The sequence below is a fragment of the Spea bombifrons genome, chromosome 4 (genome assembly GCF_027358695.1).
Source record: "Spea bombifrons isolate aSpeBom1 chromosome 4, aSpeBom1.2.pri, whole genome shotgun sequence".
Taxonomy (NCBI): domain Eukaryota; kingdom Metazoa; phylum Chordata; class Amphibia; order Anura; family Pelobatidae; genus Spea; species Spea bombifrons.
Window position 1 is genome coordinate 38,384,214 of NC_071090.1, and position 118,639 is coordinate 38,502,852.

Sequence of the window (118,639 nt, forward strand, 5' to 3'; positions counted from 1 at the left end):
TTTGTGCGTTTGGTGGGGGGATTGTACAAAGAAAATGCCATTTTTGTCTTTGGATCAGAGGATGTTTCTCAAAATCTTTAGCTGGAACTGTAGAAAAGTGTAATTCTTTCCAGTTCCAAATTTATCTTAAAGTACCTATGTATTAAACACGGAAACTTGGGTCAGGTAGATCACAACTTTTGCATACCATGTTGTGGTTTTGCCTAACACTAGGTAGGGCTGTTGACTTTGATCAGAAAGGTATACCCCACCACGTTTTATTGTTATTGATAATGCACTGTGGTTTTGGGAACTGTGCATCACCCTTACCTCTGACATGTACCAGCACCAAACTTTCATTGTGTATGGAGGAGAGAACATGCTCTACATGTCTTCACAGAGCACTTTTGTTTTGGGTACACCAATTGGTGGATGGAAGCTTTTTAGGCTGGGGTGTCATATATATAAAAAAAAAAAAAAATTAACTCCAGGCTGGTATCGGAATTATCTACCTGGGTACCAAAGGTACATACATTTCTTGTTTCCTATTTTTCCTTCTTGCTACATAACCCTGCACCCACTGATCTTTATACTTTTTTAACCTGGTCCATGCACATAAGCTTTCTAGACCTCGTCACCATTTCTTCTGTAGGAGAGACCTCTGATGTCCAAACATACACCTTTCAATAGAAATCATACAACGTATGCAGATAAGTGTCCATTTTGCTTGTGGAGCTCAGTAAGAACAATACCAAGACTTTGCTACACTTTTAATTTTATTTCAAATATTTTAAATACACAATGGATACTTAACATAGACACAACTGTACAATGGAACTGACAACATGTTGATATTGTTTTAAAGATACAACACCTGGCTTCTTCAAAATATACATAAATAAAAATTCATTAATTCAATCTGAATCCCGTTATGAGCGATGTATTCCTGGTTTTCATCACATTGGTTACAGATCTTCAATTTTATCTGGCAAGTGGGTCCAATACAAACGCCCGACTAATGGAGATATTATTATATTGTGGAGCCTTGAACAAGTTTTCTAGTGTGAACTCTTAATTCAACTCTTTCTTATTCATTTATTGAATATCAATCCACTTATTTCACTTTTTCCATTGTTTTTTCTCTCTCTAATTAATGATATAATTCATTATGTTTAAACAGTTTGGTGGTTTCATGGGAACGTGAAAGTGGCCATACCAAGTCAGGACTCTTGGAATGATTCTTAGAATCATGTTGATGCATTGTCATCTTTAAAGAGTTTCTTCTGAATCAATGTCATCGGGAAGGTTCATACAGGTTATCAGAGAAATATAGAGAAGAGCATCTCTGGATAGCTTCACCTTACTGATGGGAATTTCCGAGCGTGGTTTCTCCTTCTCTGTAACATAAGTTACATGCAGCGGGCCTTTGAAGTCAGTTGTGGAGATGTTGCCATGTGTGTTCCGATTCATGTTGACACTTGAGACTCCTGTTTCTTCTGCGTACTCTTTGTAAGAGGAGTCACAGCCACCCCAACGCCTGTGCGAAGGACAAAGAACCATTTAGACAAGTGATATTCACAGAAAATGTTCCATCTGAAGGAGAGACCCGTGACTTTCTGAAAACCTTTGTAACTTTACATCGTTTTGTATCTTGGTCCAATAAAGTATCAACTTTGACGTAATATCCTACTATCACCCTTTCAACTGTTGAGCTGAGTAAAAACACATTAAGAACAATCTCGATGCTCGCTTGACAGCCTTATCACACCAACATCAGCACTCACTAAATAAGACTGCAAAGTAAAATCTAGATCTAGGCTTTCCTGTGTATTTGACATCACAGCAGGCACAGACCTCCCTAATACCCCTTTGGCCAACCTGTGTGACCTCTGGAGACGTTATTATGTGAAGTCATGTCCTGGTACTCCAAGATTACGCTCAGTACAAGGATGAGGAGGTAGGTTATGTGTCCCTCCCAACAGGGCTGGCCTAAGGGGTGTGCGGCCGCACAGGGCGCCATGGCAACAGGGGTGCCCAGGAACATCAGGGTTTTTTTTGTTTTGTTTTGTTTTAACTTTATTTAACATCCTCCATGTTAAATAAAGTTTTTTTTTTTTTACTTTATTTTACATGGAGGATGTTAAATAAAGTTAAAACAACAACAAAAAACCAATGGTTTAATTTAAGTCCCAGGCAGGGGCGCAGAGCAGTCGCTCGTGAAGTTTTCAGCAACCGCTCGGCGCCCCTCACTCTCCGTGGCGGTGCCGGTGTTTCATGCTGAGCACCGAAATATGATGTCATATTCCGGCGCTCAGCTGTGAAGCGTGCACCGCGGCAGAGCGGGAAGACGGACGCCTCCCGCTCTCACCGCAGGACTCAACAAGGCAAGTAAGGTTAATGAGAAGTAGGGAGAGGGGCGGGGGCGAAGGCAGTAAGATGGAGCAGAGTGGGGGAAGGCAGTGAGAAGGGGCAGAGGTGGTAGATAGTGAGAAGGGGCAGATGTGATAGATAGTGATAAAGGGGGAGAGGGGATAGATAGTGAGAAAGGGGAGTTTTGTGACAAGATTTTTTATCCTTTCTTTTTTTGGGATGGGGGGGCGCCAGAGGAGTAGTCCGCACAGGGCGCCAGAACACCTAAGGCTTGCTTTGCCTCCCAAATATGTATAAGACCAGGGCAAAACTAAAGACATAGCTACATTTAAGCATAAATACCGCTTGAGGGCATACATATAATTACAAGTAAATTACAAGTATATAATCCCCCATCCTTAAAATCACCCTTATCTGTCTGGGTCTTCTGCAGAATCTTTATCAATGCCACATGACGTACCTTTTTTATGATTGCCAGCAATAAGATAACGGCAAATACCAGCATTATACTTCCTGCAATAGACACCATGATGATCTCATAGGTCCTGTTTGTATAATCTGCTATAGAAAGGGCATAAAAATGTAGTCATTTTCCTCTTCCCGTACTGCCACTCAAGAGTAATAACATGACCTTTTAAAAAGAAAGAGAATATCGAAGTCCCTGCACGCCTGAGTTAAAAATCACACAGCAGGCCAAGCATAGTCAGAAACCATTAAAGTCCATTATTTTACACATTTATAGAAAGTGTTATTGTATGTGAATTAGCGCTCCTTTTAACTTTTCTCAGAACAGCTGAGCTCACGAACATTATTGAAACATACCCCTGCTTGAGTACGGGTGACTTAATTCAGAAGTGTTGTATTTGAGTGCCAAGCTAGTTCCCAAGTATATGTATAACTTAATATTAAAATTAATCAATCCTTGGTTAAGCCTCTACTACTTCATCTGGAAGGCTGTGCCATGCATCAACCACCCTCTCAGTAAAACTTTTGTTGTGTCATGTTTTGTAACAGCTTTCTAGAATGTTACCCAAATTGTGGTTCTCTCTCTCTCTTAAGCATTTCATATTTCAGCCCACAAAGAAAAAACTCCTTTTTCAGAGTTTGTGTCTGCAACCATCTCTCTTCCAGAGTTATCCAGAGCCATTCTGTAAAACAGCAACTAAAACATAATATAAAACATAGTAGAAAAGGTATATATATATATATATATATATGCCATAGTACATCACTGTGGAATATGATGGTGCCATATAAGATAATTATAATAATAAATATTATTATTATTAAAAATGAAATTCAATAATTGTATATTATCGATATATAATTACTTTCTTAAGATATTTATAAGACAAAATATTGTGCAAGGATAGTTTAGGGAGGATAGTTTAGCAAGGATGTAAGAAGGATAGTTTAGTCACCTTTACAATATTTTTTTTGCCGTAACCAAACAAAATAAGTGACATTATTTTATTAAACAATATTTCCTTAAAATATATAAAAAATAGCATTTTTATTTGTATTGCTAATTGAATTAGAGGCAAATGTGTGTTTGTTAAAAAAAATAAAAATAAGATAAGACGAGCGTTCTAGAATATCAACCTCAAAGCAATACCCATACCATGGGAATGGGTGGTGGATTAGAGAATATCCTAAAATAAAAACGTTACTCTAATAAGAAAGCTATGACCCCTATACTTTTTTTCCCCATGTATACGACTAAAATGGCAGGTCCTGAACAACATATGTGATTAGTAAATCTTGTATGTAATGAACGTAAATCACAGTTTATTAATGTGTTTGGGAGTGCACATTTTGCAGCATACATAAATGTTTAGGTTTAAAGATAAATGTCCCTTCTACTATGAATATTCAGTGTATCAGCATTAGCAAATGAGGGGGGTCATATGAGTTGCCTAAAAGCTCTCCCTGTTTCTCTTACCTGTAAACAGTTGGATGGGGGGTTATACAATCAACCAAATTATGAACCCCAAATATACCACCCAGTGCTGGAATGGGGAGTTAAAGTTTATAAAGATAGCCTCTGGGAGACATGGATCCCATTGCATTCCTTCCCTACACTCTAAAAAAATCACCTAAGCACTTAAAGGAAAAAAGTAGTCTGACTCAAAATTTTAAAACTATATACACCAGTCAGCCATACCATTATGACCACCTGCCTAATATTGTGTAGGTCCCTCTTTTGTTACCAAAACAACCTTGACCCGTCAAGGCATGGGTTCCACTAGACCTCTGAAGGTGTGCTGTGGTATCTGGCATCAAGATGTTAGCAGCACATCCTTTAAGTCCTGTCTCCTAGTAAGCAACGCACATGCACTGTGTGTTCTGTGTTCTGACACCTATCAGAACCAGCATTAACTTTTTCATCCATTTGAGCTACAGTAGCTCATCTGTTGGATTTCACCACATGGGCCAGCCTTCACGCCCACATGCATCAATGAGCCTTGGCTGCTCATGACCCTGCTGCCAGTTGACCACTTTCCTTCCATGGACCACTTTTGATAGGTACTGACAACTGCAGACCGGGAACACCCTGCAAGAAATGCAGTTTTGGGGATGCTCTGACTAGCCATCACAATTTTGCCCTTGTCAAAGTCGCTCAGATCCCTACGCTTGCCCATTTTTCCTGCTTCTATCACATCAACTTTGAGAACGAAATGTTCACTTCCTACCTACTATATCCCACCCACTGAGTTCACTTCCTACCTACTATATCCCACCCACTGACAGGTGCCATGATAACAAGATTATCAGTGTGATTCACTTCACCTGTCAGTGGTCATAATGTTATGGCTGATCGGTGTATACGCCCTTGTACCAGATGCCCTAAGAGATTGGAGAATGCATTGCATACACAAAGTGAAAGATTTCTTTCTGAAAAGATCGGAAGCATGCTTCTAGAAATGTTTTTTTTTCTGATTTGTTTGGGTTTTGGGTTATTATAAATTATAATATAATTATATTCCTATAGTGACACTTGAATCTCTTAATATCTTTATTAGTGATATTGCAGATGGTCTTGATGAAAAGGTATGTCTATTTGCTGACGACACAAACATTTGCAACAGGGTTGATGTTCCTGGAGGAAGAAGCCAAATGGCAAATGATTTAGGTAAACTGGAAAAATGGTCAGAGCTGTGGCAACTCGCATTCAATATGGATACTTGTGCGAGGACTCAATTCAACAAAATAACAGATTCTCTGCAGGAGACCTCGATTCTCTGTCAGCCGGTGGGGGTCTGCACGATGTGCACAGACAGCCTCTGTTACTGCCATTCACTTACGCTGAGGCTTCTGTGAAGCTGCAGTGAAAGTGCCTGTCAGCAACGGAGGTTCACAAAACACCAGAGAGTCGGTAGAGAGGCAGAGCGGTGTATGGGAGGGGAGAGGAGTCAGAGGGGTGTATGGAAGTGGAGGGGAGAGGCGGAAGTTGTCTGTGCGTATCGCACGGACACCCACCGTCCGACAGTGAGGGGAATCCAGGTCCCCTGCAGCGTTGCGGGGATCTGGATTCCGGTGTTATAATCCGATCTCTATTTGAGGTTGGATTATATAAGGAGAGGAGTTTTTCAGAGCATTTGCTCTGACTAAAACCTCTTTTTATAATCGATAAAAATCGACGATTTTCATTATCGATTATTATCGATTTTATCGATTAGTTGTTTCAGCCCTACTGTTAACATAGCACAACACAAAGAGTGCAAATGGAAAACGCAGAACAGGAAAAAATGGAGCAGTGGTTCATATAGTAAGAAGCACAAAGCACTTCTGAAAATGAACATGCATGTCGCTGTCTTTGAAAGACCATTGGTTACATATCTGTCATCTCTTCTTCAAAACGAGAGTAGCAGATGGTCCACATGTGCAGAGGATGCATGCCCAGGAACATTTTCTCCCTCTGATTGCATGGTTTTATGCTGCCTCTGTTGCCAATGGTATCATGCAGCATGCCTTTTACAAAGCACCTTAAAACTGCCAACATAATACAAGTGTCACCAGTGTTCAAAATGACAAAGATCTATATGATATGTCAGATGGTTTTATTGCAGAAAAAACTGTTTGATTTTTCTCCCATTATATCCTATGGGCATTCAGTCAATTCTGTCATTCACCTGCCATTCCCTAGAAAACCGCTATAATCTCACATAACCTGAGTTTTAGAACCTATAACTGTACTAGGGGAGTATACATGACAAAAATCTATCTATTTCTCTGAAAAACAGGTTTGTTTTTTCTCCCATTATATCCTATGGGCATTCCCTCAACACTGTCATTCAACTGTCATAATTCACAGCCATCATTCCACCTAATCTGACACTTGGATCATGTGTCTGTAACAGGGGAGTATGTGTTCCAAAGATCTACATCATATGTCTGATGGTTTTCTCTGCAAAACAAGTTACGTTTTTCTCCCATTCTATCCTACGGGCATTCACTGAATACTGTCATTCACCTGTCATTCCATAGAACACAGCTATAATCCCTCAAAATCTGAGTTTGGGATCCTGTGTGTGTACTAGAGGAGCATGTGTGCCAAAGATCTATACGATACGTCAGATGGTTTGCTCTAAAAAAACAAGTTTAATTTGTCTCCCATTATATCCTATGGGCATTCACTCAAAACTGTCATTCACCTGTCATTCCATAGACAACAGCTATAATCCCACATAGTATGAGTTCTAGATCCCATGTGTGTACTAGGGGAGTATATGTGCCAACGTTCTATATGATATTTCAGAGGGTTTTCTCAAAAAAACAAGTTTAATTTTTCTCCCATTATATCCTATGGGCATTCACTCAAAACTGTCATTCACCTGTCATTCCATAGAAAGTAGCTATAATCCCACATAATCTGAGTTTTAGATCCTGTGTCTGTGCTAGAGGAGAATGTGTGCCAAAGATCTAGATATGTCTTAAACTTTTATTTAAAAATCAATTATTCTTTTCCCCTCTATTATAGTCTATGGGCATTCCTCCCCATTATAGTCTATGGGCATTCCTCCCCATTATAGTCTATGGGCATTCCTCCCCATTATAGTCTATGGGCATTCCTCCCCATTATAGTCTATGGGCATTCCATTTTGTCATTCGTTTTAGTATGTCCCGTCCAAAACTCAGTTTATAGATGGGTCAGTTTGTTAATAGTTTTAAAAACTCTTTTTTACAGTTTAGCACAGTTATGATTTGCCTGATTTTGTTTCCCTTTCAATCCACAAGAAGGAAATTACATTTCATAAAAGTATAGTATATATGATTTACATTTTATTATTTATATATATAAAGTATAAAGATAAAATATAAATATACTCCCTTGCTACTACAGAACAGGGACCAGCAATGTCATAAAGTGATCATAACTGCTGCAACATTCTGTTTATCCCTAGATGCGCCTGAGTCTCCGGCAAAGCTTCACCTACACCTTGAGATTTGATACTCATCTACATGGTATGAAAACCCTTGGATACCGTGTAGTATTTGAGGAGTGCGTTGACTGGTGATTCCGTAAAAGGTGCAAAGATCCTTTCCAGTCTTGCTTAACTTGAGATTAGAAGGGGCTGACTAAGGAGATTCTAATGAATTGGAGCAGCAACACGTGTACTATTTGGTGGACACCTGTGCCTCTGCAAAGGGTAACAAGATCATTTCCATAGCTAATAATGTACAGATTTGGGGTTCTAGCGGAGGGAGTTCTAACTGTTTAGAGCAGCAAGTGATGTACTGTTTGCTGCTGACCTTTAGATTTAGGGTTCTCACTAAGGAATATAGAATTGATTAGATGAGCGACTTACATATCATTTGATGGAGACTGGTGCCTCCACAAAAGTTACAAAGATCCTTCCTTTTACTGCTGAAAATAAGATTTGGGAGTTCTAGCTAGGCAGGTCCTAACTGATTAGAACTGCAACTCATAACCATTTGTTGGAGACTAGTGCCTCTGTATAGGATATCAAGATCTTTCCATTGCTGCCGACCATTAGAATTGGGGTTTTAGCTAAGGGGTTCTAACTAATTGGAGTAGCAACTTGTGTACCATTTGCTGGAAACTGTTGTCTCCGCAAAAGGTATCAAAATCCTTTCCGTTTTGTTGACCTTTAAACTTGGGCTCTAGCCAAAATGGCTCAAACTAATTTGAGCAGCAATTTGTATAGCATTTCTTGTAGACGAGTGCCTCTGCAAAGTGATTTAAGTCCCTTTTCATTGCTGCTGACCTTATGATTTGGGGTTCTAGCTTAGGAGGTTCTGATTAGAGCAGCGGCTCATGTACGATTTCAAGGATACTGGTGCCAGCTCAGTTGGTGTCAAGTTCTACTTCATCACTGCTGAAATTCAGATTAAGGTGGTTCTTGCTAAGCAGACTCTAATTGATTAGAGCAGCAACTTGTTAATCATTTGTTCGATACTAAAGCATACGGAAAGGGTTTAAAGAACCTATCCATCACTGTAGAGCTTGAGATTTGTGGTTGTAGCTAAGATTGTTCAAAATTAGAATAGTAACTTGTGTACCATAGGGTTGTAAACTAAGGAACCAGCGTGTAACTCTGCTATTTTTCTCCTTGTTTTGACTCATCCCAGTTAGTGGTACGTGATCGGTCACTAGCTTAAACCTTCTGCCCAACAAATAGTATTTCAGAGTTTCAACAGCCCATTTAATAGCTAAAAATTCCTTCTCCACTATTGAATAATTATTTTCTCTAAGTTAAAGTTTCCTACTTAGGTACAAGATTGGGTGCTCTTCATCTTGAGTTACCTGGGAAAGCACTGCTCCCAATCCTACATCAGATGCTGTACAACAGTCAGGTGTGACCAGTACAGGTTGAATGCAAATAGCTTCCTTGAGACTTTGAAATGCTTGTTCAGCTTCAGGGGACCACTTCACCATGACAGGGGCTGTAACGGCCAGGGATGGTCAGGATCAGTAGCTGAGGATCCACAGAGCAGAACCCGTGCACGAACTAGAGGCAGGCGAAATGGTACCGGAGAAGTCCAGATAAACGTGAGACAAAGCCGAAGTCAAGGGTTGGAGAAGTCAGGATAGCCGAGAGACGAAGCCGAAGTCAAGGGTTGAAGAAGTCAGGATAACCGTGAAACGAAGCCGAGGTCAGAACTTGGAGGAAACACAAAACCGCAACTGAGCCCAGAGAAACAAAGCATGAAACTCTTTGACAGGCAGTGAGTGGACAGCTAAGGAGCCCTCAAATAGCCCCCAGGCAGATAACCCCGCCTCAAACTATAGCATAAATACACAGAGAAAATTTCCGGCTATCTTAGGAGTGGCGTGCGCATGCGTGAGTGTCTGCGGGAGGCTGCTATGGCTGTAGCAGCTGCAGGTAAGTTGTTAGCTGTTACTTCATCCCCCGCCACAAGGGTGCGCTCCGAGCACCCAGGACCAGGCTTGGAAGGCCAGCGTAAATGAAAGTCACGAATCCTGGCCGGGGCATGGATATTGGAGACGGGTTCCCAGGATCTCTCCTCTGGACCATAACCTTTCCAATCAATAAGATATTGTAACTGACCCCTCCGAATGCGAGAATCAAGGATCCAACGAACCGCATACTCCTCCTGGATCTGAATCGCCACGGCCTTGGGAATACAAAACGGATCCGAGAATCTATTAGTAACTGCCGGCTTAAGCTGGGAGACATGAAAAGAATCAGATCTCTTCATGGACACAGGTAGGTCCAGCTTGTACGATACTGCATTGATCCTAGAGCGAACCGTATAGGGACCTATGTATTTGGGACCTAGAGTTCTGGAATATGCCATCTGGTGTCTGAGCAGAGGGCCACATGGAAGGGTTAAATCCATATGTGACAAAGAACGGAGAATTCTGTAGGGATTCATGAAATGAATTGTTACATGAGAATTCGGCCAAATGAAGCAACTGGGACCAATTGGAGTGATCTTCGGAGACATAGGAACGAAGGTAGTGTTTGAGCACCTGGTTGGTTCTTTCGGTTTGACCATTGGATTGAGGATGATACGTAGAGTAGAGGTGCGTAGCTATGCTGAGATGAGTGCATAAGCTCCTCCAGAAACGAGATATAAATTGAGGACCACGGTCAGAGATAATTCTTTGCGGCACGCCGTGGAGTTGAACAATATCCCGCAGAAAAACGTTGGAGAGTTCCCTGGCGGAGGGTAACTTGGGCAACGCGGTAAAGTGAGCCATTTTGAAAAGAAATCGACTACCACTAAAATTGCGGTATTGCCCTGGGATTTAGGTAAGTCTGTAAAAAAGTCCATAGCTATGTGGCTCCACGGTCTGTCAGGAATAGGCAGGGGGCACAACAACCCAGACTTCTTGGAACGTGGCGAGCACATACGGAGCAAGCCCGGATGAAGTCTTTGATGTCTTGGCGCATGTTGGGCCACCAATAAGTCAGTCGAAGAAGGGACAGGGTGTTGCGAAGTCCACGATGACCTGCCACGGGAGAAGCATGGAACTGGGCGAGCAATGGTTTAATAAATCAAGGCTGGATGAACAGACGTTGGCTAGGAACTTGGAGAGAAATGGGTCGTGGATATTGAGAGCCGGCAATCAGTTGGGTAAGATCGGTGCTGATGGTGGCAATAATGAGGTTCCTCAAATTGTCGAGAAAGGGCATCGGCCTTTATATTTTTTGACCCAGGACGGTACGTGATTCGGAAGTTAAATCGAGTGAAGAATAATGCCCACCGAGTTTGTCTAGGATTAAGACGTTTGGCGTTCTCGAGATAAGTTAGGTTCTTATGATCGGTGTAGACCAGGATCGGAGTTTCGGAGCCTTCCAAGAGGTGACGCCATTCTTCGAATGCCAATTTGATGGCTAACAGATCCCTGTTGCCGATGTCGTAATTGCGTTCTGCAGGAGTGAAACATCTGGAGAAAAAGGCGCAGGGGTGGATCTTATTGGAAGATGGGTGTCTCTGAGAAAGCACAGCCCCAACACCTAGTTCAGAAGCGTCCACTTCTATGATAAACGGTTTAGTAGGATCCGGATGTTTCAGGATAGGAGCACACGCAAATGCGGCTTTGAGGCGGTGGAAAGCTGCAAGGGCTTCTGGAGGCCATTTCCGGGGATTAGAGCCTTTCTTAGTAAGGGCGGTGATGGGTGATGATAAATTGCCGGTAGTAGTTGGCGAACCCAATGAATCTCTGTATCCCTTTAAGATCAGCAGGAAGAGGCCATTGAGTAACTGCGGCCAGCTTATTGGGGTCCATCTCCAGATGACCTTCAGAAATGACATAACCCAAAAAGATGGTGTGAGATTTTTCAAATTCACACTTCTCTGCTTTGGCAAATAAGTTGTTCTTCCTGAGCCGTTGGAGCACTGACCGGACACGATGTTCCTGTAAAGTCTGAGAGTAAATCAATATGTCGTCAACATAGACTATAACATGAGACAACAGCATATCACGAAATATATCGTTAATAAAGCTCTGGAATACAGCGGGAGTGTTACATAGCCCAAACGGCATCACAAGGTATTCATAGTGGCCGTAACGGGTATTAAACGCAGTCATCCATTTGTCTCCCTGGCGAATGCGGATTAAATTGTAGGCCCCACGGAGAACATGGTGGAGTCTTTGAGTTGATCATATAATTCAGAAATCAGAGGTATAGGGTATTTATTCTTTATTGTGATGTTATTCAGGCCTCTGTAGTCAATGCATTGGCAGAGGGAACCGTCCTTCTTTTTAACAAAAAAAAATCCTGCACCAGCTGGGGAACTAGATGCCCGAATAAATCCCTTGTGGAGGTTCTCCTCGATATACTGAGAGAGGGCGCAATTTTCAGGTTCCGAGATAAGTTCTTCCAGAAGGCGGTGCCGTTCCCGGGAGTAGTTGAATGGTGCAGTCATAAGGACGGTGGGGAGGAAGTTTCTCTGCCCTCTGTTTAAAGAATACATCTAGAAACTAATGATACTGTTGAGGGACAAGAGCACGAGGGTCCTCTACAGGTTCGAGTACTGCGTGAATTGTAGGATTATTCTGCAGACAGGAGACTTGGCAAGAGGCACTCCAAGCTGAAATCTGTCTTGCTTCCCAATCAATAGTGGGATTTTGAAGAGATAGCCAAGGTAATCCTAAAATCAATGGTATGTGGGGACTGTGAAGGACATCGAGGGAAATGGACTCCACATGAACAACTCCTATGGTCATCTGGATGTGTATAGTGGAGTGAGACACAACCCCAGTTCCGAGAGGAGAGCCACCCAGTGCGGAAATAGCTTTAGAGTGGGTACAGGGAATAAGCCAATAAAGTTCCCGGCAGCACCCGAATCTATGAAAGCTTGTGTGGCCACTTTGTGGCGTGTTCACTGGAGAGTAGCTGGAACTAAAAGTCTGTTTTGGACAGGAGGTGTGATAGAAGAAATGCTCAGTGGACCACCTCCGAATTCCACTAAGCCCTGGCGTTTCCCTGCTTCCGGGGGCAGGATACTACTTTGTGACCCTTTTGACCACAGTATAGACAATGTCCTAGAACTCTGCGGCATCTTTTCTCGTCTTCAGACAGATGCAGAATGGGGCCTCCATGGGTTCCTCTGCAGAAGTGACAGCATAATCAGGACAAGACAAAGAATATGTAGAAGGCTGAAAAGGACGAGGTCTTCTATCTCTGTCTCTCTCTTTGCCGCGTTCCTGCTCCGGGCATCCAATTTGAGGCAAAGAGCAATGAGATCCTCTAAATTCTCAGGAAGGTCACGATAAGTCAGGGCATCCTTCAGGTGGTCATTAAGCCCTCTCTGAAACGCCGCCCTCAGCGCCTCATTGTTCCACTTAGGCTAAGGTACAAAATTCAACTGCATACTGAGCTACAGTTCTTTTGCCTTGCTGTAAGTCCATAATTGTTACCTCAGCATTATTGCGACGACCCGGAGCGTCAAAAACAGCCCGAAAGGCAGAAATAAATGAGTCGGCATTGTCCATTAAGGGAGAATTCTGTTCCAACAACGGTGAGGCCCAAGCCAGAGCCTCCCCTCGTAATAGATTAATGATGAAGGCCATCTTGGTGGCATGAGAGGAGAAGGTCTGTGGCTGGGTTCTGAAGTGCAGCTGGCACCGATTGAGGAATCCTCTGCATTCCAGGGGATTACCAGAAAATGTATCTGGCATTGGCATCTTTGGAGGGTTCACGAGAGGACTGGATGCTGCAGGCGCCTCTGCAGAGGTGCCAAGAACCGGAGCGGGAGCTGACGGAGAAGTTAATGCCCGCAGAAGATCAGTCATAGTATCCAACTTCTGTTCTAGGGTTAACAGTTGTGAGGCGTGGGAGGCCAAGATCTGGTCGTGTCGTTCCCGTCGGGATTATAAACGACTGATGTCTGCGGGATCCATGTGGGCCTGTCAAACTGTAACGGCCAGGGATGGTCAGGATCAGTAGCCGAGGATCCACAGTGCAGAACCCGTGCATGAACCAGAGGCAGACGAAATGGTACTGGAGAAGTCAGGATAAACGTGAGACGCAGCCGAAGTCAAGGGTTGGAGAAGTCAGGATAACTGTGATACAAAGCCGAAGTCAGAACTTGGAGCAAACACAAAACTGCAACTGAGCCCAGAGAAACAAAGCATGAAACTCTTTGACAGGCAGTGAGTGGACAGCTAAGGAACCCTCAAATAGCCCCCAGGCCTCAAACTATAGCATAAATACACAGAGAAAATGTTCGGCTATCTTAGGAGTGGCGTGCGCATGCGTGAGGGTCTCGTCCGGCAGTGTCTGCGGGAGGCTGCTACGGCTGTAGCAGCTGCAGGTAAGTTGTTAGCTGTTACAGGGGCTTTAGCTTTTGTGAGATCAGTTAAGGGACCAGCTATAGTTGCAAAGTTCAAAATAAATCTCCTGTAATAGCCAATAAGACCAAGGAATGTTCTGACCTGTTTCTTAGTAAATGGCCGTGGCCAATTCCGTATGGCTTCAATTTTAGCAAGTTGTGGCTAGACTAACCATCTCCCAATGGAATTCCCTAGATACTTAGCCTCCTCTAGGCCAATAGTACACTTACTAGAGTTTGCTGTCAGGCCAGCATTTCGTATGGAATAAAGGACGGCCTGCACTCTTGGTAAGTGAGACTTCCAATCTTCACTGTGTATAACCACATCATCCAAGTAAACCGCTGCGTTAATGGTATGTGGTTTTAGGATTCGGTCCATCATTCTTTGAAATGTTGCTGGAGCCCCATGTATACCAAAAGGTAACACTTTATATTGAAAAAGTCCATCTGGAGTAGAAAAAGCAGTTATTTCCTTTGCCCAGTCTGTGAGAGGCACTTGCCAATAGCCTTTGGTTAGATCCAGTGTGGTGAGATACCGGGCTTTCCCAAGTCTTTCCACAAGTTCGTCAACCCTCGGCATTGGATATGCATCAAACGTGGATATTTTGTTAAGTTTCCGGTAAACATTGCAAAATCTGATTGTACCATCAGGCTTTGGTACAAGCACAATTGGGCTACACGAGTCACTTTGGGATTCTTCGATCACCCCAAGGGCCCGAACCGCTATGGTGACTCCCAGGCGGGCCAAAATTTCTGCTTTCAGTTTACCGTAGTCACAGGCTTCTGCAGGCTCCAAATCCTAATATGCCTTTTGAGGCTCTCCACTCAGGAACGGTGCTAAAAGGCTTGCCCATTCAGATTCAGGCCAACGTTCTCTTTCAGCTGTCCTTTCAAAAGCCATCAGGTAAGCCTCTACATCATCTGTAGCCACCATCTTTTGCAAATAGTTACTCACTCTCAGAGTCTTAGAACTATGTGGCACTTCTGCAGTATACCTGGCCAGCCTCTCAGATAGGCCCTGGATCTCCTGCTGCATAGCACGAGTGACATTTTGTTGCTCCTCTTTCTGTGCAAGCACCAGTTGCTGCAGGACTGTAATATTTTCTTGCTGGACAGTTGTAGCTTGTTGCTGAGCAGTTGTAGCTTGTTGCTGTGTGGCTGCTGCCTGTAGTAAAGTCTTAATAACATCCTCCATGTTTATTTTTTGTGGTATTGTTTCCTTTTCCACACTATCCACCATACGTGAGCTGGGATCATGTAACCACACAGTCTTAAGGTTTAAAATACCACACAAGGTTGAATTCCTTTTAGAAATTGTAGTCATTTTATTAAAAGGTCTGTAAACAAACAAATATAAAACAAACGAAAAGAAAAGCCTTGATCTCTGAGCACTTACTGACAAATACAAACTAACTATCATTGGACGGCTTACCCGCTACCAACAAAAACCATTTCGCACAGACCTTTTACTCTAGGAACCGTTCAGTAGATTATTTTGGAGAGAAATGCACTGTTACTCGCTGCTTGTGTCTTTCTCACCTGAATAACTCACAGGGCTCCTTTTTGTAGCAGCCCCCTGCTGCTCATTGGTAACAGGTGAGTAACTATCTGGGATAACCAGAACTCCTGGACTGGTTTCATCACCTGCTGCAAGTAAACTGTGGAGTGGAGCACTGGCCCTCCCTTCTCTCCAAATGCTCCACCCCAGGGACCCAAACGTAACCACAGTATTACCACTATTTTGTTGGTAACAAAATATTCTCCCTGGGGTTATGAAATACATTGCACTGCAGTATTTTGTGAGAAATATATATGTTATCCACCACCATGCCCTGTTCCCCGTCACAGTATCAAGATGCCTTACATAGCTAATGGCCTTCAGATTTGGGAGTTCCCCTAGGAAATCTCTGATTACAGCAGCAACTTGTGAACTATTTGTTGAAGACTGGTGCCTCCCTAGAGGGTATCAATGCCCTTGCTATTGCTGCTGTCTTTTAGATTTAGGGTACATACTAAGGAAGATCTAATTGATTGGAGTAGCAACCTAGATACCATTTGATGGAGACAGGGGCCTTTCCAAATGGTATCAAGATCATTTCCATTGCCGTTGACCTTTAGATTTGGGGTTCTAGCAAAGGGACATATAACTAATTGGAGCAGCAACTTGGGTATCATTTGTTGGAGACTGGTGTCTCTGCATAGGGTATCAAGATCCTTTCCAAAGCTAATGTCCTTGAGATTTGGGGTTCTAGCGGAGGGAGTTTTAACTGTTTAGAGTAGCAACTGGTGTACTGTTTGTGGGAGACTGGTGCCTTGCTAAAAGGTATCAACGTCTCTTCCATTTCTGCTGACCTTTAGATTTAGGGTTCTTACTAAGGTATATAGAATTGATTAGATGAGCGACTTACATGTCATTTGATGGAGACTGGTGCCTCTGCAAAAGTTACAAAAACCCTTCCCTTTACTGCTGACAATAGGATTTGAGAGTTCTAGCTAGACAGGTCCTAACTGATTAGAACTACAACTCCTAACCATTTGTTGGAGACTAGTGCCTCTGCATAGGGTATCAAGATCATTTCCATTGCTGCTGACCTTTAGAATTTGGGTTTTATCTAAGGGGTTCTAACTAATTGTAGTTCCAACTTGTGTACCATTTGCTAGAAACTGGTGCCTCTGCAAAGGGCATTAAGATCGTTTCCGTTTTGTTGACCTTCAGATTTGGGCTGTAGCTAAGGGGGCTTGGACTAATGAGAGTAGCAACTTGTGTACCATTTGTTGTAGACTAGTGCCTATTCAAAGGGTATCAAGATCATTTACATAGCTAATGGCCTTCAGATTCAAGAGTTCCCACTAGGAAATATCTAACTGATTACAGCAGCAACTTGTGAACTTTTTGTTGAAGACTGTGCCTCCCTAGAGGGTATCAAGGTCCTTGCTATTGCTGCTGACCTTTAGATTTAGTGTACTTACTAAGGAAGATCTAATTGATTGGAGTAGCAACCTAGATACCATTTGATGGAGACAGGTGCCTTTCCAAATGATATCAAGATTATTTCCATTGCTGTTGACCTTTAGATTTGGGGTTCTAGCTAAGGGATATCTAACTAATTGGAGCAGCAACCAGTGTACCATTTGCTGAAAACTTGTGCCTCTAAAAAAGGGCATCATGGGCTTTTCTATGTTGTTGACCTTTAGATTTTGGGCTTAAGCTAAGAAGGCTTAACTGATTAGAGCGAAGACTTGTGTAGGGAAAGGGTATTAAGATTGTGTCCCATTCGTTGGAGACTTGTGTCTGCATAGGGTATCAAGATCCTTTCCAAAGCTAATGTCCTTGCGATTTTTGCGTTCTACCTAGGCAGGTTCTAACTGATTAGAACTGCAACTCATGTTCCATTTAGCTAAGGCACATCTAAGTAACTGGAGCAGCAACTTGTGTACCATTTGCTAGAAACTGGTGCCTCTGCAAAGGGCATTAAGATCGTTTCCATTTTGTTGACCTTTAGATTTCAGGCTGTAGCTAAGAATGCTCTAACTGATTAGAGCACCGACTTGTGTACCATTTATGTGTAGACTAGTGCCTCTGCAAAAGCTATCAAGGTCCCTTTCATTGCTGCTGACCTTAAGATTTGGGGTTGCAACTTAGGAGTTTCTGATTAGAACAGCAACTCATGTAGAATTTGTTGGAGACTTGTGCCACAGCAGTTGGTGTCAAGGTCCATTTCATTGCTGTTGACCTTCAAATTTCGGGGGTTCTTGCTAAACTGACTCTTAGATTAGATTAACAACTTGCATACTATTTGACGGAGACTGGTGTTTCCTCAAGAGGAACCAAGATTCTTTTGATGCTAACATTGAGATTTGTTGGAGACGAGTGCTGCTGCATTGGGTATCAAGATACTTTCCATTGCTGCTGACCTTTGGAATTGGGGTCCTAGCTAAGATACATCTAACTAATTGGAGCATCAACATGTTTACTATTTGCTCGAAACCGATACCTCAACAAAAGGCATCAAGATCCTTTCCATTTTGTTGACCTTTAAATTTGGGGCTCTAAGAAGGTTCAAACTAATTAGCCGCAACTTCTGTTCAATTTGTGTGTAGACTTGTGTCTCTGCGAAGGGTATCAAGGTCCCTTTCATTGCTGCTGATCTTAAGATTTGGGGGTCGAGCTGAGGAGGTTCTGATTAGACCATTTGTTGGAAACTGATGCCACCAAAGTTGGTGTCAAGGTCCATTTCATTGCTGCTGACCTTCAGATTTAGGAGATTCTTTCTGAGCAGACTCTAAATGATAAGAGCAGCAATTTGTTTACCATTTGTTAGAGACGAGTGCTTACAGAAAGGGTATTAAGATCCTACCCATCACTGCTGACCTAGAGATTTGTGGTTCTAGCTAAGGATGTTAGAATTAGAGCATGAATTGTGTACCATTAGAGCAGCAATTCTAGTTTAATTAAAGATATTTTACATTTGCCTCTTAAAGTCCATTGGGAAGGACATTCCTTCTAGCCATGGTTCCCCAGAGGTTTCCTCATCATTGAGGTTTTTCCTCTCCTGAGTGCTGAAGGATGACTCTACGTGAGTCCAGAGGTGTTATTTATTTTTTCCATCTTTACCATCAAGTCTTAAAAGATTAAATTAAAATTATAGCATGGGCAGATTAAGAGCCAGCACACGTATACAGACAATCACACTAACACACGCACACAGCCATTACACGCTAACACACACATCTAGAAACAAACACAAGTAGACATTCAACACTAATACAGTAACACACACTCTACAAACACTAAAACGAAATAACACGATAATAATGTGCACAAGCACTCACGGGAACACACATATTCATATGCTAACACAACTAGACACTCCTGCTAACACAACTAGACACACTAACAGATACACATGTAGATACTCACATTCACATAACTAGACACTCTAACACAGTCACTCAGACTAACACACATTCACATTAACAGACACACTAACATCCTCAGCAACAAAAACACACTTACCCAAACACACTAGCATACCAAGTAACATACTCAGATACACACATGAAAAGACTAACATTACCACAAACACACTAACATACACACACACATAACCAGACACAAATATGCAAACACACAAACATACACAGGCACACATGCTAACGTACGAGAAACACACACGTACCCACACACACACAAATCCAAGCAGTCACACAGACACATTCCCAGACAAGCATGCTAACATACTTAGACACACACATAGCCAAACACACATACACATACACCAAGACAGACACTCATACATATACCCAGACATGTATGCTAACATACCCAGACACACATACACAAATCCAGGACTGACACACATGCTAACATTATGAGACACACACACATGTACCCCCACACAAACAAGTTCAGACACACACCCAAACACACACATACCCAGACAGACACAGGTACACAGACCCAGGCATGCATGTTAACATACCAATACACACATGCTTACATAACCAGACACACACACACACACAAATCCAGGCAGGCACACAAACCCAGACAGACACGTAAACCCACACAGACATGTGTACATACACTCACACTAACACACATGCACACAGACACTCAAAGCACAACACAACCAGACACACTTACCCAGATACATGCACAAACATACCCAGACACAGATGCTATCATATACACACGTGTACTTTCCCACAAAACTCCAGGCACATACACCCAGTCACACATACCTAATAAACATAACAAACATATTAATTTAACCAGACACACACATACCCAAGCACACACACAAAACCATACAGACAAACATACAGACACATACACATACTTAGACAAGCATGCTAACATACACAAATCCAGGCAGACACATGATCCCGTACAGACTCACAACACCTGACAGACATACTCACATAAGCAGACAAACACACACATATCCACCTAGACACACAAATCTAGTTAAACATACACATACTCACACAAACATGCTAACCCAGACACACACATACCCAGACATATATGCAGAGGCGTATCTACTGAAAATAGCACCTATGGCAAGCATTGAAATTGCGCCCCTGTCCAAATACCTAAAACCCATTTATTAGCCCCTGCTGGCCATATATATATATGAATAGTAGACCCTGCTGCCGATAGCAGGTATAAATCAACACATTAACACACAAACCCAGCTTTGTATGTATAGATTAATTGAAATTCACTTGTGATCTCAGCACTATATATATCTCAAATAAACAGAAGCAGACATACAAATCCTGTATCTGCGGGTATACAATAATAATATATGAAACATAGCGTTGCAGGTATAGATCAAATAAATACATGGAAACAGCATTGCCGGTATTAATCAACTGAATATGACATAAAAACCGTGCACTTGCAGGTATACATAAATAATGTATGGAAACACAGCATAGCAGATATGGATCTACACTGCCACACTGCCCACATAGAACCTGACCAGCACCCAGATTACACACATAAGATTTGCCATCTTTGTCCCCAAATAACCCAGCACAAGTCAACTTTGTCCCCAAACTGTCCGGCCTGTGCCTTCTTTGTCCCATATACACCCTGCCTGTGCCATCTTGGTCCCCAAGGCTCAAACATCCTGCTAGAGCCATCTTTGCCCTTCCGCAATTATACATCTATGATACACAATCACTTTTACAGTCACTCACTAATTCACACTTTCATTCAGACAATTCATCCACACATTAACTCATGCTCTCCCTCATTCAGACAATTCATCCACACATTAACTCATGCTCTCCCTCATTAAGACAATACATCCACATATTAACTCATGCTCTCCCTCATTCAAACAACTCATCCAGATTTTAATTCATGATCTCCCTCATTCAGACAATTCATCCACATATTAACTCATGCTCTCCCTCAAACAACTCATTCACATTTTAAATCATGCTCTCCCTCATTCAGACAATACATCCACATATTAACTAATGCTCTCCCCATTCACTCAATGCATCCACATATTAATTCACACTCTTTACTTATTTCAATATTCTTACTACCCTCTTCCTCATCTATCCCCTCCCTCCCTTGTCACTTTCTAACCCCTCTCCCTCCCCTTTCCCTACTACCCTCTTGCTCACTATCTGCCCCCTCTCCTTCCCTTATCACTTTCTACCCCCTCTCCCTCCCTTATCACTTTCTACCCCCTCTCCCTCCCTTATCACTTTCCACCCCCTCTCCTTCCCTTATCACTTTCTACCCCCTCTCCCTCCCTTATGACTTTCTACCCCCTCTACCTCCCTTATCACTTTCTACCCCCTCTCCTCCTTTGTAGTTCTCTCACCTTTAGGTGCAGCAACTGGATAACAAGGCTTCTGTCTTCCTGCTCTGCTGCGGTGCCCGCGACGGAGGTAGAGGCCTCATGGAGGAGAATGAGGGGCGCCGAGCGGTTGCTAGGCGCTCTCCTCCGTATCAAAAAAAAAAAAGAGCGTTTAAAAGCCGCTCACTGGCGCCCCCCTTTCAAATGGCGCCTATGGCACGAGCCATAGTTGCCATACCTTAGATACGCCTCTGCATAAATGCTAACATACCCCCCCACACACAAATCCAAGCACACATATCTAGACAGACACACAAATCAGGCAGACACACATACCTAGACAGACATAACTTACCTACCCTGTCTACAGCTTGCATCCCACTGCTGCACTACTCCCATGCAACACAGTGTTATGTGACCTCGCTCAACCCCATTCTTGAAACTACTACTTGTGAAGAATGCCCGGTTGCCCTGCCTTTTGGATCTGCCCATGCTCGAGACTGCAAAGATATTCTTATTCCATGTAATTGTCTTAATAAATGTAACCTTACTAAATCTATATTTAGTATGTGTCTCTCATTGACTACATTTATTTATATAAATATAATATATAAATGAAGTGAGTTGGGAGAATCAGGTGGTTTGGATTATGATGGGATTTATTTTATAGTAAGTAACACAAGTAATAAAAGATGGTTCATTTTGAGGAGAAGAGAAAGAGGAGAAAAGCATACAAAAGTATCTGGCACATTTTCATGTTGTCATGCTTAACTGTCATAGTACAGAAACAAGCAATGAGCCTAGGGTTAGCTACCTCTGGGAGAGCAAGAGAACGTTTGTTTATGTATGATATTAGAGTGAATGTGTGTTAGTGTATGGTGTCATAGCACATTTTCATGTTGGTTGTGTGTTATTTATGAGGGGTGCCAAAGAAACACGACACTGCATGACTAACCCTAGGCTCACCCCTGAAAACAAGTGTTCTCTCTGAAGCAGTCAGCCAAGAAAATCATTTATTTTCCGCCATTCAAAGAGACTTCTGTTGTGAGTCAGAATAAAATCTAACTTTGTGGTAGTAGAGTCTCAGTTATTAATGCACTTGTTGCTTCGACAGTGAGAATTTAAATGCAACTATCATAACCAATTTAACTAGTGGATTATAACTAACAGTAAAAACGTACAGGTCTTCATATAATTTATGAGCAAAATTTAGCTTGTTAGCACATAATTATTTATATAGCACCATTATAGTCTGCAATGCTGTACAATGGGTAAACTAGGATACAACAAGAAATACAGTTGTGCACTATACACACACTCTAACCTGCTGCATATAGCAGGTTAGCATGTTAACACAACCACCCACGCACCATACCCACACATTCACACATTCTTTAACACCGTATAGTAACACACACCCTAATACCGTAGACCAATACTCACTCTCCTCTTCGTATCACAGCTGGGCGTCTCTCCCTTCTCCTCTCCCAGCCCTCTCTCCGGCTCTCACAGCTTTGCCTCTCCCATAACTCTACCTCTCTTCTTCACTTTCTCTCTGCACTGTGCAGCCTGCACGTATACTCTATTTGCATAGATGTTGCTGGGTTTAACACTAAAACTAGCCACTAGGACAGTAACGTATTCTGGCCTAGGCCAACTAGACCCATTGTGCAAAATTGAAGGGCAGAATGCCCTCTTGGGAAATCGTGCTCCCCAGTGTACCACTGCTGAATGGAGCAGTTACAAGGAAGACCCATGGTCTCCCCAACCAGCCCATTTACACCAAGTCAGCACATCCTCCTTTAAAAGGCACTGCACACTCTTTTGCCTTTAGAACTGCCTTCATTCTTCATGACATACCTTTTACAAGGTGCTGGAAACATTCCTCAGAGATTGTGGTCCAAATGGACATGATGGCATTGCGCAGTTGCTGCAGATTTGTCTGCTGCACACCCATGATGTGAATCTCCCGTTCCACCACATCCCAAAGGTGCTCTATTGGATTGAGATCTGGTGAGTGATGAGGCCATTGGAGTACAATGAACTCATTGTCATGTTCAAGAAACCAGTTTGAGATTATGTGAGCTTTGTGACATGGTACATTATCCTGCTGGAAGTAGCCATCAGAAGATGGGTACACTGCGGTCATAAAGGGATGGACAGCAACAATACTCAGGTAGGCTGTTGCATTTAAGCGATGCTCAATTGTTACTAAGGGGCCCAAAGTGTGCCAAGGAAACGACCCCCACACCATTGCAGCAGCCTGAACCGTTGACAAAGGCAGCATGGATCCATCCTTTAGTGTTGTTTAGGCCAAACACTGACCCTGTCACCCCAGATATGCCTTATACCCCCTTAAATGCCAACTCTGCCTCCAGAAAACCATTATACCCCCCATGGCACTCTTACTTACCCCCCACATGGCCCGACTTACCGATGCATCCCTAGACTTGTCCCCCGTGCTTCAGATTCCCTGGTGGAGCCGGTGGAGGTCTGTGTGATGCGCACAGACAACTTCCACTGCTGCTGGCTGGTACTTCCACCAGTGGCTTCTATGACTGAGCACCGGAAGGTCCTGTCACACTGGTGCTGTCATGGAAGCCCCAGCAGAAGCGAAGATTGTCTGTGCACAACCTGCAAACATTTACCTGCTTGCGGGATGCGCACAGACAACATCCGCTGCTGCCGGCCCTTCCGCCGGGGCTTCCATGGTGGAGCACTGGAAGGTCATGTGATGCTGGCACTCCGTCATAGGCAGCAGCGGATGCCAGAGATGAGGATCCAGGTCCCCTGTGGCGCTTTTTTTCCCCCAGAGCATTTGCTGTGAAAAAAAACCTTGTCTTCTAATCGAGTAAATACTAGACTTGGGCACCAGGGGGCTCTTCGTGTTCGTCTTCGTGCTTGTCTTCGGCAAAAAAATATACCGTGAATGTTCGCCCCTTCCTGTCTTCTCTTCGGGCGAATATTCGTTGACATTCTTTTTTTAAGGGGTTAATGCGGGATTAACGCGTAACGCAGCAGCTCTGGCGCCAGGAGTTTGAATGATATGCGTGAAAAAAGTGAGAAAAACCAGTATAGGGAATAAGATAGTAAATGGTAGGAATAATCAACTTAATGGCTTCCTGGTGTATCTGGAACCACAGCTGCAACCCTTAAGCAACACTCTCCAGGTGTTGAAGTAATACAGAAAAAAGTCCACTAGGGGGCGCTCGTGTGTTCCATTCAATGCAATGTAAAACAAAAAGAAAATATATATAGTGTAGGAGTAAAACAATATGTTTTTCCCTGCGTGTCGCAGATTTCTCACTCACAATGTATTGATGGAGTTCAGTGCGTCATAGAAAGGGCCTTGAGGTCCATATGCCAGGATATAAACCGAGAAGACAAACCAGAAAAGGATCCAATAGTGTGTTATGTATATGGCACTAGATACGCAACAAGTGGAAATATACTTACACTTAAATAAGTGTCAAGATGCTCGTAGTTTCTGGTGATAATCCGGTCGCGTCTATATATCCTTCTGCTTTGGAGAGTCCAATGATGAGATACCAATGTGTGTGTGGTGTCTAAAAACCAACCACTATTCACATATAAGGTATATTAAAAGAAATATTTATTCTAAATTAGCAGCCAGCTGGATCCATATCAACTGCAGCTTTAAAAAGTATTTAAAATGACATAAAAAGTGATAATACAAATAAAAGTACTGATAAAATAAAATTATATCATAAAAAGTCCTTGAAAAGTCACTCAACGCGTTTCGCCGTATAAGGCTTCACCAGGAGTTTGAATGTCCGACTCTATTGGTCGCTCGTACAGACTTTTAAAATCCTGGTGCCGTAACTTGTTGCACCTTAAGGGGTTAAGGGGCGCAAGTGACCAATAGGCTGACTCGCACTGCCCTGTAACCCGGCGGTGAACCTACGGATTTCCGCTTCCGTCAACTCCCGCGATGCCGTAAGGTAAGCTAGATGGGGAAGGGACCGGGGAGATTAGTAGATGAAGACGATCACAAAGATCTTCGTGGTGTGTGTCTTCGTCTTACTGTAGCTGTCTTCTCTTCTTCATGTCTTCTGAACGAACACGAAAACGCACTCTTCGTGTTCGTTTTCATGTTCGCCCGAAGACGAATGCACAAGTCTAGTAAATACGGTATGTGCAATGTCATAACTGAGATCAAACTCAAATACGGTAAACAGAATTAGATGAAGACTGAACATTAACATCTAAGATTTTAGAATCTACATATAATCACAGTATACTGGAGAATAGTTAGCTTACATAGAAGCAGAATAATGTAAATTATTTTACATTACATTTTAAAAATATAACCAGAAAATAAATTCAATACAGCATACACTGTTTGTTACACTCAATATACATACGTTTTATTTGCATTAATACAACGTTTGAACATAAAAACAAAAATAAGTATTTCCCACTGTCTTTATTAAAATAAAGTAAAGTTGTTATACATATTAACCCTTTGAATGGTGGTGTGGGCAACAATAACTAACCTGGCACCTGGAGTTTAAAAGCTATTCTCAATAGTGAAATTATTATATATATGATATGTATGATGATATCCTTAATAGTATATAAAAATCGTGACTTTTCATATGTTACATACCTTTAAAAATACATGCTTAAATACACAAGCTAGAGATGTTATTATTTTATAACAACATTTGTCCAAAAGCAGGCCAAGCATGATCACAAGACAATTAGCAAACCAAAACGCTTGAGAATTGTAGACTTGTAGGAATTCTGGATATCCCTGCCTGTAAGCAGGTATGTTAAATGTTTTTCAATAAATTTGTTGCTTGTGTTTAAGCAGGGATATCCAAAAACTGGAACCCTCGAGCCCTGTAAAATACTATACTACAAAATCCATTTTATATTATCTGACCACCAGCACGTGTTTAAAAATATATCCTATGTGACACAACTAAAAAAGCTTGCCAAGAAATGAATGAAGTTTACAGGGATGAGCCACAAAATATTTCAAACATGCGCTAAAAGCTTGATAATATACAGTCAAAAATGATGTCTTTAATGTTGATCAGAACAAAAAAAGGTTATATGCAAGATTAAGATATCTGAGATATACGGATTATGAGATAAAATACAGTAAGGGTTATACACTGTGCAGTATCTACGGGCAGGATAATCACTACCACCTGTGTTTATGGTAGATGGAGCTGTGGAGCAACAGTTGTGTAAAAGATACCTTGGTACAAGTTTTTAAGGCTCCACGGATGATCGGATGTTGGTAAAAGAATGGAATTTGGAAACTTCTGCACGGATATTCAGGAACATTTACGTCCATAAAGAAAGCATCTTAAAAATTGCCCGTTCTGTAAAATGTAAAGATTCTCTTTGAAGCATTACATTGTATATCAGAGCTGGGTAGCTCAAATGAAGTTGGACAACTAAGGGTTGATGGAAGATTTAGAATAACATCAGCTGGAGATCATCAACCTCCCAGCCCGAGCAGGACTGGCAGTATAAATCTCTACATTTAATTTAAAGCAAGCTTAGCAATTCAAACCAGTTACCACCTAACTCAACATGCTAAGTCAAGCGAAAGAGGCACTACTTTGGAGATCGTGTGGCAAAGTCCACTTTGTGAAGCACTTAATGATACGCAGCTAGGTTTAAATTTGCCTGAAGGCTGTAGATGATGAGTACTGCTATATAAAAAGAACTATGTATATATATTTATATATTTAAGGTAGACACTCATTCTATGTTAAAAAGGTAATGGCTGTGATAATTTCAAGTAAGGGATTTCTATATAAAATTGTATAAATGAAAGTAAAACTAAACTATATCCCTACAGCTTTGTACGATATTCTTTTGTATTCTGCTAGACACAGAACAAACACCAGAAAGAAGGGTTTCAACTAGAAAATACAATTTGATTTAAGGTTACCCAACAAAAACAGAAACAACAAGTGGCCTAGACAAAAAAAAACCAACAGAGCTTAGGAATCTGCCTATATGTTGTTACAATTTTAACACACTACATGGCGGTATAAGATATTTGTGGTATTACATGTCCTGTTGCGAAGAAGTTGTCTCCCAGCACAGCTTCCCTTCCAGGTTGGCTGCTTACCTAACAGCTTTTATCTAACCGTAAGGTTTGATTGGTGCACAAAACAGGAAATAGGAGACAGGAAATTAGATGAATGCCCAAAATGCCTATGGCATAATGAGGTAGCCTGGAATCTTTTAGCACAAATATCTCAGTAACTGCCATGCTACTAGCAAATCTACCTCAAAATAGGGACAGTTTTATTGAATTCTCTGTTGATTAATGTCAGGTTTACTTTTTTGATGAAAAGTCCACTTTAGCAATACCCTGTTTAGTGATTGAGTCGCTGGACCCAGATGTGAATAATATTTACATTATATAGGGGCCTTTGTCAAGTATTAGCATCATAAACACCAATACTGACCTCATTGGAACCGGCATCATAGTGAGGTTAACTAGGCAGGACATGCATTTCTTCATCACAACTGAAATGGTCACCTCACAAGCAAAATGCTTAAAAGGTTTTTTGACCTCCTAACCATAAAAGTGACTCTACAACTTTGTCAAGAAGAATAGTAATAAATACAAACAATACTACTGCTAGAAAATATATCACCTACTCAAAGGTTTTTGCTTTTGTTTAAGAAAATACTGGCATTTCTTTCTTTTAAAAAGATACCTTTTTCATTGAATTTTTCCTCTACGAAGTAAGCACCACAATATCTCACAAAGGAAGAGCTGGCTCGCATTGCTGTTAGCAGTTATCAACAATGAAACTTACACAACACAGACAAGAGGCTGAGGGTCATGGGAGTTCTGTGAAAACAAAGAACCAGAAATGACATTACCCTGAAACGTCACTTTTTAGCTGATATAATAGTCAAATGACATCGTAAAGAAATACGCTTCCTTTCAGCTTAATAGAGTCCTTTAAAAAATATGAATTTTCCTTCTGATTTTCAAATACTCAGCACTCTGTTCCAAAACAAATGTGCTGGGTTTACTAAATATTTTTCCTTTAAAGAATCTTCATTGTGCCACGGTTTCCGCCTTTTGTTCGGTAGCCTCACTGAAAAGTAGTTTCCGGAAGATGTTTGCATAGAACGGTCCGTACACTTGCTTGTTGAAATGTACAATATTGGCGTAATGACAGGCGATAAGCTCCAGTTCCACGCGGACGGACGTGAGGCCTCCGGGTGTCATTGGAACCCGTTTGTATGGGTAAGGAACACACAGGAATGTGCTTAAATACTCGTATGTCCGCTTTTCTAAAAAGTAAAACAGTCATATAATAGGTTTCGGAAATTATAGAGCTACACAATCTCAACAATCCAAACTTTAACATCCTCCTGTAAATATGCTGCAATATATGCGTGTGTTACATTATATATATATATATATATATATATATATATATAATGTACATTTTTCTTAGAGGGAAGTATGTCTGCTCTCAATCCCTCTGTGTATTTTAAAAGTACCCAGCAGGCATATTAACTGAGCCCATGACCTAGCAACCTTAACCTAGAGAGAAAAAGAAAAACATCAAGAAGTACTTACCAATCAAGCTGTATATGGGGTGATCTTTCTCAATGATGCTGTCGATCTGCCCGAGTAAGACAGACTGTGCTTCTGTACTCAGCGGGGTTAAGCCTCTTTCGGTCAATGAGTTGTTCATTTCAGTGCAGATCTTAACACTCAAGGCACTGAGAGCCTCTTTGAGGTTAAATGTCCTGAAATCGGAATTAATAAGCAACACCTTAGTATAACTATCAACCCCTCAAATATAGTTCATAGATTTCACTACCACTTGGAGTAGTGATGAAGTAATCTTAAATGAATGGGTGATTTAGAACATTGGAGGGGGTGCTGTTTTAGTGGAAGTTGATCTGTTTGATATTGTCAGAGCAGACAGAGTAATACAATTTTCTATACAGGTTGTAAAGGTACTTTAATCTATACCTTCGCATACAGGCATCTAGGGCAATGTATAGACTAGGCTAAGTCATACTCTGTAAGGTTTGGAAGGCAGTTCACATAAACAGGCTAAATAGTTTCACTCACGTGCTGTTTATGCCCTGGATGAGAATCGATGTGATTTCTTTTACTTTTTCAGTGAATTCGTTTGTGCAGTAAGAGCCCATTGCATTCTGCGTGATGAGGCACACACAGGCTATGATTTTCACCTGTAGTAACTTGAACTTTATCTCCTGAACTCGCACATCGTCTGTAATAAGTGTCTGCGGGAAGAAACATTCATTTAGCCAACTATTATTTTATTTTATTATAAATACATGTGTTACAAAAAAACAGGCTACTAACAGCACTTATCATAAAAATCCATTGCAGTAGACTAAGGTGTCTTATGACATAGGCATTACCGGAGGCTGAACCTATTCTTATGACAAGACGCGTCCAAGGTAAAGGATGCTTATTTGTCTTTTAAACATGGAGACAGACATGGCATAACAAATGTAAGTGCTACAATACACTTCCAAACTGTTCTTTTTTATTAAAAAGAAGATCACTGTTTTATCTCAGTCTTCTATAAATCTGTGTTTCTAGCAGCAGTATGCTATAGGGCTTATTGTGAGTGCAGCTGATCCAAACTCCCACTAATGTATGCCGTGGGAAGAAGTATGGATATGTGTGTCCTGATGTAGGTTCACAAAGTACTGTGACAAAGGACTATGACCCATAGAAACACATCAGGCACAAAGATGTTCTAACAGGATATGGAGTGTAGAATACTGTGTCACAATAAGAACCCTAAATGGCTAGAACGTGTGATCTTGGCTACATATTTACTCTTCTGCTTTGTTGTTTAAGAAATGAAATAAAATGTCACACAAAATAAAATGAAATACATTTATGTTTCATACAATCATATAAAAACAAATGAGAGTGTAAAGGTGTTATATGTTCCTTAAAACACCGGACCCACAAAATATACTGAAGAATTTGTAAGTAGAAGGACCCCCACTTATCATCAGTCTTTCATTACCTCTGGTATAGCACTGTGATAATCCATCTGCAGGAGTTTCAGATAACCACTATTTAGCACCAGTGTCGGGCTAAGATTGTCCGTCGATACGCCATTAGCACCACCGGCATTTCCATGGGACTTTGCTTCAATGGCATCTTTAATAGATTCCTTTATCCACTCGGTTGTCTGAATGAGGGCATCTTAACAAGACACATATTAAGAGATATCAACTTAGTGCCATCATAACCATCACCATTGGAGTAATGTGTAAATCCATTGAACATTTATCTATGAACTATCTACCAACTATTATACTTCTAGAACAAAGAACACCACATGGCCAGGCCAGATCTTTAGTAAACCTTGATAAAACTGGGACAACTCAATTCAATGTTTGTTATATCACAAATTAGCTGGCCTACAACAACCTGACAATATTATGTACCGGTCACAAATATATTAACTAAAATGCTTGAAAACAAAAGTAACAACCAGCATTATCCAACGTGTGTGTTCACCTACTTCTCCATGCCTCATGTACGGTCAATTATTATTAACACTTTGCACCCCATTGCCTCTGATGTATGTTTTTAGTTCCAATAACATAACAATATCATCATTATATATATATATATATATATATATATATATATATATATATATATATATATTAGATTATATATATTATTTTCTCTGATTTGAATAAAACCACACAGCTAAATCTTCATGAGGACAGAGAAGAAGTATATCTAAACACATTATAAATTAAATTATGAGACATTTTACCTGGAGTTTTTTCAATGATTTCCTGGAACTTTATCCTTTCATAGTCAGCTAACTGTCTCTGAAGTTGTGGTCTAATGTTCTGTATAGTATAATTAACCATATCCATTTTCATAAGGTCCAAAACACGGAATACATCCCTATGTAAGAGAGCAAGAGAAGGTATAATTTACTGTAATGTAAACAAAGGGAGGCACACAGAAACAGTTATATGAAGCCTACGACTGTTCTAGATATTGCTGTGTATTACAGCTAAGACATAAATCTGTTGTGGACAGTGGGTTTTTTAGCCTGACCCAAGAGTTATGAACACAACTTCCATTGCCATTAATGCTATATTGATGTAAAGCATGAAATACGATTGATTTTGATAATATGGGTTTATTAATAATACTTTGCATTGTAGGTATAAAACTAATTCTTGTTTTCCCTACAGCCTTTATATTTAAGTAGTATGTATATTTTGTATAAGCAAAAGCAACTATGCATGGCTTCTAGATATCCTTTTATAACTGATGACCAAAAGTCTATTAATAACTCTGTGCTTGGTCTTCTGGCTTTTGAGAAAATCACCTTCAGAGTTCAGACCATACAACAGACAGCAGAGATCTACTAGAAGAAGAAGCAACATCCCTTGAGTACAGTGATACAACCACTGCCTGGTTGTTTGGGGAGCTAAAAAGCCACAATTGGGAAATGCGCTTCCCCCCCCCCCATTTTGGTCAGTCTGTACCCACCACTACAATTTACCCCAAACTATTCTTTTTTGTAGGTATTTAAAAATGCTAGTATTTTCATTTCCATGTCAAGATTTTTAGGGAAGATACAGCGCTAATTTTAGCATTTGCTCATAAAAATAAAGTTTATTTTATTCATATTTTTGGACTTTATTTTTCCATTTTGTTGGAACTGGATGGTTCCCCTGATGGTGACTACACTGAATAATTATTTTTAAATGTTACCATTTTTTTATTTATTTTTTAGCCATTTCTATTATTTTTTTTTAATATTTGACTAATCACATTGTGATGGAAAGCTGGGCTCCAATGACTTATATGGTTGAATGCAGTACCTGTATTCAACCTGCAGGGTTCTCTGGAGAGACCCTCTAGGAAATGTGTTTATTTTTTTAAAGGACGCCGCCATCTTGCGAGAGGCAAAATCTCTCGTAGTGGCATCTGTGACTGCAATCCGGAGTGGTCACAGTGCGTCCCGTGCGGTTTTCTGGGTCGCTGAATGCCTTGCTATTGAGGCGTTTCAGCAACACCACTGAAGCTTTTTTTTAGTGTTGTAGTGGACATTGATGCCCCATCGAGGCATTACAGCAACATTATTTAAGAGAAGAAAGCTTGTTTAAGGCCATGACGTGCCATTGGTCGTTAACTGACTGTTTTTGTATGACCTGCCTGGTCGTTAAGGGATTGATAGGACACTTTACATACACGTCAGTAGTTGTTTACAATAATTTTACCCTCTACCAGTTGGTGGTGCAAATACTTTTTTTGTGTTTTGCACTTCATACTAAGAAAAGATGAAGAAAGACCAACCTCAACATTTGCACAATGTCTCCACTTGCTTTTAGCTTTTTGACATCTTCATCCCTGATTGGTGCACATAACTTGGACATTATATTAATGATATAACCTCCCATCTTTGGAATATCAACTGCATTGTGCTCGGCTTGTTGCCTTATGAGGTCTACATCCAAAACTTCACAGATCTGGGTCCGCAGCCTATTCGTACCAGGGGTCAAAAAAGAAAGCAAAATCTAGAAGAGAAGGTTACACAAAGAGATAAACCTCATCTTAATATTCTACGAACAAACACCTGACAGCAATCAGCATATATAATATATGGAATATATATATAATATATAATATGCAATGGGGAGACTGATCAATAATAGGTGACCTAATGAGTCATTGATCATTTAATCAGATAGCAGTGTATCAAGTGTTTTTTTTTAGGCAACTGACATTGATCAGTGAATCTGAAAATGATAAAATATTTATATGTATTTTTTCTTTTTGACATTTTGACTTAGATGACCCCTCACTCACAGGTGTCACTGATAGGAAGGGGGGGTCGTCGTCTAGTGGCTGTCAAAATGATCAGATCACTCCTCATCAATAAGAGTGATTTGAGGAGCCCTGTGAACTGCTGCAGAATGTAACGGACAGCAACGGAGCCGGAAGCACCTTTGACTTCCATAGGACATAGACACAACCCCTTTAATGCCGCAATTGTGTCATAGACACGATTACAGCATTGACTTGTTAATGCTGCACCATCACTCTAAATTCAGGAGAAAGAGTAGGTTAGCTGTTAACAACACAACAGTAAAAAAGAAATCTACCAAAACAGTATTTCCAGGAGAATTCATTTTTTCTGCTGTTGACCAGTAGCTTACCTCCTTGATTTCATCAAAAAGTTTGATGGCGTGTTCATACTGGGGGGGATCTTCCTTCAGTTCTGCCTCCAAACAATCCCAAAATGCCTTGTGTACAATTTGCTTTACCTTTCCTTCTAAACTGTTAGCGATAAAGTAAACCCACGTTATACATAATACCGGTATCAACAATGAACAATATTTATATTGTTTGTTCTTTCTTTTTATTGGACAGCATGTAGTATGTTGTACTATTAAGGTGAAAGGGTCTGCTTTAACTTATACTTTAGCATATTTCATGTAGGTATTAAACACAGGTAGCAGAGCCGCTGGAAGGTAAAGGGATGGATGCTGTGCAGATTCTCACCTGTTTTTAGGCAGGTCAACATGCTCCAAATGAAAATTTTGATTGGTGACAATTTCATGGGCCAGCACCATATTTGACATGTTTCTTGCGGTTGACATAATTTCATCAAAGGTAACTGCTTTTGGAGGACTTGCTGGAGGCAAAAAAAGGCAAATTAAAAAAGTAAACTAAACAATAATATTAGAATATTTTGTGAGACTGTTTTACTGTGTCAACTTTAGGACTCCTAGCACCTAAGGCAAGAGTTCTATGCAACTTTGAATAGTTAAGGCTAGGACAGGCAAAGTGCTTTATATTGAACCATATTTAATTTGAAAATAGGATAAAAGTATTAATTATTTGCAACAAGATGCCCACAATAAGGGTCTTGGAATTCAGAGTTCGTCTTCATCAGTGCTCCCATACCCCAGCGGTACAGAGACAAGTCATAGAGCAAACTGTTGATTATTCACTAAAGCAGGAAGTTGCAGCAGGTAAGTTGTAGTTTCAACTCAATTACTAAAGGACCAATTGGCCCTAATTAATGCACAGTTAAATCAGTGAGACTTCTTGAAAGTTACTGATTGAACTGTTTTATACAATGGCAACTCAACCGTTCTTACGGAAGAAACTCACCATGGTTATCCTTAGTTAAGTCTAGGTTCTGAAATTAGTGTGTCTTAATGCAGAAAGTGACATACATTGTCTTTGCTAAATAAGAATTTAATGCGAGTTACAGAGATCAGTGATGAAAGTGGGGTCTTCCTGACCCCACAGGTTGTACAGATGAGCCTCATACAGAACTATTAGCAGTGAGACCATTCTCTTTAATCATTCTTTTATACAAATATATAAAGACAGAACTCAAGTAGGACCTATCTTAATGAAAATACCAATTGCATTAATCATGTAAGGTAGATGATTATTCGGTTCAAAAGTTACTTGCATTGTTTACTCTTGAACATTTAACTTATTAATGCATATATAATATCTATGTCATAGTCACCGCATACTTATTAAAAGACAGCTTCCGGCAGCAGAGGTGAAAGTCATCCGTGACTAGGTTTGGCACATGTCCATGCACGTGCAACCACGGTACTAGAATGACAATTAATATGCACGTTCCACTATTCATTATAATTTTCAGAACTGCACAGTCAGCGATCTTTCTGACTGCGCCTATGATTAGACAGATCGCAATTAGAAATATGTATGAATAAATGTTGAGCAGACTAACAGACTGGAGAAGCATGCTTGCTTGAAGAGTCACTGGTAAAGCTATCCCTTGGAGACTCGCTGTCACTCATTGAGCAGGCCATGCTCTCCGACAGGCGTGATGAATCCGAATCACTCAGCTGCCCATCGCTCCCAGAAGATTTTTCGTTACTGTACGGCATTTCTCAAACTGTGTGTAAAAACAAAAAAATTATTCCATTGAAATGAGGTTCAAAGAACAACTCTAGTAGTTATTTTTCTTCTCCATTCCTTCATGGGATCAGCACTATTTTCCAAGAGAGACATAGAAAGAAACCTAAATGCTCTTATTTGATAATTATTATAAGAGGCCCAACAATTTTCCCCCAATGTGTGAATACAGTTTTTATAGAGATGACCATATTTTCTTATAGCAAGTCCTTCAGGAACTGGTGAGGAGATGAGACCTGTTACAACCTAAAAAAGTACGCCTGAAGCAGAGATCTAAGTAGCCTTGAATTCATGCACAGGTTTATAAAGACAACCTATAAAGTTATCTATCATCTTTGACAAATTCACTCCCCCCCCCACAAAATATAGAACCAAAAGTAGTATCTGGAAAAGTAGGTTGGCCTTCAACAGGGATAAATGAAAATATTTTGCCAATTGGGAAATTATATATATAAAGCTGCGATTGCACCACATACTTTTACAACCAAGTAGCTCCAACACTGACCTTTTTACTGTACAGTTTCAAACTAATCACCATTACAACAGCTACCGAATTTACCAATTGTTCCTTTAGAAATACCCCATGGGGTACATATAACAAAGGATGAGAATTTCCGTCCTCTGAAATTGCCACCAATTATTCTACAAGCAGTGCTTAGGTCTTTCTTTAAAGGTCTTCTAGCATTATCAAACAGAACAACTATTTTGTGGTTCCAATAAAACCATGCTTCTCGAATATCGTGACACTCCAACACAACAATCATAAGATTTTCAGGTTCTGCCTAATTATTGCGCAACTGCGTAGAGCATCTGGAGAGTTCACTGGTTGTAGGACATTCATGAAGCCCCAGTTCCAGTGACCTCTTTGATGTTAATCTTAGAGATCTATTTAACACAAAATCAATAAAAAGAAATATTCGCCTTTTTAAAACGAAACATTGCTTTTATTTTGCAGTCTACTTGGGAGAAAATGACCTTAAAAGTAAACCCCCATCCACCAAGATGGAGCATTATAACCTAAGCAGGCATAATATGGGCAAGCAGTTACCTAAAAAAAAAAAAGCATGTACTATTTACTTTTACAGGGCACACAAAAATTCACTACAGGAAGGGAGGAACACAAACCACAGCAACCTTAAGTGACTTAGACAAAGATTTATGTAAAAGGCACAGAATCTAGAGTTTTGTGTAACTAATAAAGAGCAGTCACCATGGCAGCCACTTTCATCATTTTACACCAAAACTGCTGTGTATACAAAATCCATTGTTTAATTCCTAAACCAGTAATTGTAATGCTTGGTCCCTGTAATCCAATGCTACTCTAACTGTATATATATATATATATACATATACATACACATACATATATACATCGAGCATTACATACACATGCAGGAACTACACTTTAGCTAAACTCCTGTACAGGCAAAAGCTCTACTCAGTGATCTGGGGCTATTTATCGTGTGTAAGGTGATCTTGTGTAAAGTACACCAGCTGGAGGATACAGGGTACTTGCATTTGCAAGGCTTGACAGTTAATCCACGCCATACAAGGCGAAGCGTGACAAGCTGCGACATGTCTTCTACAGAGCTCAAATCCCATTAAAAATAGAGGAAATATAAGGTAAGACTAAAAGAACACGTAACGCATCTTTAATGAAGATTATGGAGCAGTAAGTTCAATGTGTGTATGATATTGTTTACATAAAACAAGTGTACTACATTAGTTACAGTCGGCAGATTCCTACAGAACAGTTGATCCCCACTAATCGAAATAAACTAAGGTCTGTCTAAGTCCACCCAGCAGGGATCGCATTATGTTCCTCTTACAGGGCATTACTCAGACAGAGAGATAAGGGTTATTTCCTACCTTTCCTTGTGATTGGTCAGATCAGGCGATACACAAGCCAAGCAGATGAAGAGCTCTCCAAAAGATGTTTACAGCACAGGGTAACAGAGGTTTCGCTTGAAGTCCAAGCTGTGGGCGTGCAATCAAATAATGTGACAGGGTCCTGATGTTAATCTGCTCCTGATCAGTCTCAATCCAGAGCTCCGGCGAGGTCCCTCTGCTGATCAATAGGTGTTATTAGGCTTATAATACCCACTTTGCTTGGTTCCACTTAATGATATGCATTCATCAAACAGCAACCCTCGGTTTTTGTCTCACGTAGAAAGAATAACTATTTTCTGTTACTTACAAATCAGTACACGGATCAGGAGAAAATGTCAGGTTCCAGGAATATTCTGGTGTGTACTAAATGGTTAACCGCTGCTCTAAATCCCCTTGGGTGAATATACCCCCTGTGTACATATATTTACCACCTATTCAATATCCTTCGCCTTTTACATGTACTGCCCACAATGTGGTTGTTTATATGTAAGTTTGCTTTTTATTTTACTGTCTGATCTCGGTATACCGACGTCTGCGCTGCCTGCTTCTCTGTCTCTATCTGGTGTTTTTGTTCTACATAAGCTCATTTTCACAGCTGATCGCTCCAGGGGAGGAGGGACTGTCTCAAGTGCAACCAGCATCAGCGGAAAACAAACTTTACCTAAATCCGACTTCCCTTTATTATTTACAAGCACAGCATTAGTATCGAGTACTCACCGTGGCCCGTTTATCCCTTTTTAGCTTCGCACCGGCGATCACTCAAAGAAAACCGAGAAAACGGAATGGTACATTCCTATTGCTGACGTATCGTGTTTACGGAAGTACCCCTCCTCCTCTCAGAACACGGTTGGTGAGGGGCGGGGCCATATTATTAATCAAGTCCCCTTCACTGTTGTGGGGGTGGACTTAACGTTGATACGTTACTGTCGTATGTAAACTACTTGACCTCAAAAGAAGGGTTGCTCGGCTCGCTTTACGGTTAGTGATAATTTAAAGGGTCGTGAGGCTACTGTCGGAGCGAATATTTCCATTCTATACGTAGTGCTATGGTTACGAAGCCCGCCATAGTCCGCGCTCGGGTTTTTGGCGCCGCTCTAGCAGCTGCAGCCGCCGCTACCGCAACCTGAGTAGCCTGGAGCGGGCGCGAAGTATAATTACATATTAGCATTTTACGCGGAACTGTAACAAAGGCGATGAAATATTCGGGGCAAGGTGAAGTGTGAGGCGCCAACTACATACCAGGGGCCATCATAGCATGTGATGAAAATAAATATACATGTAAAGTCTGTGCAGTCTTGTCCTTTTAGCCCACTATGTTCTTATATAGACAAACGTCTGCATGTCCTTGAATTAGTGACATGACCTTTTTTTTTGTTAGATGCCTTACTTTCTGTAAAGTAAAGGACGACATTGATACAAATCAAGTAAAGACCATTAAAGACAATGGGTGAAGTCACATAACTAGCAATCTCCCACCCACCACATCAGTCCAGCATGACAAATAACTGGAGTAAAAAAAACAACAACAAAGCAGTTGTGCACCAAACCAGGATGTGTCACGGAAAGTCGCTTTGATTTGGCATTTAACAGAGTTCTCCAGGGTACCAATAAAACCTTCCCATTTTTTGAAAAATCTATGAGTGTCTCTTTCTTTGTGTATCGTCGCATCCAACCAATCCGTTCTGAGCAGGTGGAACAATTTATTATGAAATAAAGACATTGAAGGAGGTTCGGTATGTATCCACTGCTGCAGAATGGTTTTCCTGGCCACAGCCAGAACTGTGCAAAGCAAGGCCTTAGCACGCAGTCCTCAAGTACCTAGATGGACAAAAATTGCAGCCTCCGGACTTATTTGGAAGTCCTGAATATTTAGGCCCGCTAGGAAAGCTTGAACACGCTTCCAAAACTCACGTATAGGTGGGCAAACTATAGTTTTTTTGAATTGTTTGTAAACAACATTTTGAAACGGTTGCATATTTGTCATTTGTGACTAGATTAACACCGACTCCTTACCATACTGCATTGTGGTAAACAATAGAACGTCTCAGTCTGGACATAGATTAATAAAAGTCTATGGAGGAAAGGTTTTCATTGTAGGTGTAGGAGTTCATCAGCACCGCTAAAAAGGTTAAGTGCGTTGTTTGGGCTGCCGCAATATCACGTTAGACACTCGTATCTGCCTTAACTTTCTGAGTTGTGCTTTATAAGGCTGGCCTTAAATGTAACCTTAGCAAACCTTTGATAATTTGCTTGCTGGAGCAGGGTGTTTCTTGCCTTTCGTTTATGTCCAAAATGTAATTTCTGCTGTACCTTTTGCGCGACACTGGAATATATTTGCCCTATGTAACCCAAATAATAAAAACTCGTTTTGCCCTCCTAGGGGGGAAACTGTTTGACCCAGGCACTCAAAGGGTTAAAGTTAACTCTCTCCCTTCGTAAGAGAGGCTATAGGTTACATACAGTGAGGTAGCAAATTACACGCACCCTAAAAATATGGCTGATTTGGTAATCCTAGTTCAATTTCTTATCATATCTCGTGCCTTACCTTTTTTTTCTTTTTGTAACTTCAACTTTTTTCATTTTTAATAATATCAAAAACAGACAGCATTAGAAGAATCACACTCCCAGACACTAGCATAGCCTCCAGGAACACAAATTGTATTAAAATGATTATTCACCTGACACCAGCCTTTATTATTTATTGTTTTATATAGCAGCATCAAAGTCCGTAGCGCTGTACAATGGGTAGACAGGACATTTCAAGTAGTATATAACATATAACAATTTGACTTACAGAAATAACAGGTGAGGAGGGCTCAAAGGAGCTTACAATATAGAGGTAGCTGGGGTACTTTCTTCACTGTACTTTTATATTTATTTTTATCCGAAATGAATCAGAATTTATCTTTTTACATAGGCTGTTTGTTTCTTTTTTTAACCACACACATGAAAACGGCACTCATCAACATAGTGAACGTTTCAATAAATAATGAAACAGGTGTACTGTCTCTTTAAAATGCTCAGTTGTAAACGCGGTGAAATTACCATGGAAACCAGGGGTGCATTTTACTGATTGATGTCTACCACAATGTCTCAGAATTGTTTTGCGCTGTATGTGTAACCCCCTCTATGCCTCCGTTAATTAGTACAACTCATTACGCGAACACACGTCTCAGCACTACTGGAGTGGATAGATTAGATAAAAAAATAAAGGGGCGGAGGATTTTTGGACGTAAAAATTGAGGAAGAATCTTACTGTTGATTACCGCGCCTATCCTACGTCAAATGCGGTTCTAATTATTTCCTCTCACATTTTCTAACATACGCTCGCTTCATGACATATCCAGCTTTATTTGTGTCTTTTCAACAAGTTATACTACGTGCCAACCATTCGAAAGCTCCGCTGCCCTCCCCTACCCCACAATGCACTGGAGTCGGATACGCCGTTCTAGCGCTCTGCGAACCATAGAGTATCCGGATGCGCGCCCGCCGCTGGAGGATTTTCACGTTATGCGGGAAGTTGTCTGTAATTCAGTGAGATGAGCACGTTGGTTTTAGATAACGGGGCGTACACCGCTAAAATTGGATACAACAACGGTGAAGTGAGGTGCGAACTATTATCATTAGTTAGTTACGTGATACACGTCGGTGAAATGGTTAACGCAATGTGCTGTTTCTAGTCATCTGGGGTCTATTGTTCCGCCCCCCCCCCGAGCTAATAGTAATGCATTATAATGAGTCATTGGATCATAGCAGTTAAAGTCTCTTTAATGAATGTGTATTGCACAATTGTTAATTGGGTTCAGTTAACCATTCGAGTGCCATGGCAGTCCCCTTGGATTTAGTCGCGGACCACTCATGCTAGCCGAGGCTGTAACTGGTAGCGACAGATGTGAGTTGGGACAGAGCAAACACCGACTTTTCCCATTGGATAAAACCAGGCTTGGTTGTACTCTGTTCAGAAATGGAGAAATAATTGCATTTTCAAAGACTGAAGCTTTAAATTACAAAATAACCTCAGACCACACTAGACATAACTAAAATAAATACTACAAATGTTATTGATCTAAATATATCGTCATTCATCCATAGTGCCTGAATAGGTTATAGATAAATGCTCCCATACTGATAACACAAATCGCTTAACTATTAGTTCAACTGTCCAGGTAACACCCAATACTTCCCATCCCAAGGTATGAATTATCCAGGAAAACAGATAATCTGGCAGAATGTCCTAAATCCAGTTCCTCAGAGAATCAAGTCCGTCCACGTGATCTAAATAAACCAGGTTAATAAGAAATCCATCTTTCCAGGTCTAATGCATGCTGTTATGATTTACCAGATCCTTCTTAGATGCAAATTCACTACCTTAATATGTTTGCCCATCAAGTGAAAATCTTCAGGTGGGGAGAGAACAACAAGTTCAAGTATCGTTCAAGTATTGTCCATATACAAAGTATAGCGGTAGCATAACAAAGGGAATTCTCTCAACCAACTTAGCATCTTCTGATGTGTGATCCCCGTATGAGCGCAATCATCTGCAAGCGACTACAAGCTAGCGAGCAGGATCCCCGGCAAACTAAATGTCCTTGTCCTTCTAGGGCCTCTTATCAGTATAGGCACATTTTTCTATAACCCAGCCACAATGAATGTGGATGAATAATAATAAACTTTGGCTCAATACACTAATATGATATTTACATATGAGCTAGAAGTGTGTTTTCTGGAGTGCAGTCTGAGTTTATTTTGTAATTTTGAGTTTGACGGTGGTTTGCTGAGTTGGGAAATGTTAAGATTTACAGAAAGTCTATTTCTTGGCAAAAGCACCCATGCTAGACTGCCCTGTTTGATTATGATGATTTCTGAATATCTCACAATTATTAAATGAGGATCTCTGTTAGAACATGTTGTTTTGTTTCCTTACAGCGTAATTCCCAACTGTCAGTTCAGATCAAAGACCGCTCGCCTAAAAACATTTACGGCCAATCAGATTGATGAAGTAAAAGACCCCTCTGGCCTCTTTTATATTCTCCCATTTCAAAAGGTAAGACTGCTGTTTATTCAGTAACGGGGTCACATGAGTGTTCTGACCCCATTGCCCTGCTCCAATTTTTCTTCAAGTAACTTTGTTTTGACTCCTGTTAATTAAGAATATTTTGACACATTTGACAAATGTCATCTCATTTCTATGTGTTAGAACTTTGAAAGCCAATGTATAAGATACTAATGAAACATTAGCTAAGTGACATGCAATAGGGTAGGCAGGCGGTGAAGAGGAATCATGGTGTGTGTAAGAGAATGTTTTCTTTTTGACACATAATTTTAATACATACGCTGTAAAGTGTAAACTTTTATCATAAGGCTAAATAGTAATGCCCCGATAATGTCACTGAGAAATGATACTATTTAACATTATAACTGTCCATTTATTTGTCTGTACAAGCATGCAGCTTAAGTAAAAATGTTCTGTCTAAAAAAACTTAAGTTTACCAGACAGATGGGAGAGTCTGGACTTTCTGCCAGATACTGTGGTGTAGAGGCTGCACCAGCTCGGCAGAGTCCTTTATGGGCCAGGGTAAGGAGATCGGAGCCCATTGAGCAGTGGCAGAGTTGTAGAAGTATTTGACCACATATCAAAACCATAAACAGAAACCAGAAGTATTAATATTTGGGGCATGTCGCCATATTTTCTGTCAGGCTTTTACAGTTCTACTAAACAGTCAGTATGCTATTTATTCATGCAGAAATGTGTCTTTATAACTTTACAACAGGGTTACTTGGTGAACTGGGATGTCCAAAGACAGGTTTGGGATTATCTGTTCGGGAAGGAAATGTTTCAGGTAAAATACCTAATTTTGATAATTTCAATAATGCTTAAAGATGTAGAATGCAAAAAGAGCAAACAATGTGTCTTGTTTGCTTGTGTTGATGTAATTGTCACAATATTAATGCCAGTTAAATTGTGTTTGAGCACAGAACACTAAAACACTAAAGGCGGAGTTGTGTTTCATCATCTTTCCTGTGCTATACATTTTGAAGAGCTCACCCCTGACAGCTTCTGCAAGAAGAGCTTGGCTGGCCCTGTATAATGTATAGTAAAATCATTTCCTCACCTGTTGAACTATAAATTATATATGCCTGGCTCAGCCCTTCCTGCTGGAGAAATTTGTTAGGGATGGCCCTTAATCATCAGTCATCAGTCCTACAGACTCTTCTGACAGCTCTCCTTTTTAGTAAATAAACCACAAAGTGTGATATTGTAATAAAAGAAGTCACATTTTGTTACAGAATATCAACTTTGTATTTTTGTTAATATAAGTATTTATATTATATATAATATATAAAATATTATTTTTATTTGGCAACTCCTGCACTGACGCTGCATTGTATTTAAAGTGGCACCTCACCCCAAGATATTTAACTGCACACTTACATATTTTATACATATATGAGTTTGGACTGATAATACTCTCAAAGTGAGAAATTTTTTAGGTACATTTTCTTCATACTTTGTGACTAGGCCTTTGTCGATGTTCTGATGAATCTTTTTTTTTTTTTTTTTTAATTACTAGGTGGACTTTGTTGATACCAACATCATTATCACTGAGCCCTATTTTAACTTCACTTCAATACAAGAGTCCATGAATGAGATTTTGTTTGAAGAATATCAATTCCAAGCAGCACTCCGGGTTAATGGTGAGAATTGTTTCGGAGATGTGCCAAAATCCATCAGGCTGGTAGAGATAATTGTTGGCTGTGTATATAATATTCACAATAAAAGTATACATTCTTTCCTTGTAGAATTCCAGCGTCATTATCATTTACTTATTTGGCGTGTGTTTTATGCACCAGCTACTTTTGTCTTATAGTTTTTTTAAAATGTGTCTAGCATTCTGTAATTGAAATATTGATTGTTTTGATCTTTTTTAGCTTGACCGTTTTTGGTTTGTTTTACAGCCGGAGCTCTAAGCGCACACAGATTTTTCCGAGACAATCCATCAGAGCTGTGCTGCATCATTGTAGACAGCGGCTATTCCTTTACACACATCGTGCCGTATTGTCGAAGTAAGAAAAAACGAGACGGGATTATAAGGCAAGTTGGGGTTTTCAGGCATAGCTTCTGTGAACACAAGAAGATGATTGAGCTCATAGCTTTATTTGTTCCATGATTTCTATTCCAGAATCAATGTTGGTGGAAAGCTGCTAACAAATCATCTAAAAGAGATTATCTCATACAGGTAATTATGAAACTTTGGAAACTATTTAAACTTGCAATCAATGTTCATAGGGCTTCAGATAAATATGTATTGTACATAGAACTTAGTTGGGGTAATGATCTGTTTAAATGAAGAAGTAATTAGAATACCAGTTCTACATTAATATCAACATAAAAAGTCTCTCGAGTCATGCTTAAAACACTTTAGTTATTTTACTAGATTCTAGTATCTTATTGATTTTTTGCTAAATTGACTTGTGTGAGGAATGAGATTGGTGGCACCTATTCACCTCCTTGTTAATCCTACAACCAGATTTCTGTTCCATAAGTAGAGGTATGAACCCCTGCTATCAAGTGACATTTTAAGGCCATTATGTTATCTCAAACTTCACTACACTAATTGTATATGCATATATATATGTATTACACACACCACTCACTTTTTATCTGTTTTTCTCATTTAAATGTCATATCAGTATTGCCAGGATTAGTCTTTGGATATGTTGTGTTGGATTTGTACAATGACTGCAAACATCTGAGCCAATTGCACTTTTTCTTTTACAGACAGCTACATGTCATGGACGAGACCCATGTCATTAACCAAGTAAAAGAGGATGTATGCTATGTATCCACAGACTTTTATAGGGATATGGATATTGCAAAGTATGTAGTACACAGGGCAAGGCATTTTTTTTAATGCAATGGTTTAGTCTCTGTTCTAATCGAACATTGTTTATATAGGCTGAAAGGAGAAGAGAACACTGTTATGATAGATTATGTGTTACCAGACTTCAGCACAATCAAGAAGGGCTTTGTTAAGGTAAACATATGTTTATATTAAGGAAAAAAAGACAGAGAATGCTGCATTTTATCCTTGTTCCTGTTAAAGCTAGGACAGTAATGGAAAGTGCTATGACCCTCTGCAATGCCTTGATCATCCCACCGGGGGACCGGGTTACACAAAAATTCAGCACCGTCCAGAAGATTACCGTACTTTACTAAAGTTAATAGAGAAATAACGAAATGTCACAGGTTTTGTTTCTTGAATAGTATACACTTGAGACAATATAATGTAGGTTTAATTTAGTAAGACAGTAGCACTTAAAAATAAACTCTTGTGTCCTTGGTCAGCATCTGTAAAATGTTTTTTTTTGTTTTTTTTGTTGAATAGAAGGCATACAAGTCAACTTCATATATATGTATATATGTATGTATATAATGACAGTTCATGGGAGGGTAGTAGAAGGAAGGTTTTGGGATGCAGAATCCTCCATAGCCTGTACTCCTTTACCTGGCCTAGTGAGGAGCTGCTGAGGCTTTAACTAACAGACCTCAGAACAGGCAGAATGGAAGCTGAACTCTGGGAGCAGGACAGTGCAGAGCGTGAAAGTGCTGAAGACACTGTTGTCATGTACCTTATACCCTAGAGGACTGTGCTTTCTGCCCATGGAAGGAGCAGTTCACTTTGCTAGATCACTATATATATATATATATATATATATATATATATATATATATATATATATATATATATATATATATATATATATATAATGTGTGTGTGTATATATATATATAATGTGTGTGTGTGTATATATATATATATATAATGTGTGTGTGTATATATATATATATATATATAATGTGTGTATATATATATATATATAATTATAATGTGTGTGTATGTATATATATATATATATATATATATATATAATGTGTGTGTATATATATATATATATATATATGTATATATATATATATATATATACACACAGTATATATATATATATATATATATATATATATATGTATGTGTCCTGATGAAAGTCTACAATAAATAGACAGAAACGTTGACCTGAAAATCGAAGTTTTCCGTGTGGTTATTTAGAAAGTCCCTGGAGTGCCGGTAACTGTTGTTGGATATTGTATTATTTACTGCTACAGCTACTTGGCACTGGGCAGAAAATTGGTATTTGGAGCGCAATTGTTCATTTTGGACTTATATATATATAATCAAATGTGTGTGGTTTGTGTTTGGAACAGGCAAGGGAAGAGATGGTGTTTAGTGGGAAGCCTACAGCAGGGGAGCAAATACTCCGCTTGACTAATGAGAGATTTGCGGTTCCAGAGATCATTTTCCATCCTTCAGACATAGGGATTCAAGAAATGGGGATTCCAGAAGCCATTGTACATTCCATTCACAATCTTCCAGAAGGTATGTTTGCACAGCCCACGGTTTTCTTTTTTTTTTATGAAAGTACAAAAATACACCATATTTGAATATCAAAATAACAAACCACTACTCTTTCTAACTTGTCATAGAAACCCATTATGTGCCTTTTATTTAAGATGCCATTTTTTTGTATGATCACTATTGGCTTAAAATAATGGTACAAATCAACTTAAAACTTCTAGCATAAATGTGTTTTCTTCCATCCTAGAAATGCAGCCTCATTTCTTTAAGAATATTGTTCTCACTGGAGGAAGCACCTTGTTCCCAGGGTTCAGGGAACGGGTTTTCTCGGAGGTTCGCAAGCTCACACCGACGGACTATGATGTTTCGGTTATTCTACCTGAGAAGTGAGTATTGTCTTACTTGAACGTTGCACACAAAAGCACAACTAGCAGTGCAGCGGCTGGTATGTTTTTGAATATATATATATCCCAGAAGGACAACATGCTGAACTCAACAATGTGTTTTTTTTATTCTTATTTAAATGATTAAGCATAAGATTAAGTCATTGTTTTAACTGTGTATTTTCTGTAGAGCTGTGAAGTTCTGCATTATTTGATGATTTTATGAAGTCCTCCGAACTTGCAAGATCTCAAGTTCAAATAACAGTACTACAATATAGCAACTATATAGATATCTGTCTGTTAAAATGCTAAACCATTTAAGAGTCTCTTTTTTTGCCATTTGCAGCCCTATAGCTTACTCTTGGGAAGGTGGAAAGTTAATATCGGAAAATGATGACTTTGAAGATATGGTTGTAACTAGAGAGGAATATGAAGAAAATGGCCATTGTATTTGTGAAGAGAAGTTTGATATATAAGTCATTTTCACTTTTGTTAATATGTACATATTCTTTTATTGCTGCATTTGTTCCATTATTTATTTGATTTTCATTAAAAAGGAAACAACCTCTAAGAATTAGAGCAGTGTTGAATCAATAAACACTAAAGCAGGAGATGTGTTTTAACCCATATGGAAAACAAGCTGATTTTTTTTTTTTGTTTGCTGCTGGGAGGGCGATCTGGTAAACAGTCTCAAACTAAGCTTCCTGAAAGCCGCGCAAGAACATGAATATGGCCAATCAGTAAGGTTTTATAATACATACAGGCTTTATTTCATAAAGTAAGGGTTAAACATGTATTGTCAAAAGTGTTTGTTTCATTTATCCACTTAGTCCTGAGATTATCAACCTTCATTCGGTTACAATCTCTTCTTGACAGTGATTGTGCTCTTACATTTAAACAAATTCAAAAGATGCTCAGCAATAGGAAAAATGAGTGCAATTCTATTTCAAACGTTTATCCTATTGCTGAGTGTCTTTCGAATTTGTTTAAACGTTTGTGGGGGCCTGGAGGAGTCCTTCCGCGCTACCAGTCGCCCTTATTGCTCCAACCAATTCAACTGTCGTACCAGTTTTAGCCAGATCCCCACAATGGGTCTGTTCAACCCCAAATTCCCTGTCTCATTTAATAAACCCCTGCATTAGTTACCAAAAGTGAGCTTTTTGACCAGCCATCTCAAGTGGATTTGTATGACTATCCTTCATTTAAAAAAAAGTTTTTTTACAGCACAAGTTTCCTCTTTTTAACAGAGATTAGGCATTTTTACAGAGACAAGGTTTGCCAGTTTCACTAGTTCTCATTGCACAGTAACAGCCAGGGCTTTGATTCCCCTACCAGAACACAATGAGGTCATTTTGTACATTCTGGGACAGTGTTTGTGTTCCATGATGCCTTGCTCAATCCAATCAATGTTCACAAAACATTATTTTGCTTCCAGGCCGTTAGAAATTACACACGCTTTCTTCTAGCACATTTAATCGGAGCTTCACCTAGTGAGAATATGTCAAGAATTGATAAAATACACCCAACAAATCCACTGAAAATTGTGAAAATATTGCAAGAGTTAAGTGATTCATGTTTTCTGTTAAAAGTGTAAATACCTTATACTTGGCACGTCCTCAGTAACTTGCTTGTAATTTAACTCCTGGCTATACAGGTTTGTAAAGGGTGTTTGTTGCTTTCTGATCCTATTGCCAGTCCCATGGACTCTTGGGTTTATTTTCTAAAGGGAGAGTTTTGGTTTCACTATTCATTATGAAGGGCCGAGTTGGGCCAGTATAACACATAGTTCAGTGGGTGAAGAGTATTTGGAGAAAATCCACTGATTTAACTAAACGTTAAACAGAAGTTCCCTTCAAAATACATAATGAAGCTGAAACCACAATTCCTCCTCTGTAGTTAATAAGCCCTTTGCTTTGTGTCCTGCTTGTATTTTTTTTATATTTGGAGTGTGGTGATGAGCACTCACATTGCATTTTCGGGCTCCAGATACATTCGAATCTATGGCCATGACTGGTTGAATACATCGCTTCGAGATACTAGGCTACACCTCAACACAAAAGCACAAGACTTTATTTAAAGTGCACAAAAGTACAAACCATTTTAGTTCTAGACATATGATCAAATATTTTATAAATTAATCAATACAATGTTACTTTGATAAGAAAAATATTGAAGAATGTTTGCACATCTTTTCAAGATCAGCAGAGCCCAAGTGGGGGTTTCCAAATTAACAATAAATTAACCAGATGCAGAATAGCCAGATTCTATTTGCATTTTCAGCAACCCCAGTAGTACTGAGAGTTCTAATGGGAATAGTTAAAACAATGGAGGTTATGACAATTTATATACATACATTGTGCTAATGAAATTTCTATTAAAAATACCACATACAGTATAAAAGTTATCTCCTCCTACCACCAAGTTTGCATTCACACTCTTTATCCCTCCTCTCGCTCATGGATTGTGCATTGCATCTTGTGGCACCAATCACAGGATTACAGATATACAGTCACTGGCCGCTTTATCAGGTACACCTTGCTAGTAATGGGTCGGACCCCCTTTTGCCTTCGTGGCATATTTTCTACAAGGTGATGAAAACATTCAATTGGTAATAAGGGGCCCAAAGTGTGCAAAGAAAATGTCCCCCACACGATAACACCACCAGCCTGAACTGGACTCGACGCTGGACTCGAGACTCATCAGACCAGGCAACGTTCTTCTAGCCTTCCATTGTCCAATTTTGGTGAGCCTGTGTGAATTGTAGCCTTGGTTTTCCGTTCTTAGCTGACAGGAGCGGCACCTGGTGTGGTCTTCTGCTGTAGCCCATCTGCTTCAAGGTTCGACGTGTTGTGTATTCAGAGATGGTATTCTGCATACCTTGGTTATAATGAGTGGTTATTTGAGTTACTGTTGCATTTCTGTCATCTCAAACCAGTCTGCCCATTCTCTTCTGGAGAAACAAGGCATTTTCGTCCACACAACTGCCACTCACTGGATATTTTCTTTTTCGGACCATTCTCTGTAAACCCTAGAGATGGTTTGGTGTGAAAATCCCAGTAGAGCCGCAGTTTCTGAAATACTCAGACCAGCCCGTCTGGCACCAACAACCATGCCACTTACGAAGTCACTTAAATCCCCCATTCTGATGCTTGGTTTGAACTTCAGCAAGTTGACCACGTCTACATGCCTAAACGCATTGAGTTGCTGCCATGTGATGGGCTGATTAGCTATTTGTTAACAAGCAATTGAACTGCTGTACCTAATAAATTGGCCAGCGACTGCATGTTTAGACCACCAATCAGCTGTATTTGTAATTCTTATGTGGCTACACTAGAGCTAAATGGGTAAAATCTCACATGTAGAATTGTTTCAACTCTACCTTTATCAATTTGGCTAGCACCATCTATAGATGAATTATATACACCTCTGCCTATGTATTTTTACAATGCGGGCAATTGCACAATCCCTAATGTAAATATTTACAAACCAAACACACCTAAAATAAATTAGTCTTTAGAAATCAAAATCTTGAATTCCTAACAATCCCTTCTCCTAAGGCTGTAGCAGCTAGAACCAAAGTCACCTAAAATCAGTAGTAATTCACACGAACACACAAAATACCATCCTAGGTTACAAGTAAAAGACGTTCTCACAGTTACACGTTTCCTACATTTTTACCTCGGGTGGAAGTAATATTGTCCCATGAACAACGTGGCGAGTTAATCCTTGAAAACACAGCTAGCGTCTTGCGTAGTGCAAATGGAAAAAACGTTCAAGGGTGAATCAGTCCAGGGGATGTTTCCTAAAAGCTGAAGGGTGATGCTTCTGGAAATCTTTCATCATTTTCTTCCTCTTCTTCTCTGCGATTGTCTTGTCCCGGCTGATCGTCTCAACTAAAAGCTGCAGTTCGCTTGTTGTGAAGTAATAACGTTGTTTTTCAAACTCCTCAAGTGTCAAATACTGGCAAAACGTGAAGCCTTTAACAGGTAAACAAAAAAACATTCATCATAGTTGCATATGAAGGGATACTTCATATGCAAGCCAACGTCACCCAAAAGTGATCAGAAAACTTCCCGGAGTCTGTCATTAAGTAGTTAATTAGATATTTTATCTCTGTACTAGACGTGGGGAGAGATGCACAGTTGTGTGGCATAATTCACATAGACTAGGCTGCTTTATAAGGAAAATCCTAGGGACCAACTTACTACACAAGAAGAACCTGCTTGCATTCTCTGTTTTTGTTGAGTAGCGTTTTGTACTCACCGAGCTACAGTCATAACAAGCAAATTCATTTAATATTCTAGGGTTATATACCGTATTTTCTCGATTATAAGACGTATGCTCTAAAAAAAATACCCCTCATCTTATATTCAAGGTCATCTTCTAATCAGACCTCAAATAGAGGTCTGACTATAAGACTAAGATCCAGATCCTCCGCAGTGCTGCAGGGGACCTGGATCCTACTCTCTGGTAACCTCCGCTGCTGCCGGCACTTCCTCTGGGGGCTTCTATGACGGAGTGCGGGCGTGACATGACCAGAGAGGAGGATCCCTTGCAGCGCTGCAGGGGACGTGGATCCTCCTTCCTGGCAGCCGGTGAAAGTCTGCGCGATGCGCACAGAGAACCTCCGTGACATGACCTTCCCGTGCTCGGTCATAGAAGCCCCAGGGGAACCAATGGGCAGCAGATGTTGTCTATGTGCATCACAACGAGTCTGGGGAAGCATTGGTAAGTTGGTGGGGGCGATATAAGGCATATCAGGGAGGCAGAGTGACATATAGGGGGTTAAAGCCATATCAGGGAGGCAGAGTGGCATATAGGGGGTATAAGGCATATTTGGGGGCAGAGTGGCATATAAGGGGCTATAAGGCATATCTGGGGGCAGATGTGCATAACTGGGGGTCATGTTGGCAAATAAAAGCAAAACAATCATTTTTATTAAATATGAAAAATAGTTTACATTAATATTTACTAGTAAAACGTATAGCTTTTCTTTTAGGGTAGTCTTATATTGAGGCTCTTTTTTTCCTAAATTAATATTAAAACTTTGAGGAGTCGTCTGACAATCAAGGAAACACGGAATCCCCCCCCCCCCCAAAATGCACAATTAAAAGTTTAACACGTTGCGGTAAAAAATAATCAATAAATACATTAATAAAGAGTTGCTGTACCGTGGTTCACGTACCTGAGTGAGTATCAGGGTCTTCACCATTCTGCACACTCCTCAGTTTTGTACTTATAAGATCCAGTAAAGCAACGGGTGTCTGCATTGATAAAGAGGAAAACAACATTTAGGGATTTACAAAAGGACACTGGTTTAGTAGTGAACAACAATAGAGTTAAGGTAAAGCAATAATTAAGCAACATATAGCCTTCATTGTACACTTGTGCCAGCACAGAAGTATACAATTTAGTTACTGAAAATAAATGGTTTAGCTGGGGAAAATGCTGATTATGGCCCAATAATAACTTTGCAATATTTCCATTCACCTTAAAGAGCTCGCTGCAGTTTTCCAGCAGAAACACAGTAAATTCCTCACTGTGGACTTTTGAAATTACTGGGCTTTGAAAAAGTATTTTGGTTAAAGTCCTGGTCACCACTGCCTTGTTATCAAACTGGTGGAGAAAAGAGACATCCGTATTAAAAGTACAGAATTGTATGTACAGTCACCTGCCAGGGCTTTACAGTACATCATGCAATTAAATTGCCCTGGATAAGGGGTTTCCCCCAGCAATAGCTGCCAACCAGAAAACCAAAGGGATCTATTTGGATCTTCTCCTTGCCTGTGGTACAGACGCATTGTTTTTGACAGAAATCTGTATTTTAGTCATAAGTATGTACTCTAGGTGAGTTATCTTAGCCCGGTCTTCAAAACAACTTGGCTCCTTATCATACCGTTTGATAAACAATAGAATGGCTCAGTCTTAATCACACAACTCTGCCCAAATCAACAATGGCAGCCTGCAGATATTTATTAGAGAAAACCAGGTTTTAGTCAATGCTAACCTACATCACTGCATACACCACTGGAGACCCTTTTAAGCTATTTCTGTCCTCTGCATTAAACCATGTTTTGCTCTTTCATGACTCTAAAATTCCAGTTTCACTACCCCTTTTTATATTTTTAAAGAGCTGAAATGAAGCTTTAATAGGAATGCAAACATTATCACTTGAATGACCGTTATCTGACAGTATGAGAAAAAAAAATACTATTTTTTTGTTACTTGTTTTTGCAGTTTGCAGCTACTAGCGTCAGAGGCTGTTGCCATGAATAGCACTAATCTGCGGAACTCCTCTCTTGCTTTTGGAACGAGTAACCTCAGGTACAGCTGCACGGCTTCTAAAGCGGGGGTCTCCTTTCCACGCTCTGTAGAAATACATTGCATCAGTAACCTTGTTATGAAGGCAGCTTAGAACAAAAAAATGGTATTAAAAATTGCATGTTAAAGGCGCAGTTCCATTTTGCCACCAGAGTCCCATTATATTAAGTAGATAATACTTGGCAGTGACTGCTTTGATGTGATTTGACAAATATGGATGAGTTGGTTAAAATTCTATTTGATTAAAGAATTATTTCTGGGAAGGATTTGGTACCGCCAATTGTTTCTAATGCTGCATTTAGTTACAAAGGTGTTAAATTAAGCAGAGTAGGCAGAACGGCATCTTTAAGCAGACATAACATGCGGTCATATTCCCAAAGCTACATACCCCACAGACAGGTATGACGACATGATTTACAAATGAAAATTCTCTTACCCAGGAGTTCAACAATTCCCCCAAGTAGCTTGAGAAGCCAACTGTCCAAAAACGGATCTCTCTCCTGAGTGTAATACTTCGCAATAACATCAAACAACATTTTCTTATACAGGTCCAGGCCTTCGTTTGCAAAATTGCTCTGTGGCAGCTGCTGACTTAGCATTACTATCTGCTGATCGGGGAAATACTCCAAGCATTCGACAGCCGCAGCCAGCCACCTATCCAGCCTAAGAGAGAAATAACAAACAAACGAAACAAATCCAACTTTATAACCAGGTTGGAAACGTCTATTATGCTGCACCGCGTGACAATGAAACTGCTCTAGGATTGTAATGTTCGATGCAGTAAAATATACTGCAAACTAATATATATAGCAAACTATGACATCACTATTCATTTTAATTAGAAACCAGAATCATCTTACTCTCCAGACAAAGCAAATGAGGCAAGGTATGTTTTATACCAGTGTTGTCTATGTTTTTAAGGTGGAGGGTCACTTAACACTGTGCAGCTTGGGGTGGAGTGTCATGAAATTAATTAAGGGGTGCAATAGATATCTTGAGGTTTCTATTTAAGTCATGCATCACCTGTAGGAGTCATGTCACTACAACAAACACAAAGTGCTTAACTTGGTTTTCAAACATGATGGAAAAATCACAACACAACTAATGTAATTGTTCACCTAATATTGCCTTTTTTGTCTGATATTGGATTATAGTGCGAAGGATCCTGCAGTGATATAGAAAGTATAATAACTTTTGGTTTGATTTGAAGCAGCTGGGAAAGTAACAATATCAATAATAATCCTGATTGAGCAGAACTGAATATCCCAGAAAATGAAGATTACCCAACACAATAATAAGATTTCACAGATATACTGATACTTACTTGGGCAAGTTTATGGTTTGCAGGACTTCTCTGTCTACAAATGTGTTGGAAACAATAAGATCACTAAAGTGTGTTTTGTGCTCAGTTCTAATCGGAGGTTCCAAAATGTCTTCAAGTACAGGAATGTGGATTAGCTGAAGAAGCCGTACCATAACCTGCTGTTTCCATATGTTTTCAGTATCTACAAGCAAATATACCATATAATCATTTTGTATATTTTCATTTTAAAATATATTTATCACTAAAACCTTTATTTTTTCACAATAGGAGTCTACATGTGTCCATCTTGCTCATTGCTAAATTGTATTGCAACAGCAGAAACATCCCTTACGAAAAAATTACTGCAGTTTTTCTGAAGTAATACTGCAGTTTTTTGGACATGAAAAAACTGCAATACTGCACTTTTACTGCATTTGTACTTCATTGTACTGCAGTTTTACTGCAGTTATTTTTGTATGGAAGTACAAATGCAATAAAGCTGCAGTACATTGAATTACAACTGTAGGTTTGCAATATAAAAAAAGTGCAGTAATACTGCAGTAAAACTGCAGTACAGTGAAGTACAAATGCAGTAAAAGTGCAGTAATACTGCAGTAAAAGTGCAGTATTGCAGTTTTTTCATGTCCAAAAAACTGCAGTATTACTTCAGAAAAACTGCAGTAATTTTTTGTAAGAGATATTTAAAGGGGAACTCATATTTTATCTAATATCACATTAAAAAGAACCTTTTAAAAGTATTGCGTTGTTTTTCATAGTTCTCGTTTTGGCTGCATATTAGCCATTTGTATGTGTTCTAGCTGTGTTATCGTGGCCGAATCTATGAGACAAACACCCTAGCTTCTCATCACACTGCCTTATGGTAAATAGGATGACTCGGTCCTAAATCACCCAGATGCGGACACCAACTAACGAAAGCCTGTTGGAGAAAGGATTTCTTTAACCAAACAGGGCTTTTTTAGTATTCCCATTAACAGATTTTCAATCTTAGTTTATTCAGCATTACATACTTTTTTCCTCTGGACTTCACTGGGGAAAAGATAGTGATATATCAGTCATGTGATATCTTGGATAACGTTCCTTTCTCAAACACGACACTGAGCTGATTCTTTATGGCAATACTCATAAAACCCATACCTTTTAAACTTTAAGACAAATATGTTGCTTACCACAAGGCAGTAAGATAAGGCGTCAGTCTGTTTGTCTATTAGATTGGGCTAAAACAACAGAGCTTGAACGCATACCAATCACTAATATGCTGCAGTCTAAAAATATTATGTAAGACATTTAACTATTTTAAAATGCTTTTTTTTTTTTTAAAAAAAACAACATTTTGTTTTGTTGTCTCTTAAGTTAATACAAGTACTAAAAATGATGAGGGTTACCCTTTAAATGTCCTAGCGTGTGTCTTATGTCTCACCATTTTCGTAAATGGTTCAAATTTATATTCCTTTTTTTTTTTGCTCTTCTTTCGCTAAAGAAGCTCTAGTACATGTATATGATTGAAAACAATCTCAATGGGTCCTTTGAACCTCCTAAACTTGGCAAGGTATCCTGGCATCTCAGATTGGTGATAGGGCCCACAGCTCCGAGTATAGAACCAAGGCTTATAGGGATTTTTTGTTTAATTTTCTAGAAAATACATAACATATTAGTCAATTCCAAAATGTTAAGTCTTCTGCAGGCATTAAATCTTGTTTACCTTTCTGTGAAACTGTGGTGGTCAAGTTATTGAGGGCAGGATTTAGATGTACGTTGGGATGATCGCATATACAGTGAAGCAGCTGGGTTAACTTCTCATTTGCAGTGTCCAGAGCTGATGGATTACATATTGTTGAGGCATGTCCAGATCTGTGCGTGGAAAGTACAGAACGTTACGTTTAAAAAATTACCAAATACTACAAAATAAAACAGTAACAAACTTTAAAAGGGAAGATATTCTAATAGGATGAAGGGAAGCTCATACCTGTTCTGTGAATACCTTGCAAGGCATTCAGCGTTAAATACTATTACAAGAGAGGGGTTTATATATAAAATAAACACCATAAAACCAACCTGGAGAGTCTCCTAACTTTTCCAATACTTTTTCCTTCAGATGAGAGGTTGGTGCTCTTTTTAGATTCTATAAATCTGTAAAAATTGCTATTGCTGTCCTCAAAGACAAAATCAGTATCCATCTTAAAGAGCTTGGAAGCAACAGGTTCAAATACTTTGTGATCCATGAGTGCTTGGCAGAGCTGGACGCCTTTATTCCGGGAAATATCATGGCTGCTTAAATACATATTTTGCATAAGGTGACACAATACAACGTCCACGGCGTCGGACCCCGTGAAACAGCTGGAATAAGTCCTCAGATGCTGTCTCCGGTTCTTCACCTCCACTTCTGTTTTCAGCGCGTGGATGATACTATTCCAGAGCTGGGTGGCCTGGAACGGTCCTGCATAACCTTAGAGAAAGACGCAAACATGGTAAGATCACCTAACATTAAGGCATTTCATTATTACGAGTGAGCTGATATATAAAATGGATAAAAAATATATCAGAATCTAGAAAGACTCTACAAAGTCATGATGACAATCTTCTCGCAGGGGGCTATTCTAATATCGCTGTAACATCTTGAATACACCTTGCTAACATACTAAATGACTCCAACACCTAGAGGGAGATTTTTATATTCATTTTACGTATTCGATGGACGCAAGGAGTATATGCTAACTTTTAATTAATGGCGCACAGGGAACACCAATCTGAAAACATACTCTGACCTATTCAAGTTGTTCCAAGTGACTACTGAATAATGAATCACAACTTAGTAACAAAAATAGATTTATATTAAAGATAAAGCAGGGCATTGTTATACGAGCAATTGTGGATATGTAGACAGTCAGTGGTACACATAGTCCTAAACCATAGATCCAGTCACTGACAACAGGTGTTTTTAAGCATTAATATCTCCATGGTGTATTTAATTCTTGATGTCGTCTGGTTGAGATATACATTGTGTGATATACATATATTCACACAACTGCCGGCGCGCCTACCTCTCCTGCGGGGTCTCAACTCGCCCATACTACGAATCCTACGGAATCTTGGAGTCAAATCTGCCGCCATCCCAACCAGCCGACGTCACGCTCTACCAGAACCTGTCACGTGACACGAGGACCTGAGAGATTAACGAGTTCTAAGCACTAGGGTTAACGCCACAAATAAGCACCCAATGCTGAAGAAACGCAAAATGGCACTCAAAGGTCCGTATTAACGAATATTTGTCAGGTGTTTAAGAGGCCGTTAGGGCGACACTTCAGCACAACGACATCCGTGACCGACACGCAAATTAACCATAAATCGATATTGAGCATCTTGTGTATAGGGCTCTGTTCAAGGCAAGCGCTTAGTGGTTACGCACCGTGTGCGCCAACCAAAAATTCACCATCTTTAAATGGGGCAAAACAAACCAAAAAAAAACGGGAAAGAGATATGTGCTTAATAAATATTTATACTAAAATTACATGCAGTGTGTTTCTAGCAATAATTGTAATTGTGTTTTTTTGAGAATTCGACTTGTACAATCTGTGCATGTTTTACAAAGCGGGGTTTAGTTTGTGCTACAATTACAAAAGTACACAGATGTCAATCGAACGTGACAAAGATTTTCTTTTGTCTTCCGGGTTTCCAGGAGGACTTTATTATAATAGCCTGGTACTAAACAATAGAGACAGATATAACACTCTCTCACTTGTCTTTACTACACGAGCCATTTTAATGTAGTTGCAAAACCTCTCATACACTTCTAATCTATTCGCGAATCGCGGATCATATAGAAATGTGCGCCAAGGCGCTAGAGAATGATTCTTCCCCGGGGTTTGTTTTGTGCCCGACTCTATGGTTTACAACTCATTGACGAAGACAATCTTTACGTCAGAGCGGAAGCGACGTAGGTGTTTGTCAGGCGCTGTGAGATGTGGAGCCGCCTGAGGAGGAGAATAAGCAGAGTGGCTTGACAGGTGCGGAGCCACCTCTGTCTGTCAGAGATAAGACTGAGGATTTCTAAAATATAGCGCGCCCAGCAGAGGTAGGGTCTGCAAGCAAAGCCTGTCAGGTATGGGAGGTAGTGGGGAGGAATCCAGCAGAGGGACGGGGATCACCTGAGTGGGGGTGGCCTGTCAGGTGCAAGCAGTGAGGTATGCAGCATTTGGCCTTATACTGTGACCAACGTCATGTAAGTTGGGTACACCTCAGGTCAAGACATAAGTCATCAGCACCTCAATGGATGTAAACAGTGAATCATATGGAATAATATTGTACTTGAGTAATGATGTATAGTGTATGCTCATTGAGTAGCAACTTGTGGCTAGCTGTTATTAACTCATTGCTCTGTTTGAATGGATTGTATACTTGTAATTATATAGACATGGGGTTAAAAGACCCCAAGATTCATCTACCGGTTGTAACTCATGATAACGGGGTCTACTCACTTAAGAGAGAGTTGGCAGGAGAGTTTTGGTTGTTACACCCTCGCTAAAATACTCACAACAAAGGACCAACACTGACCAGTTTCTCCTGCAGGAATGCCTAAACTGGACCTGCGTAATGCAGATGGGTGAAGCTGATCTGGAGAAATCTCACTGACTTAACTATACATTATACAGGGCCAGGCAAGCTCTTCCTGCCGCAGAAGCTCAGTAGGGTTGGTCCTTAATGTACAGCGAGGAGTTGAACTGTCTTACCAACTATAGTGAAAAAACCCCAGCGCGTTGGATGTCATCTTGCTGATTTAACTATGCGTTATATATAGTGAATTTGTTGGCTTCCATGCAATATGCTGTGGCAGCCCAACCCGCTCATATACGTTTATCATTTTTGCTTTCCCTAAATTATTGATCAATCATTTATAGAGTTATAAGTATAATAACTATTATTATTATAGACTTCCTGGTATTGTACCTTTGCAAATTAGGTTTTTATACAGTTTTGTGTCCTCAATACTGCTAAATATTATTATTATTTATTGTTTTATATAGCGCCATCAAATTCCGTAGCGCTGTACGTAACAAGTAGTATGTAACATAACATTGACTAACAGTTCTTATCCTCTTAGACTGGTTGTATGCTTTGAAGTAAATAGAAAATAATCAGATGATAGAATCTTTGGACCACCATTGGTTTCCATTTGGTCTCCAAGATGGTCCCTTTTCTGGGCCAGCTGGCAATTAAAAATTCTGTTATATTGGGTATATTAACTTATGCTCTACATATTGATACACAGTTGCTGGTTTTTAGGTTGTATTTCACGATTGTGTACTTTTCTTATCTTTTTTTTATTTATATAGCACCCCTTCTTACAGTACATACATTCAAGGGGTATGACACTCTGTCAGTTCTAGTTTTAAGAGAAACCGATCCATTAGGAGGGCCCTCACTCGCAAGCTCACAATCTAGAAGGGGTGAGGTGTAGAAGACACAAGATATAGAGAAGGAGGGAGAGATACCGCCTTAGATGACATAGGGAATTCTATAAGATAAGATGGATTCTATTCTTCTTTGAAGAAGTGGGTTTGAGTAGGGGGGTATTTTGTTAAATGTATGGGGGAGCAGTACAACGGAGGGTTTTGTAGGATAGCATAATGATTTTAAATTTCATGATTGTGCTAACAGTGCCAATGGAGGGCTTCACAAAGCGGTGAAGCAAAACAAGAGCTTCATCTAAGGAAGATAAACCAAGCGCAGCAAAATTTTTGGGGGGTAAAATCCTATGTATCCAAAAGTTTTGGCCACATCTAAAAAAAAAAAAAATAACTTTGTTTGTTCAATTCGTCTCTTTGTTTAATATTCTTCAGATACTGCATTGATCTATCTCATCCATCGTTTAACCCCTTAAGGACAATGGGCGATCCCTAAACCCATTGAAAACAATGCATTTCGAGCCCGTACATGTACGGGCTTTGTCATTAAGGGGTTAATATGAAAAGATTTGAAGGAAAGAGGAAAAAAAGGCAACTTTTTTATTTTTGCTTTTTAATTGGACATGGCTTGTGTAGCTTAAAAAAAACTACCCCTAAAATACATGCACCGTACTGTCCTAAGACTACTTATCCCTCCAGAAAACCCTAGAAGAACTAAACAAAAATATGCTAGAAATTGCACTGATCATAATATCCTGCTAATATTATGTAATAAGGTTAAAAAAAGGCATATCCATCAAATTTCCTTTCCAAGGCATCCCAATTATTTTGCTTTGATCCAGGTGAAGACAGAAACCCCTTTAAAGCACAGGATCATTTTGCTCAGAAGAGAGGTGGGAATCCCTTCATGCCTGAGCGGGAATATTTCTCTAATCATCCCCAGGGATGTCAAAGCTAGACTTTGTGTATATGTGTGGGTATATATATATATTAGTATACTGTATCTTACTATTAAGTGATTATCCAAAACCAATAGGCAGGAAATCATTTTTGACAGTTCTTCCCATTTGCATCGTTTCCTTTTTTCATTATTGTACTTTCCCTGATTTATATTTTTTTTTTATGTGAGGATTTTATAATTAACGGATCACATTAATCTCATTTTTTTCCCCATGTGCATAAGATAATACAAAAACCAACATGGAGTCCATGCTGAATAAGCTAAAAAACACTGTCACAAAGGTAACGGCTGACGTTACCAGTGCGGTGATGGGCAATCCTGTGACGAGGGAATTCGATGTGGGAAAGCATATAGCCAGTGGTGGCAATGGACTGGCCTGGAAAATCTTTAATGGCACTAAAAAGTCTACTAAACAGGTATGGTTTTTTTTTTCTTCTCCTTTATCTCCTGTTTGGTTTTGTTCTTACATGCATTATTCCTAATTTAAGTTTCATGTATAGAGTGTCAGCAGATTCTGTAGAGAATTTACAATGACGAAGGATGCAAAATAAACAATAAATAAGACATACTGTCTGGTATAGAAGAAGAGGCCCCTGAGATGACTTTCTGTCGAGGAGGCTGGACGTAGATGCTTTGGGGGGTGCATTCATTACAGGCACAGTTGGATTGAGGCACTCTTTAGGATGATCACTTTCTGGAGATTATAGCCCATTGGGTCAATTTGAGGAGGAAACTCACTACGGCTCTCAGATTATTTATGGATTTAAGCAAGCGGACTACACATTTCTTGTCAGTTCAGCTTCCTAGTTGAGCTCCTGAGCCAAGTACTGATTTAAGTCAACGTGTCTTAACACGCAGAGCCTAGAATGCATTCTGCATTTGTTTAATTTGCAGATGACCCTTATTAGCCGCCGATGAAAGGCCCCAAGTCTGTGACATCAACATTATCGCTGCTGTGGATAAACAGGAGGACATACTAGCTAGTAATATGAAATGCTTATTCCATGGCAGGGGTTGGCAAATTTGGTATGGAACTAGGAGCCAGCCAAGAAATGTAAAAAAACAAACATTCTAAAAAGCACCCCTCCTGTGCCTGGCATTTAAGTCGTGTACGAGCAGACATTGTCAAAAGTCAGGATTTCACAACAAAAATTCACGTTTCCCAGATTCTGTAATGACCGTAAAATGGGGACCTTCTAACCAAATCGCCACACGCTAATCTAGTGTCATCAAATTTAAGCCCTTGACAGCATCATGAATCTTTTATATAAAAATCTCCAATATGAATCACACACAAGTTATGGCAAGTGACCTCAGATCACACAGAAGCACCACGGTGCCAATAAAACGAGATTGTAATCTGCTCGGCTCACAGTGGCAGTATTAACCCCTTCCATGTCGATATTTCGATATGCCCTTGTGTAATCAGTGGGGCGCAGGGGTCTGGGATGGAGTTTGCCCAAACTTTGCAGCTGATTGCCCTATCTCACCCCCAATACCTCTGTGCCTGATGCTCTGATATCCTGGCTGTGGCTCGCCAGCTGCTCTCAGTGCAGTTCCTCTGCCAATCTGCCTCCCAGCCCGACTGACACATACAATAAACGAGGTTTCAAATGCAATGCCGTGCTTCCAAATTGTATAACTTTACTTAGATCGTGAAGTAGAACATATTAGCAGATGCAACAGGGTCATAGAGAAAAATGTTGCACATTCTATTCCCCCCTTACTCCCTCCAACCTGTCTGCACCTCGCCATGTACTGCGGGCACATTCCTAAGCGCCCCCCCTATAACCAGGCCCTATGGGGACACTGAGGCAGGTGCCGCGGGCACACCGAACACGGGCGCCTGCGTTACTGGCCACAAGAGACAGCAGCAGACAGCTTACTTGCTGTGCAGACAAGTCGGAGGAAGTAAGAGGGGGTTAGTTTATGAGAAATGTTCTCTATGTCCTTGTTGCATCTGCCGATATGTTCTACTTCACGTTCTTAGTAAAGTTACACAATTTTGAGAGCAGCTGGCGGAGGCGAGTCACCATGGCTACCTGGCGCCCAGGATTTTTGGAGCTGTGCTCTTTTTAGTGCTTGTCTGTCATCCTGGTGCATTTGTCTTCCCATTGGTATTTTTATTGTTTGTTTGTTTTTCATTGTTTTAACGCTTTCTTTTTCTCTATAGGAAGTTGCTGTTTTTGTGTTTGATAAAAAGTTAATTGACAAATACCAGAAATTTGAAAAAGATCAAATTATTCATTCCCTCAAGCGAGGTGTTCAGCAGTTAACACGGCTCCGGCACCCAAGGCTGCTCACTGTCCAACATCCACTAGAAGAGTCCAGGTGTGTTGTCTGTATGTCTACTGCAAGAGCTGGGGTTCTCGTGTCTTCTAATCCAGGGACTCTTAATCGCAGCCATAGAGGGCCACATGCACTCCGTTAATTTTTGGATCTCCGACAGCCCAATCAAAATAGTTCAAATTGATTACAGAATTCGTATCAGCCCCTCAGGCTTGGGTCTTGTCTCTATTCTCCAAAACTGTCTATTTACATAATTGCTCTCAGTGATGTAAGTTGATTTTTTTTTCTTTTCAAATCAAGGGCTACATAATACCGGTATTTTTAAGTCCACACACTAAACCAGGCATCTCCATATGATGGATTACATTTTTCTCAAAAGAAAAGTTTTTGGGAAATAAACTAAAAACTGTTATGAAATATATTTTCCAGGGACAGTTTTTATACGTTGCTAAACTCATAATTGATCCTGGTGGTTAATGACCGTTAATTGGTGATTATTATGTTTTTATTTGACTGCATGTGTACTGACTTTATGTAATGCATTCATTTATTTTGTGCAGGGATTGTCTTGCGTTTTGTACAGAGCCAGTCTTTGCAAGCTTGGCCAATGTACTTGGATGCTGGGACAGTCTTCCATCTCCTCTGCCTTCTGACATAAAGGAACACAAACTGCATGATATAGAAACAAAATATGGCTTGCTTCAGGTAGGTTTTCCTATCTGCACACTTGGTTACTATTAAAAAAATATCAAATGCAATAAAAAGCCTTTAGGATTAACCCAAGAGGTTTTTACCAAGCGTAACTCATAACCGATCCTTTATGTGAAATATGACGGCACTGTATAAATCAATAAACATTAATAATATCTCTCACAGGTCTCTGAAGGATTGTCATTTTTACATAGCAGTGTAAAGATGATCCATGCAAACCTTACACCGGAGAACATCATTTTGAATAAAACGGGAGCATGGAAGATAATGGGTTTTGATTTTTGCAATCCGGCACTGAATCAAAGTGATCAAGAGGTACTTCACAAATATACTAATGTTTGGATTTTTTGTTGCATGTTTTCCATAGCTTTTCTTTATTGCTAAACGTTCACTTTAAGCAAATTTAAGTTAAAAAAAAATATTTAATTACATCAAATTGCATCTCAATTATATTTTAGTTTTTTTCTGTGAGGCAGAACGTCCTGTTTCTTTCCCTCTTGATCCCCCCTCACATAGTGTGTCCCGGAGGTGAGGCTATGTGCTCACCTTGGGTCCCTGACTGCTTCTGCAACGCGGACACTTGGGGATGGTCCTTGGGGCAGGAGATCACCACGCATAGTGCTCTTCTTTCCGTTTTGTAGGAAGGGAAAGGTTAGCTCTGGTCTTTGTAGGCAGACACACACCGAACCACACATCCAACATGCTCTTCATGCGAGAAATCAAATCCAAGGTCTGTGCTTCTTGTTCCAGACCCTGAGATGATGCGGGCAATGAGTTTTTGAAATGGTTCAGGTCTGAGCGCCTCAGAAAGCAGCTTCCTCCATCTGCGCCAATTATGCATTTGATATCGTGGGAATAGTTTACGTTTTGTGTGTCTTTAGGCCTCATGTGTGGTTTAGCACATTGTGCCTTTTGTGCATCTGAAATCGTTAAGCCCGTTTTCCTTATTCCAGCCAAAGTTTGTGTGTAAAGAATGGGATCCCAACTTACCGCCGCTTTGTTTGCCGAATCCGGAGTACGTGGCGCCTGAATATATATTGTCTGTGAGCTGTGACCCTGCCAGTGACATGTACTCGCTTGGCATGGTCATCCATGCCGTTTTTAACAAAGGAAAGCCCATCTTTGAAGTGAACAAACAAGATATCTATAAAAGCTTTAGCAGACAGCTGGATCAGGTATGTTCTGCAGTACTTAATGGCCTTGTGTTTAAAATTTAAATGGCAATTGTATTAATATAGAGGTAGCAAAAACATCAATTTTTGTTCCGCTCCTGGAAATAGTTACATAGCCAGACTTTGTTAGCATGTTTTCTGCATCATTCTCTACAATTTTAATATTTAATACATTTATTTTTGATGCAGCCTAACTACCCCATTCTCTTTCATTCCCGCATTAACAAGAGTACATTTTTGTGCAATTATAAATATATAGAACATTTTAAATACAGAAATGCTTGAGTAATTTTGCCATGTTACTTTTCTTAAGTGTAATTTAGTTTAATATAATAATGCAGTTTAACAATAAGTTCTGTTCCAATAATTTTTTTTCTTGTCCTTTCACTTTGTTCAGCTAAGTCGTTTAAACCCAAATGTCCTTGCAAACATTCCAGAAGATGTGCGAGAACATGTGAAACTTCTACTGAATGTGACACCTGCTGTTAGGCCTGATGCCGATCAAATGACAAAGGTAAAATCTAGTGTGACCCCATGCTGGTATATTGAGACCCAGCAATGACTCATTGTGAATAGTCCCCACACTGGCTCAAACCCTTGATATGTTTTTATGTAGACCTTTGCAAACAGCTGTCACGGTATTGATTCAAGCAATTGTTATACATACAATAACAATTAGAAACTCTAATAAGGACATGTTCATGGATAATCAAAATTAAAGTATGCACCGCTGAGCTATGCAAGTCCTTTCATGTGAGACACTGGAGTTTTGGTTACTATCCTGATCCTGATAGACCCATACAAAAAGCCTTGTAATTGCTATCTAGACATACACGACCCAAACTCCTTTTTATTCTCTGGAATTTTTGTCATATGTCTATCATATGTATGCAGTCAGTATTTCATTAGCCGTGAGTGACATAATACGTTGGTGTACAAGTGGGGAGATCCAAGCTTACAAGAGCTTGTGGCAAGATGGTAGCTTGCAGAGACCTTGTGGCGTTACACTGCCCTGAAGCTTCCACATATTTCAGGGCAGCGTCAAGCCTTTCACATTACAAAGCGTATGGCTTATCAAAAATGCCACCTATACATGAGCTAAAAAACACTACTGCCGTTGTGTGTATTCATTTTTAAGTAGCTGTATAAGTTCCCTATTAAAGAGGCTTTTATTTGGTCTTGTTTTGCTCTTACAGATCCCCTTTTTTGATGATGTTGGTGCTGTGACGCTGCAATATTTTGATTCGCTTTTCCAACGAGACAATCTCCAGAAGTCACAGTTTTTTAAAGGGCTCCCAAAAGTTCTTCCAAAGCTGCCAAAGGTTTGTAAGCACCCAGCGATATACATGCAATGACTAAAACAGTAACGCTCATATCACGAAATCACATCTGAATGCCCTCTCTGTATCCACCTGATTGCAAAAACACGATTTAGTGGTCAGACATTCCCCTCCGTGACCACATGATGTACTAGTTCATAAAACAAAATGTTAACAAAGCTTTAATAATGGTGCTATAACAATATGCGGAAAAGGTGTAATATCTAATTTTAATTTAAAATGATTAGTAATAATAAGCTAGTTTGCTTCAGCCACTTGCACTAGATTAATTAATAGAGAGTGAATGTGAAGATTGTTTTTAGGACTGCAAATGGTTAGAAAAATGCTATCCCCTCTTGCAAATGGAAGACCCCTGAAACCCTGCTGCTGCAAGTAGTATAACAGATAAGTACTTTTTTTTATTTTTCTTAAGAATGCATATTAAAGTACTGAAATCTGTATTTTTAGTAGGGCTGTCAAGGAAACTAAATTGTCCCTTTAAGTTCATCGTCGGTTCTATTTCCTGTATGCACGCTGTTATATGTACCTCTTTTCATTTTTTTTATTTTCAGCGCGTTGTTGTTCAGCGTATCTTGCCAGCATTGACGGCTGAATTTGTAAACCCTGATATGGTGCCGTTTGTCCTGCCCAACGTACTTCTGATTGCAGAGGAGTGCACAAAAGAAGAGTACATAAAGCTCATCCTACCAGAACTAGGGCCCGTGTTCAGACAGCAGGAGCCTATTCAGGTTTGCTTATTTCCATTACCCTTCTGCAGCTCTTACTCCACTCTATTGTCTCATTTATATAAGGGCCTGTTCAGCTTTTTTCATGTTTTTGTTTTAGAATTATGTGAATTAAGTATAATGTGAGTGCACTGGTTTGTTTATATATTTGTATTATTATTATTACCTTTTGTGTAAATTAAAAACAACATATTATAATAGAAAAAGTGAATACTGGTCAGGGGCGTACCTAGAGTATTTGGCCCCCGGGGCGGATCCTGTAAGTGGCACCCCCCCCCCAAAATGTAAAGACATCTACAAAATTATGTTGGCAAGAATATTTATTGCACCAATTTGTAAACTGTATGTCAACTGTAAACAACAAGAAATCTGAAAAAATAAATTAATAACTTATAAGTAAAATAAACACGTTTAAATAACATTTACTGAACATATAATAGTGCTTTCTTTAATAACCCTCCAAAAAAACCGGCGTCCACATTGCCCACATAGAACCTGACCAGCACCCAAATTACACACACATAGGATGTGCCATATTTGCCCCAAACAGCCCAGCATGAGTCAGCATTGTTCCCAAACAGCCGAGTGTACGCCATCTTTGTCCCATAAACATGCTACCTGTGCCATCTTTGTCCCATAAACACCCTGCTTATACCATCTTTGCCTTTTTGACAAATCAACTATACACCTATGATTAAAACAAACACTTTTACAGTCACTCACTAATTCACTTTCATTCACACAATAATTTATTCTTTCACACAAATTACCGTATTTGCTCGATTATAAGACGAGGTTTTTTTCAGAGCAAATGCTCTGAAAAATACCCCTCGTCTTATAATCGGGGTCGTCCAGATCCCCCGCACCGCTGCAGGGGACCTGGATCCTCCTGTCGTCGCCCCCCCCACACACACTTACCGGTGCTTCCGGAGGTGAAGTTGGCAGCGGGGGTTTGTATGCGTCCGTCGCAAATACCTTCCCCGACTGTCAGAGATCAGAGTTCCAGAGTTCCTGATCTCTGACAGCCGGGGAAGGTATTTGCGACGGACGCATACAAACCCCCGCTGCCAACTCCACCTCCTTCCGGCTGCCGCGGAATGAGACGTCAACCCGCTGCCCCGGCAATACAGCAGGAAATTGGAAGCACCGGTAAGTAAGTAAGTAAGTGTGTGTGTGTGTGTGTGTGTGTGTGTGTGTGTGTGTAGGGCATTTCTGGAATGCCTTACACCCCTATATGCCACTCTGGCACTTAGGGGGTTAAAAGGCATATTATGGGGCAGAGTGGCATATAGGGAGGTATAAGGCATTTCAGGAGGCAGAGTGGCGTTAAGGGGGCATTTAATAGTGCACTCTGCCTCCTGAAATGCCTTATACCTCCCTATATGCCACTCTGCCCCATAATATGCCTTTTAACCCCCTAAATGCCAGAGTGGCATACAGGGGTATAAGGCATTTCTGGAGGCAGAGTGCTCTATATAATGCCTTTTAACTCCCTTAATGCCACTTTGCCTCCTGAAATGCCTTATACCTCCCTTATGCCACTCTGCCCCATAATATGCATTTTAACCCCCTAAATGCCAGAATGGGATATAGGGGTATAAGGCATTTCTGGAGGCAGAGTGGCACATAGGGGGTCAAAAGGCATACCATGGGGCACAGTGGCATATAGAGGGTTAAAAGGCATATCATGGGCCACAGTGCCATATTGGTGTGGCAAGCCTGGGGGCAGATGTGCGTAACTGGGGGACAGGTTGGAAAATACAAGAAATAAAAACAAAAAAAAAATATTTTTCTCAATCATAGCTTTTATTAAAAAAAATAGTTTACATGAATTAACATTTACTGGTAAAACTTTTTTCCTTTAGGGTCGTCTTATATTCAGGCTTTTTCTTTTTTTCCTAAGTTAATATTCAGATTTTGGGGGGTCGTCTTATAATCAGGGTCGTCTTATAATCGAGCAAATACGGTATTTACACAAATTCATTAATTCTCTCACTCATTCACACAATTCATCCACACATTAATCCATTCATTTTCGCTCTCTCATTCTGACTCTTCATTTCAATATTCTTGCTACCCTCCTTTCTCCCTATCTACCCATTCTCACCCCCTTCTGCCCTATCTAGCCCTTCTTACTCCCTTCTCCCTATCTACCCCTTATCCCCCCCGTCTCACTCCCTTCTCCCTATCTACCCCCCCCAACTATCTACCCTCTCCCCCCTTTGAAGTTCACTTACCTTTCAGGAGTCCTGGGGTGGGGGTGCAAGGCCTCTGTCTCCCAGCTCTGCCACTGTATGGAACAGCATGGTAAGTGTGGATTGGTAAGTGTTGTTTGGTAAATGTGTGAGAGTGATGGGAGTTATGATGTACTTTAGAGCATAATTATATAATGAAAAAGACATTGGAAATGGTACAGCATAACACCCATCACTCTCACACACTTACCAATACACACTTACCATTCCAGATGCCACACATACCAATCCACAGATTCCACACATACCAATCCACATTTACCAATCCACAGATTCCACACATACCACACATACCAAGCCACATATTTCACACTTACCAATCCACACATACCAATCCACAGATTCCACACATACCAATCCACAGTTACCAATCCACAGATTCCACACATACCAATCGACAGATTCCACACATACCAATCCAGATTTACCGATCCACAGATTTCACATTTACCAATCCACACAAACCAATCCACACAAACCAATCCACAGATTCCACACATACCAATCCACACTTACCAATCCACAGATTCCACACATACCAATCCACAGATTCCACACATACCAATCCACTCTCACTCTAACTGAATGATTTCCTACCTTTCCTCTTTTCTTCTTACAGCAGTCAGCTCCTTTTCTTTCTCTTCGCTCCTCTTCTTCTGTCTTCTTCCTGGTTCAGAGGGCACGGACGGCGGTGGGCGCGGCTTCAGTGTTGTGCGCCGGGATTTGGCAACAAACCCCGGCGCACAGCAGCAGTTGCCGCGCAGATCGCGAGGGAGCGGTATCGGAGGTCTTTAACAGACCTCCGGCTCCCTTGAGTGATTTTAAGCCGGTTCCACCGGCTTAAAATCACTCAAGGGAGCCGGAGGTCTGTTAAAGACCTCCGATACCGCTCCCTTGCGAGCCTTCTCGGCAGGGGGGTGCCAACTTGCCGGCACCCGGCACCCCTCCAGAGACGGACAGCAATGTCCGCCGCTGGAGGGGTGCCGGGTGCCGGCAAGTTGGCACCCCCCTGATGAGCGGCACCCGGTGCGGACCGCCCCCCCCCCGCCCCCCGCTAGGTACGCTACTGATACTGGTCAACCATTGTTACTCAGGGGGCCAAAATAGCCAAAGACCAAATGTATCCAAAATTGTTGTAATTGAATGACCATTCCTGTATTTCACAATTTATTACAGATATTGGTTCTTCTTTGATCACTACAACAATATATATGTTTTTTTTTTATTGAAAAACCTAATTTATTGTGTTACTTTTAATTTCCATGCCTTCAGGCTAGCAACATGGTAAGTGAAAGGCATTGAATTGTCACTTAAATTTGATGTTTCCGATAGCTTTGAACGTATTCATAACACGTGCTGTCTTTGTTTCCAGATCCTTCTTATATTTCTCCAAAAAATGGATCTCCTTCTCACCAAAACGCCACCTGACGAAATCAAGAATAGCGTGTTACCCATGGTTTACAGGGCTCTAGAGGCCCCGTCGATTCAGATTCAGGTATCCCTGTCACGACGGCTCTGATTTATTTTTCCCCTAAAACATTCTCTGGTCTGTTACACCAAGTTGATCCTATTTCTATATTGTAGGAGCTGTGCTTAAATATCATCCCTTCCTTTGCTAACCTAATTGATTATCCATCCATGAAAAACTCTCTGATACCAAGAATTAAGACTGCGTGTCTACAGACTTCCTCTCTCGCGGTGAGTACATTTTTTTTTTTTTTTTAATCACCATAGCATATGACGTATAGCATTCACTAGATATAATCAGGATAAGTCAGACATGCAAATGAGACTATTATCTAACATTATTCCATTATGTAGCACTATGCGCATGGTATGAGGCATGTGAAAACAACTGAGCCTGTGTATCTGTGAGTAAGGAATTAAACACTGGTGCACATCCAGTTTTTTTTCCTGTATAATAAGTGATTTTCGTGCACAATTTAAAAAGTGGTCTTGTCACCTTAACAGCCAATGCCGTTCTTATTTGCATGTTGACAATCTAGAATTCTTAAAGTGTCCTGGAACCTTTGCAAGAAATGATTTCATGATGAAGAGCTTGTCCCCACTCAGTCAAGGCATAGCATGCATGAAGGTGCAGTCACTCACCTTAGTGAATAAAGCAGATTGTATGTGAACTCAATGTCACACTTGCTTTGGCTTAATAGAAAAGCCTCTCTAACATCCTTCTCCAATAGGTGCGAGTAAATTCACTGGTCTGCTTGGGAAAGATTTTGGAATACCTGGATAAGTGGTATGTGTTAGATGAAATTCTTCCTTTCCTGCAACAAATTCCATCAAAGGAGTCAGCGGTTCTTATGGGAATTTTAGGTATTTGAGCTTTTATTATCTATTGCAATCAAACAAACGTGTCATTTCTTGTTGGACCCAGACAAAATGACTTTATTTAAAATATATATATATTTAAAATAAAAACAAAAAGGCATGAATGGATGTGATACTGTATTTTATTTCTATACATACACTATGGAGCGCACTGAAATTGTAACACAATTTTATAACGACAGTCCCATTAAAAAACAATTTTGTACATCTTTTGTACCTCAGACGATTTCCCATACCCTGAAGTTAAACGTTGTCATACGTTGACTAAAATGTTTTTTTCTGACAGGAATATACAAATGTACCTTTACACATAAGAAGCTTGGTGTTACCAAAGAGCAACTGGCAGGGAAAGTGTTACCCCACTTAATCCCTCTTAGTATTGATAATAACCTTAACCTCAACCAGGTAAGGACTAAAATATATATAGTCTTGCATTATTATTACTATATTTACTTATGTAGCATTGTCTTTATTATCCCTACATAGAGGTGTAAAAAAAATTTCTGAAATTTTGAAACCATGGGAAAAAAACGTTTTTTTTTTTTTTTTAAATGCAGAGTGGAGTAGTTTTACAAATTTAAAATTATTTTGTTAAGCTGGGAGCATGAAAATAAATGAAGAAACCATCAACACAAAAAAACAAGACAGGGAGAGCGATCCCAATCGCCCAATCAGCACCTTAGCACTATTTCCAAATGGGAACGCTAAGTAACTAGTAATTATTTGTGCCAGTGAGATGTGGACACAGTGCATCTTTCATCAAGGTCTTCCTGTTATATAGTTTGAATGCCATGTCATGAACATATTATTTATCATTGTAAAAGAAGATATTCCACACTTCATTTTGTTTCAATTTTTCCAGGAAAAAAATAAAAAAAAAATGCCTTTGGAAAAAAAACGGTCGTTTTTTTTTCCCCAATTTTTCATTTTTTTCCCAGACCTTCCCATCTCTATCCCTACATTATACCAACCATTAGACAGGCAGTACATGCTTTATAGATTATTTTTAATCCTTAATGTTTTTCTTTATCGTTATCACATAGTTTAATTCTTTCATGTCTGTGATCAAAGAGATGTTGTGCAAATTGGAGGCAGAACATAAAACGAAACTTGAGCAACTGCACGTTATGCAAGAACAGCAGAAGTGAGTAGTTTTGTGTATTTAGGGAATCTTTTATAGTACTTTTTATAATGTACTGATCAACTCATTAAGGACAGCATGCCCGTTGGCTCTGTTTACCTTGCAGATCGTTGGATATTACAGGTCAGCTGAATCTGTCTGCAGGACAAGCTAATAAAGCAAGCAATCAGGTAACAATCAAAACACACCCAAGGCTAATTCAAAGAAAGCTGTTCAATGTCAAGGTTAAAATGTGAGACAGTCACCATGGTAACCAATTAAATGTTTGAGTGATACGGCTTTATGTCTTTCGCAATTTATGGTCCGTCAGTGAAACCTTTTACACAACGCCTTTTTTTTATATATATATATATATAAGCGTTATATATATATATATATATATATATATATATATATATATATATATATATATATATATATATATATATATATACTCTAAGTGTTACTACAATTTTTTGCTGAAGAAATAAACTACAATCAGGAGACTGCTACTTTTTGGGTACTGGTTGGGAACAGATTTAGTGGTTTTTGGTTTTCTTCAGATGAAATAAAATTTGTGTTTGCCCTTGTAAAACATGCAGTCTTACCTATTGAGACATATAGTTTTGCAGTAAAGGAGATATTTTCCTTTTTATATTTTGTCATGTTGCATTTATCTTATGGACACATGTTGTGTGTGTGTGTATACAAAATATAGATAAAATTGTAGCCTTTGAAAGCGTATAATTATCCAGTGTTTAAACATTTTACGTGTCTTTTGAAGCAGACAGACACACTAAGTACCAATGTGGGGCAAGATTTTCTTACGGGCGTAACTGACAAGCAAGAAAACGGGCACGCTCAGAAGCAGCCGGTCAAGGTGGGTGCGCTTCTTCACACGATATAAAAATTCATCCTCTTGTTTTCCATTTGCTCGCAAGCTAAATTATCTTGCACTCTCGCAGTTAATGATGTTATTGCCTCAAATCTAGTTTAATCTGTCTACTGTGTCATTTCTATTGTGTCAATGCTATTTATTTTCATCTTGAGTTTAACAGATGATATGTTCGTCCTGCCTTCCTTCCTGCCACATAGATGTTTGTTTACATTATTAAATTGTTATGTATCAATGCATGTTCCAATGACTTACACCTATTTGTTTCATCTCTAAAGGCATCGCTTACACTTGAAGAGAAGCAGAAACTCGCAAAAGAGCAGGAGCAGGTGCAAAAAATGAAGAGCCAGCAGCCTCTTATTCCTAATTCAGTGCCACCCATGCCACCAGTCAAACAGGTAACAAATCTTTGCAAAACTAGCCGAGAAATCAAAAGCCACAAAGATTTGAGGAATTAGGATAGCAAGGAATTATATTAAGCTTATTATGTGTATAGTACAGATGCTTAATATCAACCTATTATCATGTTATTGCCCTGTAAGGGTTACGTTGTCTGAGTGATCTAAGAGGGAACAGAATGGTTTTTAAAAATATAGCTTTTTGTTTTTTTTATGGTTTGCCCCCTCTTACTCGTATAATATGTGTCACTGTCTCCCAATTTCCGGCTGTTGGCATTGCCTAGGATTTGGTTCCTAGCCCAGTCTCGGGTGTCTCACGTGAGCAGAGGTTTTATGCATGCTGAGAACATATGATACTTTCTGGGTTTCAGGAACAGACTTCTTGATGCTTGATGTCTTTGATGTTAATTGCAACGCTTGCCAATCTAATCCTTGTGAGAGAATAAAAACAAAGTGAAAAATGAAGGCAGTAGGGAGTAAGCACCTTATTCATCATATATTTTAAAAATATATATTTATTTATTTTTGCAGACCAAGGATCTCACCTTAACACTGATGGAAAATATGTCATCGCTGAACAGCTTTTCAAGTGGAAACCCTAAAGTTGCCCCAGGCGGGTTTTCTTCTGTTGCTAACGTACCAGGCAGCCTAGGTTTCCAAACACCAGTTGACAACATGAGTGCAAACCGTAATTTACAAAATGGTTTTAATGCCAACCCTGGCTTCCACACTACTGGATTCGGCATGGGGCCTGGGAATCCAAACCAAAATTTCTTCAGTGGTACCGGTTCTGTCGGAATGAGCAAGACTACTCCAATATCAACCCCTGCCAGCGTGCAGAACTTCAATGCGTTAAGCAGTCCTCCAGGGATGCTACACAACAAACCTGCTCCAGACTTGTCCCCTCTCGACCAACTCTTTGGTTCTCAGAAAGCCAAAGTTAGTATGAACCAAATGTCTCAACAGAAACAAACGCCCTGGATCAACCAATTTGCCACCCCTCAAGCACCTCAGATCATGAGCGGCCCAGTAACACAAACAGGCATGATGGGACAAACGGGCTTTGGCGCTCAGTCCAACCCGTTTTTCAACCCACAAAGCTTTACTCCGCCAACAAACACAATGAAAAGCAGTAGTTCGGCTAGCAACGATTTAAAAGACCTTTTTGGTTAGAGGAACCCCTTTTTATGGGTTGTTTTGTAACCGTGGTTAAATAGCTTGGGATCTATATCATATGAGTGATACTTTTCCATTTCTGATGTTTTATTGCAATACTTTTTTCATGTAATGCTGATTATCCTGTGTCTCATTAGGATTTTCCAGTATCTGTTACAGGCAATCTTTCAACAATCAGTAGTAGGAATATCTTGTGTTTCCGATCATTGTGTCCATATCATATCAATACAGATTTTGTAACCAAAAAAAGAATTTAACATTCTTTGCAACTCACAAAATATAACATTCGGAATCAGATGCATATTACAGAGACGGTTTTATGTTTAGATTGAGTTTTAAAACATGATATTGGCTGACTTACCTTGTTTGGTAGTAACACCCTTTCTAAAATACAAAGCAGGAGGTAAAAACATTTATACTTTTTTTTTTTTTTTTTTAAATAATCCTGTTTTACATTTTTTTATGATAAGTACATATGAAGGGAAAATGCATCCAACAGCAAAGCAAAATCACCAAAGGTACACAAATTGGATTGAATTAAGGTAAACATTCCAAATGTATTTGCTGGGGTTTCACTTTATATATAGTTTTTACTTGATCCTTATTTCTATTTTTCTTCATTTTGCTGTTTTTGCACATTAATGTTGCTGATATTCCATTGTATTTACAATTTACCATGTTGTTATGCTTTATACTCCTTTCAAATATTAGCAGAAATTCAGCAGGGCGCTATATTAAGAAGGTCAGCCCTTTCGCACCCTGTTAGCCCTTAAAACTTTCTGCACTCTTAATTGTTGGACAACCCAATTAGTGATGTTTTAACACATTCACCCTGTGATCAATTTATTCATCGCAATTTGCTAAAAAGATAAATGAATACACATAAATATCACACCGAAATCCCTTGGCTCGTATGTAATCTGAGGTATGCTGGCCAAAAATAAAATGCACTGTTGTGTATAATTTTTTTAAATCATTTTGTTATTTATTACAGATTGTCACTTTGGATTATCCAAAATACATTCTCAGTAAAGATACCCTTTTATTTTATACTATTTTTTTTCTGTGCTGTATTAATGTAATTGGAATGATGCGGTATTTGGAGGTTACTCAGTTAAAGACCCAAAAAGATTGTACCATTGCTGCAATCTAATAATGTCAGCTAAATCATCGTTGCTTATAAAGGACCAAACTCTTGGGGTCTATTCACCAAAGTAAGAGTTGGCAGCAGAGTTTTAACACTGGCAAGTTTCTCCAGCAGGAAAAGGCAGATTTGCCTCTGTATAATCCATAATTCAATAGATGAGGAGACTTTTTTACTGAGGACAGCTGAGTTCTTCGGCCAGCAGAAGTTGTGACTGGGTTTGAACCTTCTTAATGGATAGTGAAGTCAAGATGTATAAACTCTTCCTTAGGCACCTTACATTTATGAGATCGCTTTCAAGAATGTATGGGTAACCCTGCTTGCAGGATAAACTCCCTGGTGTTGGCCTTTCATAATGCACAGTGAAATCTGCGAGATAAAATGCAGGATATAGTAAATACACCTCCAGGTCCTTCTACTGCTTTGTACGTCTGCACATGCCTGAGAAAAATGATCATGGAAGGGTCTATCCAAAGATCGACAGTTTCAGTTTCAGATGTAGTGTACTAGTCGGGCCGTGACATCTAGGAAACAGCTGCAGATCTTAATGTTCCTTCTTAGAAACAATAGTCGTCTTATTGAAGAAGCCACAACACGGCAGTGTCCTTTTAATGGCACATTTGTAGACATTTCCAAGGCCGTACAAGCAATATGGTTATCCGAAGTATTCAGCCTCTGTATAATATACACTGTTATTTCCCTTTAGTTTGTTTATCACAGGAACTGTATATACTGATCAAATAACCTGCTTGACGAATTGCCTCTATTAATTCTTTGTTTCATTGGACTGTGTTACTCCATCTAATGTTTAAGACCACGGGGCCTTATGGTGTAAATGTTTTTGTTACATAACTTTCTGTATTGAAGACTTGATAAAAACACATTGATTTCTGTAAAACTGTGAATAATATAAATTGTTTAACATACACTTGGAGGTTTACGTGTGATGTTCTCCATTCTTGTTAAACCCGTGATGTTGGTAAATACATTTTGAGTAATCTGTTTATAAGGAATTATAATTAAATAAATTAATACTGGAGAAAGGCTCAGACCATAGAGAATGACGTTTATATTTCTGTACAGGTGTTTGTGTTGTCCTGTATAAAGTTCCATCTTTGTGTTTTTTTGTTTTTCTGGACTCACAAGCATTCTTTTCATTGAATTTATAGGCAGGACTCATATTTCATTCTAGGTTCTCTTTCCACATCCACCAGCAAAACATTTAAAAGTGATTTGTTATTTTGAAACCAATATGTATGTTTTGGGGTTTTTTTTCTCTTTCTTCTCTCCTTTCTCTCTTCTCTTCTTTCTCTTCTCTTCTTCTTCAGGTTAGTTGAGTATTTTAACTGCCCAATGCACGTTTTACCATCAACTCTCATTAAATCTCTCCTCATTAACTATTATGCATTCTAAATGGCCACCAGCGTCAGCTGAAATGTTTAGATTCCCTATAAGCTCCTGGTTTACGGAATACAACTCATATCGAGTGACAGAGGCACCATAGGGAGGGATAGATTGAAAGGATTACTGCTGGAACAGGTATTGTATAGAACACCTGGTGAAAAATTAAAAATAAAACCCACCTACACTGGATAATCACCCATGACAAATACAGGCCTATGAACACCTGAGACGAGCAAAGAGAAGCCAGTTCAAGGACAGACACGTGAAAGGCTTTACAACACAATAGATTCTTGTTGCTGTGTCCTTTACTATCTCATTATCAGTCTGCTGAGCGGGAATTCATGCCCCGAATTACAGCAACTTCAAAATGGCAAATCTACAAACACAATGTGCGTACACAGACTGAAGTTAAAGGGAGACAAACGATGCTTTCAGTGCCGACCATTAGCAATGTAGTCATCAAACCTGCTCACAAAGCTAACCGCGTATCCTGAAATCCTTCTTACTAGAATTACCTTTCTTTAGAAAAAATCTTGCATGCCAACAAAAAAGGGCAGACTAGGAGGGCTTGAATTGTCATTATCAGAGACTTGGCTTATAGATGGTAGCTATCCATTTAATATTGTATAGATAAGATATAAATATATCTTAAAATAGTTGAATTTAAATTAGTTTATGAATAGATGTTCTAGGTAAAGTGTAAGCCATTTATACGTTTGTCACTTAAATAGAACTATATCAAAACTACAAAACAGGCACTCAAAAGGGTTAATGTAGTAACTTGCACTGTCATGTGAATCAACACTGAAGGCGGGTTTCTTTGTCTTGGCACGATTAGACTGCAAACAGAGGAGAATCATGCCAGTAAAAACTTATGTCAAAAACATCATTTTTATTAATCACCTTAATATACCACAAGAGGGAGATAATGCTTTAAGTTTTCATGAAAAGGGTTTCGAAACCGTCCCAGCAGAAAGACAATCAGGCAATTTTAAACACTAAAACCAGGCAAAGGATTTTGATCCAACAACTGCTACACAAAATTGGTCGGTCTAGAATATTTATTAAGTAATCTAAATTAAAAAAAAAAATAAAAAATTCATTTTTGTTAGAGATGACCATCACTTAGGGGATTAGTTACTTTGCTTCTCTTTAATCTCCTTGTTGGTGTATCTACTAAAGTTAGCAATGTGCTATCTGAATAGGAAGCAAATAATACAACACTGTTAAAAACTGTTTTTTTTTTGTTTTTTTGTTTTTCTCTCAAATCCTTTAATGCTCAAAATCCAAAAAGTCCACATAGCAAGTAAAGGTACTTATGTTTAAAAACGTGTACTGAATGTTATCTCTATATGCGTTTATGCATCTATAATATCCACACTTCTAAGAAAGAATTACAAGCTTTCATTTATAATACTCCTTAGAAGGCATTCTTTAAAACCTAAAAGGTTTTGCACCAGCTAATGATTTCCCCGGCCGACTCATCTACTTAAATATTATTGTGAGCTTGCTACTTGGTCTTAGGATCTGGGTCAGTAAGATCATTTTACTCCCAGACAAAAAGCTGCCAACCTTTATAAGATAATTAGAGGAGGCTGCGTGCACCTCAGGCAAGGCGACGTATACACACAAAAGCAAATGGAAAAGAAACAGCGTACATTTACATGGGAAATATATACATTCATTTTACATACGACAGATACATCTCATAAACAGAAATTATTGCCTACGTTGTTTTGTTTCTAAGAAGAACCAGACCTTAGAAGTTTTTATTTTGTGTGAAACAAGACATTCCACCTATTTTGCCATAGTTTGCCACCCAGAGCCACACCAGACCCCAGCCACAGCTCACCAGGCCGAAAGCCAAGCTAGACTTGCCACACAAGCACTAGAAGTCCTCCCTTATGTCCATACCAGCCTTTTTGCTGCTTTGGAAACTCATGAATGACCTTCTAACCAAGGAGTGAAATCCCTAAATTAACTTCAGAATAACAATTCATGGTATGGGGCTGTTTTTCAGGGTTTGGGCTAGGCCCGTTACTTCCAGTGAAGGAAAATCTTAATGCTTCACCGTACCAAGACATTTTGGACAATGCTGTGCTTCCAACTTTGTGGGAACAGTGTGGGGGAAGGCCATTTTCTTTTCCAAATGCTCTACTTAATGAATGGGCAAAAATTCCCACAGAAACACTCAAAAATCTTGTGGAAACCCTTCCCAGCAGAGTTGAACCTGTTGTAGCTGCAAGGGGAGGGGGACTTTTTATTAAAGTATCTGTATTTAGATGTCATAAAGGTCCTTGTTGGTGTAATGGTGAGGTGTCTATTTAGAGTATAAATATATATATATAATTCAATACATGACATATATACTAGCCATGGAAGTAGCTAGCGTGAATCTATTTGAAAATGCATTGGATGTATAGGTTTTCACACCAATTGTATTTTTTGTTTTCCTTTATTTGTATAACCTATATGAGCAGCTGTTGTGAATGAGACTTGTGCCTTTTGGAAAAAAAAAAGAATGAAAGAAAGGCCTTAGTAATAATACATGCGAATTTCAGTCCGTTGCCACCTGCATGCGTCATGGAGACAGGAGGAATCCCTTAAATGTTTAATAAACTTGCTCCTTTCTATGGGATGCTATTAATAACTAAACGGGCCAGTTCTGTGCTGACTCTGTTACTATAGCATCGCCGCTTCTTTAGTCGGATCAGACACACATGACAACCTGGGAGGCTGATCATCAGGTTTCAGGATATGGTGGCACTGGCTGGACCCACAGTATTATCCATTAAATATGTACATTAGTTCCAGGATCTCGCTACGTGCCCTCTTGTAATTAGCTGGCCACGTTTGCTTCTTTGTCAGCTTCTAGAAGACAAAGCCAGTTTTTTCCAATTTAATTACTGCCTGCATAAGATCAGATATAGAATATTTCTGAATTTCCACTGCCAAGTGTGGTATTTGACTAGTTAGTTTTGCATGAGATCTTTCCAGCTGTCAGTCTTCCCTCCAGAAAAGAGTATTTTATCTTAAAGACTCAATTTCAGGTTCAGTTCTCCAGAAGAGGATTTCTCACTCGCAACGCTATCGATCTTTGACTTCATCAAACTAGCTTTACATCTTAAAACCGAAAAAGCCGAGAAGAAGAAAAGGAGACCTTGCATTTTTCATGTTTAGTCTTTGGTTAGAGTTCACCTGGGCATGATGCTGCTGTCACTCTTTTGAAGTTGGACGTAATATTCCTCGAAGATCTGTTTCCTATCAAGCGTAGAAGCCAGAATGCATGGTTACTAGAGGAGCACTGAGAATCCAGACTTACAATGCCTTTTCAAACAATCAGTTCCTTCAAAGACAAACTTTTTAACCCAGCCAAAGATGAGGTAAAGAACACCATAGGCGACTCACTGGGCAACCTGCAAAGGTAACATTTTTAACAATCTTTACGCAGAAAACTGTGCTTTTTAAATGCGGATTCTCCTGATTTGTAGAAGTTGTCTTTAACTTCTAAAAGACCTGTTTGCAAATAGAAGTAGATGCTGATGAAGGACAAACAATAATTGCTTGTTGTAGTTAGACTATCTACATCTATGCCTTATGGCTAATGCTTGACCATCCGCATCTATACATGTAAGGCTATATTAATGTGATGTCTGTCCCTTGCACTGGAAGTCTATTCAATTTTGCGTAAAATTATATTATGGAAAAATTGGTTTCACTGACCCAACACCTGCTATTCTGTAAAGCTTAAAGATTATTAAAATCTTACGATATTATCTTAAATTCTAGATGAAAATACTGTGAAATGGAATTCAACTTAAGGCTAAATGCAGCATTAAAAATGAATTGTAGTACTCCATTCCATGAAATAATTCTATAATAATGTCAAATTTGGCCTCGTTAATTTTTGCTATAGAATATGAAAATGCTTTTAAAAAAATGTATTGTTTTTAAGAGCTCAAACCTTCAATGCTTTAAAAGTTTAGGTAGGATAGCTCAATAAATGTCTAAGTGAAAAGCACCTTTAAATTAACACAGTATTGCGTGCTTCGTATACGCTTAGAAAATGGCATATATAATATTCTTTTCCATATCTAGCTGTAAGAGGTTTCATTAGATGGAGGCTATGTTCACAGAGTGCTTTTGAAGAACTGACGCTATAATGTCCTTTTGATTTGGCTGTTCCATTGGTTGCAATGGTGATAAGACTATTGTTTCAAAGGTGGCCTCAGAAAGCCTCTATACATAGCCCCCTACGTCTTCACACTGCGTATATGAAGATTTTAGTAGATACAGCCTTAGTGAATGTTATGTTAGCGGGTGCCCATCTTCTTCCAAGCCAGTTTTGTTTTCTAGAGCCCAGGTACTTGACTTAATTAGCTAACACGTGTAAGCCTTTCTCTCCGTGCTAAGCATCTACACCAAGTGTCAACCACTTTCATGTTTCAGTAAGTTAGAGCACTAGTGCAGCTGCATTTTTTAAGGGAGTTACTGGACTTTTGCTAACATTTACAGAAACCGCACTGCATATACAACACAAATTCAAAAATGTCTAAGAAGGTTCTTATGAGCAGCTTTATTGCTTTTCTCATAGAATGAGGTAGCCTACCAAGGTTACACCATTTAAGTATTTTTTTTTAGTCATTTTTAGTAATTTTTGCAAATCATTTTATAATCACTGATCTATTTATTTCTAGATCATTTGCTTTTAAAGATATTTCTCTAGATGGAGGAAGTTTCAGTTTTTTATGTCATTCACTGTGCTGGGTTTCCTTCATATACTAAGTTTTTGTGTACGAGTGATAGCTTTGTAACTGTATCTACTCCTGATAGGGAATCCGAGAGGTTTATGCCAACCTGGATTTCTCGGTTACATTAGATAATAGGCAGGGGTTTCTCTTGTATGTAGATGACAACTGGTACATTTTTACAGGAAGCCCCTTACCCTGACAAAAAGTTGTAACATCTGTATTGTTCATTAATGTAAACGATCCCTCTTTATTAACTCTCTAAAAGCAATGTTATTTTCTTTATTTAGATACTTTTTGCAAACACAGTAAATGTACCAATAGACCTTTATGTCATTGGTGATCTGTAAGTGGAAACGAAATAGATTTTAAAAAACCAATTTGCTAAGTACCAAGATAAACATCACATGTAGCAGAAAAGACATCTTATTTTCAAATATACTTTTCATCAGGAAAGTTGATGGAACAAATACAGAAGATGACAGTTTTGAACTCAATGAAGATGGACAGCCTGTCCAGGGCTCTACTCACACCCCACCTAAATTTGCCTGTTACTGTTGTGGACTGCCTAAGCGGTACATCATTGCCATCATGAGTGGCTTGGGATTCTGCATTTCATTTGGAATTAGATGCAACCTTGGCGTGGCCATCGTAGAGATGGTGAATAATAACACAGTGTATGTAAATGGGAAACCCGAAATTCAGGTAGGTCATCACCTTTTCATATACAAAGATGTACAGTATGTGTGTGTATATGTATGTATATATATATATATATACACGCACACACCATACAGTTCAAGTTGTTATGGTATGTCCTCCTTGTTACGTCCTCTTAAATAAATAATAAAACTATTGTGTGAAGATAAAACTATTATGTGCAGTCTAGCATATACTGTACACCCACAATATAGTGGCCACTGGCCATAAAGTTTACCTTTGTTTATCACAAAAGAAAATAACTTTAATTGCTCATAAAAAATATATATTACATTATCTATTTATTAGTATATACTGTGTATGTATTATGCATATAAATGTATGTATTTATATACAAGTAATCACTGAATATGTATTAACTGCTTTGCTTTGTTAAGAATATGCAACCTTATTTTTCCCTATTTTATTTGTTTCAAATTGGAGTTACAATTACTTAACCATGATTTATGTAAATGATCTGGGAAAAATAGTTTGTATTGCTCAAGTGCAGAAAAATGTGCATAAAGATAAACTAAAATGTATTAAAGGGAAACTCCCACTCATTTTTTTTATCACTAGTATCAGGTTTTCAAAAATGTTGTACTGTTTAAAACTAGATCTAGTGTCTGGAGAACGTAATATTTTTGGGCAGCTGTATGTGTTATTGTATGTGTTCTGTTATTGCCCAATTAACGAGACAAACTCCTTAACTCCATATGATTTGCAACAAGGGGACACCCTCCCCCCCCCTGGACTTGCTGCCCTAGGCGTAGTTGACCTAGGCAGAATACATCACTGTATACAATGGCTAAGTCTTAATCCTAAACCAGACACTCTGAGAAATGAAAGACTATGAAATAACGGACTTCATTAGCATTGCCATAAGGAATCAGATAGGGGTAGCATTAGGAAAATCAACAATGACAATAATCGAAGCCTCTTGGTCTACAGATAAAAGGAAACAGATATGAAATCATTTTTTGTTATTGCTAACATACATTATGATTATTATTATTAGCATTGGATAAGGATCAAGGATAAAAATGTTTTCTTCCATGGGGCTTCCTCTTTAAACATGTCAGCATTGCCACATGTCCCTGCAAGCTCTGGTGTAACCAGCTGCTTCAGAAGTCACATAATTAGTTTAATGGTGTACATAGAATTTAAGTGTCACTCATTCTCAAGTCAATACACCTGTTTGTATAAGCCCCAAATTATTAGAAAGATTTTCTAACAAACAGCATCATTTAGACCCAGGGGATTGCGCTGTGTAGAAGTACTAATCAGGATTCAGTTGCAAAATATATCCCTATGAACATCTTATGGAGCACCATTCAATCTATTAACCCCTTATGGATAAGAGTTATTTATACTATTGGACCAGAGCAGTTTCCATATTGTTAATATGTTCTCCTTTCATTTCTATTTAGTGTATCTACACAAATTATATGTCTTTTTACGGACAAGTAGTGATTCTTTTGAAACCACATGCATATTATATTTGATATATTCAATAATAATAACCCTCTCCTGCCCAGATGCAGCAGCCTCTTTTTAGAGCAATTCACTTGCCTCATCTCTCGACAGCGTTGCTGCAATTACTAAATGTTACCCCCAACAATTGAGATGCCAACCGTGGCATACCAAAACCACATGGTTTCTTCAGAAGTGCTGCCACATGGCTGAACACTACTTCAGAAAATCCAAATCCAGCAAAGACTTTACTCACTCTCGCCAGGGGCGTAACTAAAAGCCTCAGGACCCCGGTGCGAGAATCTGTTAAGGGCCCCCCATCTCCAACCCAATCTGCCCCCTTCTCACACTATCTACCCCCTCTCCCTCCCTTCTCAGGCTATCTACCCGTTCTCCCTTCCTTCTCACTATATACCCTCTCCCTCCCCCTTTCTCACTATCTACCCTTGCCCCACCCCCCCATTCTCACTATCTACCCCTCTCCCCCTTCTCAGGCTATCTACCCCCTCTCACTACTCCCCTTCTCACTATCTACCCTCTCCCTACCCCCCATTCTCACTATCTACCCTCCCCCCCATTCTCACTATCTACCCCCTCTCCCCCCATTCTCACTATCTACCCCCTCTCCCCCCTTCTCACTATCTACCTCCTCTCTCCCTTCTCACTATCTACCCCCTCTGCCCCTTCTCACTCTCTATCCTATCCCTACCCCTTTCTCACTATCTACCCTTGCCCTACCCCCTTCTCACTATCTACCCTCTCCCTACCCCCATCTCACTACCTACCCTCTCCCTACCCCCATTCTCACTATCTACCCTCTCCCTACCCCCTTCTCACTATCTACCCCCTCTCCCTACCCCCTGTCTCGCTGCTCTGCCGCGGTGCACACAGCATTACTGCTGAGCGCCGGCATATGACGTCATATGCCGACGCTCAGCATGAAGCGCAGGCACCCGAGACAGACGCCTCACGCTCCCACCACTGCAGTCGGGGCAGCACTGAGGCAGGCTGCGGCAGCGCCAGGGAGCAGAGGAGACAGAAGGGCGCTGAGCGGTTCCTGAAAACGACCTCTCGGCACCCTTTGGGCCCCCCTGACTAGCAGAACTCCAGAGCGCGGTCGCAGTCGCGCCCCCTGCAACCCCTGTAGTTCCGCCACTGTCTCTCGCCAAACAGCTCTACTTCTCCACTCTCATTTCCTCCCTTTCTTCCAACCCGCGACTCCTTCAACTCCCTTCTCTGTCCCTCCATACCCACATCACAAACCTCTCTCACTGCCCAAGATCTTGCTAGCCACTTCAAAGACAAGATTGAGACTATTAGACAAGACCTCTCTTCTTTACAACCCCCTCCTACACCACCTATTTAATCTTTCTCTATCATCTGGAACTATACCAATAACCTTCAAGCATGTGCTAATCACACCCATTCTGAAAAATCCTTCCTCAGATCCCATCTGTCTAACTACCGCCCTTTCTCTCTGCTTCTTTTTACCTCTAAGTTGCTTGAACATATTGTGTACAGTCGCCTTACTAACTTCCTCTCCTCTAATTCCCTCCTTGACCCTCTACAGTCTGGTTTCAAACCCCTTCACTTTCCTGAAACGGCTCTGACTAAAGTCTCCGATGACTTGCTCTCTGCCAAAGCAAAAGGTCACTTCTCCATTCTAATACTATTGGACCTCTCTGCTGCTTTTGATACTGTTGATCACCACCTTCTTCTTGACTCACTTGCTTCTACAGACATTCTCTCCTGGATCTCCTCATATCTGTCTAACTGTTCCTTCTCTGTCAGCTTCTCTGGCAAGACATCATCACCCCTTCCACTTTCGGTAGGCGTCCCCCAAGGTTCAGTCTTTGGCCCTCTGCTGTTCTCTCTTTATACTTCATCTCTTGGCAAACTAATAAACTCATTTGGCCTCCAGTATCATCTATATGCAGATGAGACCTAAATCTACACGTCTTCTCTTGATCTATCTCCATTTCTCATGTCCCGTATTACCAATTGCTTGTCTGCTATTTCTTCATGGATGTCACAATGCTACCGGAAACGTAATCTTTCTAAAACTGAACTCATTATCTTCCCTCCTTCCTCCTTCACTCCACTGCCTGGATTCTCTGTCACATTAAACAACACGACTATCTCTCCTACTAACCAGGCCTAATGCCTTGAGGTCATCCTTGACACTAACATCTCCTTCATCCCTCACATTCAGTCCCTCACCAGATCCTGCTGCTTGCACCTAAAAAACATCTCTCACATCCGCCCATTCCTCACCCAAGAATCCACAAAAACTCTGGTTCATTTACTTATCATTTCCCATCTTGACTACTGCAAGACTCACATTCAGTCCCTCACCAGATCCTGCCGCTTGCACCTAAAAAACATCTCTCACATCCGCCCATTCCTCACCCAAGAATTCACAAAAACTCTGGTTCATTCACTTCATCATCATTTCCCGTCTTGACTACTGCAACACTCTTCTGGTTGGCATTCCACTGTCTCGACTCTCTCCTCTGCAATCTGTCCTAAATGCTGCTGCTAGGCTTATCTTCCTTGCACGCCTCTCCTCTTCCACCTTTAGAATTACATTTAAAATCCTGGTACTAATATATAAGGCCCTCCATAACACTGTTCCTCCATACATTTCTGTACTCATAAGCAAATACTCTCCTCCACTTATCACCTCTTCCTTTTCCCGTCTATAAGATTTCACTCGGGCTGCCCCATATCTCTGGAATCTATTTTCACCTAACCTTCAGCATTCACCCTTCCTCCCAACATTCAAGAAACCTCTCAAAACCCACTTCTTCAGAGAAGCCGCACCATCTTAGCTGCTAGAACTTCCTTGTCATTGATACGACCACCACACTACCTCTCACCCTTTCTCTGTGCCTTATACCCCCCACACTACCTCTCACCCGTCACTGATACCCCCGCACCACCTCTCACCCTTTCTCTGTGCCTTATGCTTGTCACCCCATTCCCTCAAGATTGTAAACTTGCGAGCAGGGCTCTCTCCACCTAATGTATCGATTTGTCTTAGCCTGTCAATTCTCGTTTTGTCATACCCCTTGAATATATGTTTTGTATTAAGCACTGCGTAAATTGTTGGGTTTATATAAATAATAATAATAATAATAGGACTATAATATAAAAAAAAACCTGTGACAGTAAAAAAAAAAATCTCATTTTGTTTAGTATTTTTTCCACAGGATATGTGCCATTGCTAAATCAGTCTTATGTTCAGCAACAACCCCCCGGTACACTAATACCTCTCACTCATAGTTTTTTTTAATACTTTTCTCTTCTTATTGTAATATTCCTGCCTAGCAATCACAAAGTGATCAGGAAGTGGGGCTCTACAACTCTGATTTCTTGATCATATGTGATCAGCATAACTGGGAACTTTTGGATTCCAGCTACCCGGAGCCTACCCTTGCGGGACACAGCCAGGACTACCTACTGACATCAGTGGGCAGTCCCGCTGATGTTGCAGGACACCCCTCATTTACAGGGAAAATGGGTGGGGAGTGGATCACGTCAGGACCCCAGTCCCACGGCCAGGAGGATTCCACTGTTGACCTGGAGAAGCAGCGCTTTTCTAGCATCTCCAGGCGAAACCCAGAGAGTTCCCAGTTACGGTGATCAGCATCAGTGGGATGCGCAGGGTTTCTGTTACGCTGATAGGGCTGACACCACATTCTGTAACTGCTTAACAGGTCTTTTTATACTTTCTAGAAAGGAGAGAGATGGTGCAGTGGTCCAAGATCTAGCAAGTGCTGTGAGCAAACACTATCCAAATATTATGCCCGTAACACTATGGCCCTGTGCCAAGAGACCTGTAAAAGCAAGGAGGAAGATAAGAAAGAACAGCACTAAAGAGCCATATAAAAGAAGCAACTCTAATCATACAAACCAAACTTTCAGCCTTAGTGCCAAATACAATGTGCAAAAAAGCAAATACTTGTCATCACCCTGATAATGAAACATCACAGGGCCAGTATCAATTTAGTAAGGACTGCAATATTGATCAAAGAGGAAGAAGACTTCTATCTCGCAAAAAAATTGCCCTAAATATGCCCAAAATATACCCAAACATAACTTGGAGCATTTAAAACTTAAAAACCTGAATGTTTCAGAAGGAATACTTCAGTAAAAGCCCAGTACACAATTCAATTAAAAATGTGTGGAAAAAAAACATAAAATTGCTTGCCGGCAATGGTCCCATCCAACCTGGGACAGCATGAGTAATATTGTTAGTAAGAAAGAGTACAAATAGTAAATAGTAAAAATGATACTGGCAAAACATTTTGTCAGTTGAAATAGTTTTATTTCCAGACAGTAAACAAAACTATGGAAAAGACAAAGGGTGTCAAATAAAAAATGTCATCATAATCAGCAAGGCACGAGACCTCAAGCGTACCCTAGTCCTTAAGACTACAATATATAGTTAAACATCTATATTTATTTACACTTAACCATTGTGAGATAAATGAATGCGAAACCTGTATTACAGAAAGCCCAGTTCAACTGGGACCCAGAAACCGTCGGCCTCATCCATGGCTCATTTTTTTGGGGATACATCGTGACCCAGATCCCTGGAGGTTTCATTGCGAACAAACTTGCTGCCAATAGGTAAGAAATAGGAAAAAATAGGAAAAAATTTAACAAAAAAATGCCTGACATATGTTAACACGTCGCCAGATCAACAAGTTCACTGATGTGTAAAGTGATATTACATGACATTCTCCAATCTCCAACACCTTTTGCACTCAGAAGTATTCCTGGCCCTTCTCTTCCCAAAATTGGGCTCTGGATCTGCCCATACGAATAGCCCTGTTATTTATTAGTCTTCCAAAAGTCGATGAAGGGATGATATCCACTTGACCAAGCACTGATGCTGAGTATTGGGATAGAACTTGCTACCCTATGAATTCACACAGGAATGAAAGGGAAAATCGGGTAATTGTCTTGGAATAATTGACAAAAGGAATGAGGGAAAATGGAGTAAAGAAAATATGGAGATAAAAAAACAACAAAAAAAAAGGAGAGAGAGAGGGGAGAGATAAATGAGAAAACAAAAACATTTGCAAGAGATACCTGGGCTAGTAAGCCCCAAAATAAGTATACCACTAATCTTAGTATGAATTTAGGTTGTCAAAGAAATACTTGAACACAGCTTTTAGTTCTTTTATCTGAAATTGGCTCAGTAATAACAATAGGTCTTTTGATTTGAATGATAAGATCACTTAATCAATGTAACAGTTACATTTTATAGATATTTTTGTAAGCAATTTATATAACTGTAATCCACTGGAATTAAAGAGATCAGTATACGGGTAAATATAAGGCTAGGGTGTTTAGTGCCAATTAAACGATAATGTTAAAGGAACAAAGCAAAATCAAAGAGAAACGCTCCAGTTATATAAAAATACATATTTATTCAACTCTCACATGAATAAGATGATTAGAAACACAATAGGGTGTCTAACAAATTAATAATAACTATGCTATATGATGGGGCTATATAAATCAATAAATAATAATAATAATAATAGAACTAAAATTGTTTAATTTGGGGATGCACTCACTAAGAATGTTTAAAGTGAAAGAATTATATAGAACGCCAACCATAGAATTTGCATTTCAATTTTAAATTCCTAACAAAAAGTGAAACATGCTTCACCATAGAGTAAGAATTGAACCATTTGGAAGTATTGAGTATTGGTTAGTAGTCTCAAAAACTCAACTGAACAAAAAAAGTCTAGATCAAAGGTGAGTCTATCAAGGATTCTGCTGAATTCTTGCCACATTCAGATAAAAGGCTAATTCCTGGAAAACATAGCCGGTATGGTCATGATAAATCAACTTTCTTCTTTATAAAAAATATAAATTATAAATAAAGGCATATGAGTTTTCTTGTATATATATAGTCTGAATTGTTTTTTAATCTACACTTTATCTTCTCCCAGGGTATTTGGTGCTGCTATTTTTTTAACCTCAATACTAAATATGCTGATCCCATCTGCAGCAAAAGCACATTATGGATGTGTGATATCTGTTCGAATTCTTCAAGGTCTTGTTGAGGTATGTAATAATAAAGTATAAAAAAAAAATAACTATCGCGTGTGTACTTTATGAGTAAAAGGATAGGGTCAATGTTAGCTGTAAATGTCTGAATAATAGCGAGGTGGTGAATATCCAAACAGGATTGATGATGCCCCATCTTGTCTGCATACAGGACCAATGATCCAATTGTCTTATTGCAGAATGTTATAGACAAGGATATCTTTTGAGACAAAATGACAAGATCATTTCTTGGGAAGTATAGATAAGTAGTGTGATATGTCAAAGCATTTCATTGTCCCACACATTACAGGGTGTTACCTACCCAGCATGCCATGGGATGTGGAGCAAATGGGCCCCTCCATTGGAGAGGAGCAGGCTGGCAACCACTTCATTCTGCGGTATGTGAATGGCTTTCACCACGTTAGACAAGTTTTGGAAAAAATATTTTATGTTGAGGCAGTTGGTATTGTTTTATTGTATTTAAGTGATATACTATTCCTGCTCTGCACACCATAGCTATACTTTTTGCCAATGTTCAGCAAGGGTCTGACACACAATTCTATGCAGATCAGAATAGGATCCTGCTTTATAAACATGATTTAAAAATCTACAGTAAATAAATGCTAGCATATGGCTAGTCCAGTAAGATACAAAAACAGCATTCAAAGTATCCTTCACCGTCAAATATTAAACAGGTTATGGTGTGCACTGTACCATAACACATTTAATTAACTAATTATTTTTAATTAACCTTTATTTCTTATGGCGTTAAACATTTGTCAGCTGTGAGCATATGTGGCTCTTAGACAGAATTTACTTTTTTAATTATGTTTTACTATTATAGGCAAGTGAGTTGATTAGCGTACATGGTGTGTGTTTTGAGGTTTTTTACTATAAACAGTGTGTCTGATGTATTTATATTTTTGCTTGTTAGGATCCTATGCAGGTGCAGTGATAGCTATGCCACTTGCCGGGATATTGGTGCAATATATAGGTTGGTCTTCAGTCTTTTACATTTATGGTAAGAATATTTTATTCTACTATTATTTTCTTTCTGCGAGAAACACCTTACCCTGTCCTTTTTCATGGATTAGTACATTAACCCGTAACTAGTAGTGGAGACACAAGCTGATGCTGCTGGACTCAATACTGAAACCAGCCCTGAGATTAGATTGCATTAGATGGATGTGAACATGCTCTCCAAATGCAGAAGTGCAAATTAGGGGGACGAGGATTACAGAGGCACATATTGCCAGTGCTGACCTCACGTGTTGCAATAGTTAGGGTGACGAGAAATAATTTTTAATAGGGGACACATATAAAATAACATGTATGGCTATGGGGGCTAGAAAAATAGTTTTTAATAACTATACTGATTTATAGCTTTACACAGTTTCAGTTCCAACTCAATCATACTTGTGCTTCAAATATTGTACAATGATAACAACATGTTTCAAAGTGTAGCCATTTATTATACAACAAATACATTTGTATAACGCATTTTTTAACAAATTAGCCTCAGAAAAAACATAGGGCTTATCAGACTACTGGGGCATAGGCGGATCCAGGGGGCAGCAACGGGGCAATGCCCCATCCTGAAAAAGGTGGTAGCATGCTTTGGTCATAAGCATTGAGAAGTTAGTCCTGAGTAAATCTCAACTTAGATTTAACTCTTTATTCCCCTAATTTCAATGAGGAGGCAGGGTTCAGCGGGGTTATGTAACGTCAAGTTGCGTGACTGTGTGGTAGTAGCACAGCAGCTACCACAATGGGAGCTGCATTAAACACGGGGTGAGGCTTCACCATGGTGAGTTATGTTTGATTGTGTGTCTGGGTATGTTAGTGTCTGGTTATGTAAGTGTGTGTTTGCTGAATACGTTAGTGTGAGTGAGTCTGGGTATGTTAGTTTCTGTGCTTGTTAGTGTAGGTCTATGTTTGTTTCGGCATGGTGTTGTGTGTTTGCTATGCGTGTGTGTATCTTGGTATGTTAGTGTGTATCTGTGTATGTTAATGTGTGCATGTGTTTGTTAGTGTGGGCATATTATTATTATTATCTTTTATTTATACAACGCCACAAATGTACGCAGCGCTTAATACAATACATATATTCAAGCGGTATGACAAGAATTGACAGACTAAGGCAAACTGATATGTTAGGTGGAGAGAGATCTGCTTGCAAGCTTACAATCTTGAGTTATTAGTCTGTGTTTGTAATTATGAGTGTCTGTATGTGTCTTTGTATATTAATGTATGTATTTCCCGAAATGTTACTGTGTGTGTACAGTTGTCTGGTTGTGTGAGTGTCAGTGTTTGTTACCGTCTCTGGTTGTGTTGGTTTGAGTGTCTGGGTGAGTATGTGTTAGCATGAGTGTATGAGTATGTTACTGTAAGTCTCTGAATGAGTTTCTGTGTGGGTATATTACTGTGGATATGTTAGCATTTGTGTCTCAGTGAATGTGTGTTAGTGTTAAGTGTATGATTGTCTGTCTGTGTGCCTGGAAATGTTAGTGTGTGTGGATGTGTTAGAGTGTGTGTCTGTATGCATGTGTGTTAGTGTGAGTGTCTAGATGTGTGTGTTAGTGTGAATATCTGCATGTTTGTGTATATCAGTGTGTGCCTGTGTGAATGTGTGTTAGTGTTGAGTGTCTGCTTGTGTTAGTGTGTCTGTTTACATGTTAATCAGAGTGAGTGGTCTGGCTGTGTAAGTGTGTGTTAGTGTCTGGTTGTGTTAGAGAGTGTTAGTGCGAGTCACCCTTCCAAGATCAGGCTCTGGATCTGCCCCTGAACTGTGGATTAGGGAGTAAGACCTGATTAAATGAACTAACTTGCAAACTTTTTACCAACAGGGATGTTTGGCATATTCTGGTACATCTTCTGGTTGCTCCACGCCACAGAGAGTCCAGCCGCACATCCTACCATTACCATTGAAGAAAGGACATATATCGAATCAAGTATAGGTGAAGGATGTAGTTTAGTTACAACCGGTGTAAGTATTATAAGCCTTTTTATGACAAATTGTGCAGAACTATGCATACCTTTCCGGCAATGTCATTGATTAGTTAACAATACACTTTCATTGTTTTTTTACAATTTTTTTTTTTTTTTAATTATTATTCTGAACGGTAATGTTATACTATTTGGGTGGCTGGTATTTTAAGTGGTACATTGTTTACCTTATAGACTTATGTTTCATAGGTTAAAAACAGTTTGTTTTTTAAATAAAATGTACAGCCGTCAGAATGAACAGCATCACAAGCAGGAGAAATTCTACAGTGCCTCATCTTTGCGTCTTGGAGTATCCGGTCCATATGTGTGGCATGCAGTACCTTCAACATGAGGCAAAAAGAGCAGTTGCCCTGAGCCATGGCTTACCTTAGTGGCCCACGGCAAATGCCCCATTGACCCCCCCTCAGCCGCTGCCATAGTCTTATGGGGGGTTGTGTAGTCATCAGCGCAAACTGTTTTGTCCCTCTGGTCTTGTTTCCCCCTATTTTTAGAGAGTGCTGGGTTATATGAACTCATAGGGGAGAATCTAGCAGCAGACAGCATGCTTACCATCAAAGTAACTTGAGTGGAGTGGAGTGGAGCGCACAAACCTACGTGTTTTAGACTATTCGGAATCATCCTAGTTTTTTCAGTGATTTGATTTTGCTTTGGACAAATGATGAACTCTTCATTGTCAGAATCGGTCATTACTTAATACATTTACTAAATGCTGAGTTATACTTTAACAACATAAAATGTTCATCATTATGCTGCTATTGTTTTTGTAGAAATTTAGAACCCCTTGGAAGAAGTTTTTCACGTCTATGCCAGTCTATGCAATCATCGTAGCTAATTTCTGCAGGAGCTGGACCTTTTATTTGTTGTTAATAAGTCAACCTGCTTATTTTGAAGAAGTATTTGGATTCCCTATTAGCAAGGTACAACCTATTTTTTATTTTACAATTTTAGGAACGATATACACGTTGTTAAAAATCATTACTTGTCTGTATTACTCTAAGCCTATTGGTTTCTTTTATATATATATTTAATTTCATGGATTTTTCAAGGTACGTTATGGAAAAAAAAAACATTAAAAATATTAAACACAAGCAGTGTGTTATATAACATCAAAACAGCTATTGCTACATGAAAACATCTAGATGGCTTTGTTAGGCTGTTATAACCGTGTTATACATGATTGTTTTGTTGATACAGACATCTTTACTTAACTGTAGTATGTTATTAAAACCATACATTATGGAAATATAGACAAAAGAAAATTCATGTTAATGCTTCAATATTTCCAGGTTGGCATACTCTCGGCAGTCCCACACATGGTAATGACTATTATTGTACCCATTGGAGGACAGCTGGCCGACTTCTTAAGGAGCCGCAAGATATTATCTACCACAACTGTGAGAAAAATAATGAACTGCGGAGGTACTAACAATTTTAAACAGTGGAGTGTGCCATCATAAACAAACGCAATCTATCTTAACTAATAAAACACAAATGTATGTATTGTTCTTGTCTATACTAAATACATCATTCAAACGTTGAGCGTGAGGGATGGAAAAAGTATAGATCAGATCACATTTTATGGACAAATAATGCAGAAAACCAGTTAATTCCTATCTAGTCTGCCCACTTTTCCTGATGTTAAGACTGAGACCTTAATCAGTCCTTGGTCTGCTCTTAGATTCAGGATAGCTTTATGCCTATCTCAAACATTTATCTTAAACATCTCATAAATTCTTCTGTTAAAAAGCATAAAAATAATATCAAAGCATTCCTTTATACTAGAATAACATAGAATGGACACAGCTCTATGCATAGTATTCCTTAGTGTTTAGACAATTTATTTGCGTTATAAAGAGGAACTTTTCCATAGTTTGCACATGATGGAGTCTTTGGTTAAAAAAAATAGTATTACTTACTCTTTTTTTATGCAGGATTTGGAATGGAGGCAACTCTTCTTCTGGTGGTTGGCTACTCTCACACCAAGGTCATTGCAATATCTTTTCTCGTCCTTGCTGTAGGATTTAGTGGCTTTGCAATATCAGGTAAAATATTGAAATATATCTGCATTTTTTATGTGTGCTGTGTTTATTCATTTCTTGACGCGTTCCCTTATAAAGTACCAATGTGTTGTTTATACAACCATACATCTTTATTTCTTCATTCCACATGCAGCTTAAAATAGTTAAATGAGTACCTAATTCTGGTCTGGAGGACTAATTTGAAATACCCTAACACTTTCTTTGATAGTTTTAGTGTGACAGAGCTCTTGGCCCTTGGGGATCCAGCCCCGTGTTGATGTCATGTAGGTTTCTGGAAACAGGAGGAAGGGGGTGCAGGAGTATTGTCCCCAAGCAGCTCACATGTGCTCCTCACCTTGCAGCAACTGTGGCAGCTGTCCCTTGGGACCTTGCTGTAACATCCATAACTGAAGTCATGTTTGGTTTAGAACTGGTGCCATTAATAGTAGGACATGATTATTTCTAACTGATTGTGATATGTGTATCGAAACTTTAATACAGTTGTAGTTGCGTACTTCGTTTAATTGATACAAACTGTTCCTTGGATTATGTTTTAAGTCATAGATTTGCATTAGAATTCTGAATTTTTTAAGACAAAATTGAGGATTATAGAATAGCATGGTCATATCGAGTCTCCATTTTAAGGAGGTTAGTTCACTTAAGATTTTTCCAATATTTGCTAGTTTTTGTTAATGTATTTTGCCATAAACAAATTTCTTAACATCAGATCCATCCTAACATAAATGATTTCTTGTGTTTTGTGTTTAATTAAATGAAACATCCGTTTTTTTCACACATCATTTTTTTTTAATTACTTTTTATCACAAATGCTGAAAAAGATATTTTAGCACAATAACGTATTTAATTAAATATCCTTCAGCACCAACTCATGTTTTCATCTACTTAAAGAGAAAGTCCACAGATCAACATTGGTTTAATTAACAGAGATACACTGTCCTGATTATATCACAGGCATTTTGGCAAGGTTTAGGAAATGCAGATCAAGAGAGGGAATGCATGCACTCTTTAGAAAAGCAGAAAATATTAAATAATACTGAAGACCAACTAGAACATAGCTTTTTCGTTTTTGTTTTTTAGATGGTGTGAATGCATAACATATTATAACAGGCTTTATTATGAAAGTTCTCTTCATGAAATGGGTTTCCATGACCAAGCAGCTATACACAAACTAAAGATCACTATGTGCAATGGCCAGCGTCAGCTGGGGTGGTTTAACACACATAGACGCTGGACTCTGGAGCACTGGAAACGTCCTCTGGGGTTATTAATCACGCTTCATTATCTGAAAGTCTGATGGATGAATCTGGGCTTGGCAAATGCCAGGAGAATAATCCTAATAATGCTAATAATGCATAATGCCTTCCTTAAAGTGTGTTGGAGGAGGGATAATGGTCTTGGGCTGTCTTCAGGGCTTGGGTTAGGCCCCTCAGTTCAATTGAAAGCTAATGGTAATGCTGCAGCATACAAAGACATTTTAGAAAACTGTATTCCAACTTTGTGGCACCAGTTTGGGGAAGATTGTTTTTTGTTCCAGCATGACTATGCCCCTGTGCACAAAGCAAGGTCCATAAAGACATGGTTTGATGAGTTTGTTGTGGAGGAACTCGTGGCCTGCAAAAAGCCCTGACTTTAACCTCATTGACCACTTTGGGATGAATTAAAACAACAATTGTGAACCAGGTCTTTTCGTCCAACATCTGTGCCCGACCTCACAAATGCTCTTTTGGCTGAATGGGCACACATTTTGTGAAAAGCGTTCCCAGATAAGTGGAAGTTGTCATAGCCATAGAAGGGGGTGGGGTGGGCAACTACATATTGGCTATATAGTGTACGTGACGTGAACAAATTGTGCTACATAGTGATCCTACCTGGGTCTATCTGTCTCAGGTGCATTGTGAAAAAGGGGCTTTTGTCTTGAAACATTTGCTTACATGTTGGATATGTAAATGCATTTTGGTGACACTAATACAATTTAGGGTGTGGAGCTTATATTCTTTTATTTCCATTTTCTTTTCTGGGAGGGGACCTCATCCATAGTGATCTTGGAAAAAATGCTAAGACAATCATCTTTGTTGCTAGGTGCTGGTGACAGCTTTATTTATGTGAATAAACTGTGGGTCGTTGAGCATAAAACAGGCAGATATTTTCATTATCTTTTCATAGTGGCCTATGATGCCACAGCGACCATGGGAATCCGAAGAAAATATTTCAAGCATGGTGTAAAAACCATAATAAACTCTAGAGTTCGAATTACAACCAAGACATAGCAAATACTAAGGACACAACCCCCCATTCTGAAATTAAATAGCCTGACAACGATATCCGTGGCTATAAAAGTATCGCTGAATATTCAAGCAGCTTTCAGAACTACACAGGCTAAATTCCATTGAGAAAGTGCTCCCTTTTACTGTACCCTGTGGATGTCCATGAGTGGAGTGAAAAGTTCAGAGGAGGGCACTTCCAAATCTTACATGGGACTTTTATGGGGAACAACCTCCCACTCCACTGAATCTGTACAAACCCAAAACAAAAATATTTACAAATATATTAACAATGTCGTAGGGGCTTATATCCATAGCACAGTGATCCACATAGATCCTCTACCTCCCATTGAGCAGATACACCTATAGCCCTGAACATACAGAGGACCTACATTGCAGCATTACATATACTACTCTCAGGATATTTTTTTGTTTTTAATTGAGCAATTGGTAAAAACATATTGAAAATCGCCACTAGGAGGCAGCAGTATGCATTCTGCTATGGTTGGTTTGGAATTGATTCTTATTACAGTATATCTTTACAGCTGACACGGTCACTGATTTAACAAAGATGCTAAATATCCAAGAAATCCAAATTAATCCTTGTAAAACACCCCTTAAATAAATGTATTTTCACATTAATAATTAATTTAATTGCAGTTGATTTTTACAGACCCTCATCACTAATGTTATGTACAAGGCATTTTCAGGGTTTGAAATATCTAAAGATATACGCTCACTGACCACTTTATTAGGGACAGCAGTTCAATTGCTTGTTAACACATATAACTAATCAGCCAATCTCATGGCAGCAACTCCATGCATTTAGGCATGTAGACGTGGTCAAGACAACTTGCTGAGGTTCAAATCAAGCATCAGAATGTAGAAGAAAGGGGATTTAAGTGACTTTGAACGTGGCATGGTTGTTGGTTCAAGACGAGCTGGTTTGAGCACTTCATAAACTACATCAACTGGGTTTTTTAAGCACAACCAATTCTAGGGTTTACAGAAAATGGTCTGAAAAAGAGAAAATACCCAGTGAACGGGAGTTGTGTGGACGAAAATGCCCTGTTGATTTCAGAGGAGAATGGGCAGACTGGTTAGAGATGACAGAAAAGCAACAGTAACTCAAATAACCACTCGTTACAACCACAACATGTCGAACCTTGAAGCAGATGGGCTACAGCAGCAGAAGACCACACCGGGTGATGGTGGTATAATGGTGTGGGGGACGTTTACTTGGCACACTTTGGGCCCCTTAGTACCAATTGAGCATTGTTTAGATGCTACAGCCTACCTGAGTATTGTTGCTGACCATGTCCATCCCTTTATGACCACAGTGTACCCATCTTCTGATGGCTACTTCCAGCAGGAAAATGCACCATGTCACAAAGCTCCCATCATTTTCAACTGGTTCACTGAACTCCAATGGCCTCTGCAGTCACCAGATCTCAATCCAATAAAGCACCTTTGGGGTGTGGTGGAAGGGGAGATTCAAATTATGGATGTGAAGCCGACAAATCTGTAGCAACTGCGTGATGTCATCATGTCCATATGGACCAAAATCTCTGAGGAATGTTTTCAGCAGCTTGTAAAAAGTACGTCACGAAGAATGAAGGCAGTTCTGAAGGCAAAAGGGGGTCCAACCTGGTACTAGCAAGGGGTACCTAATAAAGTGCCCAAATGAGTCTATGTCCCCATACTAATCACATGAGGTTTTATATTCAGATATATGCATGCTTCGCTAATGCTTGATTTTCAACAGCGTGCTTATATATGCTGGCTTTAGCACAAGTTAAACAATTAATAAACCACACAGGTACTTGTAGAAAAGTGATTTTCAGTGATCTTCATCAACAAAATAAGATACATTTAGGCAAAATGAAAACTTAACTTGCATTAATGCTTCACCTTTAAAAAATAGGACAACAGATTGAGCTGTGAACTGGCTATAAATGTTACAAATATTAGTTAAAACTAGGTGCATATTTAATATTTAGCTCACCCATATCAAATAAAAATAAAATCTAGGTTTATTCAGACCCCAGCTAAAAAGACACACTGGTCCACAGCTATATTGAGCCTATTCTATAGGAAATGCATGTTGGGTTCTGTGGGATGGAAGAGTTGTGTTTTCACTGCTCATCGTAGTACAGAAATAACTGATCTTAGCAGTCACTTGTTACTTAAAATGTTAATATCTCGGAGAAAGATTAATAGGTAAGTAAAATATATACTTTGGACAAGGCATTTCCTCCATTCTGCACATCAATAGTTTTACATTATAATAGCATTGAAATGACAAAGCATGTTATAAATGGTTTATTGATTGTTTATCCATGGGAAGAAAATAGTACGCTGTGATTGCGTGGACAGATGGCTGACCAATATATGTTATGGATGCCAGGAAACGGATATAAATGTTGGCAAGGTGGAAGAAAATAATAATCAATAACTTGAAAAATTACATTTGTATTTTTTTGTTGTTTTAGGTTTTAATGTCAACCATCTTGACATTGCACCTCGCTATGCCAGCATTCTCATGGGAATATCTAATGGTGTTGGGACTTTATCAGGGATGGTGTGTCCACTCATTGTAGGAGCAATGACAAAGCATAAGGTACACGTTTGCTCTCTCTTCCCATAGTTTAATTCATAAATACAACATACAACATTCAAAACATGCACTAGTACAGCACAGCTGAATTATATACCACAGTATAATTATGTTGCATTAGTTAGAAGGCTATGTATGTACCGTATTGGCTCGAATATAGGGCACACTTTTTCCCCCCACTTTAAGTGTGGGGGGGGAACTGTATCCTACTCTCCGATATGCTCAGACAGCCTCCCCTGCCAGCACTTTCCATGGGGGGGGGTGCCGGCACGGGAGGTTGTCTAAGCGCATCTTGCGGACGGTCACCGGCTGCGGCGATGCAGGTAAACAGCCTCCGCTGCCGGCACGTCTGCACGTGCTTTAACAATCTCCCTTGCCGGGAATCCCCACGGCAGCGGAGGTTGTTTACCCGCATCGCCGCAGCCGGTGACCGTCCTCACGATGCGTTTTACCTCTGCCCCCAAGACTTACCAGAGCAGACTCCCGGGTGTCTTGCTGAGTGCCGGGACCGGAAGTTGTATACGCGTATTGCGTAGATGTCCCCTGCCGGCCCCGCAAGACACCCGGGAGTCTGCTCTGGTAAGTCGGGGGGCGGGGGGGCAGAGTGGCAGCATATCTCGGGGGGGAGGAGGAGGACAGTGGCAGCATATCTCGGGGGGGGGGGGGACAGTGGCAGCATATCTCGGGGGGGTGAGAACAGTGGCAGCATATCTCGGGGGGGAGTGGCAGCATATCTCGGGGGGGGAGACAGAGTGGCAGCATATCTCGGGGGGGGAGACAGAGTGGCAGCATGTTTTTTTGGTGCTTTTTTAAAGAAAAAAACTTTTTCTTTAAAAAAGCACCAAACTTTTACGGTGCGGCCTATATACGGGGGCGGCCTATATCCGAGCCAATACGGTAATTGCATATATCATTGTGTAAATGGTTAGGGTGGTAAGTAGCAGGTCTGTGTGCAGTTTTACATGATGCTACACAGGGGAAGACAGGAGGTAAAGGGCTGCTGGACTGATATGTTTTAAAGATTTAAGGCCACTACCTAAAGCCTATTTGTGTGTCTAGTCTTGGGTATAATATGTATATTATGCATGATTCAATTAGAACTACATTTTCACAAAAGGTCATGTTATTTTGTACTTTTGCATAATATAGAACCCAATTTGTAGTTGCAATTCCATATGTAGCCACCAGGATATCTTTAGTAATATTGCTGTCAGGAGCACTCATACAATGACAGGATTATTTACGTGCTCCATTGTAGGGCTCTTTATGTAATCCACTTTAGTGAATGTTTGTTGGATGGCATTAGATAGTGTCCATGCTGACAAATGTGTTTCTCTATAATGATGGAAAAAACATTTGGCTCATGCTACATGAAATAGCTGTGTGAAACAAGGCCTTGTGGGAATGCTGAACCAAATTTAGCAGGGCTGGCTGCAATGTGATAGATGGTCATCTATGTGATGTAGTACAACGAGGGTGCCCTCTGGGAATAATAACATGCTCTCAAGTGACTGTGAAACCTTGGTTATTTAAAGGGACACTCCAGCAATCATTTGCATGTTAATGAAATTAGGTTTTATATCCAAATAATATATCCAATAACTTGCTGTTGGTTACAATGTAATCCAAGACTGCTTTTCTAATTCTGCCTTTTCTAACACCAAGATGGTTTTTATACATAACCCCCAACTGCCAACTTAAATTAGGATGCATGTATCTGTGTGATCATCATACCTCATACAGCTGATTCATGTTTACATCATCTCCATGAGTGTGACTTTTATGTCATTTGTTTTGATCATAGACCCGAGAAGAATGGCAAAATGTGTTCCTGATTGCTGCAATTGTACATTATAGTGGAGTTATCTTCTATGGCATCTTTGCCTCTGGCGAAAAGCAGGAATGGGCTGATCCTGAGAGCCTAAGTGAAGATAAGTGTGGTATCATCGACAATGACGAACTTGCCGAAGAAACTGAACTTAATAACGAATCTTACACCAGCCCAAGTAAAAAGCCTAGTTATGGTGCTACCATTCAGAGCACTGAGAAACGGAAGAAAGGTTGGAGAACACAAAAAGTTAAGACACAGGATGTAGATGAACAGAATTCCTACCAATACGACAATGAGGATTTGTCCTAATCCCAGTATTGTAAGTGTGATAAAGACTATCAGTGTGTCGTATGAAAATCTGGAATAAAAACTTGTATTAAACAGGCGGAAAGAGGGAAATATACTGTAATAAGATTTACTACAATATAAATGTATATTATTGATAAGGTAATATTGTTATATTAAAAAGGGGAACTAGTTTTACAAATGCTGTAATCATCACTGTGAACTATGTTCAGTGTTTAAACATGTAGACTTTTTTTCTGTGAATACTCTGGACTATTCAGCATTTTGGGTCAGTAGTTACATTTTTCATGCTATGCAATATAAGATAAAGAGGCATGTTTGTACTTTCATTTTAACATGATTTGCTTTGTTGTCAGGCATACATTTTTGCTTATCAATGTTATAATAGGGATTTGATTCAAAAACGTCTGCCAACATCATAAAAATTAAGCCTTGGGTACAAGAAAACCTGTGCAATCCAACGTTTCACCTACTTTGCTGAATTAACTCTTTTGCAACGGAATGCAGTATGTTTCCAGTACTGTTGAATACCTAGACCTTTCCCAGATGTTTTTATTGTAACATGTAACATTTCTATGTATGAACTGTTTCAAAACATTCTTCATACTATAGCACTGAGGAGATAGTAGGGTTGCTATATCAATCAGTTTTTCCATGACACATCATTTTCTTCTTTGCTTCTTGCTGACAACCACCTACGAAGTACTTGCCTTCATTAGGAGAATAGGGAGACTTAATTGATTAAATTATGTGGGTTGACACATCCCACATACCACAGTTATTCACTTTTTTGGTGTTTCTCAGCAACATGTGCATACCTGGGAACTTCTGAGCTTCGGCTACCCAGAGCCTTCCCTTGCCGGACACGTCCAGGACTGCCCACTGTGGGCGTTCCTGCTGAAGTCAGGGGTGTTCTCGATGACATTGGGTGTGTTCTCGATGATGTCGTGGGCGTTCTCGATGATGTCAGTGGGCATTCCTGCTGTCATTGTGGGAAATACCCCACTAAAAAGGGAAATGGACGGGGAGTGGGGCGTGTCAAGACCCAGAGGATTCAGGTGTTCCCAAGTACTGGAAGACATAATCAATATGGTAACCCTAGATGAATCCATAGACATATTGGAGTTATGTATAAAAAAGTGATCGTGATGGAATATTTGAAATTGATTACCATAGCAATCAATGGAATGGTTTAATCAGCAGCAATGTTACATTGTTGCTATGGTGATATAGAAGCTTCCCTGGAGATGGAGACAGTCAAGCAAACTGTGCAAAAAATGGTTTTATTTAGCCAAATAAACATGCAGTAAAATCAATAGCGTATAGCGAAATATGGAAGAGCTTGCCTTTAGGCACCAGTTAGCTCACTAAAGGTAGAGTTGAGAGGAGAGCTTGCAGGGAAGTTGTTTCAGCTTCTATATGTTTTGAAGGACCAAACCAAGTAAACTTTTGCTGCATAAAGAGCTTGCCTTCCATTATTTTAAAACCAGCGAGAGTTCCCCAGCATTTCATAATCTATTAAAATAGCATTAGACATTCTAGCTGGATAATGAATAGTGAAGAGTTAGAGTTAGAACCACAGCTCTCCTGTAAACTCTCCTTTTTAATAAATCTTAATCCTTTAAGGCTCATATGTCCCACAATGTACACCTGTGCATGGCTTCTTCTATTAAAGAAAAACTCTTTAGAGTAAAACTCTTAACAAACCACGCAGACAAAGTCACTTTTATTTAATACAACAAAATGAAACTTAGGGTTATGGAGTCCCCTCTGGCAAAAGCCCTGATTCCATCCTTTGACAACCCGGACCGTAAAATCAGTGGTTACTGTTGACCAATGACATCACTAGAGGGCTATGCTTGTACCCAACCTTAATGCATTGCCAGGCCTGACCACAAAGTCAGTGGCTGGTTCTGGCCTGAACCAAACTGTACAGGGTGTTTTGTTGAAAAGGAGGGGAAGGAGGGGAAGACCGCATTACCGCTGATTTGTGAGACTTGAAGGACATTGTGACTTCTCTGTTATTTTACCAGTTGGGCAGGTTGGGAAACAAAGCAAACAAGCTAAGTAATTTATATTACTTACCTTGTTTGATTTGTTTCCCAACAGTCCAAAGGGTTGACTTAAACAGGCCCCTAATTTCCCTATTTATTTTTGCCTCTACCCCTAATTTTCCCGCTGTTGAGGCTGACCCAGCCTGCAGCCCATTGTACTGTATAGAGAACTGCATGCTGGCACAGCTTGGATACCATTTTAGGAGTACCTGAGAGCAAAGCACCTTAATGGTGCTGACTCCCTTCGCTAGTTTAATGGGAAGATTTTAGGAAGCAGACCAAATTCCATTCCTGACCATTCTAGTTTTCAAAGAGTTAATAATGGGGCCCATGCTGTAATTAATCAACTCAGCCCAGCAAACTCCAAATATATTTGCTGGTGTTTAATCAGTCCACCAAACTTCCAAACTGGAATTAACATGTTTTCTAGCTAGCTGTAGTAATACGCCCTGTTACAAGAGATAAGACCGCTTTTACAACTTTGCACAAGAATTACTCTTTATACATAACCTCATTGTGTCCATAGGTTTACAAATCACAGATGGAATGCTGTGGTGTTATATGGTGTGTTTCCACAAGACTGCTGGTAGCTAGCCTTAAAATGTAGGTGGACTAAACATGTACTAATGTTGTGAGAAAACTCTATTGAATATTGGTAGCTAACGGACAAATTATTTTGCATAATACTGTGTTCTAGTAAGACTGCTGTTGATACAGCAGGCCCAAACAGTGTAAAGGGCACAGTCATTTAAGCCGCAAGAGCAATCTTTTTTTTAATTTTTAATAAATGTAGCCACATTATGGTTACCCCATTTGTCATGTTTTCCAGGACACGTCACTTTCAAATGTTGCTAACTAGCACAGCTGAACTGCAGATGTATTCACTCATGGAAGGATACCAATAACTCAGTTACACATCCTGCAGGGCAGTACTTTACCCGCACTGGTCAGCAATATGTGAGAGTTATGTGAGTTCTGGCTGATATGGGCACCCTGTATTACACGTATTTCAGTCTTGCTACCTGGAGGTGCACCATGCATATTCATGTACTAGGGATGTGAACTCTGAGAATAAGGGGTAGGCTGTCTGCCAAAAGTCCAAAGTCTGATCAGTAGAACAAAGAGCTTGTGGTCCACTCACACTAAGTAGAAAAACGGAACCTTTTTTTAAAAAAAATGGTTATTAATCCATATTGACTAAAAACAAATTGACAAAGTGATCAAGGAGCCAAACAACCTTTTAGGTTTCATTCAAATAATACGTGGCACGAATTACCTTACACAATTTGAGATGGGCAACTTTGTCTATGTTTTTATCTTTGATTATGTACATTAACCAAAAGCACCGCCAATATGGTCAGAATGATTATCCTAATGTTTCATGTCTGTTACCTCTTGTATTTTTGGGCGTTATAAGTGTATCTGTGGTAATTTTTAAGTGTTGTGTTTTTTTGGATGTTAATTTATGATCTGGTTTTATTCTGGTTGAACAAAATAAAAATCATGTGTGAATGTGTTTCACATGTACATTTTTGTGTAACATTGTATCACTTATAAATAATATTATAGTGGGGATATTTTTGGTGAATTTGCCCCAACACACATTCCTCATTCAAACTTGACACTAACCAAAATTCTACTGCTAATATTATTATTTATTTAATTGATGAGGTTGCGAAAAAATAAAAAAATCCCATATAGCAACAACAGCAGTGGCAAACACTACAGTTATAGTATGTGATAGCCCACATAAGTAGCTATGAACTTGAAAACACCACGCATACTCAGGTTCCATGAACGAGAACCGAATGATGAAAAGTATCAAAAGCACATCAGGGTGTTTATTCTTGGGGACTTGTGTCTCCTGGTTCTTATGCCCAGAATCACCAGGTTATCATGTCAAGTAAAGCAGGGTGCCCCACCACCCTATTCTACCACCCTGCCTGGCAGCCCTGATTACTGTTCCTGATAGCCCAACTAAAGAGGAATGCATATTAATATACATTCTTCAAAAATGAAAAAGGGGACTTGCTTGAAGAAGAAGCTACGAATTGGTTGCAGAAAAGCACTTTGAAAAGCACTAGGGAGGTCTGAGATCCCTGTCCAGAGCATTCGCACAGGAGCAGACTTGCAGAAACACATCTCCTGCACAGAAACTAGCTGAGGGGAAGCAAAGGGTCAAAACTATTCTGTAGAATCCCTCCATGCATTTGCAAGGGGGCACCAAACATATTTTAAGAGACCATGGAGCTATCATCTGCATTGCAGTGCCTATGATGGTTGGAATGTCCCTTTTAAGGAAACATTCATCTATATAGTCTTGTATGGGCTAATTGTTTGTTGTAAACAAAAAGTACCAAAATGCTTAAAGTAACTTGTGAATTGTGGAAAAAACCTGTACCTTTTAATTGGGATTTGCCATCGTAGCTTTTAGCACAAGTAAATTAATTCGTTAAAGCTACATATAGATTAGGTTTTCTGTTTGCCAATTGGGGTAATTGTTTTTGGATATATTTTAGTTTAAAAATTCACTGAAGCTGTGTTTTAGAGGCCGCCCATGGTAAAGCTGGTGTTTAATGAATTTGCAGTTCAGAATTTCTTTCCCTTCTTCTCACCCATGTCACATAAGGCTACCTAAACAGCCAACAACTATCAGCAACTTAACAATATGGGAAAGATAGAGTAGAGGAATAATAATAATGCAAATCATTAAAAATAAGCTCTTAGGCAGCATGGCCTACGTGTATGGTGGGTTATATTACATTGCTTATTTTAATCTGTAAAGACAGGTGAATTTATTTACTGCGCAGAAATGTAAAATATAGCATTTGGGAAACGTGACAGATCTTTAATACTAAAACATCTAAGGCATGCTGATTTACAAGTCAGGTACCTCATAGAACTGGTTTACCACACAAACACAAAAGCGTCTCCATTTTCGGGCCCACCTTCAACTAGGCCAAAGTTAAAAGCTAACTATTATGTATTTTATTATTTTATGTAAGCTTACACACTCTTTAAAGGGCAGCTCAAACAAAAACGGAAAACTACCTTGCATATAGTACAGACGTGCATATTGATTACTGTAAACATGTCCTTGACAGACTTTGAGATGTAGGTATATTGTGTGAACTGTTCTCATGGACTGTGGAAAATATATGCTCCCTAAACTTCCATTTTTTTCCACTACGATAAAATGCACTTTTTTAGGTCAAGCACGAGTCGTTTCCAATAGCATGATAAAAAAGTGGTTTATGCAAAATGCTTTGCTGAGTATGGTTAGCATCTATGCAGGGGCGTACCTAGAGTATTTGGCACCTGGGGCGGATCCTGTATGTGGCACCCCCCCTCCCCACACACACTTTAAAACTGCATAGCTTCTACTGTTATATACCGGCGCAGACATTGAACGTGGTACAGCATTACTGTTATCATTATATACTGAGGCAGACATTGATGGTGGCGCAGCATAACACTTATCACTATATATATATATATATATATATATATATATATATATATATATACATATATATATGATTGTTAACAGCAATCACATTCCTATCATGCCCAGGCATACCCAGATTCCAGGATGTACTTGCAGACTTGGCATGATAGGAGTATGATTGTCCTATCTACCCCGTCTCACTCCCTTCTCCCTATCTACCCCTCCTAACTATTTACCCTCTCCCTCTTTGAAGTTCACTTACCTTTCAAGAGTCCTGCGGTGGGGGTGCAAGGCCTCTGTCTCCCAGCTCTGCCACTGTATGGAACAGTATAGAGTGATGGGAGTTATGATGTACTTTAGAGCATAATTATATAATGAAAAATACATTGGAAATGGTACAGCATAACACCCATCACTCTCACACACTTACCAATCCACACACTTACCAATCCACACATACACCAATCCACACATACACCAATCCACACATACACCAATCCACACACATACCAATCCACACACACATACCAATCCACACACACATACCAATCCACACATATATATACCAATCCACACATATATACCAATCCACACACACATACCAATCCACACATATACCAACCCACACACATGCCAATCCACACATACGAATCCACACATACACGAATCCACACATACACCAATTCATACATATAGCAATCCACACATGCCAATCCACACATATATACCAATCCACACACAAACCAATCCACACATATATATCAATCCACACATATACCAATCCACACACATATACCAATCCACACACATATACCAATCCACACACATACCAATCCACACATATACACCAATCCACACATATATACCAATCCACACACATATACCAATCCACACATATACCAATCCACACACATACACCAATCCACACATATACCAATCCACACATATACACCAATCCACACACATATACCCATCCACACATATACCCATCCACACACATACCAATCCACACACATACCAATCCACACACATACCAATCCACACATATACACTAATCCACACACATACGAATCCACATACACCAACCCACACATATACCAATCCACAAACATATACCAATCCACACACATATACCAATCCACACACATATACCAATCCACACACATACACCAATCCACATATATACTAATCCACACATATACCAATCCACACACATATACTAATCCACACATATACCAATCCACACATACACCAATCCACACATACACCAATCCACACATACACCAATCCACACATATACCAATCCACACACATATACTAATCCACACACATACACCAATTTACATATATACTAATCCACACATATACCAATCCACACATTTACCAATCCACACATACACCAATCCACACACACTGTCACTGTCACTGTCACTCTATCCTTTCCTACCTTTCCTCTTTTCTTCTTTCAGCTTCTTTGCCTCCTCTTCGCTCCTCTTCTTCTGTCTTCTCTGTCTTCTTCCGGTTGAGAGGGCACGGACAGCTGTGGGCGCGGCTTCAGTGTTGTGCGCCGGGATCTTACAACAGACCCCGGCGCACAGCAGCTGTTGCCGCGCGGCTCGCAAGGGAGCGGTATCGGAGGTCTTTAACAGACCTCCGGCTCCCTTGAGTGATTTTAAGCTGGGTTCAAGGGAGAAAATCACTCAAGGGAGCCGGAGGTCTGTTAAAGACCTTCGATACCGCTCCCTTGGGAGCCTGCTCCTCCAGCGGCGGACATTACTGTCCGTCTCTGGAGGGGTGCCGGGTGCCGGCACCCCCCTGATGAGTGGCACCCGGTGCGGACCGCCCCCCCGCCCCCCGCTAGGTACGCTACTGCATCTATGTCCATATCATAAACATGGTTTTACCTATAGAATATCTGACTATGGTTCTTTTTCATATTAATAATATATTGTGACAGAAGGTTATAATGCTTGGTCTTATTGTTCCAAACCAAAAGCTACATTTCTCCACTGGATCTGCTGGCACCTAGGCAAATGTGTGTAGGACTCCATTTCATTTCATATTACTTCAAGGTATGAAGGAGTTTGCTAGTCTACTATCTACTGGTGCTTTTCATGAAGGAACCTTTGAGAGTAGGCATGGTTCCACCATCTCACAGAGGAAATACCAATTCTTCAGTCATAATAATTTATTCAGAAATAACACAAAATTAATTTATTCATCAAATTATGTTAGCAAGATGCGCCAGCCCTTGTCTGAATATCTTACTGGTTACGTTACCTTTCATCAGGTATCCAAGTGACAACAAATGGTCTGAGGAAAGTCCTGCCCCATTGCTATACCTTTGGTCACACCTTCTAATGCAAAAGTGTCCTTTTTTTTAATTTTCCCTCTGAATCCTCACAAAATTAGGTAAAATTATGGAAAATCCCCTCCAAGTTTATCAATTCAGGTGTCCTGATTTCAGAAATACCTAATTTATATAGATTTTCCATATTTTCCCAGCACCAGGGCACATACTATAAGGTGTACATTTTTTGTAGAATTTTTATGCTTATGGCTTAAAGAGTTTGGGGGTTGTGAACATGGGCAGGAAGGTTATACTGGGTAGATGTTATGCTAGGGCAATGGGCAATGTAATTTACTCTTAATTTTTTAATTATTATTATTATCTTTTTTATATAGTTTTTTAATTTCATTTTTTATATATATATATATATATATATATATATTTTTAAAAAATGGTTAGAGGTCCTCTTAGGGACCTCTTGAACATGTTATTAATGCTGGCTTCTGCTGTCAGGGGGGGTCCAGGCTGTCAAACGACAGCCTGATCTCCCCTGCAATGGCAGGGATGTGCAAGAAGGGCAGGACTTACCAATATGTCCATAGGGGATTCTTGGGATGCGTTTTTTGGACGTACCAGTACGTCTATAGGGGACTGAAGGGGATAAAGGTAGGTCACAACATGAAGAAGAAAGCAGGAAAGCCATTGTCTGAACTCTTTGTGGGTCCAACAAAATCTCTCCAACCAGGGGAAGAACTGTTAAAATATCTGAAATAGAAAATACATGATCTTTTGAAATAGAATAGAAATAAGAAATTTAAAGACAGCATTCTGTTATAAATAGTAAATAGCGTTAGGTGAGTTGCGGATTACAGAGGTCTTGAAAAAGAAACGTCGACACTGCAAATATTGACTCTTTGCATAAACTTAATGTAATTGTCAATAAAAGCCTTTAACACTTATAAAGTGCTTGTAATTATACTTCAGTATACCATAGTAATGTCTGACAAACAGAAAAAAATCTAAAAACACTGAAGCAGCAAACTTTGTGAAGACCAATACTTGTGTTATTCCCAAACCTTTTGGCCGGAACTGTAGCATTATTGCCTTTAAAATTGCCTAAATATACATACAAACAGACATTCATCATGATTTATATTCTAGTTGCCACTGTTTTGTCAATTGCCAGTAGACCCTCCATCTTGGAATATAATTAAACCACGATCATTTACCAACTAAAGATAGAAAGAGGCAGAGCTAAACATATTGACACTACAGCACATTTAATTAATAACTGGATAGAAACTCTGAATATATATATATATATATATATATATATACACACAAACAACTTGTACAGAATGAGCATGGCAGAAGATCAGAGGATGTTTCTGGCTCATTATCCATTGACTTGCACAATCTAGAAGTGTATACAAATGAAGCAATATGCTGTAAATGAGTAAACCACTACACAATTATCTTACAATAAAGCTGTAATATCACAGAATTTATTATAAGATCAAGCAATCAAATATTACCATTTTTTAACTAGTGGGTTGTTTCCTTGTGAGAATTATACCTGTATTGGAGCCTAGGCTACCTTCTGTGACTTCAATTCCTCTGCCCCACTTTTCTGATCTTTTCTTTTCTAGGGGCTTAGGAACTTGTCGGCATATAAATGCACCACAGTGGTTTCAAAAGTCTAAATAGTGTGACTGGACATTTGTAGAGATCATATATAATATTCAGCTAGGGGAGCTGTGATCATGATATGATTTCATTTGAACAGTTACACTCCAGCCATCATTAATGCATATCCCAACTGATTGGCAATGTATATTTTACCCCTTTGTTTGTATGAAAATACATAAAGGGATTCATCATAATCTTCTCAATACATTTTCTGTTTCCCCTCCCTCCTCAGCTATTGCAGGCGATGCATTCTACTCATGACTTGTGTGAGATTTCCAGGGTTCTAGAAAGAGCACCTGTGCACATGCACAGAAAAAGTTAAAATTTTTGTGACAGTGATAGGCTGGTCCCAGCAGCCAAATATGGAGAGAAACAAGAAGTGAGAAGAGAGGGTACTCTGCATCTCTGGAGCTGCAGCAGCTTCAGTACTTTCCTATGCATTCATCATTGATGAGGCTGTTTGGGACAGTGGATCATCCCTTTAAATCTCCTTAATGTTTCTAAGACTGCAAGGGAAAGAACATAAGGACAATAACAAAAGTAGATTGTGGGAATAAATACAAATAAAAAAAAACAAGACCAATGTGGTGCAGCCCATACTATTAAAGCAGATCTTTTCTGCTTTAAACTTGCTTAAAACAGAACATACGATAAATGCTTTTGAGAATTATTACAAATTAACAAACTATGCTAAAAATCAGTCCTATCAGCTAAAATAGCAAATTATATTAGGGTTGCCAAGTCCAACTGTAAACATTTAATCAAAAACATGGGTCATGTAAATATCTGGCACTTTAAGGGTCAGTCAGAAATTTTAATCAGTGATTACATGTCGAAAAACTTATTTTCTTTGTTTACACAAATGTGGACCATTCACAGAAAACCCCCCCACAGTATGTGAACTATGAGTCTCAGTGAGGTTATTGCAAAGCATGTTTATCATTAATAGTGGGTATATTACTTGAAGTAAGGAATTAGGAAGAACATTGCTATAATTAATCAGCACAGTTATGAAAGACAGGTCTTGCCAAACAATCCTCCTGAGCTAAGTAAAGAAGTAAATAGGAATTTATCTGGGTTCCAACTACCATTATGGGAGGATGGCCTTAAATCCTGTCATGACCAGGGTGCGCGTTTTCACTCAAGTGAACAAAACTTTTCATTGATTATAAGACGACCCCCCAGAATCCGAATATTATTTAGGGGGGAAAAAAAGCCTGAATATAAGACGACCCTATAAAAACATTTTACTAGTAAATATTAATTCATGTTTTTTTCATATTTAATAAAAGCTATGATTGAGAAAAATATATATTTTTTGTTTTTATTTCCTTTTATTTGCCAACCTGCCCCCAGTTATGCACATCTGCCCCAGGCTTGCCACTCTGCCTCCCTGATATGCCTTATACCCTCCTATATGCCACTCTGCCTCCCTGATATACCTTATACCCCCTTTATGCCACTGCAACTGAAATTACAGGGACAAAATATTTATCTTTCTTTTCTCTCTCCTTTTACCCCTTCTCTCGTTTCCCGCTCTCTCCCCAGATCTCTCTCTCTCTCCCTCTGTTCTCCCTTCCCTCCTTTTTTTTTCCTTCCCTTCATTTATTGCCTGTCATCCTCCCCTTCTTAATGGACCTATAATTTGCTTACCTACACTCGCCTGACGCTTTGCTCTCCTCACTTCACCTCTCCAACGATCTGTTCAGCTTGCCTACCTTCTCCTCTCCTATGCTTTCTTCACATACCTTCTCTTTTTCATATTTAATTTTGCCTTTCTTTGCCTCATATATCCTCTCCTTTTCAACACTTGACCTCTCCTCACCTGATTTCACATCCCTTCACCTTTCCTAGTGGACACTCACAAGAGGTGAGTGGAGGGTTAGTGGCACTTGGGTGCAGTATTTATTTGGCTCTCCTCTTAACTAAAACACATGCACATACTAATATGCAAATTTGCTCTAACATCATACACTCACACTACCACCATAAAGTGATACACATCCACGTTAAAACCAAACACTAACAAATCAGTGACGCACACACTAGCACCATACATTAACACATGCACACACTCACATTATCACCATATCCTTACACATACAGACCATCATCAGTGCAGCTTTCTCCCCAATACAGAGGGGACCTAGAGGTGGCTGGTCAGAGCAGAGGGGGACAGATAAAAGCAGAAGGAACAAGAAAGGGCTGAAAGGATCAGAGAGGGGATGGATGGGCCTTACTTTAAGCCCCACCCAGTGTAACCGACTATTCCCGTGATGACAAGGCCGTTATATATTAGATGTTTGGGTTGATTTAACTGCCCTGAAAAAATGTTAAATTGTGTAACACAAGATTAATGGGTCCATGTGTAAATTGTGCTGAGAGCTCCCATTATTGTATGTATGTGATGTGCATTCAAATTGACAATACTTTCTTGTGTGGAGTTGGGTTATGGGATAAACAAATACAATATGCCAACTTGACACATAAATAAACCAAAGCAAGAGCATGTCTAGCAAGAAACCCTTGCAGAAGATATCAACAGCCAATGTTTGTGCTATTAGAAAACAATCCTCTTGTGGACCAAGAAAAATTGGGGTCCATCTAAGAGCCAAGGCACTTGTGCTCTACAGGTGATGCAGAGCCCTACTTTATTCACCACGTAACCTGTGCATATTAGCTACAAATTATTTTATTTGTGTTTAATTGTACTCAAGGCAATAATATTCAGTCTTTCCACTCCAGTGTACACAAACATAGGTAGATACAGAAACCTGCGATATGTAGCACACAAGCTTTTAGAATTCTGATTGGCTGAGCTTCTGCCTCTTGTCTGGCGATGAATCAAAGGCTGCATTCATTTAAACAGGTAAAAAGTGCTTTGATGGGAGTTTCATACACCTGGTTTTAATACAATTGAATGATCAGAACAAGCGAACATAAACCCGAGCCAATCGTATCAAGATACTGCATTGTGTTATCTGATTTAGATAACCAAGTAATCCATGCTGATAAGATCTCAGTTCTGAGATCAGATTAAATTTATCAATGTGATTAAGAAAGCATTGCATTTTTAATCATTGATTTGGACTTTGCTCACCATTTGTTTTTCTGCTTTGCAATATAATATGAATCCCACCCAGTCCCTTCCATCTGTAGAAGAGACTTCTGAGCAGTGATGTATTGATTATAGGTGCTGTACTAACCTTCACCCAGGGCCTTCCTCATTGCTGAGTATTGAGATATGACATATCCTGGTGCTCTGTCTCTTAAAGGCATGTGGCACCAGTTAAAGCTCTACAGGGGTTGTGCTCACTCAGCACAGTCCTTCATAGTGTTAATGGGCCAGACGGCAAGATCACAAATTTTCCTTGTAATCAGCACATTGAGCAATGGCAGTCCTGAAAACATATGTTACTTTATATCTTTTGATTTTGGCCCTTTAAAGGGTCTTTAAGCTTTGGCTCTAGATCTAGATTTCACTTTTAATTGAAATACTTTTTTCATTACCCATTTCAGATAAACAAATGAAAGGGGATGCATTAACTGCCCAAGTATTGGTGAATAATGTATGTCAGGTCACTTTGTAGTTTTAAGAAAATATACAACATATATGAATGGATAACCAAAACAGAAGCAAAAATGAAATTTTTTGTCTAATGTTTTTTATCTGCAAATATATTTACTAAACTCTGAAAGAAATCCATGTTTTATACCATTCCTCAGCATCTGTAATGGGTTACTGTCTGGGCTCTGACTGAGTCACTCCAAAAGTTGGGTTTTTTAAGCCATTGCGTAGTAAATTTACTTTGATGTTTAGAGTAAATGTCCTGCTGTATCCTGACATTATCCTGTATGATGCCTTGATAAACTTGGGAAATCATTGTCCCCTCGATGATGGCATGCTGTCATGGCAAACTTAAGGCCCATTTTTTTGGGAAAGCAGCAACTTCCTCCGTGGTATCCTGCTATGGACCCCATGCCTTTGCAAAGTTTTGCGTACGGTAGACTTATGAATAGAGATATTAACAATAATTTTTTAAGTCTTTAGCTGTAGGGTTTATTTTTAGCTCATTGACCGTTCTGTGTTGTGCCCTTGGAGTCATATTGGCTGGGCGCCCACTTCTAGGAAGAGCAGCAATAGTACTAAATCATCTCCATTTATAAACAATTTGTCAACTGTGGGCTGAATATGTAGACCCTTTGAGATTACTTTTGAAACATTTCCAGCTTTACGCAAATGAGCAATTTTTGATTGTAGGTCTTCTGAAATTTATTTTGGTGAGGCATGGTTCACATCAGCAAATGCTTCTTGAGCAAACCCAACATGTGTGAGTATTTGTTTATGTTAAAGTAGCTCTAAAACACACCTCCAATTTGTTTCATTGATTGAACTCAAAGTTTGCTAACTCCTGACTCCAATTAACTTTTGTTGAAGTTGTTAGCCTAGGGGTTCACATACTTTTTCCAACCCACAATGTGAATGCTTGAATAATTTATTCAATATGGACAAGAACAAGACAAGAATTTGTGTATTATTTGTGAATACAAATTTTGTTTGTTTATTATTGTAACTTGGATGAAGATCATTTCCTATTTGAAGACAAATTTATACATAAATGCTGGTTTTGCCAGCACTTTTGGATTGCAATTGCGAACATGTCATCTCAAATTTTAGCTAAGCATGTTGCTCTTATGCTTGGCTTGTTGCTCTGAATCTTTGCTATTAACCTTTCCTCTTGGAACACTTACCAGTTCTTTGTTTTTTTTATCGCCCCAGAAAAACAACATCTCCATTCATCCCTTTTACTAGCAGAGATAGGAGAAAACTACAATTTAGATTAATACACTTCAAATTTCTCAAGAAGATTGGCCCAATGCTTTGACAGTGATGCTTGGAGAGACCAGACATATTTTTCGCATTATAAAAAATCCCAAAGATTGTGTTTCGTAGCCCCTGAGGTACGAACAGCATCCCCTAATAATTTCCATTTATGATCCCATTGCCACAAAAATCTGTGTTGTGAGAACTTGAAAATAACCTAATCTTCTACTATTTAAGATGTCCTGCTCGCTGTCACCCACAACTAATGATGGCCTTACATGACTCCCAGTGGGTACATGGGACTCAGGAGGCGCTGTGCTACGGTAGCAATTTGTCACCTCAAGGCATGTTCTTTCAGGCTGGGTCCATAGTAAGTGAGTTGTGTGTGATTGTGTGTGTTTGTATATGTTTGTGTGTCTGGGTAGGTTAGTGTGTTTGTGTCTGTGTTTGTCTGGGTATGTTAGTGTGTGTTTAGGTATGTAAGTGCATGTCTGATAATGTTTCTGGGTGTGAAATCTCATGGTGCCGCCACAACCACAAGGGATTCTGGGTAGGCGCATGCAAATAAGGTTAACAATCATCACCTTTGCCTCTATATCCACCGTTAACCTTATTTGCATTCGCCTACCCAGAATCCCTTGTGGTTGTGGCGGGACCACGAGATTTCTGAGGGAAAAACAAGCCTTCTGGTGTCTGTAGATGAGTGTTCAATAATACTTCTACTACCCCTTAAATTTAAGTGGAAGGGTTTTCCATCATCTTTACCCATCATAACTTATGTAATGTGTGTATATAAATATGTTAACGTGTGTTTCTGGGTATGTTAGTGTGTATGTATGTATCTGGAAATGTTAGTGTGAGTGTGTCTGGGTATGTTACTTTGTGTGTTTGTTTATCTGGTTATGGTAGTGCGTGTCTGCTATGTGTGTGTATCTAGGTATGTTTGTGTGTCTCGGTATGCTAGTTTGTGTGACAGCATGTGTGTCTGAATATGCTAGTGTGTATATGTATATGTGTGTGTATGCTAGTGCGTGTTTGTTAGTGTGGGTGTCTTTGTATGTTAGTGTACACTTGTATGTAAGTGTGTGTCCATTTGTGTTAGTCTCAGTGTGTGTGCGTTTTAATGTATGTGTTTGTGTTAGTGTGTCTGGGTATGTTAGAGTGTGTTTGCTTATGTGTGTGTGCTTGGACATGTGATTGTGT

At 39.5% G+C, this 118,639-nt stretch overlaps 5 protein-coding genes across 11 annotated transcripts; 3 read left to right on the plus strand and 2 right to left on the minus strand.

Moving 5' to 3' along the window:
* Positions 1-28,178: 28,178 nt before the first annotated feature.
* Positions 28,179-38,132, minus strand: TCP11L2 (t-complex 11 like 2). Of its 2 annotated transcripts, none has more exons than XM_053464890.1 (11): positions 38,023-38,132; positions 37,285-37,480; positions 35,228-35,395; positions 34,012-34,144; positions 33,666-33,786; positions 32,803-33,023; positions 31,259-31,395; positions 30,491-30,672; positions 29,551-29,726; positions 29,047-29,219; positions 28,179-28,754 (listed from the first exon to the last, which is right to left on the minus strand). In XM_053464890.1, the coding sequence occupies exons 3-11, from the start codon at positions 35,385-35,387 to the stop codon at positions 28,516-28,518; spliced, it is 1,542 nt and encodes a 513-aa protein (XP_053320865.1). In that variant the 5' UTR covers positions 35,388-35,395; positions 37,285-37,480; positions 38,023-38,132; the 3' UTR covers positions 28,179-28,515. The 2 variants fall into 2 exon arrangements, with proteins under 2 accessions (XP_053320865.1, XP_053320864.1); XM_053464889.1 differs by lacking the exon at positions 38,023-38,132 and adding an exon at positions 37,613-37,826.
* A 2,630-nt stretch (positions 38,133-40,762) lies between these two features.
* Positions 40,763-47,678, plus strand: ACTR6 (actin related protein 6). Its single transcript, XM_053462601.1, has 11 exons — positions 40,763-40,912; positions 42,232-42,349; positions 43,077-43,145; positions 43,878-44,001; positions 44,263-44,398; positions 44,487-44,543; positions 45,086-45,184; positions 45,263-45,341; positions 46,568-46,739; positions 46,966-47,104; positions 47,448-47,678. Exons 1-11 carry the CDS (start codon positions 40,845-40,847, stop codon positions 47,575-47,577), a joined length of 1,191 nt encoding a protein of 396 aa, XP_053318576.1. The 5' UTR covers positions 40,763-40,844; the 3' UTR covers positions 47,578-47,678.
* Positions 47,679-50,452: 2,774 nt separating this feature from the next.
* On the minus strand, positions 50,453-57,862 carry DEPDC4 (DEP domain containing 4). The gene is made up of 9 exons (XM_053464128.1): positions 57,785-57,862; positions 56,799-57,189; positions 56,446-56,594; positions 54,747-54,927; positions 53,859-54,085; positions 53,327-53,469; positions 52,592-52,717; positions 52,287-52,365; positions 50,453-51,078 (listed from the first exon to the last, which is right to left on the minus strand). The coding sequence occupies exons 1-9, from the start codon at positions 57,852-57,854 to the stop codon at positions 50,885-50,887; spliced, it is 1,560 nt and encodes a 519-aa protein (XP_053320103.1). The 5' UTR covers positions 57,855-57,862; the 3' UTR covers positions 50,453-50,884.
* An 810-nt stretch (positions 57,863-58,672) lies between these two features.
* Positions 58,673-75,785, plus strand: SCYL2 (SCY1 like pseudokinase 2). 4 transcript variants are annotated; one of them, XM_053463488.1, is made up of 19 exons: positions 58,673-58,815; positions 61,329-61,522; positions 63,280-63,437; positions 63,956-64,100; positions 64,272-64,421; positions 65,060-65,281; positions 65,676-65,792; positions 66,475-66,600; positions 67,170-67,346; positions 70,871-70,882; positions 70,971-71,093; positions 71,183-71,296; positions 71,797-71,929; positions 72,231-72,349; positions 72,988-73,088; positions 73,192-73,255; positions 73,849-73,944; positions 74,238-74,357; positions 74,889-75,785. In XM_053463488.1, the coding sequence occupies exons 2-19, from the start codon at positions 61,346-61,348 to the stop codon at positions 75,528-75,530; spliced, it is 2,796 nt and encodes a 931-aa protein (XP_053319463.1). In that variant the 5' UTR covers positions 58,673-58,815; positions 61,329-61,345; the 3' UTR covers positions 75,531-75,785. The 4 variants fall into 4 exon arrangements, with proteins under 4 accessions (XP_053319463.1, XP_053319464.1, XP_053319465.1 ...); XM_053463489.1 differs by having other exon boundaries at positions 73,852-73,944; XM_053463490.1 differs by lacking the exon at positions 70,871-70,882.
* A 5,619-nt stretch (positions 75,786-81,404) lies between these two features.
* SLC17A8 (solute carrier family 17 member 8) lies at positions 81,405-103,200 on the plus strand. 3 transcript variants are annotated; one of them, XM_053464227.1, is made up of 12 exons: positions 81,405-81,505; positions 83,282-83,538; positions 89,522-89,636; positions 90,974-91,088; positions 91,381-91,468; positions 92,005-92,091; positions 93,917-94,056; positions 94,844-94,993; positions 95,363-95,495; positions 96,008-96,118; positions 100,869-100,996; positions 102,798-103,200. In XM_053464227.1, the coding sequence occupies exons 1-12, from the start codon at positions 81,405-81,407 to the stop codon at positions 103,131-103,133; spliced, it is 1,761 nt and encodes a 586-aa protein (XP_053320202.1). In that variant the 3' UTR covers positions 103,134-103,200. The 3 variants fall into 3 exon arrangements, with proteins under 3 accessions (XP_053320202.1, XP_053320201.1, XP_053320203.1); XM_053464226.1 differs by having other exon boundaries at positions 83,282-83,534; positions 89,518-89,636; XM_053464228.1 differs by lacking the exon at positions 94,844-94,993.
* Positions 103,201-118,639: the final 15,439 nt, after the last annotated feature.

Bases quoted from the DNA above. Each gene is read 5' to 3' on its own strand.
- TCP11L2 (XM_053464890.1), bottom strand. From the start codon at position 35,387: ATGCCGTACAGTAACGAAAAATCTTCTGGGAGCGATGGGCAGCTGAGT. The intron at 33,787-34,011 runs GTGAGAATCTGC...TATCGCTAACAG, and splicing joins GTTGACCTGCCTAAAAACAG to TTTAGAAGGAAAGGTAAAGC. The intron at 31,396-32,802 runs GTTGGTCTTTCT...TCTCTTACATAG, and splicing joins GACATTGTGCAAATGTTGAG to GGATGTATTCCGTGTTTTGG.
- ACTR6 (XM_053462601.1), top strand. From the start codon at position 40,845: ATGAGCACGTTGGTTTTAGATAACGGGGCGTACACCGCTAAAATTGGA. The intron at 40,913-42,231 runs GTGCGAACTATT...GTTTCCTTACAG, and splicing joins TACAACAACGGTGAAGTGAG to CGTAATTCCCAACTGTCAGT. The intron at 44,002-44,262 runs GTGAGAATTGTT...TTTGTTTTACAG, and splicing joins AGCAGCACTCCGGGTTAATG to CCGGAGCTCTAAGCGCACAC.
- DEPDC4 (XM_053464128.1), bottom strand. From the start codon at position 57,854: ATGGCGGCAGATTTGACTCCAAGATTCCGTAGGATTCGTAGTATGGGC. The intron at 54,928-56,445 runs GTAAACAAGATT...ATTTGCTTGTAG, and splicing joins CACCACAGTTTCACAGAAAG to ATACTGAAAACATATGGAAA. The intron at 54,086-54,746 runs GTAAGTATCAGT...TTTCTCTCTTAG, and splicing joins CAAACCATAAACTTGCCCAA to GCTGGATAGGTGGCTGGCTG.
- SCYL2 (XM_053463488.1), top strand. From the start codon at position 61,346: ATGGAGTCCATGCTGAATAAGCTAAAAAACACTGTCACAAAGGTAACG. The intron at 66,601-67,169 runs GTTTGTAAGCAC...TTTTATTTTCAG, and splicing joins TTCTTCCAAAGCTGCCAAAG to CGCGTTGTTGTTCAGCGTAT. The intron at 74,358-74,888 runs GTAACAAATCTT...TTATTTTTGCAG, and splicing joins CCATGCCACCAGTCAAACAG to ACCAAGGATCTCACCTTAAC.
- SLC17A8 (XM_053464227.1), top strand. From the start codon at position 81,405: ATGCCTTTTCAAACAATCAGTTCCTTCAAAGACAAACTTTTTAACCCA. The intron at 94,057-94,843 runs GTAAGTATTATA...TTGTTTTTGTAG, and splicing joins GTAGTTTAGTTACAACCGGT to AAATTTAGAACCCCTTGGAA. The intron at 94,994-95,362 runs GTACAACCTATT...CAATATTTCCAG, and splicing joins TTGGATTCCCTATTAGCAAG to GTTGGCATACTCTCGGCAGT.